This window comes from Oreochromis niloticus, linkage group LG17 (assembly GCF_001858045.2).
Source record: "Oreochromis niloticus isolate F11D_XX linkage group LG17, O_niloticus_UMD_NMBU, whole genome shotgun sequence".
Classification (NCBI taxonomy): domain Eukaryota; kingdom Metazoa; phylum Chordata; class Actinopteri; order Cichliformes; family Cichlidae; genus Oreochromis; species Oreochromis niloticus.
The window spans coordinates 36,310,156-36,436,641 of NC_031981.2; the positions used below are offsets into that span (position 1 = coordinate 36,310,156).

The 126,486-nt window shown below is 41.3% G+C and overlaps 2 protein-coding genes and 2 long non-coding RNA genes across 17 annotated transcripts; 3 read left to right on the top strand and 1 right to left on the bottom strand.

The window, feature by feature from the left end:
- Positions 1 to 2,279: 2,279 nt before the first annotated feature.
- osbpl8 (oxysterol binding protein-like 8) lies at positions 2,280 to 80,552 on the top strand. 12 transcript variants are annotated; one of them, XM_019346993.2, is made up of 24 exons: positions 2,280 to 2,427; positions 12,773 to 12,870; positions 42,460 to 42,496; positions 43,691 to 43,897; positions 63,526 to 63,599; positions 64,823 to 64,903; positions 66,331 to 66,432; positions 66,610 to 66,813; positions 68,244 to 68,328; positions 69,592 to 69,757; positions 69,858 to 70,083; positions 70,656 to 70,840; positions 71,045 to 71,126; positions 71,219 to 71,317; positions 71,455 to 71,551; positions 71,666 to 71,764; positions 71,967 to 72,064; positions 72,758 to 72,847; positions 73,211 to 73,347; positions 73,633 to 73,818; positions 74,390 to 74,543; positions 75,914 to 76,016; positions 76,380 to 76,485; positions 76,572 to 80,552. In XM_019346993.2, exons 2-24 carry the CDS (start codon positions 12,826 to 12,828, stop codon positions 76,699 to 76,701), a joined length of 2,793 nt encoding a protein of 930 aa, XP_019202538.1. In that variant the 5' UTR covers positions 2,280 to 2,427; positions 12,773 to 12,825; the 3' UTR covers positions 76,702 to 80,552. The 12 variants fall into 12 exon arrangements, with proteins under 12 accessions (XP_019202538.1, XP_013129610.2, XP_019202539.1 ...); XM_025899509.1 differs by lacking the exons at positions 2,280 to 2,427; positions 12,773 to 12,870 and adding exons at positions 38,558 to 38,759; positions 38,967 to 39,170 and having other exon boundaries at positions 74,390 to 74,477; XM_025899508.1 differs by lacking the exons at positions 2,280 to 2,427; positions 12,773 to 12,870 and adding exons at positions 38,559 to 38,759; positions 38,967 to 39,170.
- Positions 80,553 to 83,467: 2,915 nt separating this feature from the next.
- LOC100691915 (E3 ubiquitin-protein ligase TRIM39-like) lies at positions 83,468 to 87,061 on the bottom strand. 3 transcript variants are annotated; one of them, XM_019346392.2, is made up of 2 exons: positions 85,862 to 87,061; positions 83,468 to 85,564 (listed from the first exon to the last, which is right to left on the bottom strand). In XM_019346392.2, exon 2 carries the CDS (start codon positions 85,553 to 85,555, stop codon positions 83,924 to 83,926), a length of 1,632 nt encoding a protein of 543 aa, XP_019201937.1. In that variant the 5' UTR covers positions 85,556 to 85,564; positions 85,862 to 87,061; the 3' UTR covers positions 83,468 to 83,923. The 3 variants fall into 3 exon arrangements, with proteins under 3 accessions (XP_019201937.1, XP_019201936.1, XP_003449816.3); XM_019346391.2 differs by having other exon boundaries at positions 85,782 to 87,061; XM_003449768.5 differs by having other exon boundaries at positions 83,469 to 85,564; positions 85,790 to 87,061.
- Positions 87,062 to 96,438: 9,377 nt separating this feature from the next.
- On the top strand, positions 96,439 to 98,869 carry LOC102080007 (uncharacterized). Its single transcript, XR_269947.4, has 3 exons — positions 96,439 to 96,528; positions 98,031 to 98,095; positions 98,256 to 98,869. It is a non-coding gene; the product is annotated as an uncharacterized LOC102080007 (long non-coding RNA).
- Positions 98,870 to 108,452: 9,583 nt separating this feature from the next.
- On the top strand, positions 108,453 to 108,820 carry LOC112842583 (uncharacterized). Its single transcript, XR_003214410.1, has 2 exons — positions 108,453 to 108,484; positions 108,627 to 108,820. It is a non-coding gene; the product is annotated as an uncharacterized LOC112842583 (long non-coding RNA).
- Positions 108,821 to 126,486: the final 17,666 nt, after the last annotated feature.

Sequence of the window (126,486 nt, forward strand, 5' to 3'; positions counted from 1 at the left end):
CAGCTGTTTTTGTGCATTAAAGTTACGGTATATAAAAACTTTAACAGTGCAAATGCAAATTCCTTGCTGACAGTTTAACCAAAAGGCATTTCCAGACATACAGTGGGATGCGAAAGTTTGGGCAACCTTGTTAATAGTCATTATTTTCCTGTATAAATCGTTGGTTGTTACAATAAAAAATGTCTGTTAAATATATCATATAGGAGACACACACAGTGATATTTGAGAAGTGAAATGAAGTTTATTGGATTTACAGAAAGTGTGCAATAATTGTTTAAACAAAATGAGGTAGGTGCATAAATTTGGGCACCACAAAAAAAGAAATGAAATCAATATTTAGTAGATCCACCTTTTGCAGAAATTACAGCCTCTAAACGCTTCCTGTAGGGTCCAATGAGAGTCTGGATTGTGGTTAAAGGTATTTTGGACCATTCCTCTTTACAAAACATCTCTAGTTCATTCAGGTTTGATGGCTTCCGAGCATGGACAGCTCTTTCTAACTCACACCACGGGTTTTCAATAATATTCAGGTCTGGGACTGAGATGGCCGTTCCAGAACGTTGTACGTGTTCCTCTGCATGAATGCCTTAGTGGATTTTGAGCAGTGTTTCGGGTCGTTGTCTTGTTGAAAGATCCAGCCCCGGCGCAGCTTCAGCTTTGTCACTGATTCCTGGACGTTGGTCTCCAGAATCTGCTGATACTGAGTGGAATCCATGTGTCCCTCAACTTTGACAAGATTCCCAGTCCCTGCACTGGCCACACAGCCCCACAGCATGATGGAACCACCACCATATTTACTGTAGGTAGCAGGTGTTTTTCTTGGAATGCTGTGTTCTTTTTACTCCATGCATAACACCCCTTGTTATGCCCAAATAACTCAATTTTATTTCATCAGTCCACAGCACCTTATTCCAGAATGAAGCTGGCTTGTCCAAATGTGCTTTAGCAAACCTCAAGCGGCTCTGTTTGTGCTGTGGGTGGAGAAAAGGCTTCCTCTGCATCACTCTCGCATACAGCATCTCCTTGTGTAAAGTGCGCCGAATGGTTGAACGATGAACAGTGACTCCATCTGTTGCAAGATGATGTTGTAGGTCTTTGGTGCTGGTCTGTGGGTTGACTATGACTGTTCTCACCATTCGTCGCTTCTGTCTATCCGAGATTTTTCTTGGTCTGCCACTCGAGCCTTAACTTGAACTGAGCCTGTGGTCTTCCATTTTCTCAATATGTTCCTAACTGTGGAAACAGACAGCTTAAATCTCTGAGACAGCTTTCTGTATCCTTCCCCTAAACCATGATGGTGAACAATCTTTGTCTTCAGGTCATTTGAGAGTTGTTTTGAGACCCCCATGTTGCTACTCTTCAGAGGAAATTAAAAGAGGAGGGAAACTTACAATTGACCCCCTTAAATACTCTTTCTCATTATTGGATTCACCTGTGTATGTAGGTCAGGGGTCACTGAGCCTACCAAGCCAATTTGAGTTCCAATAATTAGTTCTAAAGGTTTTAGAATCCATAAAATGACAACAGTGCCCAAATTTATGCACCTGCCTGATTTTGTTTAAACAATTATTGCACACTTTCTGTAAATCCAATAAACTTCATTTCACTACTCAAATATCACTGTGTGTGTCTCCTATATGATATATTTAACAGACATTTTTTATTGTAACAACCAACGATTTATACAGGGAAATAATGACTATTAACAAGGTTGCCCAAACTTTTGCATCTCACTGTATCCTCAGCATAACCATGTATAATATCCACAAAACTTAAAAAGAGGTTATACACACACAATACGGTAATATTATGTTGACGCACAGTACGTATCACTCCGCGAGGCTCCTGCCTACAGTAGCCGTAATGCTCCGACAATCCATCAAGCGGTGCGGGTTCGTAGCTTAGCAAAGTCGTAAACACAACCAGAATTCATACATAAGGCACATGGGATTATAAGGGGCACTGTCGATTTTCAGAAAAATCAAAGGATTAATTTTAAGTGTGCCGTATTTTCCAAAATCACGGTAATAATGACGGCCCGCTAGCATGCTCTACCAAAAATAGTGCTTTGTTGTGTATCTGACGGACGAAAGCTAAACCAGTTCCACATCACTGAAGTTGCAGCATTTTTACAAACCAATTCTGGTTCATCCGTTTCATTCAACGGATCATTCAGTTGAAGCTTCCGTAGAGCGCACTCTTCTTCTCTGTCATTGCACACGCACACACAGAGGGAGCTCTCGCTGCTGCTCTGCCGCTGACACCGGCAGCCCTGCAGCACTACCCTACATTTCAGAGCAAGAGGGAGAGAAATATGGTGATGTCACCTCTATGTCTCTCACTCTGCCTCTCTCTCTCCGTCTCTTTCCATCTCTGAGAAGCTGTGTTTGAATGCGATGGTGCTTTCTGATGTGCGAGCCGCATGAGGTAGGTCCTTCATTCAGCTCCGCTGTTGTCGTGTAGCACACGTGCATGCTGCATTGGTGTGGTTCCCTGTGTGCTTGTCCGTTTCAGTTTACCTGCATGTAATGAGGATAAATGTAGTCTGTTATGTTCCTGCATGTATTAACCTCATCTTGTTTTTTGTTGTAGTGTTTTCAGGCTCTCTGTATATGTAGGATGGCTCTGTTAAAATCAGATTCTGATGTACTGAGGTCACATCTCACTACAGCTTGATGACGTGGTCTGATACCAGTCTAGCTTCTTAGAATTTGTCCAGTTTCAGAATGGAGGTAGCTGATGATTTTCCACGTTTAGATGAAGCTGCTGATAGCAGCGATCATGCAGAAACAATGTCTAGGGTCTTCAGGTTGCACTTTTTAAAAGATTATTCTAGGGTCACAAGGCTGAGGGTCACTCATCTCTGTAGCCTCTGCACTTCCCTAGTGATGTCTGCAAATCCTTCCATATATACTGTAGAATGATTGCAACCTTAAGCTGAATGTGCCGGCATCTCTGCCTCACATCATCTCTCCTGTTTCTGTTATGCAAGAGGTATTGCACACAAACGGACACACATTATTCGACTGAAGCTGCATGCGTCATACACATTTTTTTGTGCATCTCAGTAGTGGAGTCGTGGCTCTGTTCTCTCTGTGATTTTTCTCCCTGTCGCTGTAGCAGGGATGGTTTATTCTGCCCATTATGAGCCAGACTGAGGCAGCCGCAGTGTTTCTCCCATAATCACACTTAATGCTGTGAGGTCACCACAGTCTCCTTGACACTGTAGGAGCATTCTTTAGCATTCCCATCCACATGCTGCTGTTACAGAGCAGATAAATCTATGCTACTGATGCTGAGTCATGTTGTTGCATCCAGAAGCCTTTCATTCATGCAAGGACACACACTTGATGATGGTGCTCCACGTTTTTCTTCCACGAGTAATTGCAATGATTATAGAAAGAAAAAAAGGACAAAGTCTGGCGTGAAGTTACAGCTCTGGATGCTCTGAACTCAGAACTTGTCCTTTTGAGGACTTTAAGGCACGAACATAGACTTTGTCAGACAAATGGGTGTTAAAGTTGACATCGGTGACACAAACTGTTTAACTAATAAGTTAACACAGAATAAAATGTCACAGAAACTGAAAATGCATACAGATACTCTTTAAAGACAAGTAGTTACTCGACACGCATCATATTATTTTGAGCCTTTGGGGTTGTCTGTCTGAGGGGAGGGTGATCTAAAATCTAAAATAAACTGTAGAATATTTTTAGCCAAGTCTTCCTAGTGAGTCAACCTGAGGTGTAAACACCATTTTCCTATCTTTTTCTTCCTTGTTAGATCTGCTTGCGCATCCTTTAGAGTCAAACCTTTAAAAGACCTTAGGCTACTTTAACGTGGACAGAGATGTGCTATTTAAAGGCTTCTTATATTTATAAGATTGGTTTTGTTTATGGATGGGATTTAATCTGTGCTACAGGAAAGGCTGCCAGATATTTATCGGTGCAAAGTTACTATTAGTTTCATAACCCAATACAGATGCTGCTTTTTATCTTTCATTCTCTGTATTTTCACAGGTACACTGTCAGAATTTTAAGTATTTCTATTCTCACTAAGGGGAAGGACAATGACTGAGTGAAGTGCTGGATTCTCATTTGCCTGTGCCTACATGTTAGTCACTCTTTGGCCTACATGATTTTATTCTTTTTCAGTCTGACACAGACTTGGGCTATTTTAGCTTTAAAAAGCTAATGTGTACAGAGTTCATGTCTGTACTGAATGATCTCGCAGTAGTGTGGAGTCCCTCTACTACTATGAAGCAGCAATTAGTGTGTAATATTGTAATAAAGGGTGCATTCAAATTAATATAGTATATAGGGCTGGGCCATATCATACCATTCACGGTAATACCGGTATAATGTTGGGCAACGATAAGAAAATGAAATATCGTGATAGAATATGGGTAAAACGCGCATGCGCAGCGCCTTTGTTTTCATACACACATGGCGGTAAAAGTGTACTGGCGACGGAGAATGAGAAGGGCGAAAGCGGATCGTTGAATGAAACGGATGAACCAGAATTGGTTTGTAAAAATGCTGCAACTTCAGTGGTGTGGAACTGGTTTAGCTTTCGTCCGTCAGATACACAACAAAGCACTATTTTTGGTAGAGCATGCTAGCGGGCCGTCGTTATTACCGTGTTGTTTGGAAAATATGGCACACTTAAAATCAATCCTTTGATTTTTCTGAAAATCGACAGTGCCCCTTATAATCCCGTGTGCCTTATGTATGAATTCTGGTTGTGTTTACTGACCTTGAAACGGTTTTATGTGGTACATGGCGCTCGAAAATCTGTCAAATGTTTTAGTACGACTTTGCTAAGCTACGAACCCGCACCGCTTGATGGATTGTTGGAGCATTACGGCTACCGTAGGCAGGAGCCTCGCGGAGTGATACGTACTGTGCTTCAAAATAATATTACCGTATTGTGTGTATAACCTCTTTTTGAGTTTTGTAGATATTATACATGGTTATGCTGAGGATATGTCGGCCAGTTTCCTCTGGAAATGCCTTTTGGTTAAACTGTCAGCAAGGAATTTGCATTTGCACTGTTACATTTTTATATAACTTTAATGCACATAAAAAACAGCTGCTTGTTTAAGTGAAAATACATTGATGTTTTGGGGTTTGTTTTTTTTTTGCACTAATAAAGTTGCGGAGTTGTAAAGTATTTTGTCTCGCGTCAATTATATCGTCAGTTATATCGTTATCGCAAATTTTCAAATGTATATCGTGATAAATATTTTTGGTCATATCGCCCTGCTCTAATAGTATAATATAATAATATCTTTTATGGTGTGGTCTGCTGGGGGGGCAGCATCTCTGCTGGGGACAGGAAGAGACTGAACAGGCTGATCCGAAGGGCCAGCTCTGTTCTAGGATGCCCTCTGGACCCAGTGGAGGTGGTGAGTGACAGGAGAATGGTGGCTAAGCTGTCATCCCTGTTGGACAACATCTCCCACCCCATGCATGAGACTGTGACAGCACTGAGCAGCTCCTTCAGTGGGAGACTGCGGCACCCACGGTGTGGGACGGAGAGATTTCGCAGGTCTTTCCTCCCCACTGCTGTCAGACTCTACAATAAAGACTTTTGCAGCTGATCAAACCCACAAACCCACACATGTGCAATAAGACTGCTATACGTGCAATTCTTCTTCTGACGAAGTTGTGTTTTTGTATTTTCCTACTCAGTTGTATATAGTATTTGTATTTCTATTTTATTCTATTGTATATATTATTCTATTCTATTTTATTCTATTGTATATAGTATTTTATTTTATTTTATTGTATTTTATTGCATTCCAGTGTTTTCTAATTTCTGCTACATAACTTTGCACTTTTGCTGTAACAAAACAAATTTCCCACCTGTGGGACTAATAAAGGCCATCTTATCTTATCTTATCTTATATAGGTTCACTGAGATGAAGACACTGGATCCAATAACAGTTGAGCAGTTGGATGACTTTTATTAGCAATTGCTGGTTGTTTGGATGCTGTTTTTTTTCCTCCCAATTTGGTAATGTTCGCCAGTCAACGAATGATATGGATGAAAGGCCATAACACATAGAAAAAGCCTTAGCCAAATGATGTATATGGCACCTGTGGAGTCGGTGCAGGTGCCAGTAGTTTATTTAGATAAATCAATGATTTCAGTGTATACACAGGATTGGCACAGGAAACACCGAAATAATAAGAAATTGTACTTTACACAAAACTGTTAGCCTGCTATAGGTTTCATTTATTATCAAGCTAAGATACTTTATTGCTATTTCAAAATAAGACTCACGCTATATTGCAGAGTCTAACCGCTATAGGGTTTTTAATCCCGATACCGATATTTGGTGGTTTAACAGTGTGATATATTTGCAGATATTTTTTTCCCTTCCAAATTCAAGAAATGTAAACTCCCGCGACATTTATTGTGTGCAGTTATTTACTTTCTTATTTAGTCTTTGCCCAACTCTGTTGTTGTGTTTGTAGAGTTTCAAGCATAGGTCTTGTCTACAGGAGAGTTACAGACCAAACTGTGCGACACTGTAGCTTGCCTCCACCAGTGTGTGAATGTGAGAGTGAAGGAATAGTGGAATTGTAAAGCGCTTTGAGGGTCTCGAAAAGCGCTATATAAATGCAATCCATTATTGTTATTGTTATTATTATTATTATTATTATTATTATTATTATTACCAACACTGTTTTTGCTGTCAGTAATGTAGTTTTCTGATTTTCATTTACCAGTCTGTCCAATACCGACAGACTGGTTTAATATTGGTGGATAGTGCGGATAAATTGGTTGGACTCTACTAAATCATTGCCCCCCCACCCTCTCAATTTCACAATTATTCCATTTTGTTGGCAATAACAGTATTGTAGTAAAAGACTTTAATTATTTACCTCTATTAGTAATGTTAGACTAATTTGTATTATATTGTATATTATTTCCTGCTAAATTAGGCTTTATTGTAAAGCTGAAATATGTTTTGCAGCTCCATATAGATTTGTTTACTCAGTTATTGCTCAAAAATGTCTTTCTTAAAAATAAAGGTTGACAGCCTGCCCAGTCTGCTCCAGAAATACTATAACTGGTTTAATTAATTATTCAGATTTATTATTGCGCAATATGAGTTAACAGCTGAGTCTACGATGTTACACAGCCCTCATCACTTTCTGGGATGGCAGATGACATTATTTGCCATCCCCATTTTTCTTATTTTCTTCTTCTGTTTTTTTCATGGATTAGTATTTTTCCTGTTTATATGTATTTTATATTCTAATAATTTAATCTTTGGCCATTTAAACAATAAGGTTTTGATAAAGCATTACTATCATGAACAAACGGTGAATCAAATTTATTTATTATTTTAAATAATGGAGCGATTAAACCCGTCATCAAAAAACTGAAAATGAAAACTTTTTGTCCTGTAGTTTGCTGTTTGAATTCTAAAATATCAGCACCCAACATACGACATAGTCACATGGTTTCTCTCAGCTAGCTTGATAGACTTGTATGAGTCACTTAACCATTGGCATTCATTTTCAAAGTACTCAGCAGTGACAGCAGTATTGGGACTCTGTAGATGTGCCTCACCAAATGTCAGAGAGCTGTCTCACCTTTGGAGAGTGGACAGCAACATCAATACAACCAGCTTAGCATTGGGATAGAGCCCTGCCATCTACCATTAATATATACAGTCGAAATCATAATAGTTTAGTGCTGTAATTACAACACAGATAGAGGTGATTGGTCATTTTCTTTTTTTACTTTTTTTTTTTTTTTTTTTTTTAAATTTTCTGTAGTGTAAATAATAATTATTCTTATCTCATCTTTGTGTATATTTGTGATGCACTCAATATCGGACCAATTATTGTTTTTGTACAAAAGGGACGAAATGAACATATTCAAAGAAGCAAATATAAAAGGCAAAAAGTTATGTAACCAAAGGGAAAAAAACTTACTAAAAAATTAGAGAACTAAAGTCTGCTCTTACTGCTTTCATAGGAATTCATGGGTTAACTAGCAATCAGGTTGCTAATCAGATCACTTAGTAAACTCATCATCATATGACCCTCACTATAAAAGCATTATTTTTGGCGCTTTGCTGATCTGAAGCATTGAGATGTATAGTTGACACAATGCCGCAAACTCCCTGGGATTGGAAATTTACCCCAAAGGTCACACGGTGCAATGTTTAGAAATTAAAGAAGCAAAAAAAGCGGTACTGAAAAATATGGCTTGTTTGGAAGAACTGCTAGACGAAAGCCCTTGCTCTCTAAAACGAAGATGGCAGCACTGCTTATGTTTGCAAGGTTGAATCTGGACAACCGACCAGACGAGATGAGTAGAGATGTTTGGCCACCACAGCAAAAACTGAACACAGCACATCAGCACAAGTGTCTGATGCCAACTGTCTAGCATGTTGGGCATGGGTAATGATTGGGACTTGTTTTGCAGCCACAGGACCAGGGCACCTTGCACTTATTGAGTTGACCATGAACTCTAGTATTCTAGAGTCAAATGTGAGACTATCATGCAATAGGACAGTGGTCCCAAACACAGCAGCAAATCTACAAGATAAGAACTAGGAAAGAAACAATTCAAGAACAGGACTGCATAGTCTTTCGAAAATGTTCTTTTTCCCATGACTGTAGCGTCATATCCACTGTATGAGGGATACATCCAACTATGAAGGACATCAATGGTATTTCATCCTAGTGATTTTCTTTAAGAACCTCATCATATTGGAAGTGCCTTGTAAAACCAACAGTTAGCTTCTGTAGTGTTTGAAAATATACAGCACTATCATTTTGGGGGGGTCTGTGGGGGAAAATAACAACCCTGCTAGTATTTCTGGCTTTGTTTTGGGGCCCACTGCCAAACCACAAGTTTAGGATTCCCTCTGTGTTTGCCCTCTATCTTTGGCAATGATTCATAGTTCTTTGCTCACAGACTGCTGTGGTCCAACTGAAACAAGTGCCAGCAAAGGATATGAGGAAGTCCAGAAAATAGAAGCAGAAGATGGTTGTTTTTCCTGTCATTGGTGTGCCTTCTGTTTTATTAATTGACTATAATAAATCTGCAATTTGACATGTGATTAACTGAAGATGATAATAATTATTATTTGGCAGTAAGTAATACTGTTAACAAGTATTGTTAGCAGAAAGAATACTAATGCAAAATTGAAATTGGATGTGGATTCTTTATAGTGCCAGCTTTTACATAGCCAGGAGTAACCATGCACTGATTGCCACAGTGCAAATTGCCCCGTTGTCCACTTTCACCAGGTTATTAGGAACAGGGACTTGCTCATATTTAACAATATGGCTTCCTTATTCCAGCAAACTCACCATATAAAAAAACAAAAAGTAGTTAGTATAAGATGCATTTCGTGGCCCAACTTGAATAAATCTAGGGCAAATAAAAAGCTATTGTCTATTTAATCATCCCAAGATGGGCTAGGCATATGCTGAATTGAGAATGTATCAACTGAAAATGTAAGTCAATGTCAAAATGCCAACTGTATTTGACATTTTATGTACCGCAGAGGGAAATTCTGTCATCATTCCTGTTACTGCTTCAGACTATGTACTAGCAGTAAGTGTTAGCAATCATCACAATAGAGAAAAAACCCTCCTACACACTGCTATAAAACATTCTGATATTTCTAATAATTCTTCCCAAGTCAGCTGCTGCTGCCAGCTGAGTCATGTGCTGATTTCTAAAGCTGACTTTGACAACGAGTGGAAAGCATCTGTCTCAGCTTGATGGGTCCTTGAGAATTGAGGCCACATGAAGTGTGTGTGCTGGCTGGAACCAAGGCTGTTGAAGCATTGGAGCATCTCACTGGTTGAACGACTGGTGGTGGGATTTAATGACTGTGTTGTACTCTGGCTGTTTTCTTGTCCTCAGTTTGATATTGGGTACTATTTGCGTTTGCTTACCGCCTTCCTTCCTGGTACTTTTTTCATCTCTCCTCTTGGCACCTTCATAAGGAAATGTGGTTTAACATTGGCAGCAGCTCACTTGACTTTGCCAAAATGTTAGTAGGATTAATGAAGGAATAATTTCTAAAATGACCATCAGCAAATAAATTAGAGGGCTATGCTTCAGAAAAACGGAAACATTTCACCAGTGTGTCTCACTGGCCAGTGTGTTCAGGTGTTCTTTCAGGTGGGGCCAACACATTCATAACATTAACATATCAACATAAAACGGCAATCGGTGTAAGTGACTGGCTGATATTTAAAAAAAGAAAAGAAAAAAAAAAGACTCCATTCAAAATAATCTCCCCAAAAGGGTAGTGTAATTAACAGATGGTCTTGCTTGTTCAGGAACTGATGTTCAAGATTGAACTAACAGTAGCATCACAGCTGAATACAATGGAGCAAGACTTTATTTTGTTTTGTTGTTGTTGTTTTTATATATTTTGCATGGATACAGTGACAAAGTGGAAAGTAAACCAATATCAAGGTTTTCCATTTAGGGATGAATTGCAGATAACAGTTAGTTAGACAAGTCCATATTCCATCCATCCATCCATCCATCCATTCGCTTCCGCTCATCCTTTTCAGGGTCGCGGGGGCGCTGGAGCCTATCCCAGCTGCCATAGGGCGAGAGGCGGGGTACACCCGGACAGGTCGCCAGTCTGTCGCAGGGCACAAGTCCATATTAATTACATTTTTTTATTAATGTCATTAAAAATGTCAGTGTTGCATCTAGTCATGTTAGGACTGTTCGATATAACGATATATATCGGATGACGATATAAAAACATCTATCGTTTCATTTTACGTTATCGTTTGTTTCATGGTGTCGCAAGATAAACTGTTTACGGCAATATTTGTTCATCGTTTTGATGGTCACTGTAGTGGCTATATTAATTTCTTAAAGTTCTCTCTTTCTCTTACATTTAATATAACCACACTATGGACGGACAAGCGACTGTTTTTATGCATTGTCGTTAGCGACAACGACGGTAAAACCATCGTGTGTCCGCTTGTTTATTTTCCACATAAACCTTTCACAATAAAGCTCAAGATCCTGTTGAGACTTTTCAAATTAAACTGAGTCACGTGAAAGAGTATGCAGTGTTTATGGATGAGAAGCAAAAAAGAGCCGCCAGGTGCTAAAAAATAAACCTTAGACGTTAGAACAGGCTTTTCCCCGCAGCACACCGTGTAATGAATACTCACAAAGAAAACGGCGGCCGTTACCACTTATGTCTAAATATGTATCGTTTAAGCATCGGTTAAAACACTCGACTCCAGGTACACAACGCCCAGCTGCAAACACTCCACGCAAGTCGAGCTGCCTGAGATTCACAAAATTTACAGAAAATGTTAAATTTTTGTGATTTATATCGTTATCGGGACGATAGATGTCTTATATCGGGATATGAGATTTTGGTCATATCGCACAGCCCTAAGTCATGTGATCTACTTCAACAATTTTGTGAAAATATTTCACTGCTACAGCAGTTGTTGACCTCTTCAATCACATATTTATTTTGGGTGGATAAGTATAGATACTTATTGTTGATACTTTTTCCTCTTTTGGTCCTTTTTCTTTATTAAAAAGAAAACAGTTTACCTTTGATCTGCAGAGTTAAATATTAAAAAACAAAAACAAAAAAACACCCCCACAAACACTTTAATCCACCCCCACCACTTTAAATATCAGGATTGGGTGTCATAGAAATCAATGATAACAATGTTATCATGATACTACTATTCTGCAATGTGCAATACAATGCAAGTCAATCATACACGATATAGTATGCTAATTGTGAAGTGAACAAGAATAAATAACCCTACAAACAAACAACAGAATCATACATTATTCACAAAGTTTGATATCAGTATTTTATGTAAATAATGTCCATGCAAGTTAGCTAACTTCTATTCACATCCTCGTTAATTTCATAAAAAGGGTTGATGTAGAGACGTGGTCTAGAAATTTAGAAACACCTGCACGTTCCAGCAAATCTATTCAAATCATGTGCCATTGTTATTTGTAACATCTCACAATATTTTGCCAAATCAACATTTTGCCCCACTCCTTGCTAAATATATAAGCAGTAGCAAGTTTCTGTAAATCCAAAGAGTACATTACAACACTTACTCTACTCATGTATCCTTGAGTAAATCCCCATCTGGTCCAGTGGAGCAGCTAAGTGGTAACCAGCACAACCTTTCCCTGGAAAAATTAAGGTTAAAAACAATGCCACGCTCCAACACTTCTATAGGGAAAACAAGCTCAAGGCAGACAGAAAAAGACGGGTTGAAAGGATGAATTTTTCAGGGCTCTCTGGGGAAGGGAACTGAAAGAAAAGCTAATCCTCCATCCTCCCCCGCATGCGTTGGAAACAGGCTGTTTATTGAAGGCCTGGAGATATAGCACCCTTGTTTGGGTGGAAAGGGCAATGGGGGATGGTGAGGAGGTTTCTGATTCATTAGAATACAATGGCAAAAATAAGAGAGAGCCTTTGCTCTGCTTAGATATGGCCATCACAACCAGGTTTTTCTCACTTGAGTAGGCATGATGAGGAAAATAAGTCCAATCTTGCAAACTAGCCTTCCCACATAAGGTGAAAGGACACTTTGAGAAACATGCAAATGAAGGAAAGAAATAACTGCTTTCAAAATACTCAGTTTTTTTTTAATTTTTTTTAAACATACTGTAAATTTAAACTCCCAAATGAATTTTGGTCACATTTCCACATTAGTACACTTGCTGTAAAGTTCTCCTGTCTCTGATCTCATCTTCTTCTTCACAGATATGCAGTCTTCAGAGCAGCACTGACAGGCCTAACTCTGGTTCGACACAACCATGGAGTCCTCCTCTGAGTCCCAGCAGGAACCTGAGAAAACTTTGGTAAGTCATAATGCATAAGTGGGTACTTTCCTGGGTAGGCGTATGTTTTTAACATTTTAAGCGAAATTTCTAATGTGATTTATTGTTCCAAAAATATAAATAAGGACAATAAAGTATGTAAATGTGCTATATTTTCAGACATTGTGGCAAACAACTGACACACCCAAGATTACAAATCTTGCAAGTGACCTTAACCTTAAGCCTCACTGTTTTCTTGTCCTATGTGACAGAAAGTACAATTTATACTTGGCGTAAGGTGCTAATATTACCAGCCTGCCACAGACTTTTCAGGCTCAAGAGTGAATGGACAAAACTGCCACAATAGCAGCATTTGATTAAAGGTCACACAGATATGTGTCATTAAAACATCCTCTTTCCAACAAACAGAAATCATGATTTCAGCTACTGAAAAGGAAAAGGGTACGGTCATCTGCAGTTCTTGTTCTTTGTTGTGTGCTGCAATGTAAAGCTGTTGCAACTTCCTGTTGGGCGTTCCTTGTTGAAAGTAGCAAAGTCAAAATCCAGCTTTAAATTTGAGAAGAAAATATGTTTATGTCTATATTTTCATTTGCTTTACTCCTAACAGAGCACACAGCGGGTCTACATTCAGAAATGTAGTTAATAAAATAAAAAAGTTAGAAAGCAGTGGCAGCATGCAATATATAAACTTCAAGTTAGATGATGAATGTTCTTTGCAGGAGAGATTTTAGGACAAGTACTACGAGCCACATATCATCAGGTTCATATAAACATTAGATGTTAAAGTATAAACGCATCCAGGGAGACGTTAAGTTTAAGTTCTTTGTAAAATGTGTGGTTCAAAGCACATGAAAGCCAGCACTGTGTTTACTTGTCAAGTGCCGAAGCTGTTTGGTTGGCAAATAGCTGTTTTTAGATCATTTTTCCCCCCAAAGATGTTGTACACTAAGCAGTAATTCTATTATATTTTATATGTTACACAGTAATTATGTTATTTATGGTAAGCTGCATGAAATTGAATCCAGCTCCAATAGTTTCTGGAATGTTTAACATGAGGCAAGTTCTTTTGTACTGTGGGATGCTGTGACAGCCATACTTTGTTATTGCAGTGCAAAACTGAATTCATATATGATGATGTCACTGGGGAACCCCAGTCCATTTGTTCTTGATGATTGGACTCAAATATGGCAAGGGTGACAAGGTATGGAGTGCTGACACGCTTTCATTTAAAAAAAAAAAAAAAACAGAACCTACAGGTGGTGTGCTAGGTGCAGATGTTGAAGATCAAACGTGCTCTCATCTGAGGATACAGTCATGAAGAGCTCAGAACACATCATCTTCCACAATATTTTGTGTGTATATTAATGCACGTGTGCCTTGAAACATTAGCATGCTACTTGCTGTGCCTTTTAAAACTGCAGCATTAGTTAACGGACAGATGTTAGATCAGCACTTAGTCTGATAATCTAGTAACAATCTAGTAACTATTTTGAAAGCAAGGTGAAATCCAGTCACAGCCTGAAGAACTACTACATTTGTATCATATGTGTAAACATACTTTTGTTAGGTGTATTAGGATAAGATCATTGTTGATAAAGACAGTAAAAATCAATTAAACTTCTCACTTAAAATTGTATCTCCAGTAATAGTCTCAGGTAGCTAGCGTACACCCTCTTTCATAAAGCACCCCTTCCGTCCTCTGTTGTCATTCTGCCCTTTCATTTCACCTTAGTCATAATCCTGAGCAGCCATTTTTGCAGCCAGTAGGAGGGCACTTATGATTGCAGATAACTGGGGTGATAAGAGTGGAGGCTATCCACATACAGTGAAACAATGTGCCACTGAATGGGAGCGGAGCTAAAAGCCCTTCCTTACTTCTCTGATTCTTGCTAAGAGTGGGAGTGAGCTCTGATAACCCTCAGTCGCTTTTAGTAGCGCAAGCTAATTTCTCACAGCTGTTTTAGTGACTGCATAATAAAACTGCTGATGCATAAATTAGTTTGAAAGCCATGTTTTAATATTGACTTTGAACTGCTTTTTTTTAAATTGAATTGAATTTAATGAATGTGTACTACTCTGGGATTTAGGCATAAACTTGCTTTGTTGAGCTTCTGGGGCTGCGTGTTATCACTTCATCACACATTATAAGTGACTACAGTGCCAGAATGGTGTGAGACTTAAACTGTGGGATGTACTTTGCTGCTGGCTCATCCCGCTGTTTCCTGAAAAGGGTGCCTCCCAACCCGAGATGAAAGGCTCTGGGAAGCACGCCAGGTGTCTGCCGCTTCTCCCTTAACTCTGACATCCTCACAGTCAGGAGACACTTCAGGAAGGTTTATGGCAGCCCACCCCCTCCTCTTTCAAACATCCACCATCATCCAGTCTGCTGTCATTTGCATTGTACATACTGTAGTGAAAGCACTGGTGACCCGCTGGTCAGAATAGGCAGCAGCGAAAAGGCACAAAGACAACCATTATGCAGTTGAACAATGGGTTTGAGGTAGCTCAGAGGTAAAAGAAGAGAATCTGTGGCTCAGAGATAATCAGCTAAGGTATTTGAAATGAATGAGAAGAAGCTCATTTATTTCATGCCATTTTGCATGGCACCACTCGCCAATCCTCCCCCACAACTGAGCCTCTTAGTTGCCAATTAAGATGCACAATTTTGAAGTGTAGGCCAACTCCAACATGAATGTTTAAATAACAAAACATCTCACCATTTTGTAAGGTAATAAGTAAAGAGGTTTGAATTATGAACAATTAAATTTTGGAGACTCTCTTTAACTGACACTGGGTAAGGGGCAGTGTACCCCCTGGACTCATCTTTTCAGTCACCATTTATTAGTGGTTTACACTGGGAAGAGACTAACATTAACCCTTTACAGTGCAGTTACAAAAGTGTCTGCTCCTCTTCTCTACATAAATAGTAAATTGCCTGTATCTACGTGAATATGTATGGATATAATTGAGGTCAAAATTGCTTCCACCATGTTTCTTACTTTGATAATAAAAATCTGCAGATGCTGTAAGCCCTTAGTGAACTCTTCTCATGCATGTCAGGAAGCCCTGCACGGTCTGCTGAACCACTTTGATCTACTTTTGAGGGAACAGGGTAGGGTGTTCAGGGGAGCATTTGGTTAACACAGCACTAGGGCTGTCACATATACTGTGTGGTACATTATGTTGCACCAACAAGTATGCGTCTCTTATCATGAGCAGATAGCAACTGACTGTAATTAGTGAACATTAGAGTACTGATACCAGCTGCACAATGGAAACACTTTCCAGCTGTTTCTGTATGTATGAAAATGGTTAATAGTAACGTCTTGATGCATTCTCAATCATCCAGGAAAGTAAATCTCCAAAAGTTGAATCTGTTCATCTGGACGTAGCGTTTTGTGGGAGAAACGTTTCGTCGCTCATCCAGTGACTTCTTCAGTCTCAGCTGACTGCAGGTTTCCCCAAACCTTATAAACAGTACATTTGCATAATGACTGAAACCAGCCCACTGAAGGAACAATGGGCTGTGAGGTCAGTTCCTTAATCATAATTATGCAAATTCCCATGACCATTGATCAACAATCACTGACCTCACAGCCCATTGTTCCTTCAGTGGGCTGGTTTCAGTCATTATGCAAATGTACTGTTTATAAGGTTTGGGGAAACCTGCAGTCAGCTGAGACTGAAGAAGTCACTTGGATGAGCGACGAAACGTTTCTCCCACAAAATGCTACGTCCAGATGAACAGATTCAACTTTTGGAGGTTAATCGTAACATTATGTTCAGATTCCATTACCAGTTCTAGGTTATCGTGAAGCTTTTGACTGATTAAATATTCTACCAGTCCAAAAAAAAAAAAAAAGCCTTTTGATAAGTTAAGTGAATGAGCAGCCATGTAAACAGCACCCTCAGTTGTGTTTAAACTTTCAGCTGTGAAAGTTGCCTACCACAGCCCTGACTTCAAATGCAAGTTTAAAGTCAGATTATGCTTCGTTCAGAACACTGCTCAGACTAATAGTCAGGAATATTTCTTTTGTCCCAGGTATCGGCAAAATAAACAGAGCGGCTCTGAAGAAAAGGATTTCAACTAGCAGAGCTTTTAGTGGCTCTTTGTACTGAAACCCAAAATGCCACATAATGTCACAGGAGGAAGAAGCGACAGGAGGCTTCAAGGAACCAGAGGTGAAAATTGGCTTCAGGCTCCTCTTGGGGAGTGAGGAACTGAGGCTGCCTTACTTTGTAAGCATCACTGTGTAGACAAGGGTGGTGTTGACAGAGCAGAGGTGACAGCGTGGGCTGATTAGACACATTGTCACCACTAAAACAAACTGGTTAAAGTAAACAGGAAAAGCAAGCTCATCTTTCACAGCGTTGACCTCAGAAACTGAAACTGAAAGCTAGAAGAAAACAGCAACTTTGAAAAAATGACGTGGCAGCTGTTGCTCATTTCTAAACCGATAAAGCTTCCCTTTTCTCTTTGCTGGTGTGCACACTGACAAACAGTTGAACACCACTGTTGGAGTATCGACTTCCTCAACTTGATTGTCTGCTCGTGAGCTGTAGTTATGATGCTACAAGAGTGGCAGCTGTCCTCGCAGTCATGTGTAGTGTCACATATGATACATGGCACTTTTACAGATCTATCCATTGTTAAATCTGTTGTTATGACCACTGAAGTACTCATAAATGTGTGTTCTAGTCATGCAAATTATAGCCTTTGTGTTTTCAACACACAAAGAACAAGTGAAGTAGAAAAACAACCAGAGGAACTGAAGGTTACTTATAAATAGTAAGTTGTCTTCTACTTGTATAGCACCCTTCTACTCAATTCTGAGCACCCAGAGCGCATATATATATATATACATAAGCACTTTTATCTAACATTCACACACACTCACACCCACACTCCAATGGATGCATCAGGGCAAATCGTATAAGGGCCGGGGATTGATCTGCCGACCTTCCCATTGGTAGACGCCCCATGCAAGTAAAAAATATCTCACTATTGAGTATTCTAGATGCTGAATGAATGCTTGAGCTTAAAATTAGTTAGCAGTAGATTCACAGAGTTCATTAGAGTTAAATGAATACATTATAACTTTTTTTTTCAGTTTCTTGTGTGTCATATTGGTGTTTGAAGACATTTTATTCGCATAGTTTTATGTGAAGCATTAACCAGTCTGTTTTTATACTGAGTTGAGTATTTTTCACTATGTCAGGCCTTCTTACGAAGTTCGCTGACAAACAGAGCTTTTCAGCAGAGTTTAGCAGTAAGTAGTAAGTTGTATTGAGGGCTGTTATGACTAGTCATTTCCTGAGTTCTTTAGAGAGAGGTTTGTATGTGTGTTTGTCTAAGATCTGAATTTTGATAACACAGCTGAATGTATACCACAGACTGCATGTAGTTTTGGAGCTACGATTACTCCTTAATGCTGTTCAGCTACCTCAGCCCCTCCTCCTGGATCCAACTCTATTTTTGATGCAAACTGTCAGGTAAGAAGTAGCTTTGTCTGCATGAAGTAATGTAGTGTTCTGACAGGTTACAGAATTTAACCCCCCCCCCCCCCCAAAAAAAAAACAAGTCATAATTACAGGCTTGTTTTCATTTCATGTTAAGGAGTAGACTGAAACAGTAAAGCTAACTTCATAATTTCACTGTAGAAAAAAACCCAAACATTTAATATTTGAATTGTCACTACTATTTACATTAAAGACTCCATAAAGGAGTTTCTCTAAGAGAAACTTTGAAATGTTAGATTTCTACAAGTGCCACATATAGAGTCATCACCAATGGGAAACCTGATTTACATTCAAACTGATAACAAACGTGTCTTTACCCATAAAACTAATGTGTGTGTGTGTGTGTGTGTGTGTGTGAGGTTGTGTTTTTTTAAATTGTCATTAGAAAGCTCTGCTTCTTTTTAAAACGATCTCTGAGCATTTCTCAAGAAAAAAAGAAGTAAAAAAAACCCTGTAAAACCAAATTTCTTAAATGATACTAATGGGTTAACAGTGCAGCTCTTGTCTCTAGTATAATTGCTTTGTTTCTTCTTTGAGAAAATGCTGTTAAAGTCTCAGACTGCGTGACACTCAGCAGGAGGTTCCTGCCTGCAGATGAACTCTTTGGTCTACTTATAATGGCCAGTGTTGCAAATCAGTTTTACCTGTCTGAGTGTGTTCGATAGAGCTGGTTGACTTTTTTCATGCTGTTTGCGTAAGATTATGGTAGCTTCCACTATTTGAACTGCAAAGTGAGAGAAACAGGCGTGTTTTGTGAAGCTGAAAATAACTTTGAACCCTGAGATATGAATCACAGTCATCTCTCCCAGCAGGCTATATGCTGACTGCCTCCTTAAGACTACCAACATATACAATCAGCTTCCTCTGTTATGACAGAGCTTTTTTTTTTTTTTTTTTTTTTTTTTCATGTGCACCACTTTGTTTTTGAAAGGTTATTTCCAGATTTCGGAGCAGTGGTATTCTCACTTTAATTTAGTCGTTTTCAGTTCCTCACATCTTTGGGTTAATAAATTGCAAGTCTCTCTCTCCTGGAAGACATTCACAGTGTGGCACCTGGTCTTTCACGTGGGATGTGCCCTAAATAGTGGTGTATCAAATGTGAAAAGAGACAGAGACAAGTTCAGTCCTTGGTTTCTTTTCAGTTCCACGTAGGTAACAGATCACCGTATTGGGCTGGTGTTAATTAGACACAGACTCACTGATCTTCCCTCAGAAAGGTATGTGAAGGGATGGGGGGAATTTCAAAGATGTCCAACCACCCGATCCAACCAGTCTTTGACAGTTGGGTCCTGACAGGCTGGTAGTTATTGATACCATCTTAAAACTAGTAAGCAATGCTATCTTTTGTTCTAAAAGAACAAGAATGATGCTCTGCACACTGTGTTAACATGCATTGTATGTAGCATCCATGCATTAAGTTTGTAGAGGTACAGAGAGTACAGAAGGAGGAAGAAGCCATCTTTTTTTTTTTTTATTGTACAGCGACCTCCATCGATTTGCGGTTCAGTATTCGTGAATTCACCTATTCCTGGATTTTTCTGTGGAACGTAACTTGGATAATTTGCCTATTTGCTGATCATTATTATTATTTTTTTCATAGAGCTAAAATGTTCAATAATTATTTTCATTAGGATGATAGTTTAAAGTATATTTGGTGTTTAAGCTGTTAAAATAGAAAATTATAAACTTTTTTAGAGTGGGGGAGTGGACTGTACTGATGACTGTAAAGTAGTAGTACCTGGGGTTGTAATACAAGTACTCTGAAGTCCTGTTAACTTAATTTGTAAATAATTAATAATAAATTCAAGATAATCAAAAGTAATTCAATTTTATATGTTATTTTTAATATATTTAAGTAAACAGAAATTATTTTTTTCAGCATATTATATGTAACAGATGCATTGGTATATCTGTAACTAACTGTAAATAAAATTGTAAATAAAAATGTGCCAGTGTGCACTGTGAGCACTGTGACTTGCCAAAGAGAAGAGAGGGGGGGAAAAACTGTTGACACATCTAAGTTTCCACCCACATTAAGTTTGTTTTTTTCCCACGTTACATTGTTCTGTAACCAGTAAGTTTTACATGCTAGCTAGCAACAGATTAGATGAGAACCACAACAGGCTCTGTTCAGCACCTACTGCTGACTGTACTTGCTCACTGATTTTTTTTTCTTCTTCTTTTTCCTTCCCCATCGCTCAACATTTGAAACCTTCTTCTAGACTACTTGCAAAGATGTTGAAGCATTTATAAAGTAAACACTACAGACCTAATGACACACTGGATAAGTCTAACTGTGCTTGCTGATGAGACTGGCGTGGAAGTTGTTTGGCTGAGTCTTGTTTTGCAGATTACTTGCGCTTACTGAAGATGCCACTGCAATCAGCCTAAAACTGGAGTGTAAGTGCATCTTCAAACATTGGACTTACAGAAAAGACAAACTGTTCAGCGTTTCCCTCCTGCACCCCTCACCACACATTCTGTGGTGTGTGTGGAAAACAGTTAATGGACACAGAAGGAAAGCAGAGAGTGCATTAAGGCTTGTGTTACTGGGCTATAACAAGGCAACATCGTGTGTGTGTGTGTGTGTGTGTGTGTGTGTGTGTGCGGGCGCGTGTCCTACTCTGGGGTTATCTTCCACGATGGCTTTGGAAATCGGCTCGGACACTTTGGTTTATTGGTGCAGAAGAGCCATGTGGTTACAGTAGCCACGCTCGAGGGGATGCATGCCTTTCTGCAATAACTGCTTCAGCGCACTACGTTTTAATTGCGGCTGCCAGTTCAGTCCTTTATAAACAGAAGACGGCCTACTTCCTTGTTTTTGCGGTTGTGCGGGTGCTTTGCTGCCTTGCGTGTCAGTCAGATGATGTTGGGCTGAAAAACATGTTTGAAAGAGTTGCATTGTTGTGAAATGGAGAGTAAAAAAATTGTTGTATTTTTTTGTGAAGATGGAAGGTGAGATATCAAGAGAGAAAGTCATGAGTGCTTTTGAGGATGGATAAAAGCGATGAAAGAGTAAACAAATGCCTGTGATATAACGCTTGAGTGGGACAATAAGAATTTTACTGAAGGCTCTGAGCGATGAGAAGAGGAAGAAAAGGACTGGGCAAGAGAGGAAACTGCGTTCATCATAGAGAGGCTTAAATTCTCTTGCATGCTTGTTCTCGGTGCTGCCTTGTCTCCTCCCTTTAGTGTTTGGTTTGTGTGTGTGTGTGGGAGAGAGAGACAGGGCTGAGCTCAGTGGCTTGTTGTACCAGGTTTAGTCCGATCAAGACGTGGTAGCAGCGACAAGCTCACGTCCCTCTGCTGACTGACACACGGTACGCATTTCCTCTGTTTCTGTAAGTGAACCTTAACACTGCATCTGTGTCTGCTGGGTTGATTGCAGTTAAAGTTGATCCCAGTGTCGCTTTAGAAGAGCTTTGATCTAGAAGATGCTTTGTTTCTTTGAACTATTGCTGCTGTAAGAGTAAGTCATTTGAAGCTCTACATGTAACTCTTTGTGATAAGGTTTCACACAAAAACACAGAGCCTGCCTTGTTGTTTCCACTCTGTTTGTTTACTTAGTATGTTGTCACTGAATGAAGGCCAACTCTCACTGGCACGCTTTACTCAAGGGCTATGGGTACAGCCAACTCAGATTGTATTGCTTCTGTTGGAGCGGTAATGAAGAGTTAGACGGCTCAGTATGTGTCTTCACAGATTTCTTCTCAAGTGTAAGAATAAGGATGGCTGCTGTAGCTGAAGCATGGATCCACTGAAGCCTAATGACGGGGGTGGGGGGTGGGGTGGGGGACTGACTCTAGTTGGTTGCAAGCAAGCCACAGGCAGGAATACAACTACATTATAACAGCATAATAGCTCCTTAATGCAACCCTCTCAAGTCCAATTAAAACCCTAATGAGGCCTACAATGAGATCACAATGAAGCATTTTTTTTCTTTAAGTCAGATCAATTAACAGCAGAAATGGCAGACCAGATTCTTAATTGTCTGACCATGTGTGTGGCTCATTTAAAGGCAAATTACCCAATTATGTATTGGTGCACTAGAGTTATGTAACAGCAGTGTTTTCCAGGAATGATTGTGTTTCTGTTTAATTATCCCCCCCCCCCTCCTGCAAAAGAAACCCTGCAGGAGTCTTGGATCTATCCAAGGGCTGCAGGCAGCTAGGGCTGGAGTGAATGCAATCAGATTGACAGTACTGGCCAAGGCCTCTGCTTGTTCATTCTGAACAGCTGCTGGAGTCTGGAGCCAGATCTCACGGTGCTGAAACAGGATAAAGGATGAATTGTGAACGCACATTTAGTGAGTATTACACAGAGGTCTTAAGTGACTTTCCAATCCCAAAATCACTCAAAGTCTTGCGTTATCAGATAAATACACTGATCAAAAAAATTAAAGAAAGTCTTGCAAAACGATTTTTTTTCACATTTTCAATGGGACAGTGTAATGTCTGAGGAACTAAAGGATGCCACATCGTTTGATGGAAATGAAAATTCAGAGGGCCACAACAACAATTCGAAATAGTACTCCGTAGTTTGCATGGCTCCCACGTGCTTGTATGCATGCCTGACAACATTGGGGGATGCCCCTAACGAGTCGATGGATGGTGTCTGGTCTGGTGGGATCTCCTTCCAGATCTGGACTAGGGCATCACTGAACTCCTAAACAGTCTGAGGTGCAGCATCAGATAGACTGAAACATAACATCCCAGTGTTCTGTTGGATTTAGGTCAGGCGAGCAGGGGGTAGTCAGTCAGTAGTATCAATTCCATCATTCTCCAGGAACTGCCAGGAACTCTAGCCACACGAGGCCAGGCATTGTCCAGGAGTAACTCAGGACACACTGCACCAGTGTATTGTGTGACAGTGTGTTCAAGATTTCATCCCGATACCTGCAGTCAGGGTGCTGTCCCTCCATGGATATGCTTCCCCAGGCAATCACTGACGTACCACCAAACTGGTCATGCCGAATGATGTTGCTCTCATCTGTGAAAAACACAGGACGCCAGTGGTGGAGCTGCTAATTCTAGTATTATATGGCTAATGCCAGTTGGGCTCCATGGTGCCTGATACAGTAACATAAATATTGATATTTACATTGTTCACATTGTAAGGCACTTTACCAAACTGTATTTATATTTTTGTCCTGGGGCATTTTCATTTTACAAAGAAGCAGGTAGTGTTAGTGGTTGCTAGTAGCAATGTGCTGGACGTTTGCCGTGACAAAGGGGAACTGGGTCGATTTCAGAAATGCTGTTTACCTAAGTCAACTTTCAACAGGCCTATGAAGTTATGTCTGCCTCACCTTGCTTCAGGTTTGTGATGTGCTGTTTTTTTTTTAATAACTTCAATAATTTACCCTGTGTCTGCAACAACTGATTTTTAAGATGCTGAGGTAGCGAAGAACTAGGTGTTCCATGACAGGACTTAACTAATCAATAGGTGCTAGTTATGTCGATCTGTCATAAGAACTCCCTTTCACCTCCCTGCTGCCCCCGGGTCCTGAGTCGTTTCTGCTGTGATAAAACTGAGATTCCATTCCACGTGAAATCCACCCAGTCACCCCCACTTTCTCAGTTTTAAAGACTTGCGTGATGAAATGCTACAATTTAATGAAATGCTGTTGATCACCTGTATCGGGTTTCACATTTCTCCCTCCACATCTCCCGACATGATTGTATAAACTCCTTTATATTGTAAAACCGATATTTTTTTTTAATCTACTTACTTCTGCGACACCTATAAGGGGTTGTTATCAGGCTTAGAGTTAGGAATGGAGAGACAGGATGATGAATAGAAACGCACTGGGATTCTTCCTGCTTGCTCCAGTGTTTCTGCTTAGAATTATCTCTGTATGGATTTCCTGTCTGACCCTCCAATGCTTCCAATTTCCATTGTGTCACACACTACTTCAGTTTATCTCAAGCAGGAGTTACAGCTTACATTTAATTGCAATTGAGCATCTTCCAAGGCATGCTATTTTGTATGGAAATCTAATTTCGACCCTAAAATTTTTTTAAAAATCCAGTGGTGTGCTGAATATATTCAGCAGTCTACACTGTAAACTCTGCTTTATCATAAACAACATTTAGAGTGAAGCAGCACTTAAAGCTATGTTGATCAGCCAGTTGTTGTTTTCTGCCCATCTGGAAATTACTGTCTATCAAGTAATATTTAAAGCCATTGCCTGCTAAGTATCAATTTAAGTGTTTTAAATACAATATTGAGAAAATACTAAAAATGGCAAACATTTAAGAGATTCATTCTCCAACACTGTCACTACTTAAACTATGTAAAGCTGTCAGGTTTGCACTGATCCAAGCATTTGATTTTGGATACACATGTGAACCAGTGCTCATTTTTGTGCAAAGTATTTTCTCAAGCAGAGATTATTAGTGGCGTACAATTGTTATTTTACATCACGGAGTTCATACAGTATGAGGCAGTAACTGTAGATTGTAAGTGGACGGAAAGATTTTTGCCAAAGTTGAGGCGAGGGGAAGACTGAGTCAAAAGTGAGATTCATTCTGAATCATAACACAGTCACATCTTAAGACACAGACTTAATGATGTTTTTAGAATCAGAATAACTCTCAAGTCTCAAAATTGATTTTCAGTGACCATCAGTTATAAATCTCCAAAATAGCATAACCTCTGGAACTTCCTGCAGTAGTTCTCTCTATATTCATGGAGCCATTGCAAATAGGAACTGCTAGTAGCTAATTTGCATACTTTCAGTAGCATCAATAGAAAATCAAAAAGTGAGTTCCAGTGTTCCTCATTGTATCTATAGCAGCATTGTGCTTAATATTTACATTCCTCAAAGTGCCAAATGCAAATAATTTTTATCCCAAGTTTTGTTTTTTAGGTCTCTTTTACACACCGTCTGCTTGTTTCCAGTTGTAGTCCACAGTTTCAAACTTTAACAACAGCCATTCTAAGCAGCTTTTGTTACATCTGTCTGAAAGCTTGGCTCCACTACATGATTAGCATCAGGCAAGGCACAGGTCATTAGAGGAGCATGTATTTCATTCTGAGCTATATCAGAATTTCCAGGGCACAGAGTTGTACTTAAAGACAGCATAATGACACGGCTTGGTTTCAGCAGGGTAATTAACAGGAGCAGATTTGGCCTCACTGTCAGGCAGCCCTGTGGGTCTCCACACCTGCTCCCTATCACAGGGGTGAAAAGCTACCGACTTAAACAGGTTTTGAATTGCATTGGTACTGTATCCGAGCACGCAGTGTTCCACACCTTTCTTTCTAGTATGTAAGCCCAACACCTACAGCTCTCCCAAAGCATTAAACAGAAAATCTTTGTTTAAAGGTTTATACACCTGTGTTTGAGCATGTGGAAATCAAGTGCAGTAAACAAAAACGGACTAGTTTTAGCATTACATCATTGACCAGGAAGGTCAGTGATGTAATACAGATCTCTGTGAGCCCATACCATTAGACGTTTCATTTGCGATGCCTGCTGTAGTTCCACTCCAGTTGTAAATAAGCCACCCTTCGGTCAACGCCCATGAGCACTATCCCATACTGTAGCTCTTTACCTCTGAAGTCGGCCTTTAAGAATAAGAATAAGAATAACTTTTATTTGTCCTGAGGGAAATTCTTTTGTCATGTACATGCTCAAAGCAGCAGGAGAGACAGAGGAACAGGTGACTAAGATATACAATATATACAATAAGAATAGTAGTATACAGTAATATACAGTAGTAGGATAGTGCAAGACATAGTATCAAAAAACTCTAACGAAGTAATATAAATGACTGTATCCTGGAGAATAAATAACTTAACTATCAGTGCAGGCGATTCTAGAAAGTGACATAGTAATGTGCAATAGAATAAAGGGAGTAGCAGTGTATGATGGGGGGATGAAACAAATATTCAATATTCAATAAGGTACTGTTGGGTAATATTGCACGGTCTGAAAAGGAACAGAATAACATTGGTAATAGTCTCAGGAAAATCACCTACAGAGTGAGGAAGAGTTATACAGTCTTATTGCCACCGGCACAAAGGATTTTCTGTGGCGGTCAGTTCTGCATTTCGGGGCAATGAGTCTTTTGCTGCGTTTGCTCCAATGGTCCACCATGGGGGCGTGCATGGGGTGGGAGGGGTTGTCCATGATAGAAAGAAGCTTTTTTAGCATTCTTTTTTAGCCAGGGACCCCACCTCTTTCTGACCGATGTGCCAGACTTTGAAGATACTCTGACAGGACTGCGTGCTGGCCTGCAGTGGTTTCACACTAAGACTGCTGCAGAAGGGATATTTGAGTTTCAGTAGATTTCAGTTTAGAATATTTTACATGATTATAAACAGCGTATTGCACAAATGAGATGTGAAGTACTCTCAGTTATGATGTAACATTTTATTGTACTGCTCCTCTTTATGCAGATATTTCTTTCATCAATCACTTGTGGCAGCCCAGAAACCTCTTTATTGTAAACAAGGAGCAAACTAAGTGTAAGCAGATCTAATGAATGCACTTTGTAACTTTGTAACTATCCAGTGAAACTGGGTTTGTATTCTGAAAAAAAAGTCGCTTTTGAAATTCTATGACACGAAACAAACCTATTATTAGAATAAGTGCTTCTGTGTTGCTTTGATGTTTAATGTAACAGGACTCTTTCTACCATCCATCAGTACGTCTACTAGAAAATCCCTGAACCTGTTAGGTTGTTCCCTTCATGGAGTTTTATTTTAGAGCAGTTAATTAATTCATTAAAAAAATAATAATTTGCTAATCAACAAATTGGTCATTTGTTAAGCAAAATACAGTTGGACTACTAAATTGTCAATTCCACTTAGAAACAAAATATTAATTCTAAAAATAAATCTTAGTTTGTTTTACAGAAGAACAGACAAAATTGACTAACTTTTGTCAATATCAAATAAACTGAGAACTAAAAGGAAATTCTCAATCTCTCCTTGTTGTATAGCTTAGCTATTACCTCAATTGGCTGCTTGAATCCTTCATTTTCGACCGTGTTTTTTGGTAGCATGTCTTTAGCAAGACGGTAGGCTATGGCATTCGTTATGTCGCTATGTCTCTTAGCTTTTTTGTCATATGGTAAGACGCTGGAGAAAGCAGACTCAATTGACTGTTGTTGCTTCGCAGGGATTCTCCTGGTTGTTTTCGATGACGAATTAGCGCTTTTAGTCTACGGAACTTCTCTGGCCCTTCCAATCTCTCCGGCATTGGAACCGTCATCTGTGTTCTCTTCGGTAACCTGGTCACCCAAGCTCTCGGTTGATTTTTCTCTAGCGGGCAAACTCATCTTCTCCATTAACCAGCCGGCACGGTGGCTGGCTGCTTCCCAAACAAATACACATGTGTGGCTTGGCACTTGTGCTGTACGTAACAAGTCAGGTGACGTGACGCTGCGGCTGTGATTGGTTCGGCTATGTGCTACTTAATTTGGATTGGTGGTTAGCACTGTTGCCGCACAGCAAGAAGGTCCTGAGTTCAATTCCAACATCAGGCCGGGGTCTTTCTGTGTGGAGTTTGCATGTTCTCCCCGTGTTTGCGTGGGTTCTCTCCGGGTACTCCGGCTTCCTCCCACCGTCCAAAGACATGCAACTTGTGGGGATAGGTTAATTGGATAAACCAAATTGCCACTAGGTGTGAATGTGCGAGCGAATGTGAGTGTGAATGGTTGTCTGTCCTTGTGTGTTGGCCCTGCGACAGACTGGCGACCTGTCCAGGGTATACCCCGCCTCTCGCCCTATGACAGCTGGGATAGGCTCCAGCGCCCCCCGCAACCCTGAAAAGGAGAAGCGGAAGCGAATGGATGGATGGATGGATGTTCTTTTTTTTTAAGACAGGAAGAGAGAGAGATGAGGTCTATTGCAATAGTTTCATTTTTCTATCGAGAAAAAGTTATTTCGCAATACATATCGTTATCATTCTATCGCCCAGTTCTAGTTGGAGTGTTTTCCCACTTTCCCAGAATCTGTGTATATGAGTCTAAATGGCTCCTGTGCTGTTACCAGCTGGAGCTGCTGTCCTCTGTGTTTGAACGTCAGGAGGTTTCAGTTAGTGCTTATCACGTCAGGAATTAGGTCTTAATTGAATTCACATTCTTTCTACAGCAGTCTATGATGGATAGGACTTGGCATGAACCAGCTTGTATGAGGTTAATCTTTTAAAAATGCATATCTTAATGTCATTATGTAAAAAATGGTTTGCATGCAAGTAAGCTGTCTGTGTGGAGAGCAGAAGAACTGCATTTGCCTAAAAGAAATCTTGAAACCACTGCCTATTGTCTGGTGATGACTTAGCATTTTATTGGTAAAGTTTATCTATGATGACTGGAACATTACAACAAAATTTGAACTGTTCACTCTCCTGATATACTGCATCCATCCATCTTTATTTATAAAGCACTTTGTGTCACCTGTGGTTGTTTTAAAGTGCTGTACATTGGAATAAAAAACATAAGATATATAGATAAGGTAAATCCATAAATTAAAAAAAATCAAATTAAAAAGAAAAACTCGCTGGGGCTGAAAGCCAAAGAATAAAAATGGGTTTTAAGATGTGGTTTTTACTGGCTAAAGAAACTAACCAGTGAGCTAACAACCACTGGGTTCCCAGACTGGTTGGTTTTGTTCAGTTGCAGAGTCTACAAATAAGAAACGTGATATAACCATACAGTGTTTTTTCTGATAATAAATGATGAGTTTCATTTGCAGTTTATTGGCTGGGGGAGGGTTTTTATAGACAGTACAAGTTCTGGGAAAAGAGGGTGAGGTGTTTTTATGAGGAACTCTTCAGTTAGTAAACTATTTGAAGTGCTGAAAGCACATTAGCACATTCATTTCTAAACTCCTTTGTTGATATACACTATGCAATATGTGTAGTGTAAGTGTGAACGCGATCATTAGCCCACTAACAGTAGTGATTAAGCCAGAGTCACAACAACTGCTGTTACATATTAGCAGTGATAGCTAATATGAAAGGTTTTTCTTCACTTCATGTCTTAACCATGCAGTGGTTTTCTTAAAAATTAAATAATGAGTTTTGTTTGCAGCTCTTCAGGTTTAGCATGCTTAGTAATTATTTAGTAATCAGTTGTTTTGGTGTCTTTCAGCTTGTTGTTTTGCTTTTACAGCCCACAGCTTTACTGTTTGGGTTTCAGGATATGAGGCGGCTGCTAAGTTAAGGAAGTGGAGAGCAAAAAGGAGCTAAAAGGACAGTCTGTAGGACTTGGATTGCTATCCGTAAGCTCTCAAATGCTCGGTCTTGCTATTGGGACTAGAGAAATCCTATCTGTGTGGGGAGGGTGTGCGTGTGTGCACTGCAATAGCATGCACAATGCTGTTGAAAAAACACAAGCATAACATTCAAATGGAGAAACTCACAGTTTCGATTGCTAAGCTCCTTCTTAATTGAATAAAATGTGTATGTATGTTAATGGTCAAGTTGAATTTATGAAATGCTCAGAGACGTTTTAGTTTTAGTAATCTCCAGTACTTTTAAAATCTTAACAATATTATTCCTGCTGATCCAAGACACAATTATAAATCAGTGCTGTGCTGTTTAATTCTAAGCCTCTGTCCGCTAACATATTAGCTGAATCAAGAGGAATATAATTCTGGATTGTTATTGATCTAAACCAGCATATTTGTATCTAAAGAGGAATTGTTAAGTATGCTATGAACGGGACTAGTTTATGTAAATACCCTGCCATGGCCTGAGATCATAACTATATCACAACACCGTGGAACATAAGAGATTTTAGAGCCACATGTTACACAACACTCTCCTTCACTGGCAGGATCTTGGTTAGGAGCAGTGAAGTGAGAGGGCAGTGTTGCCTTCATGTGTCACCTTTTTATATTTCAAATGCAATATAAAGGCTACACATCGACAGACATGAGCTGTGCATGTGACATTTCAAAATATCAGCTTTTATACAAAATAAACTAAGAGTTTCATACAGTAACAATCATTGCTACTTGGAGCTTTAAAAATAGCTGCCAGTGATGACTCAGCCATCCAGCAGCAGTCTAGCACCTGGAAACCTGCAGCTCTGTCTCTGTCGCTCCCTATTGAGATTTTTTAGCCTCTGTAATTGTGTGTCTTTCTTCAGTGACAAACACCTTCGTGGCTTCTAACATACAGGCTGTGGATTTTTTCAGGATATTTATAGCTTGACTACACAGAAGAGTTTTAGGCTGCTTTTTAGGTTTTGACTTCATAACAGTATTTTGATCCTAGTAACTAAAGGTGCCTTTCAGATATAGGGGAAAAAACTGTCGGTATTTTTTTCTTTCCTTGCTGCTAAAAAGAAACTGGGTCAGAACTTGCTGCGAGTAATGTTTTAACATTATGTAATATGCCATGGCATTTTATCCTGAATTAGCACTCCATCCTTTCACAGGCAGAGACGGGGGTTTGGGGCCATGTTTCCTGTCTAGGTTTGGAAGCTTCGGTGCGTTCTGATTGGGTGGAATCTGTTTAGGTAGTTACATCATCACCTTTAATAGCTGTATGAATATGGATGAGCATTTGTTTTGCCAGCGTTGTGTAGATAAGCCTGAGTGTTCTTAATACACTGCCTCCGTTTATGTAGGAGTTGGGTTTGTTCTGAATAAATGTGGAAATGGGCAAAATTAGCGTTGTCTCTAAGTTTGTGCCTCTTCCCCAGACGCAAGTCCTTAAATGTTGGATATTTGGCTATACAGATTTTAACCACATACTGTTACTGTTATCTGAAAGTTGATTTAATTCATTAAAGACTAATAATCTCAAAATCGTTTCTTGCAAAGTGTAAAAAGCCCAGATGCTTTGCTCTGTGTCTGTGGTTAAAATGTATTTCAGTTTTCTCTCACAGCATCTGCTGCAGTGTTCTTGTTTGTCATGTCATCGGCACAGCAAGCTGCTGGCTTTGAAATGAAAACGAGATGAAAAGAGTCGGACAGTAAAATGTCACCTTGCATTTCAGCCCCTCTAAAAGGGAGCTGGACACCTTGAACGTTGCCCCCGTCTTTGTTTTCTTCATTAATTCAAACAAGGTTGTCTGGTGTCATCCAGTTATGTCTGTGGCTGGGGTTGAAGTACAGGCTTGACTTGCACATCTATTGTGTTTGATCCAAAGTAGGTGAGCTGTCATCAAGAGTCTATCTTTTTATTTGCATTTGCCTTAATCAAACACAGTAAGCTATTGCAACAATAGCTGCCAATGTTTTCTTTATTTTCAGACTGTGAGAACTCTTCAGGTTCTTACAGTATTACATGTGCGTCTGTGATCGTGCACACAAAATTGTGATTGCTCAACTCAGGTTTATCTGAGATCTGTTTTGATTAACACGTCAGTGGAAACTGAAACACTACCCGCATGAAAATATTATGATGATGATTTGTCTCTTGCAATATAAGGCTGACGGGGTCGGAATTTTTATTCTCTCTGATGATGGGAATTGTCACTGACAGTAAAATGTACACATATCTAAAATCCATCTACTTTAGTGAAGGATTTTGGACATCTTATGATGCACATGTTAACGCATACATTAATACATCAACACTAGCTTATTGCAGATCTTGGTGTCAGTGGATATGCAGTGAGTTCCTCCTCAGGTCCAGCCTGTGAGTATAGTCACTGCAGTGGAAGTGCAGCAGACATTGCTTAGTTTGCTCATCAGAGAGCTCTTACTGAGCTCCTGTAAATGGCCCCAGATAGTATGCATTGTTTTTTTTACATTAGTATAAGTTTATGTTGAGAAAATACTGCTGACTATATATGATTTGGTATGATATATATTTGGCATACAAATGCTGATATGTGTATGAGCTTCAAAAAATCCAATGTGCATTAGAGCAGCGGTCTCCAACCCCTGGGCCACGGATCGGGACCGGTCCGTGAGTCGTTTGGTACAGGGCTGTGAGAGTTGAAGCTCGGGTGTGAAATTCAGGGTTTTTAGCGGTTTTTAGCCTTATTTTTTTTATAGTTTTTATCGTTAACTCGATTTCCCTGGGTCTTTTCCAGTGTGTTATCAATAAATCTTCTTTTTTTGGTACCGGTACTGGTTTTATTTTGTTGTATTTATCTGCAACACCTTAAAGGTTGGTCTGTGAAAATATTGTCGGACATAAACTGGTCTGTGGCGCAAAAAAGGTTGGGGGCTGCTGCTTTAGAGCATAGTAAGTGTTAAGAGACTGGGAATGGAATTTAGTATCAAAAGTTTCCAAACCAAACATGGTTATCAGCTGCCAGCTTTCCCAGAGTCTAATTTCAGTTGTGCGTGTGTGTGTGTGTGCGTGCGTGCGTGTGTGTGTGTGTGTGTGTGTGTGTGTGTGTGTGTGTGTGTGTGTGTGTGTGTGTGTTAGGGCTGCCACAAACGATTATTTTGATAGTTGACTAGTCACCGATTATTTTTGCGATTAGTCGACTAATCAGATCATGCATCCATTGAACGTAAAACGTACAGCTTATTGCACCAGCATGCATCTGCTCTTATATAACTATCATTAGCTTACAGCTAGAGCAGGGCAATATGGTCAAAAATGTATATCACGATATATATTTGAAAATTTGCGATAACGATATAACTGACGATATAATTTCTGCGAGACAAAATACAACTCCACAACTTGACTAGCGCAAAAAAAACCCCCATCCATTTATTTTCACTTAAACAAGCAGCTGTTTTTTATGTGCATTAAAGCTACATAAAAATTTAACAGTGCAAATGCAAATTCCTTGCTGAAAGTTTAACCAAAAGGCATTTCCAGTAGAAATGGGCTGACATATCCTGAGCATAACCATGTATAATATCCACTGAAGTTAAAAAGAGGTGCTTTGCAACATTAAACTGCAGTGTGCCAAATAAAAAAAGTCAAACACGTATTTTTCGGACCATAAGGTGCACGGGATTATAAAGCAGATTAAGCGAAACAAAGCAGTCAGATAAATCAAACTTTATTCAACTCATTCTTCTTGCTTCCTCCACTTCTGTACCATTGATTCATTAATGCTGTATTCTATCACAGCTGCTCTATTCCCGTGTTTTTGCAGTATATTAATGACTAACCTCATAGTGTGGATGAATTTTCTCAGTTGTTCTCCTGACTGAAGTTTGGTCCTTTTACAGCATCCTGCCATGCGATTGCATTTGTCTCTAACCATCAGGAACCTTCACGTTTCCACTTTTATCGAGTGGAAAAGTGTTAGCGTTCATCCTCCAGCTTCACTGTTTATGTTATGCTAACATAGCTGTGTCACTAGCGATCACGTAGCACATCATTATATATCAGCTAGCCCAACTTCAGTAACCCTACAAACGTCACTGCTGTTTAGTTTTCTGTCTTCATTTATGTTGGAAGTGATAGCAGAGCTGTACATTTGAATTTTTCAGAAATCTCTCAGTCAGAACATGCTATATCATGCTTAGGTAACTAGCGAAACTAGCGAGCTAACTTCCGCTAACTTCTAACTCCGTTAAATGTAATAAATTCTGTTTTCATGGATGCCTGGATGTTAAGCTTCATAGTTACACCTGGTAAAGCAGCAATGCTGATTGTTTTATTAAAGATGAAAGAATTTAGACAGTTTTTAACTCTCAGTGATGCTGCAGTGTTCATTTGACTGTGGGACCTGAAGTGGAGGGAGTTTAGGACCCAGGTTACTCCTAGATTTACGAGCCCCTTAGTCTGACAAATATGGCAATAACGACGCCAGCTTGCATGTTCTACAAAAAAAAAGTGCTTTGTCCGTCAGATACACAACAAACACCAAACCAGTTCCACATCACTGAAGTGGCACAATTTTTACAAACCAATTCTGGTTCATCACTGCGCATGCACGTTTTACATGCGCGATATTTCATTTTCTTATCGTTGCCTAACATTGTACCGGTATTACCGTGAACGGTATAATATGGCCCAGCCCTACTTACAGCTAACAGCAGTTTAAGGTATGTGCTAACTAAAAATAAAGACAAGATGATAGTTTATTGAATTTAAATGAAATTTGCAGATTGTTTCGGTGGAGTCTCAGCCGTCTGCTCCTTGCTGTCTAAAATATAACAGGACACCAGAGTAGGGGTGGGTTTTAATAATCGATTCATCGATTAAAATCGATTCTGGCTTGGATAACATGAAATCGATTCATTAAAATCCTGAATCGATTTTTTAATATAAATTTATTTTGCCCAAAACGCCAGAATCTCAGGTGAAACCTCACAAAATTTCAACAACCACCAAACAGCTCAGACAGTAAATGAGAGCAGGTACACGGATTCTGCACAAGGACGTAAACACACAGCGCGGACCGGCGGATCAGAATCAGTGAGATGTCACTTTTCTCACCCGACGGGCGCTGCCGCTTTAAGCGGCTGCGCGCGCTCCCGCGGACGGCAATCACTTTCTGGCAGACAATCACTTTTTGGCACAACAACTGCACGGACACGGTCGGGACTGAAAGCTGACAGCCCGCTGATTCTGATGTTTCGGCAGGTCCGCGCTTTGTGTTCACGCCCTTTTTGCGCTGATTCTAAAGCTGTTAGTTTTATCTCTCCAAACAATATTGACTGAACCAGCAGCAAAAGAAGATCCAAACTACGCTTCACATAAACATCGTCATGAAATCACTCTGACTTTTACTGTTTTGCTTCCACCATGATAAAATCACACTTCATACACAGCTCCCTCCCCCTCTCTCTCCCTCTCTCTCTCTCTGTACTTCAAGAACAGTTTCCCGTCTAAAAATCTGTTTTCTGCATTATTCGCTTGCTTGTTACGCACAAGTCTACCGTTGTTTACAGCGCTGTCGGCCGCTGTTTTTTTTTTTTTTTTTCGTTTTACATACTTCCGAAAAGAAAACCTAATTTCTGCCATTCAATACTGAACAAATTTAAACTTTTTAAAATTATGCAAAATGCAAAACGCTTAGTGTCTCTAATAAAACCGCTGTAACGTCAGAGGTAACGTTCATATGTTGATTATTAGTTTTCTTTCGTTTTTGATGTACTGCAGAATATTTTTATAAAATCCCAGGCCAGGAAAACCACCTTCATGTTTTTCTGTGTTTTATCTTCAGCTACTTTGACACAAAGGCATCTGCTGTGACGCTCACACCTTTGATAAAGTCTTGCGTCTGTCAGCTTCCTTTTTATAGATACAAAGATATGTAAATGTACTGATCTGAATTATAATATTTCTGACTGTCAAAATTTCCCAGATTCAAATCGAATTGAATCGAATCGAATTGAATCGAATCGTGGATCGAATCGATTCGGGACCTTGTGAATCAGAAACGAATCGATTCTAGAAATCAGTGACGATACCCAGCCCTACACCGGAGTATATTCTCGAGCATCTCACACTTCTAATCAGTTGTCTGCTTGACGTTTATTCAGCTGTATAAAAACTATAACTTTAATCTCAGCCAAACCGATTTACTGAAGAACAAATAAAATGCTAAAAAAAAGCCAAACAATATCATTTTTAAGTTGTCTAAGTGACTTATATATCATGTTTAACCTGAGTAGCGAAAGACAGCGGTGGGTTTGAAAATGATTTGCCGGGAGTCCGGTGTTCTCACCGGCTCTAGTGAGCCTTCAACCCCGGCTAGCTATCGAGCTGGTGGGTAACGGACATGTCCGAAAACGTTGGAGCGCTTTTGAAAATATGCGGTGTCTTGATAAACTGAGCAGATATTTGAGGTTTACACAGCTACATTCTCGCCTGAAAATATGTTAAACGTTTATTTTGTGACCCAGAAAGAATAATAAGAGTAACATTAAAACTAACTAGCTGCCGCCATTGTTGGAAACTGAGCAGGGCCGCGCTATGAATTCTGGGACACTGCTTCTTCTTCTTCGGGGTTTAACGGCAGCTGGCATCCTTGTACATGCAGTGCTGCCATCTTCTGTTTCAGTCTGTCATTACACTCTTAAATCCTACTACTTATTCCTGCGTCTTTTGGGATCTTGCAAAGCTTCAAACGACGCGTCGACTATTAAATTAGTCGTCGACGATTTTGATAGTCAACGTAATCGTGACTAGTCGACTAATCGTGGCAGCCCTAGTGCGTGTGTGCATGTGTGCGTGTGTGTTTCAGCTACTAGTATCACTCATAGCTTCACTCAGGGTGATTTTTAGGTTGCCAATATACAATGTCAAAAAAAGCTGCTTTGTGGTGTTAGAGAAATGAACAACAGGGGCACTGGTGGGGCAACAATGAGATTACTCCCAAAACACTAACGGTTTTACAGGTGGAGGACATTTTTCCCTCCTCGTCTTTTGTCATTATTTTTGCATTAGTTTTGCATTTGGATCATATCAGTGTTACTAGTGGCAGGATGAGGCGATACCTGGACTCTAGCACAGATAGTCCAACTCCTCCAGGCACATCAAAATGTGCCATGGCTGGAGGATTTGTTGCGTCTCCCACCGCAGTCTCAAGATTACTCACATTACTCAGTCCAAATCAGTATTCAGCATGTCGCCATTGAGATCTGATGTGTTTTCAACGTGTTCCTTTAGTTTTGGGGGGTTTTTTTGAGCAGTTTAATAGTGTAATATTAATTATCATGATTGTGAGAATATTATTTTACAGATGATTCTCAGTAAAATAATTGCAGTGCATTGCAATATACAGAGAAATGCTAAAAATCCTTCTGGCTTTAAAACTGTGAGTTTTCAAAATGGGCTCATGTGTGGTGAAATGCCCTCGATCCTTTATAAGTAAGTAAGTAAAATTTTATTTATATAGCACCTTTCAAGATAAAAATCACAAAGTGCTTCACAGAAGCTAAAACCTAAAAATAAAAATAAACCAAAAGCAAGTTTAAAAAGATGACTTTTTAGCTGCTTTTTAAAAGCGACCACAGAGTCCACAGATCTCAGGCTCAAAGGGAGAGAGTTCCACAATCTGGGGGCCACAGTTACAAAAGCTTTGTCGCCTTTTGTTTTGAGACTCGTGTGTTGGACAACCAGCAAGCCCTGATCACATGACCTCAGGGACCTGCTGGGAATGTATGGATGTAAAAGTTCACTTATATATGTTGGTGCTTGTCCATGCAGAGCCCTGAAAGTCAAGGTCAAAACCTTAAAGTGGATTCTGAATTTAACGGGGAGCCAGTGCAGCTGAATCAGCAGGGGTGTGACATGGGAATACTTGGAGGACTTGGTCAGAAGCTTTGCAGCAGCGTTCTGAACAACTTGCAGATGCTCCAAAGAGGCTTTACATAAACAAGTAAACAAAGAATTACAATAATCCAGATGAGATGAAACAAATGCATGAATGACAATTTCTAATTCGGAGCGCGATACAATGGGACTCAGCTTAGCAATATTTCTCAAGTGATAAAAACAGGAGCGAACCAGAGATTTTACATGAGCATCCAAAGTCAGAGCTGAGTCAATAGTAACACCAAGGTTCCTGATAGACGGTTTGGCAAATGTAGCAAGTGGACCCAAGTTTTCCATAACACTAGGTACAAAATTTTTAGGAGCACAAACAAAGGACTTCAGTCTTCTCCTCATTTAGTTGAAGAAAGTTTCCAGCCATCCAACCTGTATCTCTCTGAACTCGAGTAAGTGCTCCTCCATCTCTACCTCACTTTATTTTTCATGTAGAAACCCCAAAAAGATGAACTTGTTAGATTATTCATGACACTAAAAGTTCAGCTGTGAGGATGTGGTTGTACACTGTTGATTCTCATTCTACACGCAAATGTTTGTGCTGGGAAAACAGCAGACTATAGAAATCTCACAGACAACTTGACAAAAGACATTATTTTTGATGATTTATAGAATATTAAAACCTGGTTTCAAAAAGTTCTTATAAACTCCGAGTTTGAATGATCCATACTTTAGGTCATTTGTTAGCTTAGTGCATGTAAACCTCCCACCACCAGCCACCCTTTTTTGATGATCAATTTATAGTGACAAAAGCTTTTCAAATGCTAATGTGGTCTCGCCACTTGCTGTGGTCCAGCAGTGCACTTTCATTAAACTGTATTGATAAAACTCTTTCTCGGGCTGCCTGTCGCAGTTTCTGTTTTCTATTAGTGGCACTTGGAGATTGTTCCTAGCCCTTCACTTTGTGTCTCTGTCAGCCTCTTCACCACCGCCCACACTCTCATCTGCATAATTAATCAGCACTAATCACCAGGTGAGGTTGTTATAAACAGCATTCACCCCGGGTTCACAAAGGCTGTCAGTCACGGAAGCTGCTGACAGTTGCTGTGAGTTCTTCTTTTATTGAACCGAGAGTTTGAGGAAAGGTGGTTTATTTTGGGATCAGACTGTGTGCTGTATTTAGGGAAAACTGCCAGCCTTCCAGGAACAAACTCCTCTGGCCTCTTTGCCCCAATGACTGAGGGTCATCTGTTTGCAACTTGGAGGGAGTGGCCTCAGTGTAATGGTAAGACAGCACACTGAGCCAAGATTAAATTAGGAAAGCACTCTGTTGGTGCCTCTTCACAAAGCCTCGTTAATAGATCTCTGACGTTCAGTGACCGTTTGCTAATCCCTTATTGTTGTGAGCAGCTCTTAGTCACGTCTGCCCTCTCCGCCAGTAGGTCTCTGGGTCCTAACCAATCAGAATTTTGTGATTTGATTTCATCTGTAGGATTATCTGAGCAATAACCAATCAGTGGCACTGTTTTCCCCATCTTCCTTCTCACTGAGCTGCCCGTGGTTGTTTCGTCTGACTGGAGATTATATAGGATCCTGCTTCACTCCGGCGGTGACCATGACACCAGATCTATTCACTACAGCTGCCTGGACTAATATGATGGGTTTCTGTAAACCTGAGCCAGATGGTCTCTTGGAGGTAGTGAAATTAAGAATCTTCTGCAGTTGTGTTGATATTTGCTGTGTCTGAGTTGTGACTGAACAGAAGCAGCGTCATTACTGTTGCAGAGGTGTTACTTTTAAGATAAAGAGAGGTCATGGTGAGCAAACCTAATCAGAGCCTGTTTGTTTTTTTTGGTCAGCTGTTAAATGCTTCCACTCTCCGCTGTGCACAGGTGGAGGGAGACATGTGGGTGAGTGTCTGCTGTTTGTGGTCAGAGCTGCTCACCAATTACACTGTAAATGTTTATTGCTCTGTGGATAGGACTTAATAAGAAATGTAAACGGATGGTTGAAATATTTGAGTTGATTGTAATGATTTTGCAAAGAAAAGCGTCTGGACTTCTTTAAGTTGCTTGAAGACGTTTCACCTCTCATCCGAGAAGCTTCTTCAGTTCACAGACAGATTGTAATGATTAACTTCCTGTTTATGAGACATTACATTAATAACTACCTGGAAAGTAAATGGTGTACTGTACTGAAAATATAAAACACTTTAGTAACAAAGTGGTTGTGCTGTTACATGGATGGAACTACTTGACAAAAAACCGACTTCCCACCACCAGTGTCATGTGTTAAAAAAACATAAATTACTGAACTGCAATAACTTAGTGAAACTTAAAAGAGTCTGTTTAATATATAAAGTCTTACACTCCCTTGCTCCACCACCACTAAAGCAGTTCATTAGGCATAAAGAAAGCTCAGACAGGACCACTCGAGCTACAATCCGAGGAGACTTGTTTATACCTCACAGACGGACAGCATTTGGGCAGAACGTCCTCTCTGTCCAGGGTGGCCATCTGTGGAACAGTCTTCCTCAACCCATTAGAGAATGCTCGACTTTCAATTTGTTTAAGGCAAAGGTTAAAAACTGGTTATGGACAAATCAAGTGTGTGATCATATATGAGTTGTATAGTTTTAATGTTTTATTTGGGAACAGAATGGTGTGTATGTGTAAGTTTGGTGATGGAGTTTTTATTATGCACGAATGATGAATTTTTATGAATTATTATGTCTATTTTTTTATGTTTAAGGACAACAGATGGAAATTAGCCTTTGGCTATAATCTGGCATGTTTACATTCATGTAATTTTTTTTTTACATTTATGTTCATTAACATGCACTGTCCTAAATAAATAAAATAAAATAAAATAAAAATATTTATTGTACCCAGAGGATGCATCCATAAAACATTAATATTTTTCTCCTATGCTATTATGAGGCTGATGTGCAGGGATGACATGTCATGCAACCAGTGAATAATCCCGAAAGTTTTGTTTAGCCAAAGTTCTTTTAAAAGTGATTCTTGTCACTTGGCAGGACCCTAAAATTACTCCAGTGCTTATTTAGACGTTCCTGCTTAATTAAATAGTTTGGGGCTTTTAATGATTTCTGTGAAGAATTGGGTGCACGAGTTTGAATTCATTTTGGAGTTTTTCTAATCCTCACAGGGTGAAAATGGTAAGAAAAAAAAAAAAAAAAGGTAAATGGCCTGTATTTGTATAGTGCCTTACTTAGTCCCTAAGGACCCCACAGCGCTTTGCACTACATTCAGTCATCCACCCATTCACACACTGGTGATGGCAAGCTACATTGTAGCCACAGCTGCCCTGGGGCGCACTGACAGAGGCGAGGCTGCCGGACACTGGTGCCACCGGGCCCTCTGACCACCACCAGTAGGCAACGGGTGAAGTGTCTTGCCCAAGGACATAACGACCGAGACTGTCGGAGCCGGGGCTCGAACCAGCAACCTTCCGATTACAAGACGAACTGCCAACTCTTGAGCCACGATACAAAAGTATACATACAGGCTCAAATATACACATAAACTCATCTAAATCCTTTAATAGGTGGTGCTGAAGGTTCTTCAATGTCTTTTAAAAATGTATGGTGTTAAATCAATCATTCAACCCTGGAAAAAGAGCAGCTCAAAGCTCAAATTACCATAACATGCTCATGATAAGTGTATGTAAACATCTGATCACAGCTCTATACTTCTACTATGCAAACGCAATGTTTGCTAACATCATAGCTTCTTTGGCTGTTGTTTGGCTCTTTGGGGAGCTTAGACATGACAATTGTCTTCTTTGCCCCATCTCCTATAGATTTCTACTCAGGAGGCCTGTAAGTCAGGTCTCCTCCTTATATGATGTGTGGCTTAGTCATATAGCTAGCTAACTAGCATATCCTAGCAATAACAGAAGCTGCTAACTATAATCTGTAAGCATAAGCTAGTGCATAATATTTCTAAGAGCAGGTTAGCATGAGGACAACAAAAATCATATTTTTTTTAATTTTACATTTGATTTTTAAGTTTTAAAAATGAATGTGCACTCACTCAGTTTGCTGAAGATTTCTGAACTCATCTTGTAAAACCATTTTCATTCATTATCAATCAAAATCAGTTCCCACTGTCATATCGCCTTGAGGTATATAGTCAATATCAGATGTGACACTAACTAAAGCCCAGAAGGCTGATCTAGAAAACTGAATGTCTTTTGAGTTTGACTAATTGGTAGACATGACCTCTGGGAAATTTTAAAGAGCTACAACCGTGACATTTTAAATGCAAAGCAGTTGTTAGTTGCATGATGGGATCAACCACTGAAATGGCCCTTAATTATTATTTTGGCATTTTCCAGCAGCTGCTTTAGTTGTTATTAATGGGTCGCTGATTGGTAGTCATTTGGAATGTGACCATTTATTCTCCATCATGTTTGTGTGCGTGCGCTGTAACTTTATGCATTGCTGTGTATCACCAAGTCTGCTGTCACTCCCTCCCACTGCCTCCATCACCCAACAGATTTATGTTAAGTTGTCTTCCATCCACATTTTGGTTAAACTAATGTCTGTTTTTTTTTCTGTCTCTTGTCTCCTCTGTTTTTTTGTTTGTTTGTTTGTTTGTTTGTGTGTGTGTGTGTGTGTGTGTGTGTGTGTGTGTGTGTGTGTGTGTGTGTGTGTGTATGTTTGTCTGTTGTTGTCCTGTGCGGCTGCGGCTTCACCTGCTGCTGCTGTTGCTGTTGCTGCTGCTGATGCTGCTGCTGATGCTGCCCAATATACACCAACCCCACTGCACGCAAACCCACCACTGCCAACATCTGGTCAACAACACATGGCGGACACCCCTCTTCCCTTCGTCCCCTTTAATCTCTATCCAAAATCCTCTGACACATTTTCCAATCCCTCTCATTTTCTGTCTTTTCCTCTGTTTTTATCTGCTATCACTGTCTTGCCCTTCCCCCTCATCTCCACCCTTTCCCCCTGCTAGCAACACGCAGAGTTGAGAGAGCAGCATGCCACCTCCGGTAAGCCAGTGACCTTTCAGAGGAAGGGCTAAGGCCAGTGTGCCCAGTCAGCACAATGGCCAGGACTGATATTTAGGCTGAAATTGATCAGAAAAGAATGCATGTCTTCTTGCTTTTCCCAAGTATTGAGTATTTAAAGTCAGTTTTAGTGGTTAGTTAATTATGTATTTTGGGGAAGTGTGTCACTGTCCACTTCATAAATGGCTTCACAACAAAGTGTATCTGCATTTGGAAAAGCAAACAAAGTGCATGCTTTTACACAGAGTGTAAAGACAAACTTTTTATATATAGTATATAATCTGACATGAAGAACACTCACCTTTGACTTCAGAAATTAAAGCAAAACTTTCCACTAGACGATGAGATTGTCTTGCTCTTTCTTTTGTCTAATATATAAATTCCACTTTCAAATATAGCAGAGAGCCATATGGACTGGTTCACATATAGTGCTTTTCTACTCTTCTTGAGAACTCGAAGCGCTTTATACAAAATGCCTCATAAAGCACTTTTTTCTACACCCAGGTGCTTTCTATGTAACATTCCCACACCTTCCTACTCTGATGAATGAATTGTAGAGCCATTAGGTGTTTAATATCTTGCCCAAGACTGGCAACTGGAAACATTTTAACTAAAGCCACAATAACTACTGCTGTTGCAAGATGGTGTCTGTAAAAATATATGAATAAACACATTATTTAAATGGAGATGGGATGACAAGAGACATTTAGCTGCTGACCCCAGTAAGACCAGAGCAGTTTCTGTTTTTTATATCATAAATATTTTTAGAACCATAAATGGTAGTAGTGTTTTCATACTTATACATGAGTCCTGTTTTGTTTTTTTTAATGCAATGCGATTGGTCACACTTCATCCAAGATGGGCTCCCATTGCTAAGCAATAACATGCCTGCCTGCTTCATTAGTCCTCAGTAAACAAGGTGGAGTAATAGGGGAGAGGCTCACATCTTCAGGTTATCAGCTCTCATAAAAACCATCATGATGATAATGTTGAAAACAAATATTATGTAAGTTATCAAAATAGGTTATGAAACAGAAGGCTGCAGCTATCAGATGCTCCACAAGAGGGCTGTGTGTGGATGTTCTCTGATTTCAAGAAGGTGGCAACATGTCAGATTTTTCTTCTGATGTCTTCCCTTTTCATCTCTCACCTCTTCTTCCTTCTCCTTTTATGTAGCTGCCATAGTGTGCGGTGATGACACCGTCCTTCTGACACAGACCCCAAGCAGGATGAGCCAGCGCCAGGTGAAGGAGCGGGACAAGGAGAGGGAGAGGGAAAGGGAGAAGGAGAAGGAAAAGGAGAAGGAAGTAGGCCTCCAAACACCCAACAGGGAGCAGCTTGCCAGCCCCTCTACCCTCAGCCCAGGAGTCAGCTACAGCCATGGTAAGATCTGCATTCCCTTTCCAAAACACTGTGGTTTATTATTGTCATTAGTTTGCACTTTGCTCTTGTTTGAGAGCTGAGTGCACAGTGAGCGAGAGGAAACGAGAGAGAGAGAGAGAGAGGGTTATGGCATGCAGCTGAAATGAAATCATGTCCATCATAGTTATTATAGATCAGCGTGTTCGGTCGTGACTTACCGTGTCTCCATTACTGTACGTTATGTCATCATAGTAGTAACGCATTCTCCCATTAAAAAACATGCTTTATGACGTGCTCTCAGATCATATTCGCACTAAAAAAAGTAGTTAGGATATTTCAGTTGATTTAAATGTTGTAAAAGTGCAGAAACGTGTACTTTTCAAACCCTAACCCCTTCCTGCTGCTCGCTATTTATGCAAACATTTGAGCTCCTCCTTATTTTTTGGCTGTTATGGTAATGACAGGATAAAGTAAATTACTAACACCACCCCCACTCCACACCCCCTCACATTACTACATGTCCTCAATCATAATAAAAGCAACCTGTACTGCCTATTTGAACAAGTCATGATTTTTTTTTTTCCCCATTCAGCCTCTCAGAGTCATTATGCAGCACTTTCCTGATTATTGCTGTCATACTTAATGCTAGTGCAGTAAATATCTGTCCTACTCTTACAGTCCAGTTGGTACATTGTCTGTATAATACTGACTTTAAACTCTGATCAGATTGTTGATGTATTGCTACATGATGTACTTTCTAAGAAGCTGTATTATGCCAAGAAATTTGATAATGACTGGTAGACAGTTAATCCTACGTAATCAAACACATGTTCAGCTTTGTGTTTTATAAATGTTGTAAAAAAAAAAATTGTCTTTTTTTTTAAATATAAATTTGTTTTTCAGCCATCACAGGAAGCCACAGTAACTTTAAATCGGTTTCTAAAATCAGTGCTTCCTCCAGTCTTGGTGGGAATTTCTGTAATGAAATTCTGTCTCCTGTAGCCTATAGCAGTGCTTCTCAAACATTTCACAATGAGTACCACCTTATGAAATATATGGCTCTTGAAGTGACCAACATTAAAGTACAGTAGTATAGGCCTATTTAACACTACATACAGTTTACATGAGACAATTTTATTTCTTATATGAATGTTATTTATTTTAACTGTCATAAACAGGATGTGACGAGTGATAATAATAACAACTGTACTGCATTAAAACATTCACTGCAGGTAGGATATCCAATCTTTAACTGATGACGTATGAACAAACTACTCTGCGTTTAATAGGGCTGTTGTGTTTTTAACGTGTTTTAATTCTTTGTATCTTGTTCTATTTAATCTTAACAAGCCCCTAAAAACAGTGTACACTGTCGGCTTCTCTCGGTTTTTATTACCACTGTTCATTTTAAAGCTCAGTTTTAAACCCTTACATGTAACTACAGCCCAGCCCATGCAGCAGTATATTAATGACTAACCTCGTATTGTGGATGGATTATCTCAGTTGTTCTCCTGACTGAAGTTTGGTCCGTTTACAGCATCCTGCCATGCGATTGCATTTGTCCCTAACCATCAGGAACCCTCACGTTAACTTTTATCGAGTGGAAAAAAGTTAGCATTCATCCTCCAGCTTCACTGTGTTTATGCTATGCTACCATAGCTGTGTAGCTAGCGATCACGTAGCACATCATTATATACCAGCTAGCCCAACTTCAGTAACCCTACAAACGTCACTGCTGTTTGGTTTTCTGTCTTCATTTATGTTGGAAGTGATAGCAGAGCTGTACCTTTGAATTTTTCAGAAATCCCTCAGTCAGAATATGGTATATTATTTAATCTTAAAAACATTTTTGGAGACTTCCCGTGGTCTCCAAGGGGGGGAGGACAGCCTGTGGTCCATCATAAAAAATGCTGAAATGCACGCTCACCTGGAAAAAGAAGCAAGCAAACTTACTAACTCGAAACTAACTAAAGACTAACTTAAACAGAAGATTCTTTACCCTCAATAAACACATTAAGCAACGGTTCTGAGAGAAACACAACTGAAATATATGAATTCAAAGGTGTGTGTTATATAAACCGAAAGTATACCAATCAAGTCATTTTCATTTGAATAGGTTTTGTCAAATGTTACATCCATTGCCAATTTAGAAACAGCTGTTGTCTTAGTGTGCCTGTCTTTGGATTGTGGGAGGAAGTACCTGGAGGACACCCATGCAGGCACAGGGAGAAAGTGCACACAGAAACCAGTTTGGTGACAGTGCTAACCACTGCGTCACCTGAAAATATATTTATTAGGGTGGTACCCTAATAAATATATTTTCAAGTCTGGTGTTTGTGTTCAGGTATATTATCATTTTCCTACATGTGTTTTTACTGCAGGAAAGAACCAATAAGAGAAGTTTTAATTCCAAAAATAAGAGATCCATCACAGGAAAGATGGTAACTCCTACAAACTAACCAGTTTATTGAGCAGGTGTTTCTTTGGTTAAAGTTATTCAGATTTGTTTGGAAATACATGTTTAGAATTGCATAAATCAGCTCTCTGTTTCCTTTAAATGAAAAGTTATACTAATCAGACATGTTCCTCTCTCTCCAGTATTTTTAGAAATCGTGTCTATAAGTGATAAAATATGCTCTTCAGTACAACCAGGACTTTTGTGCTCCTGACATGACATGTTGCCTGTGGTAATATTAGTAAACTAGCAAACATTAGATCGCGTTTTTGACTGTGCGGTGGCGCTCGTGATTGCCGTCTGATGCGCCTGTTTAACAAATGGCGCATAGAATTTCTTTGAAAGTCAACCAGCAAGTCAAAGAGAGGAGGTTTGTTTCTGGGCAGCATCACATGGCATGAAATGATAAGATTTCTCTCATGTGATTCTTCAAATTTGACCATTTTCTTCACTAACCAGCTCTGTGTAATGAGGCTGGATGCAGAACTGAGCTCCTCTGCAGCAGTTGCTCTGATAAAGCACATGAATATTAATTGTTTGTTGAATAACCAGAATGGCTGTCCCAGACGGGAGCATTAAAATATCATTGGCTCAATGTATTCGCTACACAACATGCTTGAAAAACACTATATACTACATATACTATAGACTATAGGAAAGGTCTAAACACACACACACACTCTGACAATTACAATCATTGTAGTTGCTGTTGAGCTCTAAATAGAGTTGCATACTGTACACTCTGAGCCTCTTAACTCTTATGATCCTGCTTCCTTTGTCTTCTTTTATTCTGGTGCGTGTTATGTTGACACTTTAAGACATAGAAGCAATGGCCATTTGTAGCCTCAGGATAGCTATCAGGGTTTTGCTTAGTCTTAGTCTCTCTTTTTTTCCTCCAGCCAACTGCAGACCTTTTTTAGGAAATCCCAACTTCAAACCTGCTCATCCCGTTCCACTCAAGATTTGAGCTCTCTTTCTGGAAACCATCTCATTCAGGACTATTGATGGGCTCAGGGATGGAAGTTCCCATGCAGCAGAATAGGAACAAATCAAAGAGGGGGTTCTATTGCTTTGAGGAAATTGGTCTTACGTCATTGCTCATGCCTTATTCTTGTATTACAGCGCCCTCTTGTGGACATCTTACTGTGATTAGAAAATTGCGAGAGTGTTGTTTGATTTCCCTGTTCTCAGTATGTGTTCTTAGTATCAGAAATTTGGTTTGATTCCTCTTAAGATCACAGAAAGCATGAAGGACAAAGAATCGTAGGCTGATAGTTTTGATTTTGAGACTGTAAACTGTGACAGATCCTTTGTTTTTGTTGCTGTGAGTGAAAAATGTTCTAACGTGAGATTTTTATTTTTAAATGAAAAATAGTTTATGGCAAATCTTGCTTATAGCATACAAGAAAAACTGAATCTCTGTGTCAGTGTTTCCTACATTATTCTAGGGTGGAACTCACTTTCTTACCACAAGAGAGAGCAAGCGGTACAGAGAATCTAGTGACTGTGTTGTTATTGCAGAAACGCTCTCTGTGTCAGGCTTATCAGCCTGTGTGTATCCAGTCACTGAAGAGTGTGATTTGTGTGTTGCTGTGTGGTTATAGGCTCAACACATCAGCAGCCTTTTGGGATCGGTCCATTAAAAGCTTTGTCAGATGTTCAATGAGATACATGTTTTGTGTTTATGGTCTAGCTGAAATGTATTTGTATACATATTGGAGTAAAAAGTGCTCACTCAGTCCTTGGCAAATATTTCTCATTTCCTGGTGTAAGCATACAGAATAAAATCAGTCAACTTACTTCACATTCTAGTCATCACTGCTTCAGAGAAACAAGAGTCTGTAAGACTATATACCCAATATGACCCTCAAGTCTCTGCAGTCCAGAATGGGTATCCATGGCAACCGATTTGACTTCAACGTCTAGCTGATGGTCTTGTGTCAAAGTGATGACAGTGTTTCCTTTGACGTGTTTTCTCTTGACCAGTGTTAACATAGATTCTGCCAGATATCTTTGGGTTAAAAGAGGCAGTTTTTTGATATTGGAGTTCACTAATGAATCCACCCCATACACGAGGGGACGACTGCTGCTGTGGTACAGATATTTCTGGAAAAATATTCTGTAGGAGTTGTGAGAACATTCACATCTAAGGTGTGAAGATGGTATTTGAATTGCTGTATTGGTGTGTCGCTGCTGCAGAGCAGGATTTCTGGAGGATAACAACTTGTGTTGAAACATAATCACATTTGATTGTACCCCAGCTGTGATGTGCTGACTAACCCTTGTGATACATTTGCATACATAGTAATCATTTTAAAAGGCTAGAGCTTAAAGCTCCATGTTTACATGTTCATGATGCATGAAATCCCTCTTACCCTCTTCATAGCAGATTCTGACCTCATTAGCAATCATTTGATTGTTATTATAAAGAAATGTGCACAAAAGCGCCTCCTTGCGTACTCCTGGAAGTTTCAGCATTTCAGTGTGGCCTCTAGTTTTTAGTTTAAGTCCCCTCTGTTCTCGAAATCTTATGTACTTGATCTCCTGATGTGATGCACCACTTTCAGATCTCTGGTATGGAGCTTGAGGCTTGATTTTCATCACTAGTGAAGATCCTGAAAACAAAAATTGGGTCAGTTTGACACTGAAGTTGATTTCCTTACTAAAACTGTGGATATGCAGCACTGAAGGCTGAAGTTAAGTAAGTGTATTGTATTGTAATTGATCATGCAGTTCTGCATTTCTGTCCTGCCTGGGACAGATGCTGGACACACTGGAGGGATTATATCTGGAAACATAGTGGTGTCCCTATGGAGGTGTTGGAGCAGGTGGCTGGGGAGATCAGTGCTTAAACTGCTATCCCCACAATTAGTAGTAGATGCATGAATTGATCCAAATATATGCGTGACCATGTAGTGTATTTACATTTCTACGCAAAGGGAATCCAATTTGACTGCAAATTTGACTTTTTGGAAATCTAATTACTGCTAGAATGGTTGGAGATAACCAGATTACTGCAGCATCTGCAGAAAAAGTGACTACATGTTTGATTTATCACCTAGAGCATGTATTTCGTATCACTGATTGGATAGTTTCAGCTCATATTGAAAGTGGGATTTTCCCATAAACTATCATGTGTGCTCTCTAAATATTAATTCTAAAATTTCGAATTTTCAAAGGATGATTTTTGAGTTTATTACAGTACATTGCAATCTATAATCTTTCAATTCAGTTCAGTTCAATTTTATTTACACAGCACCAAATCACAAAAACTATCGCCTTAAGGCGCTTTATATTGTAAGGTAGACCCTACAATAATACAAGCAGAGAAAAACTCAACAATCATATGACCCCCTATGAGCAAGCACTTTGGCGACAGTGGGAAGGAAAAACTCCCTTTTAACAGGAAGAAACCTCCGGCAGAACCAGGCTCAGGGAGGGGCGGGGCCATCTGCTGCAACCGGTGAGAAAAGAAAGCCAGAAAAAAAGACATGCTGTGGAAGAGAGCCAGAGATTAATAACAAGTGTGATTCAGTGCAGAGAGGTCTATTAACACATAGTGAGTGAGAAAGGTGACTGAAGAAGAAACACCCAGTGCATCATGGGAATCCCTTACCAGTCTACACGTATTGCAGCATAACTAAGGGAGGATTCAGGGTCACCTCAACAATCTTGTTGATCCATATTAAGAAAGATAGACAAAAAAATACAACCATACCTGCAAGTTTTAATTTTGTGTTTAGTTCAGATTGCTTTCATGATTTTGTGTGCTATTTGGATTATTTAGTTTAATTAGTGAGAGAGAGAGAGCATAATAACAGGCGCACAAACTCAGTGTGTTCCCTAAAAAAAATAAACTCATCACTAAAGGAAACTTCATCAGTCACATTTGAAGCCACTTTCGCTTGCTCCTCTTGCCAGACTGCTACTGGGAAAGTTTGAAAGAGATGCATGTGTTAATCATACGAGGGGGCGGATAATGAAGAGGATAAGACGGTGAGAGAATTACAAAGATTTGATAAAGAAATGAAGAGGAATTGTAGAAGAAGGAAAAAAAGAGGAAAGGAAGGGAAGTTAAGCTACAGTGCCAGAGCAGGTGGGGTCAGTGCGGATTTAAGCTCAGCCGCAGAGATTATGGCGTCAGACAGGGTTAACTGCATGGAGGGGGCTGGTCTTATATGAACCCCCAGCCACTGCCAAGCCAGTGTCTCTTCTTCCGCCTACGCTCTCATCCAATGAGTGCCTGACCCTGGAAGGCCAGAGCACTGAACAGGTTTGACCAAGGTTTGTCTGTAGAGAGCTGGAGGACACGAAGACATGATGGAGAATATGTCTGCTTGCAGCCTGAGCTCTGCTCGGACAGCTGAAGGCTTGTCTGGACTGACATGACTTGGGTGTAAAGCATGATTTGGGATCTTAAACTGCAGCACTTAACGTTGGAACGTTTTCTTTTAAGATTTAACCTTAAGGAGTCCAAGGTATAGTATGAAGTAATACAAGCTGTCACAGCAGTTGAAGTGTAGTGCTAGGTGGAATTGGAGACAGTGAAGGCAGAAGAGTAACATAGTTTGAAGCCGCTCACGTGACTTCCAGCGCTAGCCTGTTTAATGATTTGTGCTGTCTTGTGTGCTTTTGTGCATATATACTCCATGTAAGGTTGCTCTCATGAGGACAGAAGGGAGCTCACACCAACATAAAACCACTTTTACTCATCAGAGTATGAATGTGGACTGAAACAAGAGTCTTGAGATATTCATGTTGTTTGATTTACTGTAGGAAGGAGTACAGCAGAAGAATGATTTAAAAAGCCTCCGTGCTCCACAGCTTATCTCAGGCTTACAGGGTCTAAGACTATAGATGTTTTACTGCGTGTGACTCTTAAAGGTTTTTGAGTCTTACTATTCTATCAAAAAGTTTTTGTTCACTTTTGTGATTGACTGCAAAACATGATAATAACTTCTGACTTTTATTTTTTCAGTAACTTAACAAACAGCTTTGTTTATTGCAAACATAGTGAAAAATAACAGGAGAGTTAATGAACTTTGCATTGTTTTGAACCGTGACACCCTGTAAAGCATCAACAGTGGTCAGATAAACTTAATGTAATAGCAAGTCTGCTCTGACAAATAAGACTAAGAGTCTTAGTGGCTCTTTGAGGCCGTATTTAGCCATAGGAACATCTCGAGCTAACATGCTACCAGTGGTGTGCTATTGCTATCATCACAATGCTGAATATTCACCTTCTTCAGCTTAAGTTCATGTGCAGCTAATAGAAAAAGCATTGATCAAATGTAAAATTGTGCCTCAATGATGGCCTATCATAATGTGCTAAGTAATCATCAAGTAAATGTCACATACATGGTTGTATTGGAATCAAATTAGATGAGTAATTAAAGGCACTGGATCCTTATCTCCAAATTAAAAGCAGTTAGATATTTAAAGAAACAGAAGTATAGTGTCAGGCTTTTGGCTTAAATTATAAGAAATAAATGTGTAAAATTACTGAAAAGCTTCTGTTAGCTAATAGCCCAGGCTGTCATGTGATTATAAAACAGAAACATCTTGTTAATTAAAGGTGGTCTTTTGTTCTTTTCTTTTGAATGTATGAAGAGTCAGCCCTTCGTAGCCTGGATATAGCTGGGAAAATGACCCAGATGATGACTATATTTAGAGAAAGTTTGTCATGTGACTCAGAATGCCTTTGGAGTAACCAAAATGGACATTTCCTCCTCCGCAAGCAGGTTAATGAGGTCTGGGATGTGAATTATACACACAGACCATCTAATTAGCTGTATTAATTAAAGCACGGTTGAGGCAGGCAGCGCTCACATTTATCAGCTGTAGATTGATTAGCTACATTGGGGACAGATGTTTTGGAAGGGATTACACTCACAAGTACTTCACAAGTTATCTTGGCTGAAATGTCCATGGACAGCTGGCAGCAAGGCTTTGCGAGATGCCAGCAGATTACTAGATCCTTGCAAAGGTCTAGAATGAAAGAATGAATAAGACGGGTGAGATTAAAGGTGGCAGAAGACTGCAAGGAACAAGAGCTGATAATGTTCATCAGTGTTGGGATTCAAATCTAAGACACAGGCCAAATGTGTTCATTCGCTCTTAGATAAATAAACCCGTTATCAGTGACTATGTTTATATGAACCATACTGATGACACTTATCTTTCATTGGTCTTCAGCTTTGAACCTAAAAATTTATCTTTTAAAAAATGCTGAACACATTCACTGTGTGTATAAGAGAACTAAATCTAAAATAATCCACATGTATCAGCTTTTGTCTGATTTCAGACGAGACAAATGGTCAGCTAGATTCATGGTGCTGAGGTACCATTTATAGGTGGTGCTCAGTGTGTCACAGATGTGTGCCAACAAAGCACTTTACAGTCAGTGTCACCTGCTTGGGCACAGACAATGCACCTGATTTTAGCTCTATTTACTGTACCTGTGTCCAGGAGAAGCACACGTTTCAATGCGGCATTCAGTGGCCGCGCTGCAGCCTTGAGCCTTCTGTGCCTTTGAATACTAAAGCTTAACCCGGCAGTGCTGACAGGCTTTATTTTCCTGTGTAATGTGGGAATAAAAGGGTCGTCTGAGCAGCAGTGTGACAACAAACTTCCTTCTGTCCTCAGAGCATCTGCTTTGTGTACATGCATATGTGTGTGTGTGTGTGTGTGTATATACATATTTGCAATCTGATGACTCGTTATAGCATAGCAGGTATGGTTAACAAGCTGTAGTTATTTGTGTTGTCAGACAGAAGAGGGAATGAATAAGGGACATTTCACTGCAAATTAACTTGGCCATTTAAACCAGCAGCCAGTGGGGAAGCTTTTCTGACTCAGTCATACTAAAAGAATCTAGACAACAAGGTGTACATCGACTGTACAGACATTCTCTTATTAACCCTGCCTGCTTACTACTGTGAATGCTTAGAGTAATTTGAAGTCATTAGCTTGATGTTGGACTGAATTATCACTGTTTCCATCTTCAGTCTAACACTGCCTCTTCTCTGATGGCTATGGAGAAGGGAATTGAATATTCTTTTACTAATCTTTATAGACCAGCATAGCAGAGCACCCAAATAATGGTTCAGCATGTGTCTCCATCAAAACAACCAAGAACTGTCTGATTAAAACATCACTGTTGTACCCTGAGTGACTTAGTAATCGTTAGTCCCCCCATGGATTGGGGGGAAAAAAACCAAACCTAGGTCAGTTAGTGAACTAGAACATGTGAATTCAGCCTGAGTAATCACAGTATTAACAAAGAAGGTATTCTTTGGATTCACATTTGTCCATCATATTAAATGTAAACAGAAAAGGGCAATGGTGGAAAAAAACACCCCAGCAGCCACTGACTCTGCAGCACCTTCAGGAGATTTTGATTAAGTAACATGATCATCATTTTCTTACTTTTTATTCTGAAGGACAAGAACAGACTCTAAACCTTATATATTTGTGAACAAAACTTGCTTCAGTGCAAAAGAAAATGTCAAAAATTAAAACTTTGATAACTGGCTAATCTACATTTGCTGAACAAATAACAGCTAATGATTGATTTCTTACTTTCTAACGTTCAGACTAAGATGTCTGCTGACCACATGGCAATCATGTAATATGTTTGTAATGGACTGAAGCTGAATATGAGTCCTACGTTTATACCCTAATTTTCTAAATTACTGTTAAATGTTTAAATGTAGCTTTGACCTCCTCAGGATCAGGCAAACATAAACACTCAACAGTTTAAATATTTTCCCAACCCTGCCTCAGCGCTGGCAGAGTAGTTGAATCAAACTATTATCTGGCAATCCCACCTTTTCATTCGCAGTGGCTGTCATGCTGACTAACAGCAGTGATGCCACAGCTCCTTCCACAGCAAGACTTTCTACTTTGCTGAGTTAGCCAGCACCTGGAATGCAGGAGTATTGGTAAGACGTTGAGCTTATCATCTGGCATCTGTGCCTTATAAAAGTCTATTATTTGCCATGTTAACTACATTTATTTTTAAGAGGTCAAAATAGTTGTTTTAATCCTTTTAATTTGTTTGTGTCTTCCTTAGCTGTTGTGAGGGCATGAGAGGATCCTTATCCTCATATCTCTTCCTGTAATTTTTCCTTCATCTGCTGATGTCAAAGGATTGAATGACGACACTAAATTCAGCTGGAGAAATATTTTGACAATAATAAGTATGGTAGACGTCAGAGACATGCCACCCCAGTGACTAATCCATCAGAGTAAGGTTGAAAAGCGGTGAAGTGTCCCTTTGAATCTGAAATAATGACTAAGAGATGCAACGCAGCAAGAGATTGAGCTGAAGTGAAAGATGAGATGCGGAACATAAGGGCTGTTCTCAAGCTAAGATGCGGCTCCCCTACCCATCCCGAGGAGAGGGAGTGGGAGGGGCTCAGCTTATTCGTTATTAAGTACTTACAGGCTGCTGCTTTTATACACACTCACAGGGCACAGATTGAGTGAGAGAGAGGGAGAGAGAGACAGAGAGAGAGAGAGGGAGGAAGAAAGCAGTCGGCTGAAGGAAGCGTTAAGGAAAGCAGCGACTGCACCGGTCCAATGCCTGCTATCTGAACCACTCTGTGTTTCTGTTTGTGTGTGTGTAAGTGTTGCTGGTTGGGATATTTGCTTGCACACGAGCTGTGCGGGGAAGATCGGATTGTATCCCGATACCCTTCGACCTTCCACCTTTAAGTTTTCCTTACCCACCCCTCCCTCCTTCCCTCCCGTTGGGGGAGCTCCTGCCGGCCCCATGATGAAGGAGGAAGGCCTGCTTAGTCGTCGCCGTTTCTCCACGTGCGGCGGGACAGCATCGCTTCGACCTCCACACCCGGACGGACGCAAACTCATCCGCAATGCCTCGTTCGGGGGCTATAACGAGCTGTCACCCATCTCGCTGCCAGGTGGGTGCACAATGGCGTGGAACGTCTCGCAAAGCTCAACGCTGGGAAGTGCTGCAGGCTTATTAGTAGGTTTGCAGATGATTGACTGCTGACTTCTGCTACTTATTGGCCTTGTATCCTAAATACAGTAGTTGTACTGTTGGTATTGGTTTACTTTGGTCCTGAGAGTTTCGAGAACCACCTTAAATTCTGTGCAATGGGATGTATTCATGAAAGGAACGGATTCTGTCGACTGCATCATAGAAGGATTTGTTTGTAGGTGTTTCAAAGGGATACCAGTGAAGGCAGAGACAAACTTTTGGATGGGGTAAAACACCAGAATTCTTAAAATGGGTATAATATTTGATGATTTTAGGTTTTCCTCAAAGGCATTTATAGTGTTGACTACTTTTATTCTCACACTGGCACACCCAGACAATCACTGCACAAGTGTGTCAGTTGACTCAGTGAAAAAGTCATTTTTAACATTCAGCAAATACATGAATTGAAACATACGAAGACTCCAATCATTGTGATTCTGATTCATGTTCAAAGCAGGGAGGTACAAAGTTTAAAGATAAGTCATTATCAAACACCACGGCACTTATTTTGATTGGTTGTGAGTTAAACTTGCCTCAGCTATGAGGCACATTGAATCAACTATCAACGAGAGCAGAGGACACTGTTGCTGTCAACAACAGAGCTGTCAAAAGATTAGAGGCAACGCAACAGGCATTGTTTCTCTTTGAAGGGTGCAGCACTGGGCTTTATCCTCCGTATGCATTTCTTTTTTGCTTGGTCATTGTTGAGAGATTATGCATGTCTTAGAAGACTTTTCCTGCTCTTCCCTCTTTCAGAGCCCCATACACAACCATTTACAGACTCTGAAATGTAAACAAGCTGATGCAGTCTTTGCTGTTGCAGGAGATAGCCTTCCCTTCAACTGGTTTAGCTTTACACAGGTTTCTGTGATACCTCTATTAGAGTGCAGTGATAATCCTTATTTTTGAAAGTACACTTAATCCCAGAGAACATTTAGGATTAAATCAGTTTTGTGTTCATTTCTAAAATCACTTCCTTTTGTTTATCCTGCTGAAAATGATGTAAACCTGGAGGCAGACAGCTGGCAGGTGCAACAGCTTTCAGAGAGTGAACGTCCTCTGTTCCACTTTCACAAGTAACCATTTTAACCTTTATGGAAAGGCTGACTGTGCACAAACTCTTTTCAGCATCATACTGTGATTCAGACTTTCACAACCTGGCGCGACCTCAGTCCTCTGCTGTTTTTTAGTGTGCAGCTCTCCCAGTTCAGCACTTTAAGCCATGTCAGTACCATGGTCACAGTGGTGGTCTTTCTCTCCTCGGGTCGCTCTGTGTCTGGGGACTTGGTCTGGCTATGCGCCTGCTTCTTTCCCCTTTAAAACAGCAGCTTCTGCAGCTACATGTATATCTGGAGCTACGAGACATCGTCTGAGTCATACTCTGTTTCTCACACTCACCTCCCAGCCTTAGCTCCATTCATCTTTATTTTAGACATTCTGCTCACAGGCGCTGGCTTTAGGAGACACTGCAGGAGACAGCTGGTGCAGACGGGTAGACTCATTCATTTTCTGTGTTTTTGACAATCTCTTAATACATGTTTTTTTTTTGGGGGGGGGGGGGGGGGGTGTTTTGTTTTGTTTTTTTACACCACATTCTTCCAAATGCCAGTTGACATGACCCTCTGAGACAGCATTTTTCCTTGTGGGTTATTCCTTGTACACTGAAACATATGCTTGCCAGCTGACTTGGTGATTTTAGTTGTTTCACTTCCTTTTGAGGTTGGGGCTCTATATTTTCATTTCTAGGAGCAGCCGTACCACTTCAATGACAAACACTTTGTTTAACAAAACCAATAAGGGCGAAATTACTAATTAATATTCTTTCTTTTTTTATTGGCCACAGTTTTTGTTTTTTTATTGTTTCAATCTGTCAAATAGAAGATTTTGCTTCTCTGCTTTGTCTTTACACTATATCAAAGTGTTTGTGAGACACAACAGGTGCTAAAACAAATAGTTAGCTGCGGTGATGAAGGCAGGGTCACCAAGCAGCAGTTATAAGTGGAGGTGTCCACGGTGCCTGAGCTTTCAGGCGAGGAAGAAGATCTGCAGAATACTTTTAATTTTGTGTCCTCTTCCACTAATTGAAACAAAATTACAGAAGCAGACTGGGAGGGACCCAGCATGCATGGCAAGCATAAAAATAGCTGGTACTCTGGAAGTTTCCCAGAAGCGGAAAAGAACACGACCTTAAAAAGGGGTGATAGACTCATTGAAACTGAAGCTATACTCTCTTAAAAGTGACTAAGAGAAAACCTTCAACTTTTCTTAACTTTTTTTAATGTATCTATATTTGTAAACAATGACTAGTGGGTAGAACAGGAAATCTTGGGTCAGATATCCACTGGTTGTTTCAGAAGCCTTGAAAAATGCCACCCCCCCAAGAGGCTAGAAGTCATGACACCATCCTGAGTTCTACATTTGGATCTGCCTAAACCTTCCTCCCGCTGTATCAGCTGACAAGCCAAAAAATCATTACCTGCTGTCTGGGGAACAGTACCAGTATCTGCCAGTGTACATAAGCTCAAGTGAAATATAAATAGACAGAGACAAAAAACAGCAGCTGTGGTAATACAACCAGCCTAATGCCCTTTCTGTCATCCATACACATCCTGTTTGAAATACCAACCTTTTTAAAAAGATAATATGCTGTTGTCTCCTCACATCAGGATAAAAGTACAGCACTGTGGATCAGGCCGCTTCATCGCAGAGGTTTATGTGCCTGCTTTTGCAGTGGTAAGCTAAGGCTGCATAATAAGCAGGTTTGAAGTCCACGAGCCAGGCCTGGAGATTCAAATGAGACCTGGGCTCAGCTGCACCTTATGCTCTAACCTTGTATTGAAACGTTGCATTGTTCATCAGCCCATCACTAAGTGAGAGAGCACGCCCTTAGTTCCTCGGTAGTCAGAGATTGAGTGCAGCGGAAATTGATTTAGAGGTTGAAACGTGTCTTTGGCAAAACTAATAAGAGAGTGGAAAAAGCCGCATGCCTGTGGTCCATAATTAGATGCTCATCTTGAGGTCAGCATGACCTAGCACATTGTATGGTGGATAGGATACTCTTTTCAGATTATCTAGAGGAAGTGGCACGTTACAGTGTCTATGCATAGTTATGCTAATTTGTTTTAGTTTAAACGGGAGTTCCTCTAATTCGAAACATGAAGGGATTAGTTCAGTTGTCATGGGGAAGATGACCTGGCCTAAGAAAACATTTGAACGATGTCATCTGTGGTCCAGTAACTGTGGGAATAAAACAGTTTCTGTCAACATCAAACACAACCTGAATGAATGCAAACATCGAGTGATTCAAATCCACGCTAGCTGGTTCGGCATATCATCCTCACCTCTCCTCGTTGTGTTTTTGTTTTCTGAAAAGCAAAGCAATTGCAGCTACATGCAGCAAAAGCATCTTTATGGAGGAACAGAGAGCATTCGAAATTAAATTTGTAGTGGTTAACACATCAGGAAAGAAATCCTCAAGAGGTCACAGCCTTAGTGTGCTCCTAGTCCCAGTCCCAAGCTCGGACAAATGGGAGTGCGTCAGGAAGTAAAATCTGTGCCAAATCAAAGTTGTGCATCCATCTGCTGTGGTGACCCCTTGGGAAATAAGGGAGCAGCTGAAAGCACCTTGCCAGTTAGGTGAATTCATGCACTGCTTTGAGCTACTTGACAGATTTGTCCACACATACTAAATTACACCAAAACAATATCCATGACATTTTCCAGCTGGTGTTTCTTTCCCTTTCAGTGAACCAGACGTCTTTCAATTTTTTATGACGTGTCACCAGTACCATAGAGATGCTGTTGCTATGGCAGGTTTCCCACAGTACCAAACACTCAGACAATTTGCTTCCCTAAAATTGAAAAGTCACTCTGCTCACAGTCTTTTTTTCCCCCCCCTCAATTTGTTGTTCTTAGCTCACCTGTTGCCATGGCAGCATTCATATTTCCTACCAGAATAATAGAGCAGCATCATAGAAAGCTGCGCGTAAGCCGATTTTAAAGAAACCTAGAGACTGCATTGATTAACCCCCTGGATCAATCTGGTTTTATGAGCTATAAATGAACTTGATTTAATGAATGTGACGTTGTAGGAATCCAAGTGCTTGCATTAAAAACATCTTCTGGTGGGAGAAGCAGCTTCAGGGTTGCATTAAACAGAGGTGTAGCTCCAGGTTGAGGTGCTGAATACCAACACTGCAGATGATTCTTAGAAGTGAAGGGAACTTTTCAGGGTCAGGCCTGTATCCCTATGGATGTAAGTTGATAATGAGTGGTTTGCTTATGTCAAATTCTTAGCAACTTTTTATATGTTTGAGGATCTCAAAGAATGCTGACGTAACGCCTCATTTAAACAGCAAACTACAAAACTAGGGAGGTTAAAGTACTGTGTTTTTGTCGTGCTCACCCTTTACTAATGCGTCTGCTGTCTGACGTACACTGTGCTTCTAGTTATGTAGTCTCATTTCATTCAGTAAGGGATTTTAGAAAAGTGTAAAGGCTTTGGATTTAGCAGGACGCGGCTCTTTCTGTCTTGGTCTCTTTGCTGTTTAATTCCCTTTTCTCTCACTCGCTCTGTCTCTTTATCTCTCCAGTCTATGATGTTTGATGCACAGTGAGATCTTTGGAGCTCCTTTCAGTCTGCAGTGGTGTGTCCAACACTCTCAGCCAGACACACAAACACACAGTCACTGATTTCCAGCCACATACATAACAGGGATTTTTCAAATTGACACGCTCAGCGATGTGCATCCCTTTGAAATGTTATTGTCTTTGCATCTCACTTCTGTAATCACTTCTACATGTTTCTCATTTGTAGTCCTTTTGTTTATCAGCTCTTTTGAAGCAATCTGCTTGAAAAAGTTATGAATATCTTATAAAAGAAAAAAACTTAAGTACATGAGGTTTTTCTTCTTGCAGTGTCTTATATTAAAACAAAGCTCATCAGAGTTTATTTTAAAAAGGCTATTGTAGGTTCCCTGCCTTCAAAAGGCTACAAAACCTTTCCCCCAAGGGTGAGTTTTTATTCCTGAGGTTGTCTAGATTAAAAGCAGAGGACATGTCACAGACAACGCTCCGTGCCCTCATGATATGACATTAATGAAGAAACACACAAACACTGGAAGGTGTTGATTTTAGATGAGCAGATGGGCAGTCTCTCAGGTCTCTGCCTGGAAGAGGGAACTTTAACCTTAGTCATTAAACAGTGACTGTCAGCAGTGTCACTGTCATATTTGTGACATGGTAACAAGCATGTCAACTGTTTTCCGGCTGATCTTTGCTTTTTTAACTCAAAGTCTCAAGTTTCAAAAATGAAACTCTGATTTTCAGGTAAAAATGGAGTAAACTTCACACTTTTCCCTCTAATATTTAGTTTGTCATTAGTCATAATCGTTAAACAAGCTGCCGTAATACAATGAAATCATTCTCTCTGCTTTCTTTTTGCTGCTGCTCCATGGTGACACAGTTGTGTGAGTGGAGAAGTGGCACATTAAGGTGTCTTAAATTGAAATTAGGCACTTCATCCCAGTGGACCACGGTGATTCTGTTCATCAGTGATTGCAAATTGAGTGACTAACATCCTGATTCAAACTTTAATCTATTTGAATCACTTTTATTCTTTCATCATCTTCCATCTTCCTCTCAGTTACATCTTCAGCTGATACTGCACCGATCGAAACAAATAAGCTAAAAGATTTATGTTTGTAGTTTAGTTTTCAGTTCATGCCCACAGGCTGAGAGAGAAGGCAAGTACAAGCTGTCATGTTTGCAGGTTCTCAGTCAGGATTTCTAATGCAGGAGAAAACTGGAGATCAAGTTGAATGGATATGATTTATGCAGGGAAATTTTGCACGTTCCATCTCAAGGTACATGCTGGTTTAGAGTTTGCCTGCTGCTGCTGTCATGAGTATTTTATGTCCACGTAAAAGCACCAGCTTTACTGGAAATGGAAGACACAGAGCAAATAAAGCTGGCTGATAAAAAGTGGGTTTGACAAAAACCTTATGAGGCATGCAGTAAGAATACAGTCCTGTTTCGGACCAGCAAGACATGCGGCCACTTTTTTTTTTTTTTTTTTTTTTTATTAAAGGGAATGGATGCTCAAATAGAATCTGACTTCTATTCACATGATGAATGTCTCACTTAGAAATGAAGAACTGCAGTTGTTCCTTCTCACAGCTGAATACTGATGGCCTGAAGATAGGAAAGCATAAAATATTTACAGGCTCACTGTCACCTTGAGACCTTGTGTGCCACACACTGCAGTGATCTTAGTGGGGAATCTGTTGCGGAGGTTTGGGTTATTGTTTAGAAACTGGCTCAGTAATTAGGATTAGAAATGCTAAAGCAGAGCTGAAATTAAAAAACAGACAATTTCCTTCTGCTTAGGTTTAAGACACAATAGTGCTATATTCAACTCGCACTCCTTTCAACAACTTACTACTTTTTCTGTGTCCACTTTTCAAACCTACACTGTCCAAGACTGAAACGGGGAACCTCCTTTTAGTCCTTTCAGCAGCTAATTTATTGCAGATTTGAGCTCAGTTCAGATTAAGCTCTTGTCACCAGTGCTAGCTTGTTGCCATCCAGCTTCTCTGGCTTTCCTCCAGTGGCTTCAAAGGACAGTGTGCTCCTGTGACTGACATTATGTAATGGGATTCCAGTTAGGAAGGCAGACATTTGGACTTGAAATCGTCACCGTGAGAGAAGTCACAAAACTGGAAAAGGGAGCAAAAAGAGCTGTAACTCATAATTATTAGCTAAGGCAAGTTTGTTGATTAGTGGGGATTTCTAAAACAAGCAGTGTAACAAATACTTGTTTTAGACATCTGTTTTTGAATAAGAAGCACATTCTGGATAGAGGATAAAGATTAATGCCTCGTATTGTGATATGTCATTAACACACTAGATATCAGTACTTTGTCTGAACATACAGTCTCTAAATTGATTCATCCACTGATTAGTTGAACCAAACTTATTTGTATCAGTGTATTTAGAGATTTGTGTTACTCACACATTGTTTTATGACAGCTTGTTTTGACGCTTCACTGTTAGCATTTTGTCTGCTGTCGTTTCTTGTTGTTTCTTTGAAGCCAGAAGTGACCGGGTGACTGGGATGAGAGGGCTGAGTGCCAGGTTATAATCATCCGTAAACTGTAGACATGCAGTGTGAGACACAAATAACTGTACTAAGTAGAGTCAAACACATTTATCAGCGGGCTGATATTATTGGCTTATTATTTGCTTATACAGCTGATAAATGAAGAGGATGGGAGTATCAGCCTTCCATGTTATCAATGTTGATGTTGCATAGTTTGTCCACCAGAGTGCAGCTTGTCCTGTTGGCAGGACATTTTTTGAATGCCATAATCCACCAGCCGATCCGAGCAGTCGGGCAGAACGTAAATGAGTAAATGGATAACTACACATAAACAGATTTCCGAAATTCTGGAATTTTAGGCAAATCGCGGTCAGTATTGTCAAACTCTATGTGTATAATATTTAGCATTAAAATACTAAAACTGCACCCAGCAGAACTGAAGCACAGACTTATTGAACACACTGTTAGAATATTAACCACTAAGAAAGTGATATTATTTGTTAGATAGCTGCACCAACAATGCTCCAAAAGAAGCAGCACCACATACATGACAGATTTGGAAAATGCCGTACAGAGTGAAGCCAACTAGAACTGAACGTATTGTTGATGACTGACTGCAAGTCTGTTACAGAATTTCTGTATCACAACATAGCCAGCTATAGTAAAGGGCAAACTATCGTCATGGCTATAATTGTGACTTTGACATTTTCATATCATTTGTATGAAAATGATTTGATAGGCATTGGCAGTATTTACTATTAGATTGGTTCTTTGTTGTGAATCAGAAGCCCCTTATAAGATTTGGAGCAGTTTTCAATATACTATTCACATGACCGCAATCAAGCACACATTTGCCCACCGTTCGTGTGCCTGGATAGTGTTTTAAAAATAACAGGATTAGAGAATAAGGAGGTGTCCACTGATTCCCATCCCTTCACAGTGCCTGTTCTCTTCTCGGGGTGAAAACCAGTGTGAGGCCACTGATTGGCCCTGTGGAACTCTGGCTGCCATCTGCAGTTAGAAAAGACCCTGTTTCATCTGTTTCCTGCTGGAACCAGATGAACTTTGGACTTTCTTTATGGTTACAGGTTTCGAGAGAGGGAAGGAGGACCTCTTGCCACTGCCTTTGAAAGAGGACTCTCATTCCATATCTAAGAGCAAGGTAAGAAAACTCACTCCACTGAGCTGATGTGCTGTAAAGGCTAAGAAGGAATGATGGGGTGCTTCAGTGTGTAATGAGACCAGAGAAGAAGGGAATTATCACACATCTTCTTTCCTTTTCCGAGTCTAGCCTAAGGCGTGAGAGAGCCTACATTGAGATGACTCATACATCACATACGCTGGAAAACATCAAACATTTATCAACTAAAATTCGGACTTGGCCCGTCTTTCAAGCGAGCTCAGCGTGGAGGCTCGTCTAGTTTATCTGTCGAGGTCCTCATCAAATATGTCAGTGCAAACGTGGGTGTCTCGAGGCTTCCTCTGAGTCACCGCACAGACACTATGAAATTGTTTTCATGATTACAAGTATGAAGAGATGATGATCCATGCATGATGGTTAATTTAGAGATTAAAAGAATCTCTCACAGAGAGGCTTGCCAGAAGGAAAACGAGTTAAAATAATGTGTGTGTGTATCAAAAACATCCAGATGACGTCTTAGATGACTAGTTCAGATGCAGAATCAAGCCCAAGCTGTGGTTTACAGCAGTCCTCACAGGAGTCGTACTCTCAAAATAAATCTGAAGGTTTGTGAAAAGTACAAAAGATTTGGAAGGAGGGTTTTAGCTTTGATGCTTACGTAATCACGTAACCTCCATCCTGTCACCTTTAGACACACACACACTGCTTGTGTGTGTGTGTGTGTGTGTGTGTGGCCACTATAGGTCGCTCCGGCTGGCATGTGACGGGATCTGGCAGAGACACACCAGCAATTTTAAGCTTTATCCTAGTAGCAGAGCTAAGTCGGGTTCTACCATGGAAACGCATGAGCTTGGTCGGAAAAAGATCGATCTGCTAATCTCAAATAATGTCCCCATGTTTTAGTAGACTGTGTTGGTTGTGTGATTTCAGGTAACCAATTTGTCATTAAGAGGCAACACTTTGCTGACATTTACCTTTACACTTTACAGACTACATTAGGCATTTTATGGATTTTTCTTTTAGTTGCTTGGAACAGAAATTCCCAGATTCCCAGTATTACTATTACTAAGGGTGTTTAAGGTGACCCCACTGGAAGTCCTCCAACCTTTCAAGGGTGTGTTAACCGTTACAATGAACAAACATGTGGCTTAAGAACAGATTTTTCTCATTTACATATGAATATGAAGAATAAAGATCTTGATGTGACATCTCCAAGACCTTCCTTTTCTCTCCTGTGTTCTCAGTCTGAAACAAAGCTGTACAATGGTTCAGACAAGGATGTGTCGGCGTCTGGGGGGAAGCTCACCAAAAAGGAGTCCCTCAAGGTAAGTGAGCTCAAAGCAGCTTAAGTCTTGCGTATCCAGAAGCTTAATTCTAAGGGCAGGCATAATGAGTCTTAATGAGGCTCTTTCATGGAGAGTGTTACGTATAGCTCAATCGCTAGTGCTTGTCAACATGATGATTTACAGTGTTTGTATTCAAACTTAGAGGTCATGTTTTTTGTTAAAAGCGCATACTTTTCGTCATGTAACAAATGGCAGAGTGAGTAGGACACAGTATAGTCAAAAATGGTGAAAAAAATCAAAGTTGATGATTTTGTCCTTCAAACTTGACTTTAGTCCACCTGCCGCAGGCATAGTCTTGCAGACCTCTGGTGCTGTATGTAAATACATTTCAACTCCCACAGCTTGCATTAATTTGATGGGCGCTTTTTCCACATTTTAAAGCTGTTCTCACAACAGGCCAATGGGTTTGAGATTAGTTGACTGTCCTGGCACACAGAATATCAGTTATCCACAACACTAGAAAATGCAGTGGATGCAACTCTAACTCTACCTTTAACGACCTGTAGTTGCTTTCATTTCTTGAAACAGATTACTTTCCTGTAGGCTGAGCTGTAGATGTTAGTCAGATGGATTGCTTCTTTAATCAAAAAAACATTGCTTTTGCAAAAGTGCTTTAGGAATTAAATTATTGCTTGGAACTGAATTTTGTGTGAACATATTTCGAAGTATGTATGCTTGGTCTTTTTTTCTTTACTCAGTAGTGTACTACAGCACTAATTTAATTGGAAAAATACATTGTCTAATTAGAATCAGTCTTTTAAGACGATGCTTTAGACCAGGGGTGGGCAATCTCAGTCCACGAGGGGCGGTGTCCCTGCAGGTTTTAGATGTATCCTCGAACCAACACAGCTAATTTAAATGGCTAAATTAGCTCCTCAACATGTCCTGAAGTTCTCCAGAGGCCTGGTAACGAACTAATCATGTGATTCAGGTGTGTTGACCCAAGGTGAGATCTAAAACCTGCAGGGACACCGGCCCTCGTGGACTGAGATTGCCCACCCCTGGTTTAGACCCTAATAATTCATTTCTTTCCGTCGAATATTTCTAATCAATTTCATTTTTTTTGGTTTGTTTGTTTTAATCAAAATCCAGTCGGTACAAATGTTTTCTTTTGGTCAACAACAGGAAATTGTGTATGTTGGGCCACACGTTAACTGATGATGTATATAAAACACAGATTTTTAAATCTGTGGTGCAGTGGTGTCGTGCACATGTGCAGGCTTAAAGGGAGCCATTAAATGTAAAAGAGTGTACTCAACAGTCAAACGGCACCCTGGTGCTAATGTGACAGGGACACAGAGAAGTGTGATTTCACTCATATTTTTTGTTGCCAAATGGAATTCAGTGAGAAGCCATGTCCACATAATGATGTCTTTGCATTGTCCCACCCTCTGTGTTTCCTGTAGGTGCAGAAGAAGAACTACAGGGAAGAAAAGAAGAGGGCAACCAAGGAGCTGCTCAGCACCATCACTGATCCTTCTGTCATCGTCATGGCCGACTGGCTAAAGGTGGCGCATCCCACATTCAGTGTCTGCCTTGTGCTCTATATGCAAAATATAACAGATTACTTTTGCATTAGGAAAAATAGTGTTCCCAGCTGTAACAGTAAGACAAGGAGTAAAGGAATCCCTTCAGGTTTTAGTAGCGTTTTTGAGTACCTGACTTTTTTCTGCAACTGTCTGCAGATCCGTGGCACTCTGAAAAGCTGGACCAAGCTGTGGTGTGTGCTGAAGCCAGGCGTCCTGCTTATCTACAAAACTCACAAAAACGGGCAGTGGGTGGGAACAGTGCTGCTCAATGCCTGCGAGCTCATCGAGAGGCCCTCCAAGAAGGACGGCTTCTGCTTCAAACTCTTTCACCCCCTGGAGCAGTCCATCTGGGCTGTCAAGGTCAGAATGTACCTTTAAAAAGCATTAAGTCAGTTATGTAAATGATCCTAATGTAGCATCTTTTTAATTAGATTATGATTTTCAGACACCTTTAGAAAACTAACAAATAACTAAACACAGACAGAGAGCAACATAATAAACACAACACTATCACAGTGATAAAGTGTAAATAATAGTAAACACTAAATATTGAATGTTATTGTGCAGCAGTCAAGACCGACAGCACATGTTCACTATTAAACACATTGTAACAATTTGTTTAAAGCATGCAGCGAGTGCACAGTTAACAAAAGTGCTACAAAACAGTTATTTGCTCAAAAATGGCTGCATTTGGAATCATCCCTTAGGCCCCGACTGCATTCTGCTTCCTATGGAGGTTTACAGTGATTTGTGTGAAAATTGCCGTGATGTACTCAATGTTAACAGAAAAAAATCACCATGAAAACAGTTGACATATAGCATTTGATTATGACATGATTTTTCTCAGTATATATTTTTACATAGAAGCCTGCATGTGTTTGTTTGCTAGTCATCAATTGCTGGTATTTGCAGGTACCTGAGTTTATAAGCTACTTTTTAGTATGTCAAACAGCAGGCGTATGATCATTTTACCTTAAAAAGTGGTACCATAGCAGTGCCACTACAGCACACTTGTGTTTTTTTAAACCGGTGTCTGCTGGTTTTGCCTTAATTTTCTTAGAAATTGTTTCCCATTGTTTATAACAGTGTAATCATGAATGCAAAGCCAGACTGGTTTATTATGCAGACAGAGTTTTGCTTGCTGTCCATTGATGAGCAAAACCGAATAAACTCTTACACATAATTAGGACTGAAAGGGCCCTTAAGTTAAAAACAGTCATTTGTCCCCTGCAGTTACAATAGTGAAACAGATGTGGATGTTAACTGTATAATGAAGCCATGTCTTTGTTTCATTTAGGACACACACAGAGAAAATTATACATCCAGCCAGCCTGTTTCAATTTTGGCAGTTCTCATTTTCCATTATCCCCATTTTCAGCTCGTCCTGCTTTCGGTCCACTCCAGTAATTTAGTATTCATCGCTGACCTCGCATTTCAAGCCTCGTTTTTCGATTGTATTGTAAAAAAAACAAAACCTTGAATCACAATTACCAGTTTGTTTTGCATTACATCATTCCTGCTCTCAACTATTGAAATAAGCACTTCACCGGTTCTGTTTCTGTGCCCTCTATGCTCTCTCATTTGCATAATTACATATCTGTAATGCTGGATTGTTTCTGTTTGCACATGAAATGATTTCAAACTAAAAGAGAAAATATAAAAAACTTGAGATAAAATAAAGAAATCACAATGAAAGACTTTTTAAAAGAAGAAGTAAAACACAGATCAAGAAACTGAGTAACTAGGTGAATGTGCATTCCCTTCCTTTCTTTGTGTCTTATTGTTATCAGGGTCCTAAAGGAGAAGCAGTTGGCTCCATCACGCAGCCGTTACCCAGCAGCCACCTCATTTTCCGTGCTGCCTCTGAGTCTGATGGTAGGAGACACGCTGTCATTTAAAGCCATTTCTCTGACTGCTGTGTGAGTGAGTTGAGTGATTGAGATAAACTATCAGTTTGCATAATATTGGCATAAACAAAGCTGTATTAGTATCAGATGAATAGCACTTGATCTGACAGTAAGTGGCCCTCATTGGAAGAGGCACTGATCTTCATCTTTGTTTTAAAAATCATCTGCTATGTTTTGTCTCCGGCATGCTGATAAAAGAGACCTGTTCTGCTCATTTCCAGCCTCATATTTATTTTTGTCTTAACTACAGTAGATGTGTGTGACTCACAGTGCAAATGAATCATTACTTATCTTATATTGGGTCAAGGTGCGGGCCCTTACTCAGTCCTCTGTATGAAATAAGTATCTGTAGCTGTTTGCCTTCGAGCCCTGTGAGCCACCTTTCTTCATTTTTTCTTCTTAAAATAGAACATTTGAACAAAAGGTGAGAAAGGCTTGTGTGCTGGTAGACAGAATTTTATTCCTTTTACTCTATTCGGCTAACAGTGATTTCTTGTACATACACTAAGTTTGTTATTTAAAAAGTTTAACATAAAACAACATTTAAATGTGTGTACATGTGACAGAAAGGAAAAGCATAATGGGCCCACTTTAAACAGGAACCGGGCAATCGTGGCCTAACAATGTTAGCGTTTCTGGCCACAATCTAATCAAAGGTACATTAACCTTTATTATCTGAATCAGGCTGTTAGAATAATTTGTAATGTAGATTCGAGGTAGTGATAAAGAAGCAAGGGTGGAATAAGAAATATGGTTAAATGCTCTGTTTGCTTTAATACCAACATAGGAGACTTTAACTGTGGGTTGAACGTTAAATAAGTTGGGATGTGGAAAGGCTGGAATGGCTGTTTGTTATGAGGGCGGATGTGTGTATATGTGAATCTCAGTTTATGTCTGTGTAAATGTGAGAAAATGAAACAAAAGGAGACTTAATAAATAGAAGGCTGTTCGGAGATACAGCAAGCAAACGTGTCCTCTGTGTCTCTGTCCATGGTGCTGAAATAGCCATTCCAACCTCTCCATCATCTACTCGGTCACTCTCCATGGTGCTGAAATAACTCTCCTGTTTTAGAAAGACTTCCAAAGTGAAAAAGCCTTTTAAACTCATCCGGGGTTGATTCTGATGTGTGGTGAGGGGTTTTTCGTGATTCACCATGAATAGATTTCATGAAAACAATAATTCATAAAATGGTTTCTGCATCTTGTTTATCAGCTTAATTCCTGTTTCCAGGCCGATGCTGGATGGATGCCTTGGAGCTGGCCCTGAAGTGCTCCAGCCTGCTGAAGAGGACCATGATCCGTGAGGGGAAGGATGACATGAGCACTGTAGGCACTGGTGGGGAACACTCCATTAATTTCTACAGCCTCCTCAGAGCCCACAACATACACGGTTTCCAGTGAGTAGGAAATGTAATTTACATTAGATTGTAGAGCCCAGCTATTTCTGATTTTAGGGATTTAAAAATTCTTTCTATGATATTCCCCTGCGTCTTACAGGTTCAATGACAGCGACCATTTGAAAGACCCGGACCTGTACTCGGACAAGTCAGATCGGGAAGGAGAGCAGGACCACGAGGAGTCAGATCCAGAGGGGCTGGAGAAAAGTGAGGAGAGTGACAGCGACACCTCAGAGCGTCAGGATGACTCGTACATTGACCTGGACCCAAATGAGCATCTGCGTGAAACCCCATACCTGGAACAGTCCCAGGAGGAGTTAGGAGAGGTATAGAACAGGGGGTGGGGGTGGGAGGCTGCAATTTTGCTCTCCTTTGAACGTCAACAAGAAAAAGCATTGCAGATGAGATGTGATTGTACCACTAGGATACAATCTCCTAGGATTTGTAGCAGCCATTTTCATCTTTAAAACTTCATCTGAAGGCTTGTTTTTAATAAAGTTTCTCACATAATGAGGAGAAATTAGCATGTTCCTCTGCAGGGGCTATTCAGCCTGTAACATGGACGAGCTTTGATCGCAGTGTGCGTGGGTGTCTGCGAGGGATGTGAGGATAAGTGTGAAAGTGAAAACACAGATTTCCATCCTGATGAAATCTAAACGAGACAACTCAATAATTAAACACTGACTGAGGCAAAATGTTTACACTCAAGAGGTAATGAAAGCACCATTTGCACAAAAAGCCATGTGAACTTTAAAGCTTGTGGACAAGAATAAAAATTTGAAAGTGGCGTTAATAAAAGTTAAAAAAAAAAAGTGGCAAGTGGCAATTTGTCATATATGTTACAACAGGACACATGCAATTACTTAACCTGTCTGCTGTTTTATGACTGTGTCCTCAGGCTGGTGAAGCTGCTCAGACAGAAACCGTATCAGAGGAGAACAAGTCTTTGATCTGGACCCTGCTGAAGCAGGTTCGACCTGGCATGGACCTGTCCAAGGTTGTGTTACCCACTTTTATCCTGGAGCCAAGATCCTTTCTGGACAAACTCTCTGATTACTACTTCCATGCAGACTTCCTCTCAGAGTAAGACATCCCATTTACTTTGACCTTTGTGAAACAGGCTTATCAATCGGGAGTAATTTGATGTGAATCAATGGTAATCGGACTTCAGCCTGCAGGATAGTGGCATTAGACTGTAAACAAGTTGGCCTGGCTTTGACTTTCAAAAGAGAGAAAAAAGAGTGTGTGATAGAGGAGCATCAGTTTAAGCTTTTGCTTCATTCTCAGGGCTGCGATTGAAGAGAATGCCTATAACCGGATGAAGAAGGTGGTAAAGTGGTACATCTCTGGATTTTACAAAAAGCCAAAGGTCAGCATAGCTCTTCTGAATCAGCTGTTGGTCACATGTTTTGTATGTACATGACGCTAAAATCATGTTTTATGGTGCTTTTGAATCCACAGGGGTTGAAGAAGCCCTACAACCCCATTATTGGAGAGACGTTCCGCTGCATGTGGCTCCATCAGAAGACCAATAGCAAGACCTTCTACATTGCAGAACAGGTAACAACAATACTGCTACCGAGAGCTACCTGAGCTACCTCATCTGTTACACTGAATTTGGCTATATGAGGAATAAATATCAGATAATGTTGACAGGGTAAATTGATAACTGACAGTTTAAATTATTTATTTTATAGGTATCTCATCATCCTCCAGTATCAGCCTTTTATGTCAGTAACAGGAAGGATGGATTCTGCCTCAGTGGAAGCATCCTCGCCAAGTCCAAGTTCTATGGTACAAACACACACAGCACACTCACTGTTTAATGCTGGTCTAATATTACTTTGCCATTTTAGCTCTTCAGTCTATTATCTACTTTTGACTATCAGTACTGTTTCATTGTTTTAGGAAACTCGCTGTCGGCTATATTGGACGGAGAGGCTCGCCTCACTTTTCTCAACCGAGGGGAGGACTATGTGATGAACATGCCCTACGCTCACTGTAAAGGTTCGAGTGAATCTTTTTCCTTTCACACGTCACTCATGCTGTGTGAACAGTGCTTTAACATCACTGTTCTGTTGGACATCCAAAGGACATTAGCCTCGCAAAAACCTGCCAAATTAACTTTGCTTTGTAGGTGCTGATCTATTTTAGATATGTTTGAGTTTACCTGTAATCTGTGCTTTCTTTTATAAAACCAATCTGCTAGGTATCCTATATGGAACTATGACTCTGGAGCTGGGTGGTCATGTCACCATTGCTTGTGAGAAAACGGGCTACAGTGCACAGCTGGAGTTCAAACTGAAGGTATGACTTTGTTCTGTACTTTAAAATACTTAAAAAATACTTATCTACACTTACCTAAAGTACTTATTTAATAGTAGTAAATAGTGTGTAAGGGGAGGCCTTTAGGCTTGTCAAGTCCTAGATTTTGTAGTAACTGTTTAGGACTTTGAAAAAAACTCAGACTCACATGATTTTTCTGAACATCTCCTCCACCCTGCCTGAAAAACATCCCACCCCCTCCAACCACCCCTTGCACCATCATCATTTACCAACTAGCGACAGGTACTTTTATGATAAAGCAAACAGGGTAGTAAATTTGTAAAGATAGTAAAAGTTTAAGAAATCCATTTATTTATTTATTTATTTGTAATTGTTGCCCCCTAGTTGTATATCCCTAAAGTAGGCAAACAGAACCTTGGGTTTTGTGTACCTTCTGGTACCTTAAACATGTAAGCGATTGCCATTGGCAGTTTCTACAGTGTTGTTTTCTTTTAATTGGTCTTCAATGAAAAGAGGTTGTATTAGTAAAATCTCTATGAGTAATAGTGAGTCACAGGATCTTTTTCTCGTACAGTAACTCCAGCAAGTAAACTGCTTTATATCCTTTCCTATTTCTTCTCCTCTCCTCTCCCATCCCTTCCTCTCTGCCTCCTCTTCCTTCTCTTCCTTCTCTTTCCTCCATTTCCCACCCTGTTGTTCCCGTTTTTCCTGCAGCCTTTCCTGGGCAGCAGTGACTGTGTTAATCAAATCTCTGGAAAGATCAAGCTGGGAAAGGAGGTGTTAGCTACACTAGAAGGACACTGGGTAAGACGCATTCTCTGTGTTCCTGTAATCACTGCCTGTTTCATAAAAAACACAGATACAGATACAACATGTGTATATATATCTGTATATATATCTTGTATTGTGTCTTTAAAATCATTATTGGATTGATGTGTTGACATTTTGCTAATATTAATTCCTTATATAGAAATGAAATATATAACCAGTAATACAAGTTGCTGTGTTTTCTTCTGGTTTAAGAAAAACTGGCAGATTATATCAAACTAGACACGCCTTTGTACCTACAGAAAAAATGAACTTCTTAGTAAAACCTTCCCTCTGTTAGTTGGTCAGTGTTTCAAAACTACCATGTTAAAAGCAATTTTTTGTACTTTCCCCCCTCAGGATAGTGAGATCTTCATTAATGATAAGAAGACTGGGATAGTAGACACTTTCTGGAACCCCACGACGGAGCTGAGGCAGAGCCGACTGACTCGTTGCACCGTCCCACTAGAGGAGCAGGAAGAGTTTGAGTCAGAAAGGTGAGCTTTGATTCGACTATTATCAGAGTATTGACTGTTAAATGTAATAGATTATCTGAAATACACTTACTACATTGTGCAAAGGTTTGCTGCTTCTGCAAACCACTTTGCAACCCCTTTTTCCGGAGTATTGCTGCTGCTTCTGGATCAGAGCTATACAGCCAAATCCATGTTACTGCACATGGAACTGTAGCTTTGTTTTGGCTGTAGTGGTCCTGATTGAAACAAAGCGTCTTATCTTTTAGTCTTTCATTAATGCTTTGTTTTTCCTTCTCAATCCGGCAGACTGTGGCAACACGTCACACGAGCCATCAACAACAAGGACCAGACCGAAGCCACCAACGAGAAGTTCATACTGGAGGAAGCTCAGAGGAAGTCGGCGCGCGAGCGGAAAGCCAAATGTGAGGAGTGGAGTCCTGCCCTGTTCGAGCAGGACCCCATCACCGGAGAGTGGCATTACAAATATGCCGAGTGAGTGACTCCTCTGTTGCTCGTAAGCGGGTGTGGTTTGAAATCACATTAAATTCAACTGCGTGTTTAATGGAAATAAGAAAGCACTGAGGTATGAGCATCATTCATGCCTCTGCTGGGAGCATACTGACAAAACAGAGCTGGTGAAACTGTAGTATAAATGACAAAAAACATTTAAACTTGTGTTCTGATGTGTTCATCTTCTGTTGGCGTCATTGGAAGCAGCATTTATATACACTGGACATCACTTCCGGAAGTCTTTTACAAGCATATTTGCAGTCAGCTGGTTTTAAATAGATTTCCCTTTAAAGGTACATTTTAATTTCTGCCTCAGTCTCAGAACTTTTTAGTGTGGCAGGGTGCCATCTAGTGGTGCCCCCCTATAATTGCGTAGGTGATGTCCAGTTTACTGTTATAATGAGAAATTTTTGTGTATGTGTAAGATACAGTATGCTAGATGAGAAAGAGGAAAACTGTGAGTGGTATTTATATCAGAAAAGTTATATTTATCCCTCTTCTTTTTCATTTTTATTGTGTTTCTTTGTCTCTATCATCCTCTTTTCTTCCTCAGCACAAGGCCTTGGGATCCACTCAATGACCTGATCCAGTTTGAGAAAGACGGCTGTATCCAGACCAAGGTCCGACACCGCACCCCTATGGTACGTTCTGGCAGTCTTATTAGTCTGAGTAACCAGGGGCCGCGGAGGGACAATTGCAAATGCCAGGTAGGTTGTCCAAATCGAAAACCGCCGTGAAGCAAAGCCTCTCGCCGCCTCAGCCATCTTCCATCCATGCATCACAAAGCACCCTGCGCACCACCTTCATTGTGACTTCTCTGTGTTGTCTTTGCTGTGCTGCCACCACTGCTCCACTTTATTGTGATTTTTTTCTTTGTGCCACCACTTTTATTTTTACCTTTCTTGCTGTTCGCTCTCCATGCGACGAAAGGTCTTGTCAAACTGCATGCTGTAGTAACTGGATGACAAGGCATTCTTCCTTTGTTCACTCTGAAGAGACGAGCATTGTTCAGCATGAAGGAGTACATGAGCAGTATTTGGAAACATTGTTTGGCTTCAGGCTCTTCCACACATTGTGAAATTTCAGAATAGTATTAAAAAGTTCAACAGAAAGCAACTAAATTCTTCCACATGAACAAACATCACTGCTGGAGCTCAGACTGGAACTTTTACTGTTCTTTAGCTCTTTGTTTTGGGTTGTCAGGGCCCAGGTTTACAGTTTTGATTCAGTAGGTGGCTATTTCTCCTTATAGCTATGTTGTGCACAACCTATCAGCACCAAATAAAACTCAAAAAGTTAGAATCTCATTTAACTTAACTGAATAATTAGTGGCTCATTATTTATTTTAGGATGTGGAGGAGACCAAAACAGAGATAAAAGGAGAAAAATCTTTTCTAGTTTTTAAAAATTTGCAAAACGTGAAAGTGGTTATTTCCTACACTACACCCAAAAGCAACAACCATTTCACCATCATCATTCTAATCCTGATCGTCATGCTTTCCTCACCCAACTCCATTCTGTTTTTGTGCAGTGTTTGCTGTTGGACTCTTAAATTTTCTAGTTAGTCGTACGAAGAGGCTAAAGGTTTCTGTGGACCAGTCAGTCTGCATCCATGTGTGTTCAGAGTAACCACCTGCCAGGAGCCAAAGCTGATCTGAAGTTTGTCCCTGGTGGATAAATCGGTCACCATCAGTGCTTTCAGGCTTTTGCTTAGCTGTTGCCAAATGTTGTCCAACAGGGCTGACGCTGTCCCCAGGTTGGAGTTAGTCACGCTTCTGTTAGGCAAACTTTGACATGCTTTTCTGTGGCCCAGAGCTTTACCTGGCAGAGTTAAACATCTGTGGAAGAAATGATTTGAATAAACAAGCTCAAGGCAGGTTTGTTCATTTGGGATGCTGAGTATGTGTTTTTTGTTGGCCAGTTGAAATTAGCCTAACAGCATGCCTCACACATCTGCCGTTTGCATTAACATTAAATAGCATGTTTGTCTGTCTATTTTGGATTTGTCAGTCCAAGATGTTGAGATTTGTCTTCTTTTCTGACATGCTTGTGTATTTATCCACACATGTGCCGACAGGTAACGGTGCCAAAGAGGAAACACAAGAGTGACAAGCCCAAGAGCCCAGAGAGCGGCTGCTCCTCACCTGAACCCGACCACCAGGACTCATCCGGCAGCGAACGTGAGCCAGACACACTTAAACTCCCATCTAAATACGCACATACGCAGGCTGAACAGTCAATATAGTCAGTCAACAATGTTCACTGACAAAATTTATACCTACAGCGGTGAATTTATTCATCTAAATGTCTGTCGTTGTTCTTGTTAGATGAGGAATTTGTGATACAGGTAATAAAGGGTCTTGATGACAACAGCTTTGCATATGTAGATATTGCTACTGATGAGAAATTACGCTTGGAATGGACACATGAATCATATGACTCATGTGTACAAACGCTTAGAAACAATCTGACTTTAATACGTACGTCTGCATTATGTAAGTGCGTTTATGGTTTTAAACTTGTTTTGCTCTTCTTTATCGCAGGACACAAAAGCAAGCATAACAATCGGCTGAGGAAAAAAGGAGCAGACCTCAGCGAACTTCAAAGTGCCATTGAATCCATAAAGCAGACGCAGGAGGACATTAACAGGTGGGAAGTATAAGTCATACTGTGCAGCGACTGTGGTAATATGCCGGACCTTTTAGCACTCACACGTAGTGTCTGTGTGTTTGCAGGACCATCACCGTGCTGCGGAGTCGTGCCGCGAGTCGGGTGGAGGGCAGCTCCTTCCTGCAGCAGCGTGACTACGTCATCATCATTTTTCTCATCTTCCTTCAGGTCCTGATCAACTACATCTTCAAGTAGCACCCATACCCCCAGAGACAGTGATGTCCTCACACACACACACAAACATGCCCTCTGAGCTTCATGGGGGGAACTCAGACTTTGACCTCTCACAGTTAGTGACTTCTACAGTCCTCTCCAACTCTCTTCTCCTCTGTCTTTATTAGACTCCTTTACATGTATCCAGAAAAGCAGACTCTTCAACACAAAGAGAGACTTTTTAAAAACGTATTTATTTGGAACCAGTCATTTGGAAAATCTGGAGAAATCCTCAGATTTCAAAGTGGAGAGGAACAGCGTTAAGAAGTCAAAGACGAGAGTTTGGTGTGATGAAATCTTGACTGCCACCTGGAGGCATGTTGATTTGCCTTGATGTAAGAGGCAGAGACAGCAGCCATTTTTTTTAACCTGTTGTTTGTTTGTTTTTGTTTTTCTGATGGAGTGAAATTACTCTATCGGTTCACATTTCACCTCAATCAGGTAATCGTTTACCACACAATCAAGGACCACAACTCAGATCGTAACAGAGGACAAATAGATCTTTGATTTTAATGTTTTTGTTTTTATTCCTTTGCTTCTTCACTTTGTGTATCCTTTGTGTCTGCTCAGAGCAGAAAACTAGCGATGAGGGAGACGGGGCTGGGGGACGGAGTCCAGTCTATGGGACTTTTATTTTTGTATTCTAACAGCTGGATATTCCACACGCGGAAGTGGCCGAGAGGGACAGAAAACACAAGGGACAATTAAAGCTATAATTTCTGCTGTATAATAAAACTCCACATTTTGCATACAAAGTCAGTGTTTAAAAGAAAAGTCAGACATTTGACACAATGTCATTGTATACTGTAGGTAGCATGTACAGACAGGAGCAAGGTTAGGACACTAGCCCTATGTATTTTGTATTTTGTTTTAAGGCACAAATGCACTGGAAATGTCAGATGTTTGTATGATTTATACACTTTTTATCTGTGGACATGAAAATGCTTTTACACTTCTTTCTCATCAGCAGAAGAAAAAAAAAGATACTTTTCTTTTGGCCGTTTCAGTGATCACTGCCCTAGATATCAGGTAAAAGCAGGTGACATGTTTTTATCTGAGAGCTCACTGTAAGAAGCTGGATTTGGCAAGGAAAATGAGTCAGGCAGGCTGAAAGATGTAGTCTCTCCTCTAAATGGAGGAGCGCAGGAATTGAGTTGACTTTTTTTGCTGAGATAAGCGATGGGATCGGCCAGCAGCCGCTTGGCAAAAAGAGCTAGCGTGGGTAATGGAGTCTGACCAGAAAAGCTCACTAGTCAACATGTTTTATCTTATTACTTCTGCACAAGAAACAAAGTGTATAGGAGGCCATACAACCAGCGGGGGACCTGAGAGGTTCCCTTCTGTGGCTCAGAATTGGTAATAATCCACTAGCCTTCAAATTTGGTGGTAGTTTTTGGACTTTTTGTTACCTCTGCGAAGAACCTATTCAGCTCTTTAGAGCCCTTCTTGGTGGTATTTGATTGTCTTATCTAACGTACAGCAAAAAACAGTGAGTGGGTATATTTCCTAAACTGAACTTGGACTACTCCTTCAGAGAAAATATTCATCTTCCATACATGAGCTGGCCTAAAGGTCTCTATATGTGAAATACAGCCTCCAGATCAGGCCACAGTTGAGCAAACTTGCCACTTTGTACAGCGCCTTCATGACGAGTCCAGTTGAGAACATCAGTCACCTCGTTCCAGTGCTTTTGAGCCCCAAATACTAACCAGGACAACTAGATTAGACTCTTTAGTAAGTTACTAGTAAGAGGAGGATGTAGACTCCTAAACCGTCTTCATAGTAAACCATTCCAAAAGTACGCAAGTACCAGCCAAGCTCAGTGTGTAGCGTAGGAGTCGATCCTTTTCACTGTGTAAATATCCAACGGCATTTCAGCACCGAGGTTTGCAATACAGACACTCACTCTGTGCACAAACCATTGCTTTTAACCTTGTGTGTCTGTCTGTCCACTGCTTTGTAGATACACAGGGACGTAGGTGAAACAAAAAAGAAGTTATTATTGGGATGCACAATTAGAATTCCCATTTAAAAAAAAAAAAAAAAAAAGAAAAAAAAAGATGACCTCGATGCTACAGAGGTGTAGAAGTTACCTTGCGGTTCTAGTCTGTTGCCTTTGTCTTTGGACGTGTGGATGCTGAAATTAGTCTCAGAGATGGTTCATAATGACCCCCGCATTCATCCAGCTTTACAGTTTAAAAGGTTACAGCCCTGTGAGGACTGCGTTAGCATTACCGCACATAAAAACCACTCCTAGCAATCTGTTAGCAGTAGCAGTAGTATGGCAGTGGTGTAGTCATACGTGATTGAATCGAGGATGAAGGCAGCACATCAGAACCCCCCTACCTGACCTTCTGAGAAACAGTGTATCAGGTGCTAGTAAGTAAAACCAGTCTAGGTCATTCAGAAGGATCCAGACCACTTTGTGGACCATAGCTGAACATTTTGTATATCTCTTCGCCTGTCATGATGTTAGCCTTGTTGAAGTTTACATATTTGATTGCCTCCGCCGTCAGCAGACTGTTAAGCGATTTAAACTTTGTAACTCCCACACAGGTATGAAGAAGGAATGGTAGCATTGGCGAGAGCCAGCTATTACCCCCCCGAGTTACCCGGCTGGCCCGTGTGCGTATCTGTGTTTTTGTGCATCATCATTGCCTCAATCGCTCATCTGAAATCGAGAATCTAGATGTTAGAGTTTGGAGAAATAAGTATATACCAGTGCCTTTTAGAGTGGGACTGTGGAGGGGGTATTAAGTTTAGGCAGCGGAGGTAAAAGAGGATAAGCAGTGGTTTTGGGAGGGGAGGGGCACAGATATAGCCAGAGTATTAAAGGGGACCTATTCTGCTATTTTATAGTTACATTTAGTAATTATTAATGGAATTATTTCATAATTCCTACTTAGCGGGAAGTGAGGGACAGAGTTGTGTGTGTGAAACTGCTGGTTTTAGCTCTTGGGACTTTCCCTGAACATCCATTCGATTCTGATTGGCTACCCCTGTCATCTACAGACTAACTTTGTGTTTGTAAACCCCGCCTCCTCCTCAAAAAAACTTGGGAGTGTTCAGAGCAGTCTCAAGTCTGAGCTGTGGACTCACGAGGAGTACACTTACGTAAACATTGGTCGTGTTTAAAATGAGCGTCTGTTATTGGGAGGAGGTGTAATAGGTCCCCTTTAAGGTGATGCAATGATGAAGGGAGCGGTACAGTTGGGGTGAACTGGGACTCTGTTGTTTGAGTGGATGTGCCATACAAAGCCTTAGAAATGAGTTCTGAGCTCCACAGGTCGCCACCCCACCTGGCTTCTCCTGCCTCCCCTCCTGAAGCGTTGCCATAGAAACGCACCCTTTCAGTTTCTGGATGCCGATTCCTGCCACAGGAGAGAGAGAGGGAGTGAGGGAGCGAGAGCCCTCCTCTTCACTGTCGTCCTCATCTCTCTCGCTCTGTAACGCACCAAATTCAGAGGGAAATAAACATCTGTGCTGTCAGTTGTTGTTGCCGTGTCTGTAAATTAATACGTTTTATTTATTCCTCTTTTATATTTGGATTCATGTTTACTTTTTTTTTCTTGCTCGTAGCTTTAGGTCACTGTTCTTCTTCCTTGTTCTATGATTTTTTTTTTTTTTTGATTGATTTTAAATTCACATACAGTTGGTTTTGTTTTACTCTTCGTTACATCAACTTCAACTTGTACACACACACACTTTGTTTTTTTGTTTTTTTCATATCCCGAGTACCTGAATATATTTACTGTCTCCATGGCAACTATAACTTCTTGGAAGTTTATGTTCACATGTAACATAACACAAAATAAAGACAAATGGACAAGTGATGTTAAGGTCTTTGTTTGTATTTGCTGCAAAGACACATTAGTATCCAAATAATGTGACATTTATGTTTTTATACTGAATTTAATGAGATCATCACATGTTGTGTGTGTTTTGGTTACTGCAAAGAAGTTCACAACGGGAATAATGTGTCATGTAGAAATGAAGGTGTGGTCGAAGACATCCAAATGCAGGCAGAGACGCTGAGCGGCTAATAACATCAGCAAAGCAGAGCAAATGAAAAAACCCAAAGAGGACTGGTTTACATGTATTTTTATATGGTCATGATGGACTGTGTGACTCCAGTCTGAAGTAAAGTCTGTCATTTCAGCTGTCATGCTCCTATCATCCATAACCTTCAGAGGCTGAGGACAACAATTTCCAAATATTAGAATTACGAATAAATATTTGTGAATGCAGTCCTCATTCATTCTGTTTATTACCATTTTTAAATCATCCCCTGGTTATTTGATTTGTTTGCACAGGTTTATATTTCAGCTGATAAAACTACCATAAGTGATTTGAAAGCATTTAGTTCAGTGTAAATCAGCTGGTCTTCCATTAGAGGGCAGTGTAAAGCCGCCTTCCAGCATAACTCCAACCCCTAAGCCAACCACCCCACCTACCCAACAGTAGTTTTAAGGTATGAACTGACACCGGGCCGTTTCATTTCATCACAAAGAACATTAGCCACAGCTTATAACAAATGAATCAAGATGATTACACTATTGCACATGTATGCCACTACATGTATCACAGGGCACATAAACATATAACAGTCATTTCATTGCAGTGTTTTGGGGTTTTTACTGTAGTGGTTTACACATTCGCCTAACAAGCGAAAGGTCCTCGGTTCATTTCTGAGAGATGAAGCGCATCACTTGGGGTTTGCGTCAGGAAAAACAGCCGGCATAAAAATCTGCCAAATCAAAAACGCAGATCTGCTTCCTGTGATGACAGATTGTGAATAACGCAGCAGCTTTGTATTAAACCTTTTGCAAGTTTCTGTAATGGTGTGTGAGATTGCTACTTATTTTAGTTCATTAAAAAGATGCCTCGTCTTTGAAAGTGACTTCCAAGTTGCACGCTTCCATTGAGCAGTTATCCGTTCTATCATTTCCTCTTCCAAGGACGTTGGTGAGGGTTGACAGACAAGGGCTGTCCTTCCTGTCCCTCTCATATAACTGCAAAACATCTGATATCAATCCCCAATCTGTACCTGTGCTGCTCTGCTCTGCATCATTTTTTGCATCATCACTGATCAGTCAATGAAGGGAAAGAGGGAGGTCGGAGTGAAGCAGCGAGTCGCTAAGAAACGGGCTGAAAGGAGTTCAGATTTTAAAAAGGAATGAAGATTTAAATTTCCTCACAAAGGTGAGAGGTAAACTGCCAAGATGTATCCTCTGGACAGAGGAAAGAAGGCAAGGAGACATGGTGGGGCAATGGAGAAGAACAGCAAAGCATTAAAAGAAAGAAGTTGGCAAAGAATAAGAAGGATAAGCAAAGAGATGGAAAAGGGTAGAGGAGAGTACTGGAAGGCTAGGTTTTCTGCAAAGAGAGAGGGGAGGCAAAGAAAAGCGAGTTATATGTGAGGCTGGACCCTAAGGGAGGAGAACAGGACTTGTATTGATTGGGTAGGCATAGAGATCAGGCTGGAAAGGATGTCCAGCAGGATTGGATGATCAAGGATGGAGATGGAAATGTACTAACGAGTGGAGAGTGTGCGCTGAGAAGGTGGGAGGAGTGCTTTGAGAGGCTGGTAAAAGATGAAAATGAGAGGACAGGTGGAGGATGGAGTTGGTCAATAAGGAAATGCAGGAAATTAGAAGGAGGAAGTGAGAACAGCTATATAGAGGATCTAGAGAAAAAAGGCATTTGGTCCATATAACATACCTGTGGAGGTGTGAAGATGTATTTTGTTGTCAATTCTAACATTTAACATGCTTCTCTGATGGACTTTAAATTATAAGGAAATGGCTTTGAAACCTTCCCAGACTGATAGACTGAGTTGCCGATAACCTTTCCTTCCAAGCATCACATTAGAGACCTAAGTGAGAAAATGCTGGGAGGCAATGTCAAATGTAAATAAAAGAAGAATGCACTGATTTTATAAAACATTTGTTTTCAAAGTACAACATAGAAATCATATCAAAAGCTTAAACTGAGACATTCTCCCATTTCATGAAACATATTTTATGATTTGGGTAAAAAATGTAGGATGTCTTAACTGGGTCATAGTTAATTAAAAAATGGACTGAGGCAAAGTGAAAAATCGTTATGTGCTCAGAGTAATTGAAATGTAAAATTCTTCTTGGAAAACATGGATACTACACCCTCCAGGCAAAAGAGACCTCCTGGCTTATGAGTGCTAACTTAAAAGCCTGCGACGCTGATTGTATGGGGGGTACAAATCAAGCAACATTTAAAATGGTGCATTTACTGGGTTTAAACATTTCAGTGATGGGGACGGAGAGGGAGTCTCCTAGTAAATCAGCTTGCAGGAGCGGTCACAGAAAAATGATCATAGAAAGGGGAGGGATTCTGCAGCAGAGGTGGTTATTGCATGAGTGAGAGGGAGGAGCTTGAGAATCGTGAGCAGGTGAATGACTCTCCTTAGATTACAGGTCCAAGTTAGCAAGCACTGAGGAGGGGAAGCTTCCTTGGGAGTCCTGAGGTGTAATGAGAAGGTCGGAGGGCAGGCAAAAATGGAAGGAGATGGAGAATATCCAGGTGGGATTGAACCAGGGAATGCAACACCTCTAAACACAGGGAAAACAGAGTTACACAAGGAAGAAGCAACTAGCATAGATCTCCGAGGATCAGTCTAGTTACCGCCTTAGTGAGCATAATAAACTGGCAAGGAAAGGCCGGTCGCACAGGTTTAACTCACTCTCCCACTGATTGCTTGCAGATTGGATTGCAGGTGAGGCAGGGGAGGTCCCATCCAAAAGAGGAGGACCCGCAGCCACAGATGGAAAACCTCCAGACACTTCAACGGACCATGACACTTTTCTTTTCTCATGTCTTCAATTTTCTCATCTATGAGTTGAGTTTTCTTTTCCCCATTTGAGTTGAAATACTGCATACTGACAAGGACCAAAGAACTGAACAAGCAAGTTGTATATTTTAATAATTTATGAAATAATGAATGAAAACAAATAAGTTAATACAGAACTTAAGAGTTCAACTTCAGCTATAAAACAAATGGCCTCATCAAGCTCTCTTTGGTGGAACACAGAATTTAAAGCTGCCCACTCCACTGAAGCAAACACAACATTCCCACCACCACACCAAATCATTTCATTCACATAGACTTCTTTTGCCATACAAACATATTTTGACCAGTAGTTTGTCTAAGAAGGAATAAATACTGAGTCTAATGTTTTGGAAGAACAGAAGAGATAATCAGAGGGGTGGAGTTTGCACCACCTTCATCAAAACAAGGACTGAATAATGGGTAGAGTTTCTCAGTGAAGTTACAGCCAGTAAAGGAGTAGATGAGAGCTGCTGCTCCTACATCATAAAAAGACACCAGACCCTCTTCATAGTCCACAAACACCCCCACTTTCTGTGGCTCTGCTTTCAGACTGAGACAGATTGAGGGGCCAACAAGAGCTTTGTACTGATTTCCATTTCTCAGCCGAATGGTCCAGTAGCCATTCCTGGGGCACAGTGGCTTTTTCTCTTTCCTGTTTATTGACTCTTTGGCCACTCCTAAATCCCACTGAGGTTTTTCATTGACCTGAACTTCATAGTAAAATCTTCCGGAGGAAAACCCCTGCTTTCCCAGAACATTTGTGTAATAAGTGCATCTCTTGGGCGTCTCGGGGAAATTCTGCCTTTTGTTACAACTAGTTACTTGTTTCCCATTATCGGACAGGACGAGGTTAGGATGTGCTGTGTCGGGATCCAGAGTCACATCCACTGCGTACTGCTGAACCCTCTTCAGCTCCACATCATCGCACAGCTTCTTCATCTCTTTACTGAGTCTCTGCTCCAGCTGAGCAACAGCTTTCTTCACTGTCCCCTCGTATGATGAGTGAACTGTGACCTCGGTCCAGTCTTTGGTGGGTGGAACAGGGTTCAGGGATGGTAAACTTTGGAGAAACTGGAGGTGGTCTCGAGTGTGTGAGAGCTGCTCCAGCTCAGAGATGTTCATCCTCAGCTCAGACACTTCTTCCTCCAGCTCTTTGATGAAGCCTTGAGCCTGGCTCTCTGTTGTTTTCTGCATCCCTTCGATCACATCATCGAGCTGATTCCGACTTTCTTCTATACACTTGATCAGACTGTCAAATATTTGCTCACTTGCTGTTTTCTCTCTCTCTGCAGCTTCCTTGCTGCACGTTAACAATTCTCTGAAGTTGTTTATTTTCTTTTGTCTTTCTCTGATCATCTGATGAATTTTACCCTCTCTTGCTTCCACTTCAGCCTTCTTTTGCTCATATTCTGTTTTTAAAGGAATGATGAGATGTCCCTTGTGATTGGACTGCTTGCAAAACTGACACACTGGCACCCGGTCAGTCTTGCAGAAGAACTCTAAAGGTCTGTTATGCTCCTTACAGATTCTGTCTTCGAGGTTCTTTACAGGATCAATCAGCTGATGCCTTTTCAGGCCTGGGACTCTGTGATGAGGCTCCAGGTGAGTCTCACAGTAGGAAGTTAGACACTCCAGGCAGGACTTCACAGCCTTCATCTTGGTTTCACTGCACATCTCACATGAAACTTCTCCTGATTCGGCTTGCCGTTCCTCTGATCTGCCACTTTTCTTTACAGCGGACTGTTTGAACTTATCCACCATCTCAGATAAGAAGGTGTTGACGTTAAGCTCTGGTCTGCTGTGGAAAACCTTAACACACAGTGGACATTGACAGCAGACACTAATATTCCAGTTTTCTGTGATGCAGTTCTTGCAGAAGTTGTGTCCACACGGGATGGTGACTGGATCAGTGAAGACCTCCAGACAGATGGAGCACAGAAACTGATCTTCAGACAGATAGCTGGTTGCCATGGTGTCACACTGAGAGCAAAAGTGAAAGTGTGACTGGCAGCAGTAAATGTAAAACATTTTAAAGTATGCACCAACATTTTGTTGAATAATTTTCAAAGAATTCTATGAGTTGAAATCTTTGAATTAAGAATGAAAGCAAAACTATTCAGGAGACAGATTCACATCTTGTAATATGCTGAATATGTGTTTAAACAGCTCTTTGGAATTAAAAAAAATCTCTACTTACGCGCGTACCTGTCAAAGTTTTAGTCGTATCAGCGACACTTTACTGGAAGTTTTTCAGAGAGTTGTAAGGATCAGCCTCACCTTGAGTTCAGATGAGTCTTGTGTTTACTTTCATTTTTCCTTCAGTCATGTTATGTTCTCATGTTTCCTTCTTTCCAGTGTAGCTCCGCCTCTCACTGCAGGTAAACTGTCATCATTTTAAAGACGTAGTGCTGTTTGGCACAATGTAAATAATATTATTTCAGATGAATTACATAACAACCCTGCTACCAGCATCAGGAGTTTCTCACTCTTAGCTTTAGCTTTTGAGTTGTCTTCTTACCCAAAAGACAAGAATATGGAGAACGAGAAAATAAATGAAGCACCCAAACAATCAAATGTTTTTAGGTCAAAATCAAGCAATGAAAAAAAAAAAACCTGGTTGAGATAAGTTTTACAATATCTCCCAATATATATTATATATGAACCTATATTAAGCTGAAGATGGAATGTGACTCAGTACTGTTTCCCTAATCTTTAGCTGTTTCGTTCATTTATGGCTTTGGCATTTCAGTGTCACAGCTCCCCTCCTCCTGCCTTCAATCTTCACTGCAATGCTCAGCTGTCCAGCCAAAATTTCCCTGTTAACATATGCAAAACAGACGCACCCTTTTAAAAACAGAGGCTTGTGTGGCAAGCTTTACTAGCAACCATGCTAACTTCCTGTTGCTAATATCAATAGTGGAACAAAGCTACAGGCTTTTTGATATAAGGATACAATACGACTTAAGATTAGACCACAACCAGTATCTTCACTTTTTACATAATAAGGCTCTCCTCTTGGCGTATTTGATCAAGTTATATTGAATACTATCAAAGTAATTAGATCGACCAAGCCATTGTTATTGGCAGAGATGATTAGAGGAGTCCTCTTTTTTACATGGAACAAAACTTCCAGTGTCAGCCTGCTCTACCTTCTGACCCCGGTCAGTGGATTGAGTCTTCAATCTGCATGCCATAGTATCGTTGGGCAAGTGACTGAACCCAGAGTCGGAGTGTGAATCTGTGCACAAATGTTATACAAGGGGCTGAGGGGTAGAAACAAGCACCTGCATGAATGTGTGTGTGTGTTTGGTTGAATGAGGCTAGTGGGGAAAAGCACTTTGCATGCTCCGTTAGAGCAAAAAGGCGTTATATAAGTAACAGTCCATTTACAATTTACCTTAAAAATTTACCTTCTGCACACTGTTTAAATATTCTAGAAAGTGCCTAAGCTCCAGAACACTCTTCTCTTCTCTTCTCTTCTCTTCTCTTCTCTTCTCTTTGGAATCTACTGAATTTTAACGGTTTTCTTCTCAAGTTCTCAAGTTTCTTCTTTACCTCATCTTTCAAACCAAAGATGGGATGTGCTTCTTACATTTCCTGCTTTCAAAGTTCTCAACAGGACCCAAAAGCCCATGTCTGAGAGCAGATGGACAGTTATAACTAACTCACATCAGATACTGATGATCCAGTGCTTTGTGAGGCAGACCTTGCTTTTTTTTTTAAATGCATGAATCCTTATGTGTCTGCATAATATCAATATCTGTATCAAAATACATTTACATGTCCTTTACGGGTCTAGCAATTGAAATAAAAGAGAGAAAAAGCACTGCAGTCGTCTTGTACCAACTATATTTTTATATGAACAAAACAATGGAAACCCTTCTTCACCACTAATTAAAGTTCTGCTGCCTATGTCATGTCTATGTTATGTTAACCCTTTAGCGTTCTGCTCATCCAGTTGGTAGAGCACATTTTCAGGCCCTATATCTAACTGAGGCTTCCACTGAAATTGACCTACCTTATTGAGTCTTTTTTCTACCAATTGGTTTACATCTGCCAAATGCCAAAAAAATCCACTAGAAGGCACTGTGAATGTAAACGGTTGGCTCTTCTAATCCCTCTCCCAACCAGGAAGTCGGAAACCAAAAAACCATCCAACATATTTTGAGTGTTTTTGATGGAACTAAGGTAGGAAGATATAATTTTCTGATATGATAGTGGTAGAGGACTTACTAAACAGATGTATGTCACTTGACAGCATTAAAAAAAATAATTTTTTTAAAAAGTGCTCAACCAAACGGTTGATTTGTAACTTTATGGGGCTACTGCTAACATAACCTAAATGTTATTAAAATTGATTATTTGCCATAAAATCAACCGACTGGACCCATTTTGTTTATCTAATGCTGTTGATAAATCACATTAAGTGTTAGCACAGCAACAATATGCTGAAATAATTTCCTCAGTAAGAATTTTTGTAACTTTCTGAGTTAATATTAGTAAATATTGTAAAAATCAAGAGTAATATGTGGAAATCACAAATATCACAACTGATTACCTTTTAACCAAATTACAGTAGCTGGTAAATTAATATTACTAACTTGTTAAAATTATAATTTCATGTTTAACAAGTGCTATATGGACACAACAATTATATGGCTGAAAATCACATGGTCCTGTGGCAGATTCATGAGCAGTGTCTCATGATACCATCCACCTTCAACCACAGTATGTTTGAGGTCATGGTTTCAAATGAAGGCAGAAAGGGCTGCCACTCTCCACCAGTATATTGCCAACAAACCAGATAAGTGGGGCTTAAAATTGTTCTGCCAAGCAAGTTCATCTGGCATCATCCACGACTTGATGAAGAAGGGCCATGGAGCCTGTTATTACAGGTCTGATGAAGGTCTAATAAAATGGTTTGACAACAAATGTGTCAACCTTCTAAACAATGCCTGTGGGTTCATGCCTCTTTCATCGGTCAAACGGTGGAGCAAAGAGTCTAATGCAAAGATCACACTTCCATGCCCATCACTCATCCCTGTATATAATTAGCATATGGGAGGAATTCAACTTTCTGATATGATATTACACCTGTATAAGAGAAGTTATAAGTTACAAGGTAAGGAGATGGCATATTCCACTGTTCGGATACATCCTTGACTTGAATACCTGCACAAGAGGGACTGTGCCCTCCTGGACCAGAAACTGATAGATCTCAAAAGGTTTTTGCCTGGCTGTGTCTGAACCAAGTTAACAAGCCAGTATCTAGAGTTGGACAACCCTGATTCAGCTCTCCAAGACCACAGAATAAATGCTACACCCTAAGACCCCAACGACCAAAATCACAAGCAGATGTGCTTGATTTGCACCGTTTTTGTTTTAACTTTTTTAAAACAAAAATGATTTTGCACAGTAGCATTCAATCAGAAGTGGCCTGAATGTGAGTATTTTGTGCTGTTGCACATTTTTCACATTTGCAGATTAAAAAAATATGTATTTTGTTGTTTGATATAATACTTTCCTTTGATGGAATGAAAACCAGCAATGGTCACTGGCATGCTACTAGAAATAAACTGTATCCAATGCCCTGGATAGTTTTTATTATTAATTTAATTATAATTTGGCCCTTTATTCGATTCTTTTCAACTGTATTATCTACTGTACTTGTATTTGCATGACATTTCATACTTTTACCATTAAGTGAAATCTCAACCATTTGGTAGAGATCAATATTTTAAAAACTACAGGGTCTGTTGAAAAAAAAATATTGATTGTGGTTATTACTCACCCAAGTCAATAAGAAATGCAGACAAACACTTTTTCCATTGCTTTTTTCTTGGAGTGGACCTCAAAGGGGTAAGTTTGATATACTGTATATTTTTAAGGAGAGTTCCTTGTTCAGTCAGTAACTTCTAGGATTGAACAAACTGACAAACAAATATGTACAAATGTAGCGGCTGACCTTCTTCAATTGGATTTTACTTTTACCAGTACACTGACATCTGCACTACATTACCCAGAAAGAGTAAGGAACTACCACTGCAGTCTTTATCTATTAACACAGCCTTTCTGTTTTCTTCCCAACCAGGGGACATTTTTAATGGTCACTCAAACTAGTGAGAATTTCTTTTCAGGACGTTTGGAAAGAGATGTTTATTTGCCAGTAGGAGTTCCTGTTCATATTATGCTGCTGAGGTAATTATTTCTTTGCTTAGTGGTTACTGTCTTATGCAAAATACTGAACAAGGGATTCATGGACTAGGTTTAATGAAAGCATCTGAGTAAAGCTGCCACCCATGCAGTGCTGTTGAATGCTAAGTTTGAAGATGGGGAACTGACATTAAAAGCTGATCCATTATCAGCTGATGGGTATCCCTTCAACCCCCTCCTCTACTCTCCTTTCCACTCTGTCCAATCACAATCTCTTCCCTCTTCATCCAAAAATTAAATTCGGCTCATCTTGATGCTGAATGGGTGGGTGTCACTGTTGCTAGGATACATCATTCTGGCTACTGGGTGCTTTCCTTGGAGGCTCAGAGGAATAAGAGAGGAGGGAATAAGAAAGGGCAGGTAATGATTGCAGGAGGAAAAGAAACAAGGACGAGAGCAGTAAAAATAATTGTTTAAAGGAGATGAGGGATAAAAAGCAACAAAGGGAAAGTAAGGAAGATCGTGGGAAAGAACAAAGAGGGAATGATCAACAATGACCTAACAGAAGGAGTAATCGGAAGGGAAGGAGGGCATAAAGAGTCTTAAAAAGCACTTGTATTATAATGCTTTGGCAATTTTGTCCTGCCATTAAAAGCCCTCTTTGAGAGTGAGAGGTAAGAAGTGGATTAGGACAAAAGGACAAAAAAGAGAAGGAGGGAAAAAAAGGAGTGATTAAATAGTAAAGTGATATCAGAAGAAGGGGAAAAGAACAAAGCGGAAAGAGGGGGAGGTGATAAATGATAATGGAAACAACTTGTGTTTGTTTTATCATTATGTAATCTGCCTTTGTGTAGTCATCATTCTTGTCCTCTGCACAGAATCCTCCCCTTTGGCATTTTCCTGGCAACTGGCTGTCAGACTGATGTTGCTGAGAGTGACTAAACAGTAATATTTTGCATTGCTAAGTGCTGTGAAACAGGTCAGGTACAAATGCTGGCTAGCTGGATTGAAATTAGAATACCACTGATGCTGTTAAAATAGGTACAGTGGGGAAAAGAATTAATTGATCCACTAATGAATGTGTAAGTTTTCTTACTTACAAAGAAATCCATCCATCCATCCATCCATCCATCCACTTCAGCTTATCCGGGGCCGGGTCGCGGGGGCAGCAGCCTAAGCAGAGAAGCCCAGACCTCCCTCTCCCCAGCCACCTCCTCCAGTTTGTCCAGGGGAACACTAGTCATTTCCAGGAGAGCCGAGAGACATAATCTCTCCATGTGTCCTCGGTCTGCCCTGGCACCTCCTCCCAGTGGGACATGCCCAGAACACCTCACCCAGAAGGCATCCTTGTGAGATGCCCGACCCAATCCCCTCTGCGATTCGCTTCCTTATCGTGGTGAAGGGGTTTTCATGTCCCAGGAATACACGTTGTCTCGTGTAGGGTCTCCCATGGCAAACTGGTCCTGAGTGAGGGAACAGACAAAGAGCGATTCAGAAGACCCCGATGAGTAGAACACTAAGGGAATAGTTCACCCTGCCCAGGATAGGGTTACTGGGGCCCTGCCCTGGAGCCAGCCCCAGGGAAGGTGCCCAAGGGCGAGCATCTGGTGGCCGGGCCTTAACCCATGAGGCACAGCCTGAAAAAGGGACATGGGCCCATCCTCCTGCAGGCCCAACACCCGCAGGAGGCGCCTTAGGGGTCGGGTGCATTGTGTGCTGGGCCAAGAGCGGAGGCCCTGGTTGACCGATCCCAGGCTACCAAGAGTGGAATACAAAGAAATCAACATTCTCTAATATGATGTAGTTTTATTTTAATGACAGAATATCAACCAACAATCTTGAAAAAACACATTGCAAAAAAGTCAGATATTGATTTGGATCTCATTAAGTATGAGAACTAAATATTTTAACCTAGAAAGAACTACTGATTACAATCAACCCGCCAATCAATTACAGACATTCCTGATCTCAGCCCATTATGTATTTAAATCACACCTGTCCACAGAATCAATTTCTTCCACTCCACACCACAGGACAAGACCAAAGAGCTGTTCATGGTCAACAGGGACAAGACTGTAGACCTGCACAAGGCTAGAATGGGCTATGTGACCAAGCAAGATTATTGGTGAGAAGGTCACAACTGCTGCTGCTAGAAATCAGTTGCTCTTGGTATGGAGCTCCATGCAAGATCTTCTCTCGTGAGGTGAGAATGATCACCTCACGAGTGAGTGTTGTGGAATCAAGAGCAAAATGTCTTTGGCTAATACTTTGTATTTCAAAAATATAATAATAATAAGAACAGAAGAAGAATAAAAGTGCAATTCAAAATAATAATAGAACCAACAGAAACTCAAAGCTCATGAGTTAACTAAGAATTCAAAATACAAAAACAAGGCAAATAATAGTATTAAAAAGTTGTAGTTGTAATCTTTATGCAGCTTTCTCATGTCAGTCTGGAACAAGATGTGCTCTCTATCACAGCTCACAGTCAGTCAGTGTAAACGGCTAAAATAAAAGCGGTGAGCGGTGGGAGACCTCAAGCATGGCCACCAGAGGGTGTTTTCCATCACCCGAGACCCCTCTGCCCACTTTGGCGGCTGTACTAGTCAGTAGGCTTAAATGGGTTAACAGACATAAAATGAGGTAATCTGCAGTGTTTGCAGTGCAGCGGGGTTGGTGAGGTTGCGATGGGTGCTGGCTCAGCGTTGCGTTTATCCCCCTGTGGTGTCGACAGAGCATAAAAGAACTGCTGCAGTGAGCCGCTCTCATTCACGGCCGGATTAGTGGAGCATTTAGTCGTCTTTTTATTATGATTTTTTCCTTCTTTTTTTTTTCTTTTACCCTGCGTGCCTTGACAGCACACACATGAATACATTACTGAGTGACCTAGGCGACTAGAGGCAGTGCTGTCCATAACACCACCTCTGTATGCTCCATCCCTGCTTTCACATCTCCTCCTGTAACATCTGGCTGTAACCCCCCCCCCCAAAAATATAGATTTTAAAGTCATTTTTTGTAGACAGTACTTTATGAATATTACATATACATTTTCCTTTGATTGACAAACATTATGCAAGCTGGGTTCAGGTCCTGCCTCTGTCCCTCTCTCGCTCATTTGAATGCATGCTTCGGATAATGATTTTCCCCCCTCTTGTCCAGGTTGGCAGAGCTGCAGCTATTTTTAGAAAGAGGAATTGCTTTGGGGAACCCCTGTAAGTACAGCTGCCTTCCTCTCTGTCTCTCCCCTCCCCCTCCCTGGACACAAAGTATACTCTCGAGCAAAGCCCTTCCTGGGATTTCTTACTTTATGCAGCATAAAAAACATACTAAGCTCACACCATCTAATATAAAGGTTTGTTGAAACCTTGGCATTTGGCAATACTGTACAATGTTTGGGGAAACATATGCTTCACCTGAGGACCGTCTGTTCCAAAGCACAGATGATGTTTAGCCTCCTGAAAGCGACATGTTGGACTGACAGTAGCTGAGAAAGCTGTCGGGCTAATAAGTTGCTCAGACGTTTCTGCTTGGCACAGGGCTGCTGATGAACACACACCAGCTGCTGTGAAGCTGCAAAGCATTACGCTGCTCACAAAAAGAGTTTGTCTGCAAAATAGCAGATGATGGAAATAACACACACAGTAAATACACAGCTGAGAAATAGCAAAGAATGATATAGATATTATGCAGATTCATATGTATGATTATATTTATACTTTTTTAATTGCTTGATCTTATTTTATAATGCAAAACACTGTGACTGTTCTCCTTGAAATGTGCTATATAAATAAATTACTTACCTACATTACAGTATTTGTTTTCATTAAGTACACTTCAATGTAACATGATTTAATTTATTATAATGACACAGCATCATGTATTAGATTTATATTTACAAATCTCTAAAGTAAGAAGTAATTAAAGCAAGAATAACAGACATATTTAGTCCAAGTACATTAAACATGTTCTTCAGTAAAAATCTGATGTAAATGTATAACACATCACCACCTCCACCTTTCCATGGTGTTGGGTATTAGTGGGTAAAAATGTATTTAATTCTGTGCTAATCCATCAAGTAATAGGTCTCTAAACGTTCAGCTTTGACCTGTTGGTTGTGATGGTTAAAAAGTGAAGGGATCCCCAAGTTATTAGAATTTAATCAGTCCTAGATCAACGCTGCTAGCGCTGCCAAACGGCCATCTTTTTTGAAACTGACATTTTACTTCCATTTCGACAGGGAATCTATAATTATTGTGTCGTGAACTACATCTGTCATTCCTGTGCTGATACAGAAACATCACCAAAGACAAAATCTTTGCATACATCGTCATCCTCTCTGTTTCATTAATAGACTCCCAGCTCCTTTCTCAGGTTTCCATCATTTAGCTTTGCATCGGCATAAGAACAAACGCTGACCTAATGTTGCCGTAAAGGCCGAGATCCTCAACGCTGCACAGTTTGCTCAGATTGGGTTTCACTGCTGCAGCATTTTAGCAGAGGCCTTGGACGGTGTGTTATACCTGAGCTGCATGTCCACAATCGGGACGGGATTTTGCCTGGCTGGTGAATTTTAACCTCTGAGGATGTTGGAGGCACAGATGCTCACTTGCTTTTTCACACAACGCCCGGTAGATTTGGATAGCGTTTGAAAACACAATTTACTCATGTTGCGTTTGTCTAATATTAAACATGTAACTTTGATGAGTAAAAAGAAACATTACTTTGCTACTGTTTGCAAACACATTTGAAATAAAGCTCATTGGAGTAAAAGAGGTGTCAAAAATCAAATCATTAGAGGTCATGATATCCTGAATTTCTTTTTTTTTTTCCAAAACACTGGCTCAGACAATTCCCATAATGCAGCATAATGTCACACAACACTGAAATCAAATGCTTTGTCATCGTCTGCTCTGGAAGATGAAGTCTCTCCATGATTTGAAACATTCCTTTTGAAGGCTAGAATATGTGTAATTTTCTGTGATAAAATGTATTCCATCTTACGTAAGCTGGAGGTTCTTGCCTTATATAAATATAAGTCTGACTGTCTCACAGGGGGAAATCTTAGCCCAAGTAAACACTTTCTTTGTCTCTCTCTTTATCTCGTCTTTCTCTTGGCTGGCAGTCAGTGGCTGCATTAATGGAGCATGCTGCTATAAATAGACCAATCGCTTTCACGTCGCTGGTGATTTCGTCTGTGTTTGAGTTGTTGACATATTTTGTGTGGGTTTGCACATCGTTTCTGCCCCAGTCTGTGAGAAAGGTGGAATCTGCTCAGATTTGTATCTCCCATATCATTTCTTAATCCAGACCTGTCGAGAACTACTTAATGACAGAAAGGTCAGCTTGCTCTTTTTCACCAATATTCTGATTCCCATTCAGCTTCAAGTATTTTTCCACTGTACTGTTGGACTTTCTTTTCTCTGCAGAGTGCTGTTCTCTCATATGACCAAGGATATAAAGATCACTACACGCTTGCTCCCGTTAAATCCCTGCTGTGCCCTTTCAAACCTCTCACCTCGTGCCCACTCTGCACTTGCTAATGAACTCCCTGAACTGTCAGAGTTGTCTCTGTTCCCCTCCTCTACTCATGCACGGCGAAATCTTCTCCCCGTTAGCTGATGTGTACGGCTGCTGCCTGACTCCTAACAGCTCTATCTGCATGCGCTGTCAGTGAGACTGATGGCTGACACAACAGAGAGGGATCGGGAGGAGGGGAGGTGGTGGTACTGTTTGGAAGTGTGTGTGTCTCTGTGTGTGTTTTTGTGTATGGGGTGGCAATCAAAGGAGGCCAGGCGATGACTCAGAGATTTTGAAGCACAGCCTCCTCTGGTTGCCAGCCTGCCTGTCTGTGTGGCTGACAATGTGCTGACTCCTCACCGCCTTATCGGATACCCTGGTTGGTCTCGGCTCGGCTTGGTTACGCTCTGTCCTGACCCAGACAAAGTCCTTTCTTGCATGCTTACATTTTGGACCAATTTAGGTGCCAACTCTGTTGCTATAAATACAGGAATATACGATCTTCTGCATATGCTCATATGAAGTTTAGGCTGACCCTAAAAGGAAATTTCTAAGCTACATCTGTCATTGCTGTCCAGACATTACACAGCATGTTATCATTAAGTATCGGTGCATCTATCTGTGTGTTTAGTTTGGTGTCAAACATTCTTAGGCTAGCAATACTAGCTCCTACTGTAAAAAACAATGTCATTACATTTCTTGCAGTAAGTTAGATGAAAAGATTGCTCTCCCGTCGAAGCACAAAGAGATGGCTCTTTAAGGTAACTGGCTTATCTTATCTTAGCATAATAAATGGAACTAGCTAGGAACAGCTAGCTTGGCTTTTTTCATAGATCAACAGTACACCTGCTAGCACCTTTAAACTCACTATTTCAGACACTGAATCTTCTGTGTATAACTCCCACACTAACACAAAATTGGTTCCAAACAAGTATACAGTGGTGCACAGAAAACTTCCTTGTGATTCCTTTGGTCACCAGCAGATTACCGTAACCACCAGCTGTATGCATGCAAGACAATGAATTGTCTGCAGATACTTGCTAATTAACCCCCAATTGGTAGTGAAACTGTGAAAGGTGTGGCATGAACCAGAAATAGGGAACCTTCAAAATAAAGCTTGTACCTTTTGAAATGTTTTGGTTGTAATGGTAAGGCACAAGTTTTACTTTGAAGGCAAACATTCTCAATTTCTGTTTCTGTTGTCACACTTTTACAAATTTCACTTCAGCTTGGAGAGTGTGCCAACAAGTTAGCGTCTTCCATGCAAACTGTGGGTGAGTGCGACAACCTGCTAGCAACTCAGTTCCTTCCTATTGCCTGAGGAATTAATTGCTGACTTAAGCCAACTTTCGTTTAATAGCCAATTAGACAAAAGTTGGCTTAGGTCACCCCTCTGAATCAAAAGATTTAAACAACAGGTCGGTTGAGTTTCTGCTTCAGCTAAACTTAGCTGTTTACTTAATAATTACATAGATAATTTTTTCAAGTACTTAGTTTTGAAGTAATTGTTTTAAGTATTTCTTGTTCAAACAACAAGTTTGGCAGTAAAACAACACAATAAAGTTAAAGTTTTAAATTAAAGGTTTTGTCTGACCCACTACACTGGCAAAACGTATTGTTTTAGCAGAAATGTCAGTAGAAATGCAGTGGAGTACTCCTCATAGTATTTAATATCCTCATATTAGCTGCAAAGTAATTGACACCTTCATATACAACATGTGTTTTCTTTTCATTTGAGTCTATTTAACAGAAACATGAACTATGATCAGTTATGTAATCCAGATTCCACTACCATGTCTGTGTATGCAGTATCTATGTTTTTATATTTAGGTTCTGTTTTGGCTTGCTTCAGAATAAAAAATATCACATATCATACACACAGAGCATATTTTCTGTACACAGTGTTATTTCCCAGGTGCCATGGTTACTAACAGAGTTATGTTTACATAACCACCTTTCTTTTTCTCACCAAGCTGACAACCCGTGAAAGAAGAAAATGGTGTGAGGTTTTCAGTCTACTCTCCTGTCTAAGATATTCAACAGCGAGGTGCCACCTGTCAGGCTGTGAAATCATTATTACTTCATGTTTGATGCAAGGAGAGAAAAGACTGCTAAAGACGTGGACTTGTTGCAAGAATGGTGTTTTTTTGTGCCTTTTACCGACAGGGGAAATGCAGGTGGTAGAATTCCATGAAACTACTGTACAGGTGTCCATTAGGGAGGTGCTGACAGCAAGGAGCCAGACAGTGTTACACAAGGGATGTCCCAGGTGTAAGAGAGAAGTGTTCAGTTAACTTTTCTTTGATTAAAATTTGGATTACATTAGAAGTGGGTTCAACAAATGCAATTTGTGCACTCTGACCACAAGGTCCTTTTCCACAAATGATGAAAACACTTGAGACAATGACATGCAAGGTGTAGTGGTGAGATTAAAAGACACAAAAGAGAGAATGCAAATTTTAAAAAAAATCTAAATTCCAGTGACACACTGAGTGACTCTGTCTGAACCAGTATATAGCAAATTTAGCAAACATACTTTTCTATCCATCCATCCCTCCTTTTGTCCCACTTCTCCTTCAGAGATAGGCTCAAGCCCATCCCGGCTGCCATAGGGTGAGAGGTGGGGTACACCCTGGACAGGTTGCCAGTCTGTTGCAGGTCTAACACAGAGAGACAGACAACCACTCGCACCCACATTCACACCTATGCACAATTCAAAATGACCAGTTAAACTAACCCCACTGTATTTTCTTGTACTTTGCACCACTTACCTCAGAGCACAGGCTCGCAGCATCATCCAGCCAATCCAGTTCTGATTTCCTCAAGAAGGCCAAAAAACAAGTGAGTCTGCATAGATTCCCATGTTTAAAGTCTAGGTTTGTGATTACATCTTGTGATGAAAAAGCTGATAGGATCTGTGCAGATTAATCTTACCCACACACCCACAGCATGCACTTGAAAGGTTGTAAATCTCTTTTGGTCTTTTTGTGTTTCTGTAAAGAACCTCAAGATATGAACGCCATCATGCATGTCCAGAATAACTCGCCCTCGACCATCACCCCTAAATGTCCCACACCACCATCTACCGTCAGCCCACCAACTATCCTATGAATCCTTCCCTCTTCACTGATGATGAAAGTTCCCGAGCCTCCCATGCTCACGGTCATTTCTGACCTTGAAATTCTCACTCGGTGTTTGTGAGTTTTTGGACGCCTTTTTTTTTTTTTTCCACCATTTTTTTAACAGTTTCCTGTGTACACTGGCGTACCCCCGCCCTTATGTTGCTTGTCTGTGTTTCATGGCGTATAGTGTGATGATATCTGTGCTCTTTATGTGCTATGGAGTTTTTATGTTTTCTCCTCATGATGACTCACTTGTTGGAGTCATCATGGGCAGAAACCCTTTTTTTTTTTTTGTTTTGTTTTCTCCTGACCTTGCCCCTATATGTTACATATTTCACTGTCTACCCCCTTTTTTTGCTGCCTAGCCTGACCTGTCTCCCCAATGTAAGTTTGTTTATTGCATGTATTGTCTGTATGGTCAACTAGGTCTGTCATTTCAGCTGCAGGCAACTGCAACTGACAAATAAAGCGTATCCTTATCCTTTGCAAAATTCTCAGTTGAATGAGTGTGTGTTTGTTACTTGCATTAAAGAGATATAGAGATCTGCCATTGGAACACTGTAAGCTCAATGGCAGGATGAGTCAGTCAGAGTGGAGGAAGTCCATGTGGGAGGAAAGGTTGGGAGAGGACACTCCTGAGAGCTTATGGACCAGGGAAGCTTTTCATTACCAAAGCTCCAGACTCTTCTACAGTCCTGCGGCAAACAGCAGCGAGTTTCAGCAGTATCAGTGTTAGAATTAAAGAATCTGAATATTATTTGTGATTAAATTTAGCCTTTTTTAGGCAGTGGAGGGCAGAGAGTTTCAGAAGGTGTGTGTAGATACAATAGAGAGAGGTTCCAGACCCCTAAACTATCCGTGTGTCTCGTTTGGGTGGTACGCTATGCAGTATGTGGTGACTGATGATGGGCACTTATCTCACAGGTTGAAGGAAAGATGACAGCAACTCTAAAAGAAGGGGAAAAAGAAGTGTTGGTTTGGGATAGCAGGAACTATTTTTAACATGGTGGGTGTTGTGGAAACAGATACAAATCCATCGGTAGCAGCTGAATATGTAGGTGCTTGGCTTAAAGGCTGCAAAAATAAATTTAACAACTTCTCATTACTGAAATATCAGCACCACATATTACTGCTGTGTATAGCACATATACAGGGAAGCAGACTCATTTTATCCCAAAGGATTTTTTTAAAGGACACTATAATACACTTTCATCCATCCATCCATCTGCTGCTGTTTATCTGGGTCTAGTTTGTGGGAGCAGCAGTCTAAGCAGAAACGCAGGCCACCCCATCAATCTCTTCTGGGGGGACACTTAAGCATTTCCAAGCTAGTTGTTATGACCCGGCTCAAAAGCCGCAACATAAATAAGGAGACGAATACCAGCATGTCAGTGAGAAGAGGTTTTAATCTTAAAATGCATAGCAGGTTGGCTAAAATGGCTGGTAATACCAAGGCAAAGACCAGCGAGCCTTCTTGAAAGCCTGCTTCAGGTATGCTTTTATCCACACCTGACTATGTGTGGTCAATTAGCACCAGCTGAACACACTGAGGAGATTAGGGGCTGCAGAGGGGCGTAACACTAGTCAAGAGATATAATCTCTCCAGTGTGGCCTGGGTCTGGCCTGGACTTTCTCCTGGTAGGACACCCCTGAAACACCTCACCCTAGGAGGTCCCAGAAGGCATCCAAGTCAGATGCCTGAACTACCTACCTTGGATGTCGAGGAATGACTCTGAGTTCTTTATAAATGACGCAGCTTCTCTCGCTATCGCCAAGCCAGGCCCTCTTTAAAGGAAAGTAATTTCTACTGCTTTTAGTAATTACCCAGACTATAGGTAAGGGTTGACTGTGACTGACTGACTGCTAAATTTGACAGCTTCACAATCTTGGTCATCTCTCTCTTCACCATAATTAAGCTGTGCAGAATCTACATCGCTTCACATACTGGACTATTCTATCTGTCAAACTCTTGTTTCACTTTTCCCTCATTCCTTGAACAAGACCTCAATATACTTTAACTCTTCCACTTTGGATAGCAATTAGTTCCTGAACTGGAAGGGGCACTCCATCTTTCTTCCTGCGACCGATGGCCTCAGGCTTGGAGGTGCTAATCCTTATCCCAAACACTTCTCACACTGCTGGACATTGTGGCTAGATGAACCCAACAGAACCACACCATCCCCAAAAAAGCAGACACAAGATCCTGGTCTGTGGACCAATGTGAACATGTAAGCATAACAACCTCCACCACTCACTGCCAGTTTGTACAATATTTACACCACTGTGATGGCTAAAAGTGAAAAACAAACCATGGGCATCACGTGTCAGTCAGTGCACATGTTGCAAGCTGCTTTGTTAAACCTTGAATATATCAGAGAACATCATTAGCCTTTGTTTGTAGCAGTAATAACAGTGATAAATGTGCTCTCAGGTGTTATCTCTGAAACGATAAGTGATGTTTTTCATAAAAGAAAAGGCCTTGGTGGGCAGCTGTGCCATCTGTGTGAAAACAGTGACTCATTTTTCCCTGTTTGACACTGACCTCACTCACTCACTTCCTGCATTACATAGCTTTATATTTTGCCTTGAAGTTTATTCTTTTTTGTATTGATTCAAAAATTGCACCTATGCTTATGCATTTTTCAGATCCTTTTTCAGGAGCCTTTTTGTGTACTTTACTTAGCCTGATGGCGCACACAACAGCCTGCAGGTTTGCAGTGTTCAGCACTAGCTCTGGATGTAGCGTGAGAATACTCTCAACCAACCAACCACAACCCACATGCCACTGACAATGACATCGCTCTGCCCGAACCAGCCGATGAAGCGCTTTTCATTGAACATGAGGATTAGAATCCAGTGGTCCCTCGCTTCCTCAGAGGCCCATCCAACTCACACAACACACATAACATCACATAAGATCAGTGGGAAAAGCCGTAGACGGATACAGTGTTGCTGTGTATTTTATTTAGCTTAACATTTTTAAAGAGGGTAAAATTCACTTCCAAGTCAGAATGTTTGGATATATTTCTGTTCCTTCTATTGTGACAAAATTGTGTGTAGTATTAGCCACAGCTAAATGCTTGCTAACAAGTTAACATCCCAGTATTAATGTAGTAGTAGTAGTAGTGCAGTAGTGGCATGCAGAGATTGGATTTTCTGCTGCAGAAGAAGAAAAACAAATCTTCCTCCACTGATTAATAAGACAAACTGGATCAGTTGAAAACATGTGCTGCCCATATGTGCTGCACTGCATGGATATCGTCATTTTTTTCTGCTCCTTCAGGGCTCAAGAATTGTAGTTAAAATATTTACCATTCGCTGACAATGGCAAGTGCAGGAAAAAACATCAAATGTTTTTTCATCAGATATATAAAGCAAGATATATGGAATTATGTAGAAAAAACAAATTCATAAATAACTCTATGTCTTATATTTTAGATTCCTCAAGGTAGCATCTCTTTGCTTTGTTGATAGTACTGCAAACCTTTGGCCTTCTCACAATAAGCTTCATGATGTAGTCACCTGAAATGGTTTCACTTCACAGGTGTGCCTGTCAGGGTTCATTTGTGGAATTTCTTGCCTTCTTAATGGAGCTGGGACCATCAGTTGTGTTGTGCAGAAGTCAGGTTGGTACACAGCTAACAGCCCTATTTGACAACTGTTAGAATTCATATAATTACCTAGAACCAATGAGTTAAGTAAAGACAAATGACAGTCCATCATTAATTTAAGAACTGAAGGTCAGTCAGTTGGAAAATTGCTACAACTTTGAATGTGTCCCCATGTGCAATCGCAAAAACCATCAAACTGGCTCACATGAGGACTGCCCCAGGAAAGGACGACCAAGAGTCAACCTTTCCTGCTGAGGATAAATTCATCCGAGTCACCAGCCTCAGAAATGGCAAGTTAACAGCACCTCAGATTAGAGTCCAGATAAATGCCACACAGAGTTCCAGCAGCAGACACATCTCTACATCAACTGTTCAGAGGAGACGAATATGGTCTTTATGGTCAAATAGCTGCTAAAAAACCATGACTAAAGAAAAGCAACAAGCAGAAGAGATTTGTTTAGATTGGTGGAAATCTGTGCTTTGGTCTGATGAGTCCAAATTTGAGATCTTTGGTTCCACCTGAGGTGTCTTTGTGTGATACAGAAAAGGTGAACTGATGGTCTCTACATGCATGGTTCCCACTGTGAAGCATGGAGGAGGAGGTGTGATGGTGTGGGGATGGTTTGCTGGTGACACTGTTGAGTATTTATTCAAAATTGAAGGCACACTGAACCAGCATGGCTACTACAGCGTCCTGCAGCGACGTGCCATCCCATCCAGTTTGTGTTTAGCTGGACCATCATTTATTTTTCAACAGGACAATGACCCCAAACACACCTCCAGCCTGTGTTTGTAAGGGCTATTTGACCAAGAAGGAGAGTGATGGAGTGGCCTGGCCTCCACAGTCACCTGACCTAAACCAAATCAAAATGGTGTGGGATGAGATGGACCGCAGAGTGAAGGTAAAAGGGCCAACAAGTGCTCAGCATGTCTGGGAACTCCTTCAAGAGTGTTGGAAAACCATTTCAGGTGACAACCTCATGATGCTCATCGAGACAACGCCAAGAATGTGCAAAGCAGTAATCAAAGGGCGGCTATTTTAAAGAATCTAAAATATAAAACATGTTTTGTGTTATTTCACACTTTTTTGCTTGCTACATAGTTCCATATCTGTTCATTCATAGTTTTGATTCCTTCAGTGAGAATCTGCAATGTAAATAATCATGAAAATAAAGAAAAACCATTAAATGAGAAGGTGTGTCCAAACTTTTGACTGGTAATGTATGCATAAAATTACTAAGGCTTCTGGTAGGGCACAAGCTTGAAGGATAAAGACCGTCTGCAGGGCGAGTGGGTAATTTACACACACACACACACACACACACACACACACACATATATATGTATGTATATACACTACTACTACTGCTCAGCTTGCTGCTTTGGGAGTTGGCATCAGTTTTTTGTTTTTTTTTTGCTTGCTTGTTTATTTTTTATAACCAGATGTGAGTACATTTGGATAAGATGGTACAGCTTATTAAGTAGCGCTAGTTCTGGGTAGCTAACGTGTGAATAAAATCAGATTGCATATTGTGTTTTTTTGTTTTTTTTTTTGTTTGTATTGTCTTTTTTTCTTTTACTGTAAAGAATATTGTAAAGGGCATTTTAACATCTGGGCTGTGGGGACAAACCTTAGCATAAATTTGCTAATTTTGTGCCAGTTTTGTTTTTGTTTTTGAGGAACTACAGGTTCACCAACATTTTTTTCATCCCGAGGTTATTACTTGTTAAAAAGCAATCCAAATGTAGTCTATAATGATCTAATCTTGGTTTAAGTTTTGCTCATATTTTTATCAACACCATAATTACACGATCCATTAATCAGCCACAGCCAGGTTAAAAAAAGCCCAGCTGTTCTTCATTGTTGTTATTGTGTAAGAGGCTATGAATGGATTCATGTGGCTGTGAGGCGGCTTATAGATGAGCCTTGGCACTTCACCGTTCACGGCTAATGGATTCACGAGTGGCTCTAAATAGGCCATGGCACACGAGCAGTCCAATGGCAGCAGCCAGGCCATGAATAATGCATGGAGGTAGATTCAAAAATGACTTCCGGCTTCAAGGAGGTTTTTACTGAAACACGGCTTTTGAAGAAGTAAAGAGGCAGAACTTTTAATGTTTCTATAAGAGTTAAAAAATATATAGATTTTTGTCCAAAGCATTTTCATGTTCTTGTTAAAAATGCCTGATACATTTTGCCATCAACAAATGATTCTTCGCTTTACAGTCTTCTTTTATTATTTACACTGATATATGAGGGCTTTTAGCAAGTATCAGTCACCACAACCTCCATTGCTTTTTAAATCAAATGATTCTCATCATGTTTTCTTCTTAGTGGTTTGTCTGTCTTCACACTGCAGCTGGAAATAATCCTTCTCAACCTTCTCAAGTACATAATATGCATATGCATGCACACACACACACACACACTTCAATCATTGCTTGACGTTTTAAAATAGCAACATCCATAAGGTCATTTTAATATTCTCAGTCATCCTTGTCGGCTTCACAGATTAATGTCAGTGGAGCAGGGCTTACAGGAGTGACGCCGGCCTCTTATTCTGCTGGCCAGCGATGATGGTGGCAACTTATTGTAGTGACAGTGGTGAATGGGATTACAGAGGAGCTTCATGGCACAAACCAGAGCTCTGGAAGAGAGGCTTTTTCATTTCACTGAAGAGCTATTTTTAAGTGTTGTCAAACCTGCCTGCAAAGAGCACAGTCCTTTGATGATTATGAAAGCTCCGTGTTTTTGTAGAGATGACAGTGAAAAAAAAGTATTTTTTTTTTCATTAGTCAATTTTTCTTTCTTATAAACTTAGAAACATTGGATTGGAAACATTGGACATAATGGCATCTAGTGTCTGATAAAGTCATGCCAGTATGCACAAAAGAGCAGTGAGACAAAACTGATACAGTGTTAGTAGATAATATCAGCCAACATTTGCTTATTATCGTTAGGCAGCAACAAAGCAACATTAGCATTTCTTGCACTTGTGTCCGGTACAGTCATCAAATGTACCTACAGCTCTGACCCATTCTGTGAAGTTTATTACCTGTTGCCAACAACAGATTCTAATTAAATGCCAATTTCTTTATTATTCATTCAGTAATTGTTAACTTTCTGCATATGCTTCAGTGCTGGAGATGTAGTATACAGAAGGTAAGGCTTTTTAGGTAAGAAGGTAAGAATCTAGGTCTTTAACTGCTAAATGTTAACCACGCAAACCTGAAATCTGTCCTGCCTGGATTCTTTAAAAACGTGAGCTTTCCGACGAGGGAAAACAACACACTAGACCAGGTCTACACCAACATCCCAGATGCTTACAAGGCCACCCCCCTGCCTCATCTCGGACTCTCTGATCATCTCTCTCTGTCCTTGATCCCTGCTTATAAACCTCTAATTCAAAGACAAAAACCATCTGAAAAATCAGTAAGAGTGTGGACCGCGGAAGCCACCACGGCCCTACAAGACTGTTTTGATAACACGAATTGGAGTGTATTTGCAGAAGGATCAGACTTGGAGGGCCACACATCTGCCGTACTCTCATACATCAGCTTCTGTACTGAGAGCGTAACAACAACAAAGACTGTTAAAGTGTTCCCAAACCAGAAGCCATGGCTCAACAGTGAGGTGAGAGCCCTACTAAGAGCACGTGACAGCACCTTCAAATCAGGAGACCAACAAGTCTACAAAGAGGCACGCCAATCTCTGGTTAAAGACATAAAAGAAGCCAAGTGCAAATACAAACAGCGCATCGAGGAACACTTTAACACAAAGAACTCCAGAAACATGTGGCAGGGGATCAAGACACTCACTGGCTACAAAGACAGTTGCACACAAACCAACTCCCCAGACATCACCTTACCTGACACCCTAAACCATTTCTTCGCCCGCTTTGACCAAGAAAACAGGGACACCATCACCCATCCTGCCATTACAGAGAGGGACGACGCTCCCATCCAGCTGGAGCAGCACCAGGTCAGAGCCACACTGCGCAGAGTCAACGCGAGGAAAGCAGCTGGTCCTGACGGTGTAGCCAGTAGAGTGCTTAAAGCATGTGCAGACCAACTAGCAGAGGTTTTCACCACCATCTTCAACCTCTCACTGCTACAGTCTGTAGTACCATCCTGCCTTAAGTCAGCCACCATCGTTCCAGTGCCCAAGAAGAACACAGTGAGCTGCTTGAATGACTATCGTCCAGTTGCTTTAACACCCATAATTGCCAAATGTTTCGAACAGCTCATCATGTCACACATTAAAGCTGCCATCCCTGCAAACCTCGATCCACACCAGTTTGCATACAGGGCAGACAGGTCGACAGAGGATGCCATAATAACAGCTCTTCACACAGCCCTCACACACCTGGACTGTAGTAACACCTATGTGAGAATGCTATTTGTGGACTTCAGCTCTGCCTTCAATACAGTTCAACCCCACAAACTGGTTAATAAACTAAGCAACTTAGGACTCAGCAGCTCACTGTGCAGCTGGATACTGGACTTCCTGAGCAACAGACCCCAGAACGTAAGAATGGGAGAGCACACCTCCTCCACCCTCATTCTGAATGTGGGTGTCCCACAGGGGTGTGTCCTCAGTCCCCTCTTATACTCACTTTTCACCCATGACTGTTCACCAATCCACACCAGTAACACCATTATAAAATTTGCTGATGACACCACCATCATAGGACTGATCGACAACAACGATGATTCAGCCTACAGAGAGGAGGTTCAGCATCCGAAGCAATGGTGTGACGACAACAACCTGCATCTGAACACAGCCAAGACCAAGGAGATGGTAATCGACTTCAGAAGAACAAGGCGATCTGAGCACTCTACCCTCTACATTGATGGGGAGGAGGTAGAAAGGGTAGAAAGCTTTAAGTTCCTCGGAGTCCACATCTCGGCCGACCTTACCTGGTCCACAAACATCTCCCACCAGGTAGGGAAAGCACAACAAAGGCTGTACTTCCTCAGGAAACTACGTCAGGCCCAATTACCCCAAAGACTGCTAGTAAACTTCTACCGCTCCACCATTGAGAGCCTTCTGACTTACTGCTGCACACTCTGGTTCAACTGCTGCACCGCGGAGGACAAGAGGAAACTGCAGCGGGTGGTGAGGGCAGCAGAGCGGGCAATCGGCACTTCACTAACTCCCCTCAGAGACATCTATACTGGCAGACTTCAGCAGAAAGCCAGCATCATCATCAAAGATCCCTCGCACCTTGGACACTCACTTTTTTCCCCCCTTCCCTCTGGTAAACGCTACAGGTCCATCAGGTCGAAGACAAACAGACTCAACAGAAGTTTTTACCCACAGGCTGTCAAACATGCCCTACCTCCACCCTGATTGGAGGATAACTGCACTGTCAACACTCATGGATATTACACCTTATTTATAAATCGTATTTTTGTTTATACTTCAATGCAACCAACATTCCTACCTCTTTAAACTGTATTTATTATAACATTATTTAGTATAGTTCCAACAGCACCCCCCCCCCCCCCACTCAATGTGCAATATCATCCCCCCCCCCACTCAATGTGCAATATCATCCCCCCACACACTCAATGTGCAATATCACTGATCACACTGCACCTCTCAATGCACCTGCTAGTTAGATGGCATGTATGTGTATGTATATAGATGTAAGCGTGTATGTCAGGCGTGTCCAAAGTCCGGCCCGCGGGCCAACTGCGGCCCGCGGTCCAGTTTTAATTGGCCCGCAAGTAATCTTATAAATAGAATAGAGTATGGCCCGCACTTCAACTTTTGCTTGAGTGTATTGCACTTCTTAGTTTTAACACCAGGGGGAGCTGCTGCTGATCAAGGCAGTTGCTCCACCAAAAAGGACAATCACAGAAGAAATTTACCCCCAAGTTACTAAACATGGCAGAACCAAAGAAGCCAAAGGTTGAGTGAATGCAGAAAATTTGGGAGAGTGAATATTTCTTCAAAGAATTCAAGGGGACGTGTGTCTGTTTTATCTGCACTGAAACTGTGGCAGTTATGAAAGAGTATAATGTACGACGTCATTATGAAACCAAACATCAGGCCTATGCATCCTACACTGGTGCTGAGCGAGAGCAGAAAGTAAAGCAAAGGGTAGCTCTCCTGCAGGGTCAGCAACAGTATATTTTTTTTCGTGCTCAAATTGTCCAGGAAAAGGCTCCAATAGCAGCTATGAGGTCGCCCAACTCATGGCAAGACATGGCAAGCCTTTTTCAGATGGAGACCTCATAAAACGCTGCCTCGTTAAAGTCACCGAAATAATGTGCCCGGAAAAAGTGCAGGACTTCAACAACGTCAGCATGTCCAGAAATACAGTTGTGCCACGCACTGAAGACTGTCAGCCAACATTAAACTGCAACTGTCTGATAAAGCTGTGCTTTTGATTTTTACTCCATCGCATGCGATGAGAGCACCGATGCCACAGACGCCGCACAGCTGCTAATTGTTTTGCGGGGAGTGGACGAGAGCACGAGCGCTTTAGGTGAGTAAAAATATATTCCACAGTACCCGTGTGTTAATGTGCAGGTACACATGCTTCAAATATCAATAATGCGCATCAATTCTGTCACTACCCTGCTTTTGCGCACCACTTTCTTATATGCGTTTTTCTTGTTAACACACAGAGTACACACCGCTGTGCACAGCGCACGCACACGCAAAGTCAGCTGATCTCATCTGATGCAGATCTGCTCCTTGATCAAGTGACATTTGTCCGGATTTTTGCCACGAGTGGCGTCGGACCAGCACCGCAGCTGGATGGCCCGATTTACATACCCAGTGCAGCTGATACTCCAGAATAATTTACTAAAATTATATGGACTCCTGTTATTAAGTCCAGTGCAGTCTGTTAATGTTGATAACCGTTTCAAACGAACGTTAATAGGTGTGTTGCTAAGCCTAAGAACTTAAATAACAAGCTTGAAATGTCCCCGTCCCATTTTCCCCTTTATTGTTTTTTCTCTGTGCTGTAAATCTTCTGTCCAAGAAGAAATCTGCTGCTGTTCTGAGAATGAGCTACCAAAGCTTTTTCTGAATAAATTAATAAAGATCCATTTATGAAAAGCTGTGATGAAGGCAGTTTTGTCTTTAATTCAACAATATAACACATTTGACCACTTTTAAGTGATTTTTAATACACTACAGTTAAGGTTATATACCTAATTTCTAGTAAGTGGCCCAGCCCCTCCTATATTTTTATGTATGTGGCCCTCAGCGAAAAAAGTTTGGACACCCCTGGTGTATGTGGAAATATGTGTGCATGTACGGATGCAAATATGTATATATACGGATGCAAATATGTATATATACATACATGTATGTATGTGCGTGTATGTTTGCAGGTGTATGTGTAACAACATATCTTTCTTGTGTAAATGTAAATTTGTCTGTCATTGTGTAAATACTTACGCTATTGTGTACTCCACACACATGGAGAGATGCCAAACTGCCTTTCACTGTTCTTGTAACAGTGACAATAAAAAGCTATTCTATTCTATTCTATTCTAAATGTTAGACTATGTTCATCAGTTAGTCATTACCTTTACTGCTATTTAGGTTTCTCAGTGGGGTTATAAGATGGTAAATGGACCAGTTCTTATGTAACGCTTTTCTACTCTAACTGAGCACTCAAAGTGCTTTATACAACAATAAGGTATGAATAACACTGTTGGTGCAAAAACGTTAGTTGCCTGTCAAACTGTGTTACCCTCAGCATTTGTTATAAAACAACAACAACAACATGTGTTTTGTGACATGCTGCAAAACATAATTTGTTTCTGTGTTAAGCTGTCATCCTTGTAGTGCATGTAGATATAACACTGGTTTATCATTTTAGTTAGGTGGATTTTTTTTAATTGAATGATTCATATATCAGTGTTAAGCACCTTAGTAAACAAGCACACAAACAAACACTTTTCACTGAAAATGAGTGAAAAAGAAGCCAATAAAAGCCTGGAGAACTATTGCTCAAGACCACTGTAAACATGAAACATACAAAGTCAGTCTCCTTGGAAGCAGTATATGTGTAAGTGTATGCTTGACAAACGTATGAACACATAGGGTGAAGACCGATGGAGGAACAGACAGGGAAAGACTGAGAGAACTAAACACACAAGAAATATAGATAATAGACTAAATTTGTCACGGCGGGGTACACCGGTGTGTTTGTGAAACGGACCCAAAAGCAGACACTAGAGAGATGAACTGAAGTTTTAAGCAAAGGCAAGACTCTACTAAAACCTGAACTGGGATAAACTAAACTCAACATGAACACATTGACATGACCGTGACGTGAATCTGAATGTGCACCTGTGAAAACTATGACTCGAAACATGAACAGGGACCTGAACAAATGCATGAAAACAATCCTGAAACTTACTGTGACATGACATGAGATAACACTGCAACACTGAACAGAGGAAGACAGAGGATTTAAATACACAGAAGGGTAATAAGGGAAGTGGAAACACCTGGGAAAACACAGCTGACACAAATAATCATGACGTCACAGGGAAAAGTAAAACTAAGCACAATGAACATAGAAAAAAGACTTTCAAAATAAAACAGGAAACATGAAGAGACATGAACTGGGACACACAAGAGACAGAGGGAATGAGAGAGGGAGAGGGACACGGAGGAGAGAGACACAAGGGGAACCTACATAGATGAGGAAGCATAGAAAAAACAAACCAGACTAAAACTCAGCCAAGACAAACTAATAATAAGAATAAGAATACTAGCACATGATTTTAACATAATATTAACACAAGAGATCAACAATACAAAATAAAACAAAACACTGGGTCGCAGACCCAGCCCCTGACAGAATTTTAAACCAAGAATTCAAAATGAATGCTTGAACAGCAAGGCAATCTAAACACCAGTACAATATATGTCATAAGAAATAATTCTCAGCATTACTAATGCTGAGAATTATTATGGAATGATGAAATCAGTGCTGGAATAAACAGCTTAACCTAAAACAAACAACAAACCTTATGTGAAAACAGACAGAAAACATTTAATAATAAAAAGGGATCCAAAAGCCCTGGGACCAAAACCAGAGGCCATGACAAGAACATAAGAAGCTTTCTTTTTGTCTGTTTGTCCTCGGTTCTCCCCAATCATCTTTGAAACAGAGCTGCTGCTCTTTTTACCTGGATACCTGTTTTATTGGCATTTTTAAAATACCTAGGAACTCCTTTTATGATAGATAGATAGATAGATAGATACTTACTTTTGGGAATTTGGTTTTAAGTGGAAAGCGTACATTACATGATCATTACATGTGGCTTTTCTTATTTAGTTTCTGTAGCTGTTAGGTTTGTTGTGCTGCCGCAGAGAATCTGGTGATCATCGTGGTGCAGACATGAGGCTGTGACGCAACATCAGAATAATGTCCCGAAGATCACAGCTGGAAGCTCTGCACAGAGACAAACAGGGAGAGGACAGGCAGAGGATGTGACACAGTAGATGTAACCTCTCAGAACCATTACCCCCTCTTCCTCGTCCCTGACCTGCACCCTGCTGTCAGCCCCCCGTGCCTTATTCACTGATTGTTACCCAACAGGGGTTTATGCCATGTGCTACAAGCCAGTTAAGTATTTATCAAGCTTCTTGTGTAAGCTCCGGATGGCACGCACCTGCCAGTTGCTTCTCCCTCTTATATATCTTCTGCCAAACTCGATCTATTTTTCCTCCAATTTGCTGACTACGTGTGTGTTCACAGGATACCCAGATGTCACCACCAGATCTTCCAATTCAGCTGCGGTGTGTGCCGCTGCATGTGTTGAACCCAAGATGTGATATTTCATGATAATGCTTGATTCTGATGCAGCATCATAACTTTAACCTCCTGCCGTCCTCTGAGGGATGTGCCACGTTCCTCATAATGTGATCTTAAGCCCAGCTGTAAATCACCACAGGACAAGTAGAAGCCGAGACAGAAAATCTAACAAGTAGTGATTGAGCTCCTCTGCTGCCACAAGTCAAGGTGGTTTTTATAGCGCTAGTTTGTGATGAAAATCTTGGCTGGCAGATCAAACTGAAATTCCCATTGTGCTCTGTGGTGGTAGATGGGGAGTGCAGGCCAGGATCCAGTCTGTCAGGAGACCAGTGGATTACACCCATCACAAGTCCTGTCAGCAGAGCCATTTGGAGAAGGGACAGAGCAATGAGTGAGAAGATAAAACTCATCCCCAGGGTTCGGCTTTGTCTTATTGATGCAGTATGAGCAAGGCGAGGACAAAGGTTGTCCTATAGAAGCATTTGTAGTGGAATAAAAACTGTCTTGTAAAGATGTGGGCAGCCTGGTTGACCAAAGAAGTATAAAGCAGAGAAAAAAATATCAGAAATAATGGGCTTGTTTAAGGGTCTACTCAATGTTTTCACTCACTTTATAACTCTTATACCTCTGTGCATCAATCAGAATTAGGTAATCATGAATGAATGTGTGTCCGTACCTGCAAAATAAGACTATTGGAGAATGATGTGGCTATAATTCTAGCACATTACTGTGCAAGTTTTGAGTCATGCCACATTTATTTGTATTTTGCTTCCAAAACAGAAACAGTTTTTGTCATGAACAATAATTCTTGAGGCTTTCTGAATTGGTTACTTTTTTTTTTTTTTGCTCATTTTCGATCTAGCCTTTATTCCTACCATTTTCAGAGGAATGTTTTGTTTTTTGTTTTGTTTGTTTGTTTGTCTCTTATGTGACAGTGACCAAAAGCATCCAGTTTTTCCTAACCAAAAACCTTGGATGACAAGTGAAGTCCAGGCTGTGATCAGAACTTGTAACTCAGCCTTCAGGCTGTGCACTGTGTACTTCTCTGTATAGCACTGCCAGAGGAGTGCATTAAACAGGCAAAGGAGGCCTACAGGAGGAGAACAGGGGGGGTTCTTCACTGAGAACAACCCCCACCAAGTGTGGCGTGGCATCCAAGCATTCACCATCTGCAAAGGCCAAAGCCCCCCATCCTCCAATAGCAGCCTCAAACTCACCGAGAAGCTAAACACCTTCTTTACTTGGTTTAAGACCACCCCTCCACCTTGATTCAAGTATTAAAAAGGGCACCTTAATCAAGGGATGGACCAATGTTCTGTCTCCTATCTCTAGGAACATTGTTACTAGCAGCCTGCCAAAAAATAAATAAACAAATAAACTGAATTTGTAATTTGTTCCCATTTCTTTCATTGTATCTACAAAATATGCCAAAGATAACACAGTCTGACAGCCACTAAATAGTATTTATTTGAAAACCTAATGTATGTCAACATGGTCTTCAGTGCGAAGAAGAGATAGCTGTAATAAAACATCTATAGCAGATGAACAATATCTGAGAGAAATAGGAAAAAAACAGCAAAGGCCTGACACAGGACCTAAGAGATGATTCTGGCCTTTCCACTGATCCATCTGCTTTTTGCTACAGCCTCATCAGGATTGGTCTCAGTGGTCAAGTAGCTGTCAAGAAACCGTTGTTATTAAGGCAACTGGACTAAAAATCAGTGGTAACAGAAAGTGATCAATCCAAATGTAACTTTTTGGTTTAAATTATCATCAATCTGTACACAGGAGGTCTGAAGAGAGGTACAGCAATTAGAGTCTACAGCTGTGTGTAAAGCATGGTAGAGGCTCTATCATGGTTTGGGGCTGCCTTTCTAAATAGAATTAGGAACACAGAGTACAGTCAGATTTTGATCCACTATGGAATAACATCTGGAAAGTATCTGTTTGTCCATGGCTTGATGATTCCAAACACACTGCCAATGGAGTAAAAGCATACTTGCATAATGGAACATCGGTCATGGATTGGCCACCCCAGAGACCAGGGCTCAACATTACTGAAGCAGGATTGGATCATCTTGTGAGATAACAGAACCAAAGCCAACATCCAAAGAAGAGTTTTGTAAAGTCCTTCAAGACAAAATTACACTGTAACTTGCTTAAGAGAGTTCAGGCTGTGCTGAAAAATAAAGGTGGTCATACCAAATGTTGACTTTGGGGTTGTGTCATGAAGGGTAAGTGCAAATATCAAAAAAAGAGGGGTGGGTCCAGTTTTGCACAGTACTGTAAGCACAAACGCAACCTGGTTACTGATGAAAGAGAGATCAAAGTTTGGTTAATTGGAGTTTAAACTGACCATAGATATAAACGTGTAAATGGTTGCCTGCTTGTCACAGACTGCTGACCTTCGAGGGTGTATCCTGCCTTTTGCCTCATGATAGCTGGCATATGTTCCACCTGTTCAATTTATAACCCTAAATAAATGGAAGAAAATGATCAATGTTTTGTTGACCCATTCATCCACCCCCACCCCAATACAGTGAGTGAGTTTGTCACTCACTTTATCAATAGTCCTAATAGCTCTAGAACTTAGCGAAATCCTGAGATGAACTATCTATGACTTTGGTGATCTCTTGGCTTATTATAACACTACCAAATTATGTCATTTTTAGGTTTTAGACTGTGCTACCACCCTGCTATTGTTGAGATTTTGGATTTGGGGGAGATGTGCTCGTTGCCTTTTAGGTGAGTCTCTGCACCCTGTGGTCACACTCTGATCTGTGTGTAAGTTTCTTTGTTGTTTTTTTAATTCAGGCACAATTCCATTGTTAAGCTTGTAAGGTTGAGTCTCAATCTCCATTAATGAACCAAATAAAGTTAATTACTAAGAATAAAATGAATTTAATTTATTGTCTATGAAGCTGTTAAAAGTTCAACTTTGGCCATATCCCCACATATTTCACTATGTAGTTTTCAAGGCAAACCTTAATATAATAAAAATCTGCATGTCCTACAATTCAACCTTTCCTGCCCTTAGTGGGTGGAATTCTTGTGGTGGATGCTTGTCACTCATGTTAATGAGATAAGTGTTCAGTCAGCTTGGCTTTGCCTTGTGGTTTTTGGTATCCATCTGAATAAGTTTGCAGATACTTTGTCCAAATATTATATAGAAAAAATTTATTTCATTTTTCCAAAAGTCCATTTGGTTTTGTCTTTTTTTGAAGCATCCATTAATAAACTATAGGGCTGCTGCTGATAACATAGCACCATCTTCATTACCTCCTGCTTGTTCATTCAGCAAATAACAGGTTTTCATCAGGCCAGTAATATCTATTATTCCTGTGGGAAAGAGAGGATGTTGAAAGCTGGGGAAAAGGGAGCTTTTAATTGCCATTAATATTTAAATATGCCTCGTCGAAGGCCATCTCTCCTTACAGCTTCCATGAAGATGTCGAGTGACATCTTTGCACTCGATGACAGTGGTGTCATCAGTTCCATCCTGCAGAGCCAAAGAGCAAAAACCATTGAAACTGAGAATTACAACCTCTAAAAATAACTTTTGTTTACCAAGACTGACCTGTACATAACCCTGTGTCAGGGTTTGTTTCCTGAAACGTCCTGAAAGTATAATTGTGAAAATCCACGAAAACATGTTGGACTTAGTTTACCTTGATGTCATGGAAAGAATAATTAACATGCAGTTAAGGTTGTTTTCTGGGTACAAACCTAATTCAAATACCTAATTTTTGTTCACTACTTGCCAAGAAGTTGATATACAGACAGAAACATGGCATACAAAGTCCATTTTTGGCTTATAGTTACAAACTGTTGAGAAATGTTGGAAATGCATACATTTTATATCAGTTTTTTTGTCCACAGTTATTTGTAATGTAGAGTTGTGTTTTAACCATTAGCTGCTGTCCATTTAGAGTGACCTAAATAAGTAATAAGAGGTCATTATTAGCAGCAATGCCGATAACAAGTCAGGTTAAGATAATATTTCTTAGATATTTAATGGATATAGCTGTTATTGTGTTATTTTACCCATTTACCTAACTTCAAGAGATCTTCTGAGCATTATCATCTGTACATCTGTATTCTTCCACAGCATGTCTTTTATCCTGTCTTCCTTCTCTGTCCCCAACCGGTCGCAGCAGATGGCCCCGCCCCTCCCTGAGCCTGGTTCTGTCGGAGGTTTCTTCCTGTTAAAAGGGAGTTTTTCCTTCCCACTGTTGCCAGAGGGCTTGCTCATAGGCGGTCATATGATTGTTGGGGTTTTCTCTGTATATATTATTGTAGGGTCTACCTTACAATATAAAGTGCCTTGAGGCGACTGTTGTTGTGATTTGGTGCTGTATAAATAAAATTGAAAATTGTACATAGTGTTACATAGTGTTAATAGAGCTAATAAGCAAGTGTTAGCATGCCAACACACCAAGAGGCAACCTTCAGTACTAGATGGGTACTGAACTTTTATTTTATTTGTTTGATGTTTATGAACAGCTGTTGTTGCCATTTCTTACTATATACAGTGATATAATGAACATAAAAATAATTAACATAATAAATTAATATTCATGTCTGTGCCTTCATACATGATGGAAGTGAACAAGAGCTCCTGGCCTGGCAAAGCTTCCAGTGGGGAGGTTATCTATACAGACTCGATGAGGCATTTTTTTCCCCAGGTAAGAAAAATAGAAGGCTGACTCTAAACAGACTGTGAGCAGATGGTGGATTACTGTGTCAAGAATTATAACTGGTAAATATTACAAATGAGATACAACACACACACACACACACACACACACACACACACACACACAAATAGGCTACTGAGAAAGATGCTAGCTATTGATCAGCTGGGATTTGAGTCTTCCTTTATGATTACTGTGACAGCAGTGCTTATCATTGTGCAATAACACCAGTCTGTGCTTCCCACAGTAATCACTCTGGAGCCAAGTGTTATGTCTACTAGCTGAATGGAAAATTGCAGAGGTGGAATATTCACCCCCACACACTCTGAAGCAGAATGCTTTGCCTGGGTGCTCAAGACTCACAACTAAGGTCCCATTTGCATTTGATGGTCTCATTAAACAGCCCATTAGGAAGCGTTGCTATGCGGACAGGAGACTTTTCGTGGCAATTTGCAGTCTGATGGCCATGGGGAGCATTCCTGCGCTGCTCTACCAGGTGACCTTGAGAAGATGGTGGCATTTCTCCTCCTGATGAAGCCTTCACAGTTAGTGTTTGGGAACAATGTTTAGTCTGAGAGGTTAATATCAGGCTGCACTTTTGACATTATTACAAATTCTACCTCTGATAATGATGTCATCTAATTAGCATTAATAAATATATTGTGGCGAGCTCAGTCACGGAGGAGACAAAGGTTTCTTTGGGAGCACCCGTTTATTTACCCGGCCCAGAACACTGCCGCTATCCCCCTCCTCAGCGCGGCAACCAAAACATAAACAACAAAAAAAGGCGCTCTCTCACCGGAAACAGTGGCCGAGAGAGCGCGTCACTCATCGCCATGACAACAGTAAACAGAACTATAATAACAAAACCCCAAAACAGCCCTGACCCGCTACATAGCCCCCACCTAAGGGGTCAGTCGTCCCCGACAGCCCCATTACCCCACACAAAGTCCTGTAAGTGTCCGGGTGCCTTCTTCTGGCGCACCGGCCGGTTTCGACCGGCGGGGGAAAAGTCACTTGGATCAGCATCCCCTGCCCCGGCGTCCGCTGGAGCGAGCAGTCGATACGGTGAAAGCCTGTCCCGGTGCAACACCACCATGCGCCCCGGGTCCGGCATGCGGATACGGTACACCACCTCTGTTAGCCGCTCCACGACCTCCGCCGGCCCTTGCCAGTGACTGCACAGTTTGGGGGACACTCCTCTCTTGCGAACCGGGCAGTACACCCAAACCTTGTCACCAGGCACAAAAGCCTCCGCCTGGCACTTGGTGTCGTAGGCTCTTTTCTGCCGTACTCCAGCGCTGGCCTGGGCCTGGCGGGTGTAGTCGTGAACCACCTGCAGCCGCTCCCTCAGCCTCCTGTAGTAGTCCATCTCTGGCCCACCGTCAATCTCCGGCTCAGGGGAGGACCCAAACACCAGATCCACAGGCGTCCGGAGCTCCCGCCCAAACATCAAAGCGGCAGGCGTGCACTGGCTGGACTCCTGAACCGCAGTCCGATACGACCAAAGGACCAGGGGCAGATGTCAGTCCCAATCCCGCTGGTGGCGGCTGGTGAGAATGGCGAGCTGGGTAGCCAGTGTACGGTTAAAACGCTCAACCAAGCCGTCGCTTTGCGGGAGGAGCGATGTGGTTCTTGTCTTCTCCACCCCCAGCCGCCGGCAAATCTCCCCGAAGACCTTCGATTCGAAGTTGCGCCCCTGGTCACTGTGGAGCTCAGCTGGGACCCCAAAACGGGCGAACATCTCCTCCACCAGCCTCTCTGCCGTCGTTGTCGCACTCTGGTCCGGCACCGCGTAGGCCTCCGGCCACTTTGTGAAATAGTCCATCGCCACCAGCACGTACCAGTTCCCTGACTCCGTAACGGGGAAAGGCCCTAGGACGTCCACTCCCACTCGCTCCATCGGGGCCCCCACCAAGTACTGCTGAAGGGGGGCAGTGGAGCGTTGAGTGGGGCCCTTCTGGGCCGTGCAGGTGTCGCAGCAGTCCACGTGAAGTTCCACATCCCGTCGACAGCCAGGCCAGTAGAACCGTCCCCTGAGGCGGTGGAGAGTTTTGGCGGTCCCATAGTGGCCTGCCCCCACCGAGCCGTGGACAAGCTCAAGCACCTGCGACCACAGTGACCGAGGCACCAACAGCTGCAGGAGATCTCTGCCCTGACCGGGGACCCGCCATCTCCGGTACAGGAGGTTGTTGTGCTCCAGGTTGTTGTGCTGGGAGTAGTAGGCCTTCACCTCGGCCTCCTGACCCGACACCCCCGTCCAGTCTGGGCGTTGCGCCGCCTCCAGCCAGGCCCCCACCTGACCCAACGTCGCGTCGGCCTCCTGCTCCCGCTTCAGCTGCTGCGTTGTCAGTGGGAGCCACCCCCTCCGCTGGCTGTGGCCTGAGCAGTAGCCACCCCCAGCGCCTCCTGGGCCCGCTCCTCCTGTCGCAGACAGTAGCGGCACTCGACGGCCATGCTGGGCCGTCTGGAGAGGGCATCAGCGTTGCCATGCCGCCGACCTGCCCGATGCTGGATCTTGAAGTCGTAGCCCTGAAGGACCTCCAGCCAGCGGGCCACCTGACCTTCTGGGTGTTTGAAGTTCAGGAGCCAGGTCAGAGATGCATGGTCAGTGCGCAGGAGGAACCGGCAACCGTGCAGGTATGGCCGGAAGTGCCGCACCGCTAGCACTATGGCCAGCAGCTCCCACCGGGTCACGCAGTAGTTCCTCTCGGCTCGCCCCAGAGCACGGCTGAAGTATGCCACCACTCGTTCTCCGGCCTCGCCCTGCTGGGAAAGGACTGCCCCGACTCCTACATTGCTAGCGTCAGTGTCCACAATGAAAGGTTGCCGGGCGTTGGGGTAGGCCAGAACTGGGGCTCTGGTGAGGGCCTCATTCAGCTGTGCAAAAGCCGCAGCGCAGGCATCACCCCAGCCAAACGGCTGGCCCTTGTCAGTCAGGCGGTGGAGGGGGCTGGCTATCGTCGCGAACCCCTTTATGAACCGACGGTAGTAGGAGGCTAGGCCCAGGAAGCTCCGCAGCTCTTTGACGTTTGAGGCAGTCGGCCAGTCCTGGACCGCAGCCACCTTTGCGGAATCAGTGGCGATACCTTGAGCGCTGATCACATGGCCCAAGAACGTAGTCTCTCTCGCCAACAGCCGGCACTTCGCAGGGTTGAGCTGCAGCCCAGCTCGACGGATGGCGCTGAAGACCTCGCTCAGGTGAGACAGTGCACTGTCGAAGTCGCCACCGTGCACCAACAGGTCATCCAGGTACACAACACAGCGGCTACGAGGGATGTTCACGAGCACCCTCTCCATCAGCCTCTCAAACGTCGCTGGCGCATTGCAGAGCCCAAATGGCATGACCCTGAACTGCCACAGCCCCTGTCCAATGGTGAATGCAGTCTTAGGCCTTGCTTCTGGGGCTAGCTCCACCTGCCAGTAGCCGCTGCGTAGGTCGAGGGAGCTGAACCAGCTGGAGCCGGTAACGCAATCCAGGGCCTCGTCGATCCGTGGAAGCGGGTACGAGTCCTTCTTGGTGACTGCATTGAGACGGCGAAAATCCACGCAGAACCTCGGGCTGCCATCCTTCTTCCCCACCAGGACCACGGGTGCCGCCCATGGGCTGTTGGACGGTTCGATCACCCCAGCCGCAGCCATCTCACGGATCTTTTCCTCTGCCACCTGCCGTTTGGAGAGGGGCAGCCGGTGTGGGCGCAGACGGATGGGTTGAGCAGAGCCGGTGTCGATGGTGTGCTGGACCAGCCCCGTCTGCCTGCAGTCTTTGTCACTGGCAGCAAAGATGTCCACATTCTCGTCCAGGAGGCACCTCAACCGCTGGCGCTGGTCAACGTTGAGACCTATGCTGCTGCGCTGCCACAGGTCACCAACAGCCTCAGTTGTCTCGGTCGAGGGAGATGTGTCGGGCTGAGAGGCCGGGGCTGAGGTGAGTAGAGATGACCCGGAGCCACCGGCACCCGAAATCTGCTGAGCGGCAGCCGCCCGACGCCTGTCTCGTCTGGCTCGGGTTCGCTCCGCTCCCTGCTTCTGACCGCACTGGAGGGCAAGAGTCTCTGTGCCAAGAGTGATAGCCCGCTTTGCGGTGTCGACGCAGGCCCCCCAGCGGGTCAGCAGATCAAGGCTGATGATGCACTGGTCTTGAATGTCAGCAAGCCAGAAGTCGTGCACCAGCTCCAGATCCTTCACTCGGACCCACAACAGTTTCTTCCCCCGCATATCAGCCCTCTCACCCGTCACTGTCATCAGCTGGGTGTCGGTGGGCGACCAACCCTTCACCAATGGCCTGGACGTTCCAGGGAGCACGCCAGGTCGTATCAGGGAAATGGTGGACCCCGTGTCCACCAGGGCCTGGCATGGCAGGTCCTCAACACAGCAGCTCAGGTAGAGTTCCTTGAGGTGCCCAACTCGGCCCACCACCGTGCATCGTCCTTGGAGGGGGGCAGGAAGCTGGAGTGGTGGTCCCCTCACTACACCGCTCCCTCCCCGTTTCCCTGAGGCTGCGTAGTCCTGGTCTTCGGGGCAGGTGCTGGGCAGTCACGCGCCACGTGGCCAGGCTCATCACACCGGTAGCAGCGGTCGGTCGGTCGACGGAGACGCCTCCGGGGCACCGAGGGTTGCAGCTGGCATATCTCGGCGACCTCCCCCTCCCTGTCGCAGTCTGTGACTCTGATTTGGGGGCAGTTTGGAGGGGGCACCTGCTGGTTAGGTTGCGAGGTGAACGCCAGCTCGGCCCTCTCAGCCTCAAGGAGCGCCTCACGGAGAGTTTGAGGCATGGCCAGGCGGACGTGCTGACGTAGTCGCTCTGGAAAAAGTCCTCGCAGAAAAGCATGCAGGCTAAGCTCCTCACGGGCTGCTGCTGGGAACTCCGGGTAGCCACGACGAGCATGCAGCAACACGTCCGCTGCAAAGGTGCCCAGGCTCTCCCCCGGCTGACGGCTCCGGTTGGTCAGCTGCTCTCTGCTCTGATCAGTGGAGTGCCGCTGCCCGAATCGCCTCTCGAGTGCTATGGTGAGGGTCTGGAGCTCATGCTGCTCTGACGGGGCTAGGTCAAGGAGTACCTGCAGTGCATCTCCTTCCAATGCTAGCGCTAAGTGTGTAGCAGCCTCTTCGTCGCTTCAGCCATTATGCCTCGCGGCTAGCCGTACTTGTGAGAGGTAGGGCTCTCAACGGGGTTAGCCCGTTGTATTTCGGTACCTTAGCTGGCATTGCAGGCGTCACTGCTCGCTGTCGGGGGCTCGGTGTGTCTGTCGACAGAGGCAGCCCATGAAGCATTGCCCTAGCGTCTGTCGCGACGGGCCGCCGCCGCGGTGCGCTCGCGCCGTCGGGACCCGTCGGGGACTTACATGGCCGCTCGCTTCCTCTCTCCTCGATCGCCAGCTTCCCAAGCAGCGGATGCTCTCCTCGACAGCTTGCTCCAGCCTCTGAATGTCTCTCTCCATTATGGCGAGGGTGAGCAATCCCACTTCTGACACCAATGTGGCGAGCTCAGTCACGGAGGAGACAAAGGTTTCTTTGGGAGCACCCGTTTATTTACCCGGCCCAGAACACTGCCGCTATCCCCCTCCTCAGCGCGGCAACCAAAACATAAACAACAAAAAAAGGCGCTCTCTCACCGGAAACAGTGGCCGAGAGAGCGCGTCACTCATCGCCATGACAACAGTAAACAGAACTATAATAACAAAACCCCAAAACAGCCCTGACCCGCTACAATATTATAAAGCTGCACTACAGCCAGGCTATGACAGTGCTTTTGTACTATCTTCCTCTAGGTTCGAGTAATAGCCCAAGATCTATATTTTAAGTGTGTTTGTGGCAGAATTTGAGTCCCATTGTTAATCCATAATGTTTAGCACGATGCCAGCCACCCTTTGTAGCTAAAACAGGTTCTACTATTCTGGGAAAGCTTTCCACTATGTTTAGGAGTGTGTTTGTGGGAATCCTTGACCATTCATCCAGAAGCCCATTAGTGAGTTCAAGAAGGCAACAGAAATTTCTAATAATTAAGTTATGATGACAAGAAAGCCCGACTCACAGTCTCTGCTCTAATTCATCCCCAAAGGTGTTCTGTATCAGGTTTAAGACGAGGACTCTGTGCAAGCCAGTCAAGTTCTTCCACACCACACCAAACTCTCTTATCCATGTCTTTAAGGACATTTGCTTTGTGCACTGATGTGTATTAGGAACATATTGGAAGAGGAAAGGGCCATCCCCACACTGTTCCCACAAATTTGGGAGTCCAAAAGAAGTCATGAATGGACTTGTTGCACAGGTGGCATCCTATAACACTGGAATTCACTGAGTTCCTGAGAGCGACCCATTCTTCCACAGATATTTGCAGAAATAGTCTGCCTATAGGTGCTTGATTTTTATACACCTGTGTCCATGAAAATGAGTGGAAGCACAGTTAAATTGTCTCTGTGCTCTTTGGGTAATATATCCACTGAGTGGTGGTTCTCTTTGTTGGTGGCGGAGGTGAAAGAGGAATGGTGAGACACATTTATGCTGACAGAAAGGCTACACTCATTACAGTCAATTTATGCCAATGAGCCTATCTGAATGTACAACACATTTAACCCTTAAGGAGGTAGGCAACATCAGCAGGTGCCACTCCTGTCAGATATGAACAGGAAACTGAAGGTACAGTTGCTATTAAATCAGCAACACCAGATAATGGAAGACCAGAAAAATGTACCTGATACATCTTAATTTGTGCCGTACGAATAGTTCAGTTAGTGGATGAAGTTCTAATCATGTGGTGGATGACCAGTTTTGCACCAAATACTAATCAATGCCTTTATGTCTTATCCAGCTTCTATTGGTTATTTTCATTAGGAAATCATCTTGTGTCATGCATGACTGACCTCCACAGCCACCAGAAAAATGTCATGGTGAGAAGTAGTGAAGGGAAAATGAACACAAAGCGAAGCCTGGAGTCAGAGTTACCTTGTTAGATGCCCTTTGCTCAGGGAGCAGACCATTTTCGTGTGGGTCAGTGCTTTCAGCCAATACCAATTCATTCATGGGAGGAAAAAGTTCACATCACAGGCAACTTGTCAAACTAACTATTCTTTCTCACAGAATTAAAAAGAGCTTAATTTTTTCTTATAACCAACTATAGTCCAATACTTGTTTGTACAAAATTCTGTAGAGCAATGCATTAGCAATAGAATGAAAGACAAAAATAGAGGGAGAAACTTCAAAAAGCATCACTGTGTCACTTCTAAGAGGCCATAGTAAATAAGCAGCATTTTAGCTGTAAACTGCCTATCTGGGCCAGCACATGTGACAAGACACATGCTGGGAAGCAAAGCAGCGTACAAGAGTGAGTCAGGCATATTAAGAGAGCAGTTCTTTAAAGTTTTCTAAGTGGACTAGGTTAAGAAACACACCCTTGCTCATATTAATTAGGCAGGTCTCTGAAGTTGTCAGAAATGCCACAGCAGCAGGACTTCAGTCAGGGCTTCTCTCTTTTTTTAAATCCACTATCATATTGTTAATGACAATTCAACAGAACTATCAAGTGTTAAGTCTATGAAGAGTCCTGCTTTGTTTGCACACACTGACAGTGAGCTGACTGTGTGAGGAGGGGAATGCACACCAGTTAGTTACTGCAAATGCATTCAAGTTGAAAATTAAAGTTTCACCAACCCCCCACTCTATTATTAACAGAGGAAGGACACCGTGTGACTGAGAGGAAGCACGCCTGCAAGCTTCAGCAGCTAATTATGTATCAAATGAAAAATAACGTGTTGACAGTGTGCAAAAATTGTGACGTTATTCCTCTCCAATAAGCAGTAATATAATTACTTCTAGCAAGAACAGCACTCTTATCTGGCTCAAGAGCTGAATAGCTTCAGCCCCTATAAAACATTCACAAGTTTCAAAGATGTATAGTATATCTGTTGTTATTAAGTAACTTTTAAAATGGATTGTTAAAAATCAATTACCCAGGTTTTAACTTAGGCCCTAGTCGCACAGGCCTAGATAGCCGTCAGTGACGTTTGTTGGCGGTTGCTAGGGTGAAATTGCTTGCAAAGCCTCCTTGCAGTTGTTGGTAGCCTCGGTCACCAGTAGCTTGCATGGAAGACGCCGACTTCTCTGCAAAAACTTACAAACTCCTCACCAAGTGGAAAAAGACACCAATGACTTTCAAAATAAAATCTGCACCCTTTGAAATATGTTGGTTGCAGTAGTAAGGCACAACTTCTGCTTTAAAGCAAACATTCTCTCTTTCAGGTTTGGGTCGCATGTTTCCAGGTCTCAGTACAGCTCAGAGAGTAATTGGCAACCAGCTAGAAATCTAAGCAAACACAAGGAAATTTTGGTACAGTGTCCTTTTTGCAACTGATTCATCTGCAAACTCCAGAAACTGGTCAGAGAAATTATATTTTTCAAATCAAAGGGAGATTGGCGGCTGGTATCTATGCCGGGCCATGAAGTTACTCTATTTCCGTGATTGTGGGGGGCTGTTGGGGCTGGTTCCAAATACGAGTCACTCTATGTGCCATGTTGAAATGCCCAATATTAGAGCAGGACTAACTAAGGATTAAGTCTGGGAACTCTAAGATCTACTGTAGCATGTAAAATGAATTGCATGAAAGTAACAAACCTGAATCATACTGTGAATTCTGGCTAGCATGTGATCTGTGCTACTTTTGAGGCTTGCTGCTCTTTAGGGATTTATCCACTCCAACCCCATTTTACAGTGTATTTACAGATGTTACAAGAGCTATTCAAACTGCTGAAAAAACCATCAGCTCATTTTAAAATTAAGGAACAAACCTCTGACTTATTAGGAAAGGTTGGGAGTCCTCTTTTTCTTCTTCTTCTTCTTCTTTCTCTATATTTGAGAGTAAATAGCCTGAGCCTGGCTCTGCTGGAGGTTTCTTCCTGTTAAGAGGGAGTTTTCCCTTCCCACTGTCACTAAAGCCCTTGATTATAAGGGGTCATATGATTGTTGGGGTTTTCTCTGTGTTATCGTAGGGTCTTTATCTTACAATATAAAGGGCCTTGAGTTAAGAAGTTCAGTTGTGATTTGTGCTGTGTTGTGATTTGGCGCTATATAAATAAAATTGAACTTCTTAGCTATTCTTACAGCGCTGATGCTTCCTGGAGCTTTCTCATTAATTTTTTCTGACATTTTTTATGCTTGTTGTCTGGTTAACTGTACGAAAGGTTTTCTCAGTGAATAAAATCAACTCAATAACTTTTAGTTTCACAAACTCTGTTAGCATCTGTTTGTGTGCAATGCATCCCAAGGTTACAGTGTATCTATAGTCCTTACTAAAAATAACATTTGAAAAATTAAGCACATCCTCACTTGTTCCTTAATTTCTATTGATTTCTTAATAGAAATTAAGAGGAAAAGTAGCAGCTGGTGCATTCAGGTGTGTCTAAATTCAGTGCCATAATCTTTCCAGAAGTGGACATTCTTGCAAATCCAACCCAAGGTAAGATTGTGCAATACTTAGAAAAACTGCAAAATACCCAAGAGCTACATCTTAGATTCCGAGGGCCCCAGTTAAACTAGAAAAAGTCTGAGCAAATATGGTTTGTTTGGAAAGACTGCTGGGAGAAACAGCCAAAATGCCAAACTTAAGGCTTCAAAACAACCCACTTGCTGTGGGTTATGTCACAGTGTCTATGTCCATCTGTAATATACAGTCTATGGTTTACCTTCTGTAAAAAACAATCTGAAATGGGGTTGTACTAAGGTTGTACTGTAATGAGTGAAAGGATAAGGTTTTTAATACTCTCCTAAAATCAACAACCACTCTTTTGTTGAAATATGCCGGGGTATGATCAACTAAATATTTGTTTATTGTGGGCAGAGGAACATTTGTACACTGTAAAAACAAAAATATCCTAAAAAAACAGTAATATTCCGGCAGCTGGGGCGCCAAAATAATACCAGAAAATAACAGAAAATAACTTTCTCATAAAAATACGGTTATTTTCAGTAATGACAATACAGTTTGTTGCCCTAATTTTACATGGGATTTT

What these genes read in the sequence shown, in the direction of transcription:
- osbpl8 (XM_025899508.1), top strand. An exon ending in CCAAAAAGGAGTCCCTCAAG is followed by an intron (nt 64,904 to 66,330) that starts GTAAGTGAGCTC and finishes TGTTTCCTGTAG; the next exon opens with GTGCAGAAGAAGAACTACAG. An exon ending in CCTTCTACATTGCAGAACAG is followed by an intron (nt 71,318 to 71,454) that starts GTAACAACAATA and finishes TTTATTTTATAG; the next exon opens with GTATCTCATCATCCTCCAGT.
- LOC100691915 (XM_019346392.2), bottom strand. Translation starts at nt 85,555, where the DNA reads ATGGCAACCAGCTATCTGTCTGAAGATCAGTTTCTGTGCTCCATCTGT.